The sequence below is a fragment of the Oncorhynchus gorbuscha genome, linkage group LG09, assembly GCF_021184085.1.
Source record: "Oncorhynchus gorbuscha isolate QuinsamMale2020 ecotype Even-year linkage group LG09, OgorEven_v1.0, whole genome shotgun sequence".
In the NCBI taxonomy this organism is placed as follows: Eukaryota; Metazoa; Chordata; class Actinopteri; order Salmoniformes; family Salmonidae; genus Oncorhynchus; species Oncorhynchus gorbuscha.
The window spans coordinates 63,283,284-63,407,751 of NC_060181.1; the positions used below are offsets into that span (position 1 = coordinate 63,283,284).

The 124,468-nt window shown below is 43.1% G+C and overlaps 1 protein-coding gene across 1 annotated transcript; it reads left to right on the forward strand.

Moving 5' to 3' along the window:
• The first annotated feature begins 53,605 nt into the window (after positions 1-53,605).
• Positions 53,606-118,452, forward strand: LOC124043925 (contactin-associated protein-like 5). The gene is made up of 24 exons (XM_046363082.1): positions 53,606-53,808; positions 66,224-66,334; positions 71,373-71,566; positions 82,733-82,880; positions 84,539-84,742; positions 85,440-85,624; positions 85,747-85,890; positions 86,893-87,160; positions 88,012-88,155; positions 93,128-93,296; positions 100,640-100,746; positions 101,650-101,769; positions 103,011-103,211; positions 104,921-105,077; positions 105,566-105,693; positions 105,881-106,051; positions 107,363-107,581; positions 109,361-109,600; positions 111,088-111,312; positions 111,423-111,556; positions 112,494-112,581; positions 114,397-114,600; positions 116,340-116,414; positions 117,063-118,452. The coding sequence occupies exons 1-24, from the start codon at positions 53,724-53,726 to the stop codon at positions 117,296-117,298; spliced, it is 3,957 nt and encodes a 1,318-aa protein (XP_046219038.1). The 5' UTR covers positions 53,606-53,723; the 3' UTR covers positions 117,299-118,452.
• Positions 118,453-124,468: the final 6,016 nt, after the last annotated feature.

Sequence of the window (124,468 nt, forward strand, 5' to 3'; positions counted from 1 at the left end):
GGTGACGTGAGAGAACTTGGGAAGGTTGAACACCAGACGGGCTGCGGCGTTCTGGATGAGTTGAAGGGGTTTAATGGCACAGGCAGGGAGCCCAGCCAACAGCGAGTTGCAGTAATCCAGACGGGAGATGACAAGTGCCTGGATTAGGACCTGCGCCGCTTCCTGTGTGAGGCAGGGTCGTACTCTGCGGATGTTGTAGAGCATGAACCTACAGGAACAGGCCACCGCCTTGATGTTGGTTGAGAACGACAGGGTGTTGTCCAGGATCACGCCAAGGTTCTTGGCGCTCTGGGAGGAGGACACAATGGAGTTGTCAACCGTGATGGCGAGATCATGGAACGGGCAGTCCTTCCCCGGGAGGAAGAGCAGCTCCGTCTTGCCGAGGTTCAGCTTGAGGTGGTGATCAGTCATCCACACTGATATGTCTGCCAGACATGCAGAGATGCGATTCGCCACCTGGTCATCAGAAGGGGGAAAGGAGAAGATTAATTGTGTGTCGTCTGCATAGCAATGATAAGAGAGACCATGTGAGGTTATGACAGAGCCAAGTGACTTGGTGTATAGCGAGAATAGGAGAGGGCCAAGAACAGAGCCCTGGGGGACACCAGTGGTGAGAGCGCGTGGTGAGGAGACAGATTCTCGCCACGCCACCTGGTAGGAGCGACCTGTCAGGTAGGACGCAATCAAGCGTGGGCCGCGCCGGAGATGCCCAACTCGGAGAGGGTGGAGAGGAGGATCTGATGGTTCACAGTATCGAAGGCAGCCGATAGATCTAGAAGGATGAGAGCATAGGAGAGAGAGTTAGCTTTAGCAGTGCGGAGCGCCTCCGTGATACAGAGGAGAGCAGTCTCAGTTGAATGACTAGTCTTGAAACCTGACTGATTTGGATCAAGAAGGTCATTCAGAGAGAGATAGCGGGAGAGCTGGCCAAGGACGGCACGTTCAAGAGTTTTGGAGAGAAAAGAAAGAAGGGATACTGGTCTGTAATTGTTGACATCGGAGGGATCGAGTGTAGGTTTTTTCAGAAGGGGTGCAACTCTCGCTCTCTTGAAGACGGAAGGGACGTAGCCAGCGGTCAGGGATGAGTTGATGAGCGAGGTGAGGTAAGGGAGAAGGTCTCCGGAAATGGTCTGGAGAAGAGAGGAGGGGATAGGGTCAAGCGGGCAGGTTGTTGGGCGGCCGGCCGTCACAAGACGCGAGATTTCATCTGGAGAGAGGGGGAGAAAGAGGTCAGAGCACAGGGTAGGGCAGTGTGAGCAGAACCAGCGGTGTCGTTTGACTTAGCAAATGAGGATCGGATGTCGTCGACCTTCTTTTCAAAATGGTTGACGAAGTCATCTGCAGAGAGGGAGGAGGGGGGGGGGGAGGAGGATTCAGGAGGGAGGAGAAGGTGGCAAAGAGCTTCCTAGGGTTAGAGGCAGATGCTTGGAATTTAGCGTGGTAGAAAGTGGCTTTAGCAGCAGACAGAGGAGGAAAGAGGAAAATGTAGAGAGGAGGGAGTGAAAGGATGCCAGGTCCGCAGGGAGGCGAGTTTTCCTCCATTTCCGCTCGGCTGCCCGGAGCCCTGTTCTGTGAGCTCGCAATGAGTCATCGAGCCACGGAGCGGGAGGGGGAGGACCGAGCCGGCCTGGAGGATAGGGGACATAGAGAGTCAAGGGATGCAGAGAGGGAGGAGAGGAGGGTTGAGGAGGCAGAATCAGGAGATAGGTGGGAGAAGGTTTGAGCGGAGGGAAGAGATGATAGGATGGAAGAGGAGAGAGTAGCGGGGGAGAGAGAGCGAAGGTTGGGACGGCGCGATACCATCCGAGTAGGGGCAGTGTGGGAGGTGTTGGATGAGAGCGAGAGGGAAAAGGATACAAGGTAGTGGTCGGAGACTTGGAGGGGAGTTGCAATGAGGTTAGTGGAAGAACAGCATCTAGTAAAGATGAGGTCGAGCGTATTGCCTGCCTTGTGAGTAGGGGGAAGGTGAGAGGGTGAGGTCAAAAGAGGAGAGGAGTGGAAAGAAGGAGGCAGAGAGGAAAGAGTCAAAGGTAGACGTGGGGAGGTTAAAGTCGCCCAGAACTGTGAGAGGTGAGCCGTCCTCGGGAAAGGAGCTTATCAAGGCATCAAGCTCATTGATGAACTCTCCGAGGGAACCTGGAGGGCGATAAATGATAAGGATGTTAAGCTTGAAAGGGCTAGTAACTGTGACAGCATGGAATTCAAAGGAGGCGATAGACAGATGGGTAAGGGGAGAAAGAGAGAATGACCACTTGGGAGAGATGAGGATCCCGGTGCCACCACCCCGCTGACCAGACGCTCTCGGGGTGTGCGAGAACACGTGGGCGGATGAAGAGAGAGCAGTAGGAGTAGCAGTGTTGTCTGTGGTGATCCATGTTTCCGTCAGTGCCAAGAAGTCGAGGGACTGGAGGGAGGCATAGGCTGAGATGAACTCTGCCTTGTTGACCGCAGATTGGCAGTTCCAGAGGCTACCGGAGACCTGGAACTCCACGTGGGTCGTGCGTGCTGGGACCACCAGAGTAGGGTGGCCGCGGCCACGCGGTGTAGAGCGTTTGTATGGTCTGTGCAGAGAGGAGAGAACAGGGATAAACAGACACATAGTTGACAGGCTACAGAAGAGGCTACTCTAATGCAAAGGAGATTGGAATGACAAGTGGACTACACGTCTCGAATGTTCAAAAAGTTAAGCTACGTAGCAAGAATCTTATTGACTAAAATGATTAAAATGATACAGTACTGCTGAAGTAGGCCAGCTGGCAGTGGGTGCGTTGTTGACACTACACTAATCAAGTCGTTCCGTTGAGTGTAATAGTTTCTGCAGTGTTGCTATTCGGGGGCTAGCTGGCTAGCTAGCAGTGTTGTTTACGTTACGTTGCGTTAAAAGAACGACAATAGCTGGCTAGCGAACCTAGAAAATCGCTCTAGACTACACAATTATCTTTGATACAAAGACGGCTATGTAGCTAGCTATGTAGCTAGCTACGATCAAACAAATCAAACCGTTGTACTGTAATGAAATGAAGTGGAAATGTGATACTACCTGTGAATGCGACCGGGTTGTTGAGTCTATTCAGAAGACGTTGGCTAGCTGTTGGCTAGCTAGCAGAGTCTCCTACGTTAAGGACGACAAATAGCTGGCTAGCTAACCTCGGTAAATTAAGATAATCACTCTAAGACTACACACTCTAAACCTAAACAACACAATTATCTTGGATACGATGATACGAAGACAGCAAAGACAGCTATGTAGCTAGCTAACACTACACTAATCAAGTCGTTCAGTTGAGTGTAATAGTTTCTCCAGTGCAGCTAATCAGTGGACGTTAGCTAGCTGGCTAGTGAAGACTACGTTAGGAAGGCGAAATACGATAATTACGCAATTATCTTAGATACAAAGACGGCTATGTAGCTAGCTGAGAAGAAATTGCTAAGATTAGACAAATCAAACCGTTGTGCTATAATGAAATATAATGAAAAAGTTATACTACCCGCGGGAGCGAAGTGCAGATGCGACCACTCGCACCAACCGGAACCGGAACTGGTCTTATTAGGTTCTTTCCCTCTTTCTATCCCTCTCTCTCCCCCTCCCTCTCTCCCTCTCTCGCTCTCTCTCTCTATCGTTCCGTTCCTGCTCCCAGCTGTTCCTCATTCTCCCAACTACCTCATTTACTCTTTCACACCTGTCCCCTATTTTGCCCTCTGATTAGAGTCCCTATTTCTCCCTCTGTTTTCCGCTTCTGTCCTTGTCGGATCCTTGTTTGATGTATACTGTTCTGTGTCCTTGTTCCGCCCTGTCGTGTTTTTGCCTTCTTCAGATGCTGCGTGTGAGCAGGTGTCTATGTCAGCTACGGCCTGTGCCTTCCCGAAGCGACCTGCAGTCTGTGGTCGCGTCTCCAGTCGTTCCTCTCTACTGACGAGAGGATTTCAGTTTTCCTGTTTTGTATTTACCTAAGATAATATCCAGGATTATCGTTTTTGTTTAAGACTGGAATAAAGACTCTGTTTCTGTTAAGTCGCTTTTGGGTCCTCATTCACCAGCATTACAGAAGGATCCGACCAAGAATGGACCCAGCGACTACGGATTCTCGCAACACTGCCGTCGAGATCCAGGGAGCAATGCTCGGCAGACACGAGCAGGAATTGTCTGCTGCTCGTCATGCCCTTGAGACCCTGGCCGCTCAGGTCGCCGACCTCTCAGGACAGTTTCAGAGTCTTCGTCTCGTGCCACCAGCTACTTCCTGGTCTTCCGGAACCTAGGGTTAATAACCCACCATGTTACTCTGGGCAGCCCACTGAGTGCCGTCTCCTTACTCACCCAGTGTGATATTGTGTTCTCTCTCCAGCCCAACACATACTCAAGAGAGAGAGCTCGGATGGCCTACGTCATATCACTCCTTACTGGTCGGGCTCGGGAGTGGGGCACAGCTATCTGGGAGGCAAGGGCTGAGTGTACTAACGATTATCAGAACTTTAAAGAGGAGATGATACGGGTTTTTGATCGTTCAGTTTTTGGGAAGGAGGCTTCCAGGGCCCTGGCTTCCTTATGTCAAGGTGATCGATCCATAACGGACTACTCTATAGAGTTTCGCACTCTTGCTACCTCCAGTGACTGGAACGAGCCGGCGTTGCTCGCTCGTTTTCTGGAGGGACTCCACGCTGAGGTTAAAGATGAGATTCTCTCCCGGGAGGTTCCTTCCAGCGTGGACTCTTTGATTGCACTCGCCATCCGCATAGAACGACGGGTAGATCTTCGTCACCGAGCTCGTGGAAGAGAGCTCGCGTTAACGGTGTTCCCCCTCTCCGCATCTCAACCATCTCCTCCCACCGGCTCAGAGACTGAGCCCATGCAGCTGGGAGGTATTCGCATCTCGACTAAGGAGAGGGAACGGAGAATCACCAACCGCCTTTGCCTCTATTGCGGTTCTGCTGGACATTTTGTCATTTCATGTCCAGTAAAAGCCAGAGCTCATCAGTAAGCGGAGGGCTACTGGTGAGCGCTACTACTCAGGTCTCTCCATCAAGATCCTGTACTACCTTGTCGGTCCATCTACGCTGGACCGGTTCGGCTGCTTCCTGCAGTGCCTTGATAGACTCTGGGGCTGAGGGTTGTTTTATGGACGAAGCATGGGCTTGGAAACATGACATTCCTCTCAGAAAGTTAGGAAAGCCCACGCCCATGTTCGCCTTAGATGGTAGTCTTCTCCCCAGTATCAGATGTGAGACACTACCTTTAACCCTCACAGTATCTGGTAACCACAGTGAGACCATTTCCTTTTTGATTTTTCGTTCACCTTTTACACCTGTAGTTTTGGGTCATCCCTGGCTAGTATGTCATAAACCTTCTATTAATTGGTCTAGTAATTCTATCCTATCCTGGAACGTTTCTTGTCATGTGAAGTGTTTAATGTCTGCTATCCCTCCTGTTTCTTCTGTCCCCTCTTCTCAGGAGGAACCTGGTGATTTGACAGGAGTGCCGGAGGAATATCATGATCTGCGCACGGTCTTCAGTCGGTCCAGAGCCAACTCCCTTCCTCCTCACCGGTCGTATGATTGTTGTATTGATCTCCTTCCGGGGACCACTCCCCCTCGGGGTAGACTATACTCTCTGTCGGCTCCCGAACGTAAGGCTCTCGAGGATTATCTGTCTGTTTCTCTCGACGCCGGTACCGTGGTGCCTTCTTCCTCTCCCGCCGAAGCGGGGTTCTTTTTGTTAAGAAGAAGGACGGTACTCTGCGCCCCTGCGTGGATTATCGAGGGCTGAATGACATAACGGTTAAGAATCGTTATCCGCTTCCCCTTATGTCGTCAGCCTTCGAGATTCTGCAGGGAGCCAGGTTCTTTACTAAGTTGGACCTTCGTAACGCTTACCATCTCGTGCGCATCAGAGAGGGGGACGAGTGGAAAACGGCGTTTAACACTCCGTTAGGGCATTTTGAATACCGGGTTCTGCCGTTCGTTCTCGCTAATGCTCCAGCTGTCTTTCAGGCATTAGTTAATGATGTACTGAGAGACATGCTGAACATCTTTGTTTTCGTTTACCTTGACGATATCCTGATTTTTTTCACCGTCACTCGAGATTCATGTTCAGCACGTTCGACGTGTACTCCAGCGCCTTTTAGAGAATTGTCTCTACGTGAAGGCTGAGAAGTGCGCCTTTCATGTCTCCTCTGTCACCTTTCTCGGTTCTGTTATTTCCGCTGAAGGCATTCAGATGGATCCCGCTAAGGTCCAGGCTGTCAGCGATTGGCCCGTTCCTAAGTCACGTGTCGAGTTGCAGCGCTTTCTCGGTTTCGCTAATTTCTATCGGCGTTTCATTCGTAATTTCGGTCAAGTGGCTGCCCCTCTCACAGCTCTTACATACCTTAAGGGAAGATTTCGGCAGGACCTGTATGGTTAGTGAGAAAGTCCATATTGCAAATGTACGGTCCCTTCCCTTAATTCGCGGATGGCGTCGGGCCGAGCGGCAGGGCCGGACCTACCAGGAAGTCATCAAATGAACTTTGTCGGACATTCGGTTTCCGTTTTACAAAAATAATAAGATTTAGGTCATTTTTCCGATGTCCCGGAAATTCCCACAAGAGGGCATAAGCAATCATATTGCTATTGGACAAAACATCACGATTCACGACGGGGCCTTATCTCGAAAACTGAAAATATTTAGAAGCCGAAACTCGGTGAGCGTAGGGGCGGCATAATGGGCAGTTGGCCCCAAACAAGATGGCGTCTAGGCCTCAACGGTTTTTGAGTTATGGCCATTTATCTGGGATTAAAGGTCCAAAATGAAAATAGAGAAATTATTTTTCCACTTCACGTCAAAGTCAAGGAGCCTCCGGTGTCAATAAAAAAAGAACCAGCCATTTATCTATCGTCATTTAAGAGAAATCGTACAACGACACCTTGGTGATGTTCACGGATAGGTGTTTTTTTTCAACAGTTACAGATCCAGTTGCAGGGTGTTCTTACGAATCTTTTTAAAGTGTGCTGCGGAGCTCTGCGAGATTTCTGTGATTTTCTATGATTTTCTGAAATAACACACACTCACTAAACCCTCCGTAAATAACTCAGTTCTTAACGTAAAGACTTAAAACTCAGGATTCTGTAAAGGCATACCCCAATCATGATATGAGTTTATTTATAGCTTCCTGTGCCAACCGGAAGTGCCTTTAATGGTGTCACAGTGGCAGTTTCCATGGGTTAAAAAGGTCAGATCTTTTCAAAACTTCATATGTGTGACTAGGTAACCCTCATGAACTGTAAATCAGTCATTTCTCCCAACAGATGTCAAAGAAAATCTCTCACACGCACACACAGCAAGGATGGAGTGAAAAGTGTGGTTCTCAAAGACACAGAGAGCAGGCAATGGCATAAACATAATAATCTCTAGGCCGTGCCGAGTTCAACGAGATATCCCGCTTGACCGTAGCTCGCTCGGTCTAAGCGCAGCGACCATTAGAAAATTAGGCCCAAAATGAAGCCTGCCCCACAACGTCATTTGCTTTTGGGTGACAGTGAGAGAACCGTTAGGGTGAGAAGCACAATTCGACCTCAGGTACGTTCCTAAGGTCCTTCCGATCCGTGCAAGCCTAACGTTGACCGTGTGGCATTAACCCTTAATAGTTAAAAGAAGGTGTTTACTTCAAAGAGTTTGCATTGACTTCTCTCCCCATAGGAATACATTGCCTTTACCCCTAAATTCAACCTGAAGTCTATATGGGTTATGAATGCTGTATGAACCTGTCTTTGGTAACAGTCCATCAGGCCAGTATGAGGTCTACCTGTGTTGATTCTAAGCTTCCTGGACCAACCGGAAGTGGTTAAAATCACCCTAAAAGTGTTTTTCCATTACCTGCCTGCAGTTTGATAGACATAGTGCATTCAACCCTGTGTAAATCAGTCAATTCTTAACGTAAGGACTTAAAACTCAGGATTCTGTAAAAGCATAGCCAGTGAGGATATGTGTTGACTTATAGCTTCCTGTGCCAACCGGAAGTGCCTTAATTGGTGTCTCAGTGTCTGTTTCGAGGGGTTAAAAAAGTCAGATCTGTCCAAAACTTCATATGTGTGATTAGGCAACCCCCATGAACTGTAAATCAGTCATTTTTCCCATAAAATTTCAAAGGAAAACTAAATCACACAGACACACAACTTGGAAGGAGGGACGTATTGGGGTTTGTAGAGACAGACAGTGCCTCCAATAGTTAGCTTTGTTCGAGCTAAAAAGAACCGTCAGACCTAGAGTTCCGAAACTTTAGAAACCTGTTCTAGACCTCGGGTCGATAGTGCGTGGTGAGTTAGGTGGCTCTAGAAGGTTCTCGGACCGAGAAATAGCCTCGTACATTTGCAATGACTTCAATTCATTTTGACCATTACGAAAATGGCGACATTTAGAAAAGTCTCAGAGACACAAGACTAGGTGCATTGAAACCGGCTCGGCCCATAGAGACGGACCCCAACGTTTCGGTCCGATAGCTCATTCAAGGACCCCATAGCAAGGCATGGAAAAAGTGGATTTTCAGCACCAATTAGGGTTTTACTCGGGCACCGAAGGACCTATCGAGCCGAAACTCGGGATTCGGGGTCGCCTCACATAGGCCTTCACATAATGTCCGACCTGGACCCGCAGCTAGAACGTAACTATGTGTTTTACGTTTTTATTATGTTTTAAACTAAAGGCGCTGTGAATTATGGGCCTGCTCTGACATATATGATAGTTGGCTTCTAAATGAGTTGGAAAAAGTGGGTTTGGTGTCAATTGGTATCAGTTTGGTGTCAAAATGACATCTAATTGACTGATGGACACTGACTTGCTAGTTGACTTTTGTACATTTGCAATATGTTTAAACGGAGAGGGACCATCACCAAAATGGCATTCTGAAATCAACACAAAAAATGGCATCACCATAGTCTCCAGACTGTGCCGAGTTCAACGAGACGCCCCGCTTGACCGTAGCTCGCTCTGAGTGCAGTGACCTTGAAAAAAGCAGAACCAAAATGAAGCCTGGCCCTCAATGTCATTTGCTTTTGGGTGACAGTGAGAGAACCGTTAGGGTGAGAAGCACAATTCGACCTCAGGTACGTTCCTAAGGTCCTCCCGATCCGTGCAAGCCTAACCTTGACCGTGTGGCATTAACCCTTAACAGTTAAAAGAAGGTGTTTACATCAAAGAGTTTGCATTGACTTCTCTCCCCATAGGAATACATTGCCTGCACCTCTAAATTCAACCTGAAGCCTATGTGGGTTATGAATGCCTTATGAACCTGTCTTCTATGACAGTCCATCAGACCACTATGAGGTCTACCTGTGTCGATTCTAAGCTTCCTGGAGCAACCGGAAGTGGTTAGATTGACCCAAAAGGAGTTTTGATGTACATAACCTTCAAAGGTGAAAATGACTGCATTCAACACTGTGTAGATCATAGATCAGTCAATTCTTAACTTAAAGACTTAAAACTCAGGATTCTGTAAGTGTTTATGTCAATCAAGACATGTGTTTACTTATAGCTTCCTGTGCCAACCGGAAGTGCCTTTAATTGGGTCACACTGTCTGTTTTGAAGGGTTAGAAAAGTCACATCTATCCAAAACTTCATATGTGTGACCAGGCAACCCTCCTAAACTGTAAATCAGTCATTTCTCCCAGCAGATGTCAAAGAAAAGCTCTCACACGCACACACAGCAAGGATGGAGTGAAAAAGTGTGGTTCTCAAAGACACAGAGAGCAGGCAATGGCATAAACATAATGTCTAGGCCGTGCCGAGTTCAACGAGATATCCCGCTTGACCGTAGCTCGCTCGGTCTGAGCGCAGCGACCATTAGAAAAGTAGGCCCAAAATGAAGCCTGCCCCAAAACGTCATTTGCTTTTGGGTGACAGTGAGAGAACCGTTAGGGTGAGAAGCACAATTCGACCTCAGGTATGTCCCTAAGGTCCTTCCGATCCGTGCAAACCTAACGTTGACCGTGTGGCATTAACCCTTAATAGTTAAAAGAAGGTGTTTACTTCAAAGAGTTTGCATTGACTTCTCTCCCCATAGGAATACATTGCCTTTACCCCTAAATTCAACCTGAAGTCTATATGGGTTATGAATGCCGTATGAACCTGTCTTTGATAACAGTCTATCAGGCCAGTATGAGGTCTACCTGTGTTGATTCTAAGCTTCCTGGACCAACCGGAAGTGGTTAAAATCACCCTAAAAGTGTTTTTCCATTACCTGCCTGCAGTTTGATAGACATAGTGCATTCAACCCTGTGTAAATCAGTCAATTCTTAACATAAGGACTTAAAACTCAGGATTCTGTAAAAGCATAGCCCAGTGAGGATATGTGTTGACTTATAGCTTCCTGTGCCAACCGGAAGTGCCTTAATTGGTGTCTCAGGGGCTGTTTCGAGGGGTTAAAAAGTCAGATCTGTCCAAAACTTCATATGTGTGATTAGGCAACCCCCATGAACTGTAAATCAGTCATTTTTCCCATAAAATTTCAAAGGAAAACTAAATCACACAGACACACAACTTGGAAGGAGGGACGTATTGGGGTTTGTAGAGACAGACAGTGCCTCCAATAGTTAGCTTTGTTCGAGCTAAAAAAGAACCGTCAGACCTAGAGTTCCGAAACTTTAGAAACCTGTTCTAGACCTCGGGTCGATAGTGCGTGGTGAGTTAGGTGGCTCTAGAAGGTTCTCGGACCGAGAAATAGCCTCGTACATTTGCTATGACTTCAATTCATTTTGACCATTCCGAAAATGGCGACATTTAGAAAAGTCTCAGAGACACAAGACTAGGTGCATTGAAACCGGCTCGGGCCATAGAGAAGGACCGCAACGTTTCGGTCCGATAGCTCATTCAAGGACCCCATAGCAAGGCATTGAAAAAATTGGATTTTCAGCACCAATTAGGGTTTTACTCGGGCACCGAAGGACCTATCGAGCCGAAACTCGGGATTCGGGGTCGCCTCACATAGGCCTTCACATAATGTCTGACCTGGACCCGCAGCTAGAACGTAACTATGTGTTTTACGTTTTTATGATGTTTTAAACTAATGGCGCTGTGAATTATGGGCCTGCTCTGACATATGTGATAGTTGGCTTCTAAATGAGTTGGAAAAAGTGGGTTTGGTGTCAATTGGTATCAGTTTGGTGTCAGAATGACATCTAATTGACTGGTGGACACTGACTTGCTAGTTGACTTTTGTACATTAGCAATATGTTTAAACGGAGAGGGACCATCACCAAAATGGCATTCTGAAATCAACACAAAAATGGCATCACCATAGTCTCCAGGCTGTGCAGAGTTCAACGAGACGCCCGCTTGACCGTAGCTCGCTCTGAGTGCAGCGACCTTGAAAAAAAGAAGGCGCAAAAGGAAGGCTGGCCCTCAATGTCATTTGCTTTAGGGTGACAGTGAGAGAACCGTTAGGGTGAGAAGCACAATTCGACCTCAGGTACGTTCCTGAGGTCCTCCCGATCCGTGCAAGCCTAACCTTGACCGTGTGGCATTAACCCTTAACAGTTAAAAGGTGTTTACTTCAAACAGTTTGCATTGACTTCTCTCCCCATAGGAATACATTGCCTGCACCTCTAAATTCAACCTGAGGCCTATGTGGGTTATGAATGCCTTATGAACCTGTCTTCTATGACAGTCCATCAGCTCACTATGAGGTCTACCTGTGCCGATTCTAAGCTTCCTGAAGCAACCGGAAGTGGTTAAATTGACCCAAAAGGTGTTTTGATGTACATAACCTTCAAAGGTGAAAATGACTACATTCAACCCTGTGTAGATCGTAGATCAGTCAATTCTTAACTTAAAGACTTAAAACTCAGGATTCTGTAAGTTTCTATGTCAATCAAGACATGGGTTTACATATAGCTTCCTGTGCCAACCGGAAGTGCCTTTAATGATGTCACAGTGGCAGTTTCCAAGGGTTAAAAAGGTCAGATCTTTTCAAAACTTCATATGTGTGACTAGGTAACCCTCATGAACTGTAAATCAGTCATTTCTCCCAACAGATGTCAAAGAAAAGCTCTCACACGCACACACAGCAAGGCTGGAGTGAAAAAGTGCGGTTCTCAAAGACACAGAGAGCAGGCAATGGCATAAACATAATCTCTAGGCCGTGCCGAGTTCAACGAGATATCCCGCTTGACCGTAGCTCGCTCGGTCTGAGCGCAGCGACCATTAGAAAAGTAGGCCCAAAATGAAGCCTGCCCCACAACGTCATTTGCTTTTGGGTGACAGTGAGAGAACCGTTAGGGTGAGAAGCACAATTCGACCTCAGGTACATTCCTAAGGTCCTCCTGATCCGTGCAAGCCTAACCTTGACCGTGTGGCATTAACCCTTAATAGTTAAAATAAGGTGTTTACTTCAAAGAGTTTGCATTGACTTCTCTCCCCATAGGAATACATTGCCTGCACCCCTAAATTCAACCTGAAGTCTATATGGGTTATGAATGCCGTATGAACCTGTCTTTGATGACAGTCCATCAGGACAGTATGAGGTCTACCTGTGTTGATTCTAAGCTTCCTGGACCAACCGGAAGTGGTTAAAATCACCCTAAAAGTGTTTTTCCATTACCTGCCTGCAGTTTGATAGACATAGTGCATTCAACCCTGTGTAAATCAGTCAATTCTTAACGTAAGGACTTAAAACTCAGGATTCTGTAAAAGCATAGCCCAGTGAGGATATGTGTTGACTTATAGCTTCCTGTGCCAACCGGAAGTGCCTTAATTGGTGTCTCAGGGGCTGTTTCGAGGGGTTAAAAAGTCAGATCTGTCCAAAACTTCATATGTGTGATTAGGCAACCCCCATGAACTGTAAATCAGTCATTTTTCCCATAAAATTTCAAAGGAAAACTAAATCACAGACACACAACTTGGAAGGAGGGACGTATTGGGGTTTGTAGAGACAGACAGTGCCTCCAATAGTTAGCTTTGTTCGAGCTAAAAAAGAACCGTCAGACCTAGAGTTCCGAAACTTTAGAATCCTGTTCTAGACCTCAGGTCGATAGTGCGTGGTGAGTTACGTGGCTCTAGACGGTTCTCGGACCGAGAAACAGCTTCATACATTTGCAATGACTTCAATTCATTTTGACCATTACGAAAATGGCGACATTTAGAAATGTCTCAGAGACACAAGACTAGGTGCATTGCGACCGTCTCGGCCCATATAGACAGACCCCAACGTTTCTGTCCGATAGCTCATTCAAGGACCCCGTAGCAAGTCATGGAAAAAGTGGATTTTCAGTACCAATTAGGGTTTTGCTCGGACACCAAATGACCGATCGAGCCGAAACTTAGGATTCGGGGTCGCCTCAGCTAGGCCTACACGTAACATAAGAAATGGACCCGCAGCTAGAACGTAACTACATGTTTTATGGTTTTTTTATGGTTTGAACCAAAGGCGTTGTGAATTTTGGGCCAGCTCTGAAGTGTGTGATAGTTGGCTACTAAACAGGTTGGAAAAAGTGGGTTTAGTGTCAATTTGTATCAGTTTGGTGTCAGAATGACATCTAATTGACTGGTGGACACTGACTTGCTAGTTGACTTTTGTACATTAGCAATATGTTTAAACGGTGAGGTACCATCACCAAAAGTGACATTCTGAAATCAACCCTAACGAGCCATTGAGATGAACCAGAATCACTGCCCAGCCATCCCGAGTTCATCGGGCCAGTCAATTTCACATTCCTGCAGGATTTTTATAGCATGACAAATTCGTGATGGTACCTGCCCATTGAACCATATTGCAAATGCACAGTGACTTTGCAAAAGTGAGAAAACATAAACAAATGGACATGATGAAATCAACACAACGAGTGATGGAAATGTACAACTATCACTGCTCGGCCATCCTGTGTTCATCAGACCAGTCAATTTTGCATTTTTGAGCATGTCAAATTTCATATGGTAAATGCACATTGAAACATATTGCAAATGCACGTGCACTTACAATATGATTCTATAGTGAAAAACAATCACCTAACGGACATGATGAAATCAACACAACGAGTGATGGAAATGTACAACTATCACTGCTCAGCCATCCTGTGTCCATCAGACCAGTCAATTTAGCATTTTTGAGCATGTCAAATTTCATATGGTAAATGCACATTGAAACATATTGCAAATGCACGTGCACTTACAATATGATTCTATAGTGAAAAAACATCACCTAATGGAGATGATGAAATCAACACAACGAGTGATGGAAATGTACAACTATCACTGCTCGGCCATCCTGTGTTCATCAGACCAGTCAATTTAGCATTTTTGAGCATGTCAAATTTCATATGGTAAATGCACGGAAACATATTGCAAATGCACGTGCACTTACAATATGATTCTATAGTGAAAAGAAATCACCTAATGGACATGATGAAATCAACACAACGAGTGATGGAAATGTACAACTATCACTGCTCGGCCATCCTGTGTTCATCAGACCAGTCAATTTAGCATTTTTGAGCAACAAATTTCATATGGTAAATGCACATTGAAACATATTGCAAATGCACGTGCACTTACAATATGATTCTATAGTGAAAAGAAATCACCTAACGGACATGATGAAATCAACACAACGAGTGATGGAAAGGAACAACTATCACTGCCAGGCCATCCTGTGTTCATCAGGCCAGTCAATTTCACATTCCTGCAGGATTTTTATAGCATGACAAATTCATGGTACCTGCCCATTGAACCATATTGCAAATGCACAGTGACTTTGCAAAAGTGAGAAAACATAAACAAATGGACATGATGAAATCAACACAACGAGTGATGGAAATGTAAACCTACTATCACTGCTCGGCCATCCTGTGTTCATCAGACCAGTCAATTTTGCATTTTTGAGCATGTCAAATTTCATATGGTAAATGCACATTAAAACATATTGCAAATGCACGTGCACTTACAATATGATTCTATAGTGAAAAGAAATCACCTAACGGACATGATGAAATCAACACAACGAGTGATGGAAATGTACAACTATCACTGCTCGGCCATCCTGTGTTCATCAGACCAGTCAATTTTGCATTTTTGAGCATGTCAAATTTCATATGGTAAATGCACATTGAAACATATTGCAAATGCACGTGCACTTACAATATGATTCTATAGTGAAAAGAAATCACCTAACGGACATGATGAAATCAACACAACGAGTGATGGAAATGTACAACTATCACTGCTCGGCCATCCTGTGTTCATCAGACCAGTCAATTTTGCATTTTTGAGCAAGGTCAAATTTCATATGGTAAATGCACATTGAAACATATTGCAAATGCACGTGCACTTACAATATGATTCTATAGTGAAAAGAAATCACCTAACGGACATGATGAAATCAACACAACGAGTGATGGAAAGGAACAACTATCACTGCCAGGCCATCCTGTGTTCATCAGGCCAGTCAATTTCACATTCCTGCAGGATTTTTATAGCATGACAAATTCGTGATGGTACCTGCCCATTGAACCATATTGCAAATGCACAGTGACTTTGCAAAAGTGAGAAAACATAAACAAATGGACATGATGAAATCAACACAACGAGTGATGGAAATGTACAACTATCACTGCTCGGCCATCCTGTGTTCATCAGACCAGTCAATTTTGCATTTTTGAGCATGTCAAATTTCATATGGTAAATGCACATTGAAACATATTGCAAATGCACGTGCACTTACAATATGATTCTATAGTGAAAAGAAATCACCTAACGGACATGATGAAATCAACACAACGAGTGATGGAAATGTACAACTATCACTGCTCGGCCATCCTGTGTTCATCAGACCAGTCAATTTTGCATTTTTGAGCAAGGTCAAATTTCATATGGTAAATGCACATTGAAACATATTGCAAATGCACGTGCATTTGCAATATGTTTCAATGTGCATTTACATATGAAATTTGACATGCTCAAAATCATGCAGAAATGCAAAATTGACTGGCCAGATGAACACAGGATGGCCTGACAGTGATAGTTGCTCCTTTTTCCATCCCGAGTTCATCTGGCCAGTCAATTTTGCATTTCTGCAGGATTTTTGAGCATGTCAAATTTCATATAGTAATTGTCCATTGAACCATATTGCAAATGCACGTGCACTTGCAATATGATTATATAGTGAAAAAACATCACAAAATGGACATGATGAAGTCAACACAACGAGTGATGGAAAGGAACAACTATCACTGCCCGGCCATCCCGAGTTCATCAGGCCAGTCAATTTTGCATTTCTGCAGGATTTTTGAGCATGTCAAATTCCTTATGTCATTTGGCCCACAAAAAATTCCTTATGCACAATTTAAAAAAATATATAAAAAATGTGATATGATAATAAATTGGACAAAAGTATATTCATACAGTTCTTACACATGTGTAATTGACAAAAAAATGAAAGAATTTCAAAAACGGTCCAGAAAGCACTTTTTTAAGGGTGTGTGAAGTTTTTACAAAATTTTGACATTTTTGACTTTTGACTTTTGACTTCCTATGAAATCATATTGAAATTGGACAAAACATATTCCTTATGCGCATGTAAAAAAAAAAAAAATTATGATAATAAAATTGGACAAAAGTATATTTATACAGTTCTTACACATGTGTAATTGACAAAAAAATCGAAAGAATTTCGAAAAACGGTCCAGAAAGCACTTTTTAAGGGTGTGTGAAGTTTTTACAAAATTTTGACATTTTTGACTTTTGACTTTTGACTTCCTATGAAATCATATTGAAATTGGACAAAACATATTCCTTATGCGCATGTAAAAAAAAAAAAAAAATTATGATAATAAAATTGGACAAAAGTATATTCATACAGTTCTTACACATGTGTAATTGACAAAAAATCGAAAGAATTTCGAAAAACGGTCCAGAAAGCACTTTTTCATGGGTGTGTGAAGTTTTTTACAAAATTTTGACATTTTTGACTTTTGACTTTTGACTTCCTGTGAAATCATATTGGAATTGGACAAAACATATTCCTTATGCGCATGTAAAAAAAAAAAAATTATGATAATAAAATTGGACAAAAGTATGTTCATACAGTTCTTACACATGTGTAATTGACAAAAAAATCGAAATAATTTCGAAAAACGGTCCAGAAAGCACTTTTTTAAGGGGTGATAAGTTTTTGACAAAAATTTCATTTTTTCAAAATTTTACTTTTGGACATTGACTTGGGTTACATTTCCAATATGAAAAACCCCGGTGGAGCGCATTCGCCCCCTGTTGAATTTTTAAAGTGTTACAACTGGCAATTGCCATATGGCATTTGCAATACACTTTGCATGAATCAACGCCGAATTGGGTGGTATTGGCCAATGTGTATATGGTTTGTCCGATGCCAATGACTTGCCATTCATTTTTGTCCAATACAGGGGGGACTTCCCTTACTTCTGTCAAGACGTGCTTTAAGTGGTCCGGTTCCGCCCAGGGAGCTTTTGTTCTCCTCAAGAAGCGTTTTACATCCGCTCCTATCCTTGTTACTCCTGACGTCACTAAACAATTCATTGTCGAGGTTGACGCTTCAGAGGTGGGCGTGGGAGCCATTCTGTCCCAGCGCTTCCATTCTGACGATAAGGTCCATCCTTGCGCTTATTTTTCTCATCGCCTGTCGCCATCGGAACGCAACTATGATGTGGGTAACCGCGAACTGCTCGCCATCCGCTTAGCCCTAGGCGAATGGCGACAGTGGTTGGAGGGGGCGACCGTCCCCTTTGTCGTTTGGACTGACCATAAGAACCTTGAGTACATCCGTTCTGCCAAACGACTTAATGCACGCCAAGCTCGTTGGGCGTTGTTTTTCGCTCGTTTCGAGTTCGTGATTTCTTAACGCCCGGGAAATAAGAACACCAAGCCTGATGCCTTATCCCGTCTCTTTAGTTCTTCTGTGGCTTCTACCGACCCGAGGGGATTCTCCCTGAAGGGCGTGTTGTCGGGTTGACTGTCTGGGGAATTGAGAGACAGGTAAAGCAAGCACACACTCACACTGCGTCGCCGCGCTTGTCCTAGTAACCTTCTTTTCGTTCCTGTCTCTACTCGTCTGGCTGTTCTTCAGTGGGCTCACTCTGCCAAGTTAGCTGGCCACCCCGGCGTTCGGGGTACGCTTGCTTCTATTCGCCAGCGGTTTTGGTGGCCTACTCAGGAGCGTGACACGCGCCGTTTCGTGGCTGCTTGTTCGGACTGCGCGCAGACTAAGTCAGGTAACTCTCCTCCTGCCGGTCGTCTCAGACCGCTTCCCATTCCTTCTCGACCATGGTCTCACATCGCCTTAGACTTTATTACCGGTCTGCCTTCGTCTGCGGGGAAGACTGTGATTCTTACGGTTGTCGATAGGTTCTCTAAGGCGGCACATTTCATTCCCCTCGCTAAGCTTCCCTCCGCTAAGGAGACGGCACAAATCATCATTGAGAATGTGTTCAGAATTCATGGCCTCCCGTTAGACGCCGTTTCAGACAGAGGCCCGCAATTCACGTCACAGTTTTGGAGGGAGTTCTGTCGTTTGATTGGTGCTTCCGTCAGTCTCTCTTCCGGTTTTCATCCCCAGTCTAACGGTCAAGCAGAAAGGGCCAATCAGACGATTGGTCGCATATTACGCAGCCTTTCTTTCCGAAACCCTGCGTCTTGGGCAGAACAGCTCCCCTGGGCAGAATACGCTCACAACTCGCTTCCTTCGTCTGCTACCGGGCTATCTCCGTTTCAGAGTAGTCTTGGGTACCAGCCTCCTCTGTTCTCGTCCCAGCTCGCCGAGTCTAGCGTTCCTTCCGCTCAGGCGTTTGTCCAACGTTGTGAGCGCACCTGGAGGAGGGTCAGGTCTGCACTTTGCCGTTACAGGGCGCAGACTGTGAGAGCCGCCAATAAACGTAGGATTAAGAGTCCTAGTTATTGTCGCGGTCAGAGAGTGTGGCTTTCCACTCGTAACCTTCCCCTTACGACAGCTTCTCGCAAGTTGACTCCGCGGTTCATTGGTCCGTTCCGTGTCTCTCAGGTCGTCAATCCTGTCGCTGTGCGACTGCTTCTTCCGCGACATCTTCGTCGCGTCCACCCTGTCTTCCATGTCTCCTGTGTCAAGCCTTTTCTTCGCGCTCCCGTTCGTCTCCCCCCGTCCTTGTCGAGGGCGCACCTATTTACAAGGTACGGAAGATCATGGACATGCGTTCTCGGGGACGTGGTCACCAGTACTTAGTGGATTGGGAGGGTTACGGTCCTGAGGAGAGGAGTTGGGTTCCATCTCGGGACGTGCTGGACCGTTCGTTGATTGATGATTTCCTCCGTTGCCGCCAGGGTTCCTCCTCGAGTGCACCAGGAGGCGCTCGGTGAGTGGGGGGGTACTGTCATGTTTTGTCATTGATTATCATGTCTTGTCCCTGTGCTTCCCTTCTATTCGTTTCCCTCTGCTGGTCTTATTAGGTTCTTTCCCTCTTTCTATCCCTCTCTCTCCCCCTCCCTCTCTCCCTCTCTCGCTCTCTCTCTCTATCGTTCCGTTCCTGCTCCCAGCTGTTCCTCATTCTCCTAACTACCTCATTTACTCTTTCACACCTGTCCCCTATTTTGCCCTCTGATTAGAGTCCCTATTTCTCCCTCTGTTTTCCGCTTCTGTCCTTGTCGGATCCTTGTTTGATGTATACTGTTCTGTGTCCTTGTTCCGCCCTGTCGTGTTTTTGCCTTCTTCAGATGCTGCGTGTGAGCAGGTGTCTATGTCAGCTACGGCCTGTGCCTTCCCGAAGCGACCTGCAGTCTGTGGTCGTGTCTCCAGTCGTTCCTCTCTACTGACGAGAGGATTTCAGTTTTCCTGTTTTGTATTTACCTAAGATAATATCCAGGATTATCGTTTTTGTTTAAGACTGGAATAAAGACTCTGTTTCTGTTAAGTCGCTTTTGGGTCCTCATTCACCAGCATTACAATCACACCTGACCAACTGACTTAATTGATCAGTTCAGTGATTGCCTAAATTCAACAAACCTACGGCACTCCAGGACCAGGGTTGCCTTCCCCTGGTCTATGGCTTGTGTGACTGGAGTCTTTTGCACTTTTACGGGCTTTCCTCTGACACTGCCTGATATAGAGGTCCTGGGTGGCAGGGATGTACTGGGCTGTCCGCACCACCCTCTGTCGCGATTTGTGTACGAGGGCGGTACATTTTTGATACCAAGCCGTGATGCATCCCATCAAAATGCTCTCAATGGTGCAGCTGTAGAAATGTTTGAGGATCCGATGGCCCATGCCCTCTTCATGACTGTGCGGATGTGTGTGGACCATGTTAAGTCCTGAGTGATGTGGACGCCAAGGAACTTGAAAGTCTCTACCCACTCTGCTACAACCCAGTCGATGTGGATGGGGGCGTGCTCTCACCTCTTTCTCCTGTTATCCACGATCAGCTCCATTGTCATGTATTGTATTGTCATGTCTTGTCCCTGTGCTTTCTCTTCTCTTCGTTTCCCCCTGCTGGTCGTATTAGGTTTCTTTCTCTCTCTTTATCCCTCTCTCTCTCTATCATTCCGTTCCTGCTTCCAGCTGTTCCTCATTCTCCTAACGACCTCGTTTACTCTTTCACACCTGTCCCCTATTTTGCCCTCTGATTAAGTCTCTATTTCTCTCTCTGTTTCTGCTTCTGTCCTTGTCGGATTCTTGTTTGCTGTACCCTTGTTCCGTCCTGTTGTATTCTGCCTCGTCTTCAGATACTGCGTGTGAGCAGGTGTCTCTATCCTCTACGGCCCGCGCCTACCCGAAGGGACCTGCAGTCTGTTGCCGCAAGCCCTGCAACTCTCCTCAACTAAAGAGGATTTATGTTTTCCCTGTTTGGACATTTCCTGTAAAGGATTGAGGATTATGTTTTCTCTGTTTGGACTTTAATAAACTCAGTTTCTGTTAAGTCGCTTTTGGGTCCTCACTCACCTGCATAACATCCATGGTTTTACTGATGTGAAGGAGAGGGTGTTGTCCTGGGGCCACACTGCTAAGTCTCTGACCTCCTTCATGTTCTGTATGCTGCCTAATTGCCATTGGTAATCAGGCCTACCACTGTCGTGTTGCCAGCAAACTTTATGATGGTGTTGGAGTTGTATGTGGCCTCACAGTTGTGGGTGAACAGGGAATACAGGAGGGGACTAAGCACACACCCTGAGGGGCCTCCGTGTTGAGGGTAAGTGTGGCAGCGGTGTTGTTGCCTATCCTGTTGCCTACCCTCACCACCTGAGGCAGGCCCGTCAGAAGTCCAGGTTCAAGGTAGGTGTTCAGTCCCAAGTTCCCTAGCTTGGTGATGAACTTAGATGGGACTATGGTGTTGAACACTGAGCTGTAGTTTATGAACAGCATTCTCACATAATTATTTCCCCTCTTGTCCAAGTTGGAGAGGGCAGTTTGAAGAGCAATTGAGATTGTGTCATATGTAGATCTGTTGGGGTGGTATGTGAATTGGAGTGGGTCCAGTGTGCCTGGGATGATGGTGTTTATGTGTGTCATGACCAGCCTTTCAAAGCACTTCATAATTACAGATGTGAGTACGGCAGGGCGATGGTCATTTAGGCAGGTTACCTTGGAGTTCTTGGGAACATGTACAATGGTGGTCAGTTTGAAACACGTTTGAATTACAGACTGGGACAAGGAGAGATTGAAAATGTCTGTGGAGTCACTTGCCAGCTGGTCAGCACATGCTTTGAGAACTCGCCCTGGTGTTCCGTCTGGTTTTGCCAGTGTTAACCTGTTTAAAAGTTTTACTCACATCGGCCACTGAGAGTGAGACCACACAGTCATCCGGAACAACAGGGCTTTCAAACAAGACTGTGTTGTATTCTTCGAAGCGGGCATAAAATGTATTTTGTGGTTTGGGAGTTCTGCATCACTGAGCATCTCACGGCTAGGTTTTCCTTTGTAACCTGCTGTCATCTGCAAGCCCTTCCACATACAATGAGCATTGGAGTCGGTGTAATGTGATTCCACCTTCCACCTTCCTCCTATAGTATATTGCACATTTGATGTCTCATCAGAAGTAGGCTTTCTTGTATGCATCTGTGTCCGTGTCCCGTTTCTTGTAAGCGGTAGCTCTAGCCTTCAGCCCAGCGTGAATATTGCCTGTAATCCATGGTTTTTGTATCATCTATGCACTTGTTGATGAAGCCCTTGACTGATGTGGTAAACTTTTCAAAGCTATTGGATGAATTCCGGAACATATCACAGGCTGTACTAGCAAGACAGTCTTGTAGCCTCGAGTCTGCTTCATAGGACCACTTCCGTGTTTTTTGCGTCACTGGTACTTCCTGTTTGAGCTTTTGTTTCTAAACAGGAAGCAGGAGAATAGAGTTGTGGTCAGCTTTGCCAAAAGAAGGACAAAGGAGGACCTTGTATGTGTTTCTGTGGGTAGAATAAAAGTGGTCTAGAGTTTTAGCACCCATAGAAGTGCAGGAGACGTGTTGGTAGAAGTGACATAGAATGGTTTTAAGTCTCTGTGGGTTAAAGTCTCCGCCCACCAGAAACGCTGCATCTTGTTTGTTTATGGCTCCATACAGTTCATTGAGTGCCAAAGTGGTGTTGGCTTGCGGAGGGATGTAGACAGCCGTGGAGGGGAGTGCCAGTGGATTTTCCCTTCGTCTCAGTCTCACCAAGATACCTGCTCGTCTGCCATGTATACGACTGCAGTGTTTTGGTAGCCCACAAAAGTGCTTGGCAGTCATATATAATAATAGTATGAACTTCCTGTATAGAAAAAGAAAGAGAAACATGCAATCTTCCCAAATATTAAAATCGACAATAATGTATTTTTAAAAATTTAACTAGGCAAGTCAGTTTAGAACAAATTATTATTTACAATGTCGGCCTAGGAACAGTGGGTTAACTGCCTTGTTCAGCTTGTGGATTCGATCTAGCCACGTTTTGGTTACTGGCCCGACGCTCGAACCAGCAGGCTACCTGCCGCCCCACCATTTATAAATAAGAGTTCACAAAAAAAGAATCAGTTCCAGCAATTCAGCCCCAGAACAATCTCCTGTTTAAAAATGATAAATTGCTCTTGACAGGATAATTCACTAATTTATATTTTTAATCAAATCTTAAGTCCCACTTGAGTTCATTTCAGGAAGTTTTTTACTCCATTATTCTGCCTCTAACCATTTTCAATAACAAGCCAATCAGCCTCTGGTTATCTGTTCTGGATTCCCTTCATTCCTAACACGCTCCAGCTCAGACTTAGCTGTTCTGCCTGAAATGAACACAGCTTGAGTGAGTGCATGTGTGTGCATGTGTGCATGTGTGTGTGTGTGTGTGTGTGTGTGTGTGTGTGTGTGTGTGTGTGTGTGTGTGTGTGTGTGTGTGTGTGTGTGTGTGTGTGTGTGTGTGTGTGTGTGTGTGTGTGTGTGTGTGTGTGTGTGTGTGTGTGTGTGTGTGTGTGTGTGTGTGTGTGTGTGTGTGTGTGGTTTTGTCAGATAAACTGCAAATATATCACATCTGAGACATATTCATAATGTCTAATTGTCCGTTTTATCACTCTAAATGCTGCCAGCTATTTAGATTTTTTAATTCACTTTTCAGCAAACACTTGCAAATTGCAAATGAGCTGTCAGGTTGTGTTAATTCCATTTTCATAGAGATAGGCCTGTGGTCCAGCCATCTATACAGGGGTAGTCTCTCAGACAAAAGGACTTTACTTCCTATTGATTTTATACCTTCTCATACAGCCTTATGTTTGGGACTATATACAGTGTATCTATGTAAATAATGGCCAATAGTCAGACTAGTAGTGTGTGGACTACTTATCTCAAGGGATATGCATATAAGAGCATACACATTTTGAATTTCTTATGCCTTTAACTTTGGAAACACTTTGATTTGACTTTGGTTGGATGAACTTATACTTACATTATTTACATATGAGGTTTAAAATTCTTAATGTCAAAATGCTGCCATTTCCCCATCAAATACATTTAGACTGAAAGACTCGGTCAAATGCAATATTAAAATGCCACAATCCCCATCTGTTCAAAGGCACTTTGAGGTAGACATTTGCCTTTCAGAAAATCACCATCTCCACGTCATTCATCTTCTTTCATTGGAGGCGCTGAGGTTTTCTCCTGTTTGCTGGATCATTGGGCTGGTTTTCCGGGCGATTTAACTAAGGCGACACATCAGCAGCGTGATGCACATAAAGCAGGCATTCATTCCTTGGTGATCACATTTAATTCAGTTTTTAAATAGCAAAAATTACTGATCTTATCACAGACAGATGAGGGAGTCGCTCTCTGCTACCTCTCAGCTGTGTTACATTATATGGTGGTACAACATCAATATGTAAATTCTCCCTGGTAACCTGTTTGAAGAAGGGGGACTGAATAACTGGGATAGGGAGATCATTTTTATTAGACTGTGCTGGATAGAGGACACATTCAAATGTCAGGAACTAACAATGATACCATACATTTCAGTTGGAACAGTTTGTGGGGGCTACAATATCCTCAGTCCTGCCAATCATTTGATCATTGATTACATTAGAATTGGCTGTCAATGCAAGCTTGGTAAACTTTTCAAACTTTAAAATCAAACATTGGCTTGTTATCTTGAAGGGATGGTAGTTATGAAATCATAGTATCATGGTAGACATTATAATCTATTTTCATAATAATAGTGTACCGTTCACCACTCTAAATTGTATTCAGCAAGCTTTCATAATCTGAGAACATTGTGTAGAGATTGTCTGAGAAAGCTTCCTGGTATATCTACAACCTAGTCTGAAAGACTGAAAGAAAAATCATATTTTTGGACGAATAATTAAATTCTAGAAAGATATAATTGGTTTCACAACTATAAATGGTCTTCACCTATGTCACGCCCTGGTCGAAGTATTTTGTGTTTATCTTCATTTATTTGGTCAGGCCAGGGTGTGGCATGGGTTTTTGTATGTGGTGTGTATGTATTGGGATTGTAGCTTAGTGGGGTGTTCTAGTTAGGTCTATGGCTGTCTGAAGTGGTTCTCAATCAGAGGCAGGTGTTTATCGTTGTCTCTGATTGGGAACCATATTTAGGCAGCCATATTCTTTGAGTGTTTCGTGGGTGATTGTCCGTAGTGTCTTTGGTCCTGTCTCAGTTTACGCAAGTATAGGCTGTCTCAGTTTTCATACGTTATTTGTTTTGTAGTGTTTGTATTTAGATTTGTGTTACGTTTGTTGAATAAACATGGAATAAACATGGATCACAATCTACACGCTGAATTTTGTTCCGACTCTCCTTCACACCTAGAAAACCGTTACAACCCAGGCTTCCCTAAACCAATAACATTGTGTAGATATTGTTTTGGAGTCTGTGAAAGCTTGTGTGGTATATACAGTGCCTTTAGAAAGTAGTCACACACCTTGACTTTTTAAACATTTTGTTAATGTTACATTTGAAATGGACGACATTGAGCTTTTGTGCCACTGATCTGCACACAATACCACACAATCTCAATGTTACGCTTGTTTTTTAAAAACATTTTTACTAATCAATTAAAAAAATGGAAGCTGAAATGCCTTGAGTCAACAAGTATTCAGTCCCTTTTTTTAATGCAAGCCTAAATACATTCAGGAATAAAAATGTTCTTAAAATGTCACATAGTAAGTTGCATGGACTCACTCTGTGTGCAGTAATAGTGGTTAACATTATTAGCCCATGTCTGTACCCCACGTGTACAATTGTCTGTAAGGTAACTCAGTCGAGTAGTGAATTTCAAGCACAGATTCAACCACAAAGACCAACTAGGTTTTCAATGCCTCACAAACAAGGGCACCTAAAAAAAGAAGACATTGAATATCCCTTTGAGCATGGTGAAGTTCAATGCTTGACTTGGATTGAAATAGGTGCCGTTAATCATTTTGGGTGCCACTACTGTTCATATTTAGGTGCAGGAGCTACACAATACTTTTGCGCTAACATTCTATAAGAGAAACAGGAGCTCAAGCAGTTGAACATTTGAGGTGATGTACTAAGCTCCGGTGAGCTCCTGCCCAAGTCAAGCACTGGTGAAGTTATTAATTGTGCTTTGCATTGTGTATCAATACACTCAGTCACTACAAAGATACAGTTGCCAGAGAGAAAGGAAACCGCTCAGGAATTTCACCATCAGGCCAATGGTGATTTTAAAACAGTTACAGATTTTAATGGCTTTGATAGGAGAAAACAGAGGATGGATCCACAACATTGTAGTCACTCCAGAATACTATCCCAAATGACAGTGAAAAGAAGGAAGTATATAGATTACAAAAATAATATTCCCTGTTTGCAATAAGGCACTAAAGTAATACTGCAAAAAAGTGGCTAAGAAATTTGCTATTTGTCCTGAATACAAAGAATTATGCTTAGTGCAAATGCAGTAAAACACATCACTGAATACCACTCTTCATATTTTCAAGCATTGTGGTGGCTGCATCATGTTATGGATAAGCTTGTCATTGGCTAGGAGGGGGGGGGGGGGTAAAAATAAAATAGTGTTAAGTTACAGTTTTTATTTAAATCGGCTTGGAAATCTATGACAAAACCTGAACATGTCTGTCCAGAAATGACTGGAAGTCTATGGGTATCTACTAGCATGCTTGCAGATACCCTTAGACTTGCATTGGCTAGCGAAACTACCTCTAACTTCATACTGGACACGGAGCCATAAGAATGTTTTGCACAAGTTCATCTAACTCGGAGGGAAGTAGAAGAGGGCACGACAAAACCTATTCCCCCTCATGAGACTGAAAAGATTTGGCATGGGTCCTCAGATCCTCAGAAGGTTCTACAGCTGCACCATCCAGAGCATCCTGACTGGTTGAATCACTGCCTGGTATGGGAACTGCTCGGCCTCCGACTGCAAGGCACTTACAGAGGGTAGTGCGTATGGCCCTGTACATCACTGGGACCAAGCTTCCTGCCATCCAGGACCTCTTTACCAGGCAGTGTAAGAGGAAGGCCCTAAAAAATGTCAAAGACTCCAGCCATCCAGCGCCAAGTCTAGGTCCAAAAGGCTTCTAAACAGCTTCTACCCCCAAGTCATAGCACTCCAGAACATCTAATCAAATGGCTATCCAGACTATTTGCATTGGCCCCCCCAACCCTCTGTTACACCGTTGCTACTCTCTGTTGTTATCATCTATGCATAGTGGCTTTAATAACTCTACCTACATGTACATATTAACATATTACTAACCGGTGCCGCACACTGACTCTGTACCGGTACCCCCTGTGTATAGTCTTGCTGTTGTTATTTTGATTAGATAAAGAACTCCATTTCAAACATCTCGAAGTATCCATTTAAGGGAGTATTTAATGTTTTACGATGGTGTAAAGAAAGATCAGGAAATTATTATCTATATTTTTTTACCTTTCTGTGTCTCACCTTTCCAAAGAGGGTCACATTGGTGTGTATCCCAAACTGTTCACATGCTACAGACAGATTTTGGCAGATCGGAAAGAACCAACGTCAGAGCTAAATGGGTGTTCATGAGAGACTCATCTTTCCATCGAGTGGTCATATTAGTTTTGTAGGTCAAACCGTTCAGATGTTACAGATGTTTTTGTGAGAATAACGATTTTAGGGATGTCTCCGAGTCTGACAAACACCGCTGTAGCTCGGCCACCTTCTAGGGCACCTGAGAGAAACTGCTTCCTCCCAGGCAGATGGTTAAGCAACTCCGCCCATTCATCCCCATCAGCCAATCAAATTAAAAAGCAAGCGTGCCATTGTGCGTTTGAGCAAGATTAACTATTTTCCACAGTAGTGACCTTCACAACTAGCTAACGTTAACACATTGCAAATAAATACAAAAACATAAATGACGAGCATTTTCATATTATACTGGCTAATCTTCTACAACACTGAAACGGCAAGACTGTTTACAAACTTTACAGGCAAACATGTAGACTAGCTTAACTGCTTTGCAGGTTAGTTGTCTTTTCAAAGGAGCTAACTAGCTAGCTACATGTTGGCTAGCTATATAGCTAGCTAATATTTTTCATCTAGCTAACTACATAATACTGCAAGTAGAGCTACTACTTTTACTAACTGCTTAGCTAGCTATTTTATCTAGAGCAATGGCCTAATATAGCAAGCTACACCTACTCATTCAAGGGTTTTTCCTTGTTTTACTATTTTCTACATTGTAGAATAATAGTGAAGATGTGAAGACATGGAATCATGTAGTAATCAAAAAACTGTTAAACAAATCAAAATACATTTTATATTTGAGATTCTTCAAAGTACCCCTGTCATGTTTTGTCATTGGTTATCATGTCTTGTCTCTGTGCTTCCCTTCTATTCGTTTCCCTCTGCTGGTCTTATTAGGTTCTTTCCCTCTTTCTATCCCTCTCTTCCCCTCCCTCTCTCCCTCTCTCGCTCTCTCTCCCTATCGTTCCGTTCCTGCTCCCAGCTGTTCCTCATTTTCCTAACTACCTCATTTACTCTTTTCACACCTGTCCCCTATTTTGCCCTCTGATTAGAGCCACTATTTCTCCCTCTGTTTTCCGCTTCTGTCCTTGTCGGATCCTTGTATGATGTTCGCTGTTCTGTGTCCTTGTCTCGCCCTGTCGTGTTTTGTCTTCTTCAGATGCTGCGTGTTAGCAGGTGTCTTAGTCTGCTACGGTCGGTGCCTTCCCGAAGCAACCTGCAGTCTATGGTCGAGTCTCCAGTCAGTCCTCGCTACTACGAGTGGATTTAAGTTTTTCCTGTTTTGTTTTCTCCTTGATATATCCAGGATTATTACTTTTGTCATTTACTGGAATAAAGACTCTGTTTTCGTTAAGTCGCTTTTGGGTCCTCATTCACCAGCATAACAACCCCTTTGCATCGATGACTTTGCACACTCTTGGCATTCTTTCAACCAGTTTCACCTGGAATGCTTTTCCAGCAGTCTTGAATGAGTTCCCACATATGCTGAGCACTTGTTTCCACCAGTCTAATGTCCATTGCTCATGTTTCTTGGCCCAAGCAAGTCTCTTCATATTATTGGTATCCTTTAATAGTGGTTTCTTTGCAGCAATTCGACCACAAAGGCCTGATTCAGGGTGGCAGGGTAGCCTAGTGATTAGAGTGTTGGACTTGTAACTAAAATGTTGCAAGTTCAAGTCCCCGAACTGACAAGGTACAGATCTGTTGTTCTGCTTCTGAACAGGCAGTTAACCCACTGCTCCTAGGCTGTCATTGAGAATTTGTTCTTAACTGACTTGCCTAGTTAAATAATGAAAAACATTTTTTATTAATGCAGTCTCCTCTGAACAGTTGATGTTGAAATGTGTCTGTTACTTGAACTCTGTGAAGTATTTATTTGGGCTGCAATATCTGAGGCTGGTAACTAATGAACTTATCCTCTGCAGCAGAGATGCTGTAACTCTGGGTCTTCCTTCCCTGTGGCGGTCCTCATGAGAGCCAATTTCATCATAGCACTTGATGGTTATTGCGACAGCACTTGAAGAAATGTTCAAAGTTCTTGACATTTTCCGGATTGACTGACCTTCATGTCTTAATCCTTTGACGCATATGATCACGTATTTGTGATCATTGTTGAGTGGTCCCTGCAGCGTACCGTCTCAAATATGTGATTGGAACAGTAGCAACAGAACGTATGACGCAACAAACATGTCTAAACAGCATTGTTGTCTGAACAGCATCTAAATATATTTTTTTGTACTGACAGAAAATAAAGGTCTTAAACTTTATTCCTCAATTTGACCTTTTATTGTAAAAGATAAATGCAATCGTCATCATCCAAGCATTACACAGAACACATTCAAAGCCAAACTCATTCCATAAACCAGTCTAAATAACAGGTTGCACTGACAAAAAAACAAACATAAATTAGCGACCTAACAGCTAGACTAGTTTACAATGTACCACATCTTTGGTGGACACGAGACTAATATAATTTTGTGTATAAAATAAATGTGTGTCAGCTAAGCTAACAGCAGCTAAATTCTTTATGATGGCAGCCATGTTTGTTTATGTTTGACTTTGCGAAAACTCCCTAATCCCAGAATGCCATTCACTTTAAGATGCAAATAAACAAAGTAAAAATTGGCTGTGCTCATTGCCTGAAAAATATTAACTTAGTTTGGCCACTTTCAGCATATTACAATTCATCCATGTACTTGTTACATTGTATTCAAGAACCGGAGCACATGATTGACAAGTCGTTTGCCATTTTTTTTTTACAAATCACAAAGTAAATAACAAAGCAAATAACACACCCAATACAAGTCTACTGTCTAGCCTTTTTTTTCACCTTTATTTAACCAGGTAGGCAAGTTGAGAACAAGTTCTCATTTACAATTGCGACCTGGCCAAGATAAAACAAAGCAGTTCGACACATACAACAACACAGAGTTACACATGGAGTAAAACAAACATACAGTAGAAAAATAAGTCTATACACAATGTGAGCAAATGAGGTGAGATAAGGCGGGTAAAGGCAAAAAAAGGCCATGGTGGTGGAGTAAATACAATATAGCAAGTAAAACACTGGAATGGTAGATTTGCAGTGGAAGAATGTGAAAAGTAGAATAATAAATAATGGGGTGCAAAGGAGCAAAATATATAAATAAATACAATAGGAGAAGAGGTAATTGTTTGGGCTAAATTATAGATGGGCTATGTACAGGTGCAGTAATCTGTGATTTGCTCTGACAGCTGGTGCTTAAAGCTAGTGAGGGAGATAAGTGTTTCCAGTTTCAGAGATTTTTGTAGTTTGTTCCAGTCATTGGCAACAGAGAACTGGAAGGAGAGGCTGCCGAAGGAGGAATTGTTTTTGGGGGTGACCAGACAGATATACCTGCTGGAGCATGAGGTGCAGGTGGGTGCTGTTATGGTGACCAGCAAGCTGAAATAAGGGGGGACTTTACCTAGCAGGGTCTTGTAAATTACCTGGAGTCAGTGAGTTTGGCGACGAGTATGAAGCGAGGGACAGCCAACGAGAGCATACAGGTCGCAGTGGTGGGTAGTATATGGGGCTTTGGTGACAAAACGGATGGCACTGTAACAGACTGCATCCAATTTATTGAGTAGGGTATTGGAGGCTATTTTGTAGATGACATCACCGAAGTCGAGGATCGGTAGGATGGTCAGTTTTACAAGGATAAGTTTGGCAGCATGAGTGAAGGATGCTTTGTTGCGAAATAGGAAGCCAATTCTAGATTTAACTTTGGATTGGAGATGTTTGATGTGAGTCTGGAAGGAGAGTTTATAGTCTAACCAGACACCTAGGTATTTGTAGTTGTCCACATATTGTAAGTCAGAACCGTCCAGAGTAGTGATGCTGGACAAGCGGGCAGATGCAGGCAGCGATCGGTTGAAAAGCATGCCTTTAGTTTTACTTTAATTTAAGAGCAGTTGGAGGCCACGGAATGAGAGCTGTATGGCATTGAAGCTCTTTTGGAGGGTTGTTTAACAGTGTCCAAAGAAGGGCCAGAAGTATACAGAATGGTGTCATCTGCGTAGAGGTGGATCAGAGACTCACCAGCAACAAGAACGACATCATTGATGTATACAGAGAAGAGAGTCGGCCCAAGAAATGAACCATGTGGCACCCCTATAGAGAATGCCAGAGGCCCGGACAAACGGGCCTAACCATAGCGTGAAAGCTAAACAGGGATGAAACTATTTTAGGGGGGTTTGTGGTTTTTTTTTCAAGTGCATGGGGGGTATAAATGGGGGAAGGTATGGGGTGATATGATGCAGGAAATATTACTATGATGGGGGATTTATCAATAAATGGGGGGCAAACACAAGTGAAGTTTATACACTAAATAAAAATACAAATCCCTGGAAAGGGGGGTTGCCAACTCTGAGTTTCAATCTGATGCCACGTTCAAAACAATTAGGAACAGGGAAATTGCTGACTTCCAACTTTAGTGTGTTCAATACAACTGGGAACTCGGGAAAAACAAGCTCCGACTGGGAAATATTGTTTTGAACAGTCATCCAACTCCGAATTCCAACTCGGGAACTCGGGCCTCTTTACAGAGCTCCGACCTTCCGACCTGAAGATCATTGATATCATAATTTTACCTATTATTTTTTCAGAGTTCACAGTTGTCTTGAAAGCACCAGCTTTGGTGTGAAAGCAACATCTTTGGTGTGACAGACACTTACGTGACAACCAGAATGCATTGTATGATGTCAACAAACATGGTGCCCCACAAAGCCACAAATAGCTTAACATTAGCTCATCATGATCAGTACAACATTCCAAAAAGTATTTTACACACATCACATGTGCTATTACAATCTATGCAAGAATTGGAATGCATGATTTGTCACCAGTACTTGAAAACATGTGAATAAAACGGTAGATACATTATGATCCATACAAACATATGGTGTGCTACAGCAGAAATGACACCAAGATATACAGAAAATAAGCATCTTACTTTGATAGGAAGGCACACATGTCCAAAGTCCAATTTGTAAGGAAAACAACCATGAAGGCATGAAGGGAGCCAACCAGAAAATGTGCTGTGGGAAAATGTTTGAGCAAGGCCTGTTCTGACTAGAGATGCACAATGTCTTCATACTTGATCTGGGGAAACACTGGGGAAGTGCTTGGGCTCTAGTTGAAGAGAAAAGTTGTCCGCTCATAAAAGCCTCAAACATAAGTTGTCTGCAACAGTGAAATGGGCTACTTCTTATGTGAATTAACGAGGAGGCGGAACACACCTCAATTCAAACGGTTGTTTATAAAACCTGTTAGAAAATGATTTGAAAATGACAAGTTGAAACATAACCTATAGATAATGAGCAGGCGGTGTGTCTTGATTTGAGGGCAGTGCAGGTAACTGTCCTGTTGCATAACAATTGGGCTCCCGAGTGGCGCAGCGCTCAAAGGCACTGCATCTCAGTGCTAGAGGTGTTACTACAGACCCTGGTTCGATCCCGGGCTGTATCACAGCTGGCCGTGGTCCCATAGGGTGGCACACAATTGGCCCAGCGTCGTCTGGGTTAGGGAAGGGTTTGGCCGGGTAGGCCGTCATTGTAAAATAAGAACTGACTTGCCTAGTTAAATAAAGGTTACATTGAAAAAATACAATCACATTTTGGAACAGTGAAAGCATTCTGACCTCATGACCTCATGCGCATGAAAAAACGGTTAGAGATATTTGGAACTCACACATGAAAAGGGTAAAGTACTGATGGACTGTATTTTCTCTTTGCTTATTTGAGCTGTTCTTGCCATAGTATCAAAACTTTTGACTGGTACTGTATACAAATATATTTTCTTCTTACTAACACTCACAGGCTGGTAAGGATAACTAGCTAGTTGCCTCGCAGGCTGGTGTATAATAATAGGTTCCTCACATTCTGTTTTATAAAGGCTCCTCGCAAGCTAGTAAGGATAAATAGCTTCCCCGCAGGCTGGTGTATATTAAAAGGCTCCTCGAAGACTTTTAGGCCTAAGGATAAATAGCTGCCTCGCAGGCTGGTGTATAATAAAAGTCTCCTCGCAGGCTGGTGTATAATAAAAGTCTCCTCGCAGGCTGGTGTATAATAAAAGGATTCTTGCAGGCTGGTGTGTAATAAAAGGCTCCTTGCAGGCTGGTAAGGAGAAATAGCAGTCTCACAGGCTGGTGTATAATAAAAGTCTCCTCGCAGGCTGGTGTATAATAAAATGATTCTTGCAGGCTGGTGTGTAATAAAAGGCTCCTTGCAGGCTGGTAAGGAGAAATAGCAGTCTCGCAGGCTGGTGTATAATAAAAGGATCCTTCCAGGCTGGTGTGTAATAAAAGGCTCCTTGCAGGCTGGTAAGGAGAAATAGCAGTCTCGCAGGCTGGTGTATAATAAAAGGCTCCTCGCAAGCTGGTAAGGATAAATAGCTGCCTCATAGATGGGGAATACATTGGCGGATCCGGTGAATTGAGAAACAGCCCTTGCAAAAAAAAAGATAGATTTTAATACATTTTCTGCAGGGGAGCGGACATCGACTCTATGGGGGTTAACAAGGTCCCCAGGACCAGCGGAAGCTAAATAGGCATGAAGGTGGGGTCTAATTGTAGATTTGGAGACTTGGTGACCTGAAGATGCAACCAAGTTCTATAACTTGGGCACTTGGATTTTTCTTTGCCTCTCAAACCATCTTCCTCACTGTGTGTATGGATACACTTGCGTCCAATACCAGGAAAGCGTATCACTGTTGCAGTGGTTTTAAACTTCTTAATTGTTGCCATGATGTTGGTAAGTGGTATATTAAATTTAGTTGACTTTTTATTTATTTACACCCATTGACTGATTTAAGGTACAGGTTTAACTGAATGAACAACAAAGACAGAATGCAATTTGACATTTTATTAAATACACTGCTCAAAAAAATAAAGGGAACACTAAAATAACACATCCTAGATCTGAATGAATGAAATATTCGTATTAAATACTTTTTTCTTTACATAGTTGAATGTGCTGACAACCAAATCACACAAAAATTATCAATGGAAATCAAATGTATCAAACCATGGAGGTCTGGATTTGGAGTCACACTCAAAGAAAAGTGGAAAACCACACTACAGGCTGATCCAACTTTGATGTAATGTCCTTAAAACAAGTCAAAATGAGGCTCAGTAGTGTGTGTGGCCTCCACATGCCTGTATGACCTCCCTACAACGCCTGGGCATGCTCCTGATGAGGTGGCGGATGGTCTCCTGAGGGATCTCCTCCCAGACCTGGACTAAAGCATCCACCAACTCCTGGACAGTCTGTGGTGGAGCGAGACATGATGTCCCAGATGTGCTCAATTGGATTCAGGTCTGGGGAACGGGCTAGCCAGTCCATAGCATCAATGCCTTCCTCTTGCAGGAACTGCTGACACACTCCAGCCACATGAGGTCTAGCATTGTCTTGCAGTAGGAGGAACCCAGGGCCAACTGCACCAGCATATGGTCTCACAAGTGGTCTGAGGATCTCATCTCGGTACATAATTGCAGTCAGGCTACCTCTGGCGCCAAACCGGTCATGCTGGAGGATGTTGCAGGCAGCAGAACGTTCTCCACGGCGTCTCCAGACTGTCACGTCTGTCACATGTGCTCAGTGTGAACCTGCTTTCATCTGTGAAGAGCACAGGGCGCCAGTGGTGAATTTTCCAATCTTGGTGTTCTCTGGCAAATGCCAAACGTCCTGCACGGTGTTGGGCTGTAAGCACAACCCCCACCTGTGGATGTCGGGCCGTCATACCACCCTCACGGAGTCTGTTTCTGACCGTTTGAGCAGACACATGCACGTTTGTGGCCTGCTGGAGGTCATTTTGCAGGGCTCTGGCATTTCTCCTCCTGCTCCTCCTTGCCTAAAGGAGGAGGTAGCGGTCCTGCTGCTGGGTTGTTGCCCTCCTACGGCCTCCTCCACATCTCCTGGTGTACTGGCCTGTCTCCTGGTAGCGCCTCCATGCTCTGGACACTCCGCTGACAGACACAGCAAACCTTCTTGCCACAGCTCGCCATCCTGGATGAGCTGCACTACCTGAGCCACTTGTGTGGGTTATAGACTCCGCCTCATGCTACCACTATAGAGTGAAAGCACCGCCAGCATTCAAAAGTGACCAAAACATCAGCCAGGAAGCATAGGAACTGAGAAGTGGTCTGTGGTCACCACCTGCAGAACCACTCCTTTATTGGGGGTGTCTTGCTAATTGCCTATAATTTCCACCTGTTGTCTATTCCATTTGCACAACAGCATGTGAAATGTATTGTCAATCAGTGTTGCTTCCTAAGTGGACAGTTTGATTTCACAGAAGTGTGATTGACTTGGAGATACATTGTGTTGTTTAAGTGTTCACTTTATATTTTTGAGCAGTGTTGTTTGGGGAATGGGCTCATCTCAGAGGGAAGATCCTCATAGCCAGATGATGTCATGGCAGGTAGCCCTATGCGGGACTGCTGGCATCAAAACCACCCGCTGGGTGAAAGGAGTTCCAATGACAGGTTAGGTTATTATTAAGGTTATTAAGTTGCTGGTTGTGTGGAGGTGGATGGTTGCTGAAAAACAGCAAGTAAGAGAACGAAGGTAAATTGACATAAATACTTCCCAAGATTTACGTCCATTGGTTGAGAGAGAGGAACGATCATTGCAAAAGTGAGCCCAAAGGTTAAACAGCACGTTTGAGGAATGTGCAATAGTGTTCCGTGCTTATAGGGTATAAGGTGAATATGTGAATGACATTCTACACATGGCTAATAGGAAAGAGGAGAAGAAACAAGATGCTATGCTGATGATGATACGTTTGTCATTCCCACTATGCCAGTAGATTAGGAAACAAAAGTGAATTATGTTACGCTTAGTGAATGAAGTTAAATGAGCATTCAGACCGGCCTTCCTGATTGAACCTTTGTAAACTACATTTTTCTCTTTTTCGTCTTTGCCTTTTCCCATGGTGACAGATGACAAAGAGATTTTACATGTGTGTTATGTCATTTTCATACCCCAGTGAAAGAGGAAGCCATGGAAGGACACCATACAGTTCCTTAAAATGAGAGGTTTCAGGTTTCATTTTGTTTGATTTTGCTTGTAAGAATAGTTAGGGGTGGCAAACATTTTGAACCTTATCTTTTTATATTAAAACAAAATCTCGTTCTCTGAGCAATTTTATTAGTACAGAATAATATAATTTCCCAATTTTTGGGAGCAAACAATATAGCTCAATATTTGTATTATTTCTTTTATGCAGTCTTTTTTGCTCATCTTTCTCAAGGGTGCCAATAATATTGAACTTGACTGTATGTACGGGCCGCCCCCAGGTGGTGAAGGTAGGAAACTCTCCACTTCACTGACTCTCAACACTGGGGCCCCACAAGGGTGTGTGCTCAGCCCTCTCCTATACTCCCTGTTCACCCACGACTATGTGGCCATGCATTCCTCCAACTCAATCATCAAGTTTGCAGACAACACAACCGTAGTGGGCTTGTTCACCAACAATGACGAGACAGCCTACAGGGAGGGGGTGAGGGCACTTGGAGTGTGGTGTTGTGGACTTCAGGAAACAGCAGAGGGAGCATCCCCCTATCCACATCGTAGGGACAGCAGTGGAGAAGGTGGAAAGTTTTAAGTTCCTCTGCATACACATCACTGACAAACTGAAATGGTCCACCCACACAGACAGTGTGGTGAAGAAGGCACAACAGCATCTCTTCAACCTCAGGAGGCTGAAGAAATTTGGCTTGTCACCCAAAACCCTGACAACTTTTACAGATGCACAATCGAGAGCATCCTGTTGGGCTGTATCACAGCCTGGTACGGCAATTGCACCGCCCTCAACTGCAAGGCTACACAACGCATCACCGGGTGCAAACTACCTGCCCTCCATGACACCTACACCACCCAATGTCACAGGAAGGCCAAAAAGATCATGAAGGACAACAACCACCCGAGCCACTGCCTGTTCACACCGCTATCATCCACAAGGCGAGGTCAGTACAGGCGCATCAAAGCTGTGACCGGGAGATTGAGAAACAGCTTCTATCTCAAGGCCATCAGACTGCTAAACAGCAATCACTAACTCAGAGAGGCTGCTGCCTACATTGAGACCCAATCACTGGACACTTTAATAAATCGATCACTAGTCACTTTCAACAATGCCACTTTAAATAATGCCACTTTAATAATGTTTACGTGTCTTACATTACTAATATCACATGTATATACTATATTTTATTGTATTTTATACCGTCTACTGCACCTTGCCTATGCCGCTCGGCCATCGCTCATCCATATACTTATATGCACATATTTTCATTCACCCCCTTTAGATTTGTGTGTATTAGGTAGTTCTTGTAGAATTGTTAGATTACTTGTTACAGTAGATTTGTGTGTATTAGTTAGTTGTTGGGAATTGTTAGATTACCTGTTAGATGTTACTGCACTGTTGGAACTAGAAGCACAAGCATTTCACTGCACTCGCATTAACATCTGCTAACCATGTGTATGTGACCAATAAAATGTGTCTCTTTCAGAGGGGTTGGAATAAAACAAGTAAAATTACAGTTAGACATTTTGTCAAATTGACAAATAAAGTGATCTTAATCGTAATCTTAATAGTTTGACCTGCCTGGTGACATCACCAGTTGGTAAATTACTCACTGGGCAAACACTGGTTCAAACAATGTTGTTTCCACGTCATTTTAACTCAAAACGTATTTGTGATCACAATGACTAAACATGGAAAACTGATTGGATTTGAAAAAAGTTATCAATATGAGGGAACTTAGTATTTTTGTTCACCCAACTTTGATCACAACTCAGGATATGACCCAGATGCAGACACAGGAGGCGGACCGTACAGTTCTCAGATAATTTATTATAAACACGGTGCAGTCAAAGGGTAGGTTGAGGACAGGGAGAGGTTTGTGATCAGGTCAGAGTCAGGCAGGTACAGGACGGCAGGCAGGCTTGGGGTCAGGGCAGGCAGAATGGTCAGAACCGGGAAAAACAAGGAAACAGAACTTGAGAAACAGGAAGGCAGGAAAGCATGCTGGTAAGACCTGACAAGACAAGAAGAACTGGACACAGAGAAACAGAGAACACAGGTATAAATAGACAGGGTCATAATGGGGCAGGTGGGCAACACCTGGAGGGGTGTGGAGACAAGCACAAAGACAGGTGAAACAGATCAGGGTGTGACAACTTTTAACATAAATCCATTGCCATGGTGAAATATTTAGTTGATTTCACATTGAATTCATGTTAGTTGACAATTGAACCAAATGTAAATCTAAACTAGTTGGTGAACTGATGTCTGTGTCCAGTAGGTAGTTAATATACCAATTAAAAAGAGAGTTCACAACCTCTCTGAAAATAACAGCTCATTCTTAGATTTTCCTTCCCCAATCAGACCACTCTGAGACAAAATTCTTGCTTGAGAAATCACACAAACCAGTTTTCCTTCCAACCTTTTCATTTGAGTAAATTATAAAAGGATTTAAAACATGTCCCTACCGGCCTGATGGAAACAGCTAAATTCTCTGTAAACGTACAAATTTAGACAAAATAAAATATGCTAGACAAGGTGGGATCTTTTTGTGTTGGTAAAATTAATTATGCGAGATATGCTGATGGAAATGCCTTTTACCCGCAAATATTTATATTATAACCATTATGTTGAAGTAAACTTGGAGTCACGCGATGATATGTTGTGTGGTCCTCCAACTACGACTTGGGAAAGAATGTGGTTTATTAGACTGTAATGATGGATTTCACAAGTTTGTGAAAGTGCGGTGATTTCCAATAAATATCGAGAGTCTTATTCTGGAGACATGATGATCGATGCTTGGCTGCCATTTGACAAATGAAAATAATCTTGCTCATTTGTCCATAATAATCTCATCATGTAGGTCAGCGGTCCCCAACCACCAGGCCTTGGACCGGTACCGACTCATTCGCTACCGGGCCACACGGAAAGGATAAAAAAAAAAATATATATATATATGTTTTTTTTTAATCTGTAAAATAAAATAATAATTATATAATTTTCTCACCACTCTAATTTCTCTGTCACACCCAGAACCGTTTCAGATTTTGAACTTCAGTCAATCTCGTGCCGCGAGTTCATCACGGTCTGCGTGAGCTGTGTTGCCTGGCAACTTTGTACTAGCTAGCTACATAGGCTGACATGAATAAAAACAAACAAACGTGGCATGAGAGCTTCTTCGGAAGGGGTAAGGGAGATAAAAGGCCCAACGACGATGTCGATAATGCAGAGACAGCAAAGCCCGAGACTGCAAAAAACAACAACATCCTCATTCAATGGAAAATACGATGTTCTTCCTAAAATATGGCTTTATTGAGACAGGTTACTCTCATGCTCCAAGCCCCTGGTGCATTGTATGTGGAGATAGACTATCTAACAAGGCTGTCCAGGGGGAGATCACTTGCCAGAGTGTTTGAGTGACGAGAGCCGCTACAAAGATTTCTTTCAGAAAAAAAGTCACCACTGGCAGCACATTTCAATGATGGGAATGGGTCGCATAACCCGCTTACCTGTGCGACACATTCAACCTACTCAACAAACTCAATCTGTCACTTCAGGGGAGAATGACAACTGTCTTTAATTAAGTTGGCAGATAAAGTGGCTGCATTCAAAGCCAAACAGGAACTGTGGAGACGGCAAGTGGACAGGAGCGTATATGACATGTTCCAAACATTAGCTGGGATGTTGGGAGAGACTGAGACTGGGCCGTATTTCTCCCAGCTGCAGCCCAATCACCTAGGTTCGCTGTCAATGGAGTTCTAGATTTACTTTCCATCTCCCAAAGACCCACGAAGTACGAAGGAATGGATCCGCGACCCCAGGTGAAGCGTCCATGTCCGTGCAGGAAGAAGATCAACTCCTTGAGGATACAAATGACGGTGGCCTTAAAAGTATGTTTGAGATAACTTCATCTCTGCCGACCTTCTGTATTAAAATCAAGGCTGAATATCCTGACATAGCCACAAATGCACTGAAAACATTGCTTCCATTTCCAACATCCTATCTCTGCGAAGTAGGGTTTTCCGCAATGACGGCCACAAAAACGAAATTACGGAGTAGACTGGACATAAGGAACATTGTCTTCCATCACCCCTAGATGGGACCGTCTTGTTTCTGGGAAACAAGCTCAGGGCTCCTCTGATTCAGCGACATGATGAGTTGCAATGTTTTTATTATATGGTCATTATATACATCAGCCCCCACCCACCCCTGCACTGTATCTGCGAGCTGTTGTCTAGAACGCATGTGCCAAGACCAGCTTGGGCATGTTAACATTTTTTTTTTTTACAAAACCGTCAGTAGAGTTGAAAATGGGATGGAAACCCATTTAACTTGTGTTCTTTATTCAGTACATGGGAATTGAACCGCTAAATATATTTTGGTGCACTCCATTATCATGCAAGCCTTTTATCCGCAACAGGTCAATTGGATGGAAACACATCTCTGGTGGTAAAATGCGCAAATTGTTTTTATGCAGATTTTTTTTTATATTCACATGAAAATCTGTCGCCAATTGGATGGACACCTAGCTAGTAGAGTACTTAATTGTTACCCAGAAATAAAAATGACTGTATTGGACCTTTAATGAAAATACACTTGTCATTGACTTCTCCCAGTTTTCTCATAACATATTCTACTCAGTGATGATAAGCACTTCCGGATTTCCCATTTGGGCATTTGCCTGGGATTAAATGATTCAGATGAAAGTGAGGATGAAATGAATAGGCTTTTCACTGGGAAGAAAAGCTGTGAGAGAGCAATAAAGCAGGGTGGGACTTATAAAGTCAATGAAACAAGAAACATTATCTTTAGAAACGAGCTCCATAATCCGTGCAATTAAAATGAAATGGCTGACAATGACAGTTAGCTTTTTTCGTTGTGCTACTGCAGCACTTCTCTTGGAAGAATCCTCCAGCAACTGTTTCCTTTGATATCGGAGTGGCTGCTGTGTTGCATGGTCCAGAAAAACACTGCAATGTAATCTAGTATGTTAAGTGGGACAGAGTGTAGACAATTACAATCACATTGGAGATAGTGCTCTGCTTGCACTGTGGCACAAAAACCTAGTGCTAGATGGGAAATATGCATGAAATCATGCCCAACATATGACTCTTGGGATTGTGTGAGGTTTGTGTGAGGTTGTCACGTGTGAAATATTTTCGCTACCTGAGAAGAACAGCAGGCAAGATGGCCTCTGGGTTCAGGTCTCACAGATCACCTAGATCTCAGACACCTCACTGATTGCTGCATTCTCAGGTTCTCCTCTCCATCACATTACTCTTCTGTGAACATCCTCATATGCAGCTACTGTGGAGAATTTAATTTGGGAAACAGAAAGGATGCCCATAGTTTCACTCATATGGATGATAGATGAGGCTGAGATCTCAGATGCAAAAAAACTCTCATATTTAAGTTGTTCTGATGACGACTCCCTTGAAAGATTGTTCTCTCACACAATCACAAGACCCAAGCAAGCAGAAAACATAATTTTATGTCTCTGGATGAGGGTACCATTTTAGAAGTTTACATAGTCGAAATAAGTATTTTTATGTTTTTCTGGCATATGTGCTATATTTTTTAGGATTCTAATTTGTTAGTGTGAAAGGGTAATTATACAAACAACTCACATTATTGTATTCTTTATTGATTACACAATTTTTGTCATGTAATTAACCTAAACCTCAGCTTAATCCATCAAGCAGATACACTGCTGTCTGTCTTTTACATCCTGCTAAACTGATTAGACTCTCTTTGTTTTTTTGTCAGTGAGCTAATAAATGTATTTTGATCATAAAGTTATATTGGTTACTTGGTAGCAATTGAAAATAAAGCCTTGTTTTCTTTTTGTCTGATGTATTGCGGGGATCTTGAAGCATTATTGGCATTTCCATATAAAAAGCCAAATAAGTGCCAACAAGTGAAGTTCATAAGAGCACCTTTTGTGTCAGAAGAGTCTACATGTTTTGAATTAAGGCATTCAGTATATACACTTTTTCAAACATTTTCACTCCTGAAAAGTAGGAATTAGCAAAGGCTTTGATATCTGGTCAAACAGATGGAAAAGGGATGTTAGAAAACATCTAGCAGACAAAGTCTTAAAAGGTATTAGAAATAAATCAAACTGATGTTTAAGTTAAGACCCCTGCTGACTAATATCAACATTTATATTTAGTTTTGCAGAAACAATTTGCCTTCTGTAAGTTGAAGGAATATTTCCTAGTGTCTTGTCATTCTGTTACCAAAAACCTGAATATATTTAAGATATTTTATCATTTCCCTGCCTCATGAGGAGGGGAGATAATGAAAGTTTACAGAAGTAACAAGTAAAGGGAGACTAACTGATAACAATTTCATATATGATTCATTAAGTGATTAAAATGTGTCATTCTGTTACCAAATCGGTAACAGAATTATCCAAAAATCTAACAGAATTAATGCAATGGAATTGTCTAGTATGGGAATTCATGGGTGTCACAAACCACAGTTGGGTCACCTTCTACTCTTTCTCCGTTCCACTGGCATACTGTGATGTTCAGCTATAACTGTTTTCTTTCTCCTTCTGTCATGTGGTAGTCATAGCAAGATTGTGAAAACAGTCAACCCAGGACAACCCCTCCCTCTCTTTCTCGCTGTCTCTCGTCTCAATCTCTACAGTTAATGTCACCTATCCCAGCTCTTACTGACCCATGAGGCCCCTCTTTTTCCATCTTCTGTAACCAGCCCTCTCAACCACTGAGCACCGACTCACACTAGACATCCATAGGCATTGAAAAGTACTTGAAATTTGATCAGTCCAAATCTGATCTGTTTTAAAAGTTTTGACATCACAGTACAGTACAGTAGAGTACACTACAACAAAGAAAAGTAGAGTAGAGTAAGTACAATACAGTACAGTCGCACACAGTAGAGTACCATATAATTTACTATACTGTACTCCCCTCAACTGTAGTGTACTATACTCTACTATGCTGTACTGTACCGTGCTGTACTGTAGTGTAGTGAACTCTACTATTTGTAAGTCGCTCTGGATAAGAGCGTCTGCTAAATGACTTAAATGTAAATGTAAATGTACTATACTGTACTCTGCTGTGCTGTGCTGACTGTGCTGTGCTCAGTGCTTAGTTTGTCATTGGGGAGGTGCCAGAACAAAAAGTGAGCATGAGAGGGGGTGACCTACCGTAGGGAGCTCTGAGGTACCTGAAAAAAAATTTCGCCTTTATAATAAAGCACTGCATGCTTATCATCGCATTTACGTATTAGCATAGAGCAGTAGAGTAAAGGGCACTTACAAGAATTGCTTACATAGGGAAACATTCTTAGTAGCCTAGTGTTCGGAAAAAAATTGGGTCTTCAATAAACGCATTTCATGCATTTCTGTGTAATTATTACATGACTTCGCATAATCTTTTTAATACAGCACAAATGATCGAAATGACAGGCTACTTTGACACAGACAAACTGAGAATCTGAGATCAATAAAAAATACTTTGTCTTGAAACCATCAATAGCCTAGGCCTAGGTGTGTGGAGAGACACATACTGTAGGCTACAATAGAAGGTGGAAATTATAGTTCTAAAAATGCTTTCAAGTTTCACTGACTCACCTAATGATGCGCAGCTCAATCGCCCGTGACGGCTGATGTGTTCCTGCCAAAAGCCTATCTCTCTCTTGTTGTACTTTGTAAAACAATATTTGGAAGTTGATCAAATATTTTGGTAGCCTTCAGCAGACAGATTAGAGTCTTCTCTTTTCAGCAGGAGCCATTTGCTTTCCAACTAGTGTTTTCCCGGGATTGTATTTGAAATATTGTGAAATGCCTGTTTTTTCTGCATGCTGTTCACTGACAGATTTGCAGAGTGTTCTCGACTATAGGCTTTGCTACATACGACCTGGCTACATACAATCCACAGCTAGGCAATAATAAAAATTTAAAAAGCTATTCATCCTCTGTGGCAAAATTATCGGCCTTCTCATGGTGTAGTAGGCTATTCTGAATTATTTCATTTCTTTCTGAACAGACAGAAGAAATTCTATAGCTTTGGCAAATTGATTTAAATTCATCAGGGGTATTGCAGCTCCTCCAGAACCCTTCACGTGTCTTTGATTCTATAAGGAAATAAAATATTAAGTGCAACGCTGGAGAGCTCAGAGTTACAGGATCATGTCTATCAGAGCAGAGAGAGGGAGAGATCAGTATGGGTCACAATGTACATAAAACCTAGAGGCCAAACAGGGAAATAGTTCCAACTGTTTGTCCACCATTGATTTTCCACATAGGGGACTTTAGAAACCCTTAAAATAAGGTATGTGTTTCAAGTAGGCTTACCCTGGCATGTCCTTTTGGTAACCGTGTACATCAATATATTTGCCTGTATTTGAAATGCTAATTAGCTGCTAATTTGGCTATCATAAAGAACTACAAATGTCATGATGATCTGGATGAGACTGCCAAACCGACTGCCAAAGGTAAGAATCTCTGGATTAACTATCTAATGTTAGCTAAATGTAATTATGAATAAATTGGCTACATTAATTTAAATGAACAATTTTTTTAACTGTTTTGTGCAAGTTTTAAATTGACAAAATACTGTACCTGTTAGCGTCAGCTAGAGATGACATGCACGAGCTTGCAGGGATTTGTCATTTTGCATGATTTCCACTTTGATGCTTAGCATTTTTGAACCTGAGAGTAAATGGAGCTGAATATATTGATAAAAGTAACCTTGTCTGAGAGAGATTTACATGGTTATCAAAACGTCACGCCAGGGTAAACCTAAACGAAACACAGCCCTTGTTTTAAGTGTTTCTAAAATCCCCCATTGAAAAAATGTATGATGGATAAACGATTGGAACTAGGTTTTATGGATATTATGATACCTCCACAGTGGGGCTGTATTCTAGTTCTGTGAGAGATACAGGCGTGCTTCTCACACAGCCAAGGCTACACATTGGTCTCAAGTCAGTGATCAAATTAAGCACTGACTGACTCTACTGTGCTGTATTTTGATATCCAAAGTTGTGAAAAATAGACGTCTATGATTGGTACAGATTTGGTCTGGTCCGGATCAACAAAATTCAGTCTTGTTTGGGGGCAGAACTCATTATACTTTTAGAAAAAAGGGTTCCAAGAGGGTTCTTTGGCTGTTCCCATAGGGAACCCTCTTTGGTTCCAGGTAAAATCCTCCTATGGGGACACCCGAAGAACCCTTTAAGGTTGTAGATATCACCTTTTTTTGCAAAACAACCTCTCATTCAGCATCAACAAAACAAAGGAGATGATCGTGGCCTTCAGGAAACAGCAGAGGGAGCACCCCCCTATCCACACCGGGACAGCAGTGGAGAAGGTGGAAAGTTTTAAGTTCCTCGGCGTACACATCACGGACAAACTGAAATGGTCCACGCGCACAGACTGTGTGATGAAGAAGGCACAACAGCACCTCTTCAACTTCAGGAGGCTGAAAATTTTTGGCTTGTCACCTAAAACCCTCACAAAACTTTACAGATGCACAATTGAGAGCATCCTGTTGGGGTGTATCACCGCCTGGGATGGCAACTGCACTGCCCACAACCCCAAGGCTCTCCAGAGTGTGGTGTGGTCTGCACAATGCATCACCGACAGCACTCAATGTCACAGGATGGTCAAAAATATCATTAAGGACAACAACCACCCGAGCCAGTGCTATTCACCCCGTTACCATCCAGAAAGCGAGGTCAATACAGGTGCATCAAACCTGGGACCGAGAGACTGAAAAACATCTTCTATCTCAAGGCCATCAGACTGTTAAACAGCCAACACTAACACAGAGAGGCTGCTGCCTACATACAGACTTGAAATCATTGGCCACTTTAATAAGTGGATCACAAGTCACTTTAATAATGCCACTTTAATAATGTTTACATGTCTTGCATTACTCATCTCACATGATATTTTACACAATCTATTGCATCTTGCCTATGCCGCTCTTTCATTGCTCATACATATATTTATATATATTCTTATTCCATTCCTTTACTTAGATTTGTGTGTATCAGGTAGTTCTTGTGGAATTGTTAGATTACATGTTAGATATTGCTGCATTGTCGGAACTACAAGCACAAGCATTTCGATACACTCGCAATAAATAACATCTGCTAACCATGTGTATGTGACCAATACAATTTTATTTAATTTGATTTGAATTGAACAACAGCCAGTGTGTAAAATAATACCCATTACCAAACATGCAAAGGAGGATATTACATGTTCTACCTTTACGTACCTATTCAGAATGATATATTTCTGTATAGTACATAATGATACAAAAAAATATACAGTATGGCACATGGAAATCAAGAGAGGGTGGTCTACGGAGATAAAGTATGTGGGATGGGCTGAGAGTAGCTAAGGGGTGGGATTAAAAGTTCATGATCTGTAGTGGCTGGGACCAAGAGAACATTGTATCATGTATGCCGCATATGTCTGAAGGCCATTTTGTGTGGTGTGTATACAGAATTGTGCTATGTACAGTATGTGAAATGTACGTAGCAAAATATCTGTAAAAACAAGAGGTTGTAGGAAAATAAATAATACATGTTTTAATTGTTTTATATATGTGTTGAAATTATATATATATACTCTGTATACTATATATATATATATATATATATAGTATACATTATACATAGTATATATATAATTTACATCTGCACTGTGTTTGTGTAACATTTTCTGTGGAAATTGTTTAAAGAATTTTTACTTTGCAATCAATGGTTTTTGTTTGGCATACTTTTAAAGAGAAACATCTGAGTCTCACTGTCATTCTGTTACAGTGGAATTGCCTATATCCGTGCTCCTCTTTTGTGTTACCTAGAGAAGGATGGCAGATTTGTCATCCAATCATGGCTGCATTAGCCTTTTCAAATTAGCTCTAGTCTTCTTCCTCTGTTGAAGTACAGCATGAATGTTACAATGGGAGGGAGCTTCAATAACATTTACATTGAACTAATCCAATCTCCTCGAGAGGTAAATTCTTACTTTAGCAGTGGCTAACCTGGTCATTAGTTACTGAGAGCCAGCACAGGGGGATTGCAAATGTTCATAAATGCATGCCAAACATAAGTTTCTGCTTTTCAGACATTGATCATTGTTTGGGTGTTTTGCCCATTTATTAGAAGAATAAATGGGAAACTGACGATCTCGTACAACACTGTGTACAACTCCCTTTACAGAACAGCGCAAACTGGCCCTAACCAGAATAGAAAGAGAAGTGGGAGTCCCCGATGCACAAATGAGCAAGAGAAAAAGTACATTAGACAGTCAGTCTAGTTTGAGAAATAGACACCTCACATGTCCTCAACTGACAGCTTCATTAAATAGTACCCGCAAAACACAAGTCTCAACGTCAACAGTGAAGAGGCGACTCCGGGATGCTGGCCTTCTGGGCAGAGTTCCTCTATCCAGTGTCTGTGTTCTTTTGCCCATCTTAATCTATTATTTTTATTGACCAGTCTGAGATATGGATTTTTCTTTGGAACTCTGCCTACAAGGCCAGCATCCCGGAGTCCTGATGAAGATCATCAAAGGTTAATGATTTAATTGAATCGCTATTTCCGACTTTTGTGAGCTCTCTCCTTGGCTGGAAAATGACTGTGTGGTTTGTGGCTAGGCACTGTCCTAACATAATCGCATGTCATGCTGTCGCCGTAAATCCTTTTTGAAATCGGACACTGTGGTTGGATTGACAAGAAGGTTTTCTTTCAAATTGTGTGTAATACTTGTATGTTTGAGGAATTTAAATTATGAGATTTCTGTTGTTTGAATTTGGCGCCCTGCAATTTCACTGGCTGTTGTCGAGAAGGGAGACATACGTCGCACTGATGACAGTCCCCTCCCTGACAGAGCTAAGCTCTTGCTTCTGAACTGGGTCGAGGTCCTCATTGCTCAGGACCACCACTGGTACCATTGGCGTCCTGGGTCCCTACCATAACATGGCCAAGGCTGTCCTCTCGTGCCACTTCTTCAACAGGTGCACGTGGTAAATCTGTTGGGGTTTCAGTCTCCCTGGCTGCCATACTCGGTAATTGACAAGTCCCAGCTTCTTGATCACCTTGTATGGCTGTGCCTTGTTGCCAGGAACTTACTTTCGGCCATGGGGATTAAGACCAACAACCTGTCCCCCACCTGGAATTCTCTAGGCTGGGCTCCTTGATTGTAGACCTGGGCTTGGGCACATCAGGCACTGGCCATATGGCTGTCATCCGCTCCCTCAAAGTCTCCACGTGCTCTACCACGTTGCATAAGGGGATCAGTTGGGCTTCCCACACCTGCTTGGCGAGGTCCAGTCGGCCTTGTGATCTCCTCTCGCAGAGGAGTTTGAAAGGGGACAACCCAGTGGAGGACTGGGGTACTTCTCGGATTGAAAACATTAGGTGGGGAAATAGCTGGTCCCAGTTATTCCCGTCCTGCTCGATGACGTTCCGCAACATTTGTTTGAGTGTTTTATTGAACCGCTCGATGAGCCCATCCGTCTGTGGATGGAAGACAGAGGTCCAGATCTGCTTGATCTGCAGGAGAGCACACAAATCTTTCATTAGGCGGGACATAAACTCAGTACGTTGGTCTGTCAGGATCTCGTTCGGGATGTCCACCCGGCTAAAAAGGTGGAACAGCTCCCAAGCTATTCCCTTGGATATTGCCACCCGTAGGGGAATGGCCTCGGGATACCGGGTGGCATAGTCTACTTTACCAGGATGTACCAGTGTCCTCGTGCTGTTTTTACCAGTGGGTTTTGTAAGTGTGCCTTTGGGGCAGTCATTTGACACTCCGGGCAGCTGCGACAGTAATCTTCAACGGCCTTCCCCATCCCGGGCCAGTGGAACTGGGCGGCAATCCGTTCCCGGGTCTTCTCCATTCCCAGGTGCACCCCCAACAGGTGGGTGTGGGCCAGCTGAAGAACGGTTCCCACGTACCGTCGGGGCAACAATAATACCTCTCAAAGTTCCCCCTTTTGGCGCGACACCTGATACAAAAGTTTATTCTTGATTTGGAAATGGGGGTATCGCCAGTCACTAACCCCCGGAAGTAGCTGTCCATCCACTGTTATCACTTGGGCTGCGGCGGCTTTCAAGTTAGGATCCCCCCACTGGGCCGTCCCGAATTGTCCCTTCAGTTGGCCCCCAGGGTCTGTCTCGACTGGCCCCTCGAAATCAAGGAGGGGGAGGCTGGGCTCTTCCTCTCGTGGTTCCCCAGGGTGGTCGGGTTCCGGCACCCCCTCTGACTCCGACTCCGGACCCTTAGATACAGATTGTTCAACTGTTTGCTTCCGGGCCGCACAGGCGATGGGTCGTCCTTGCTCTCATCTTCTGCCGGCTCTTACCTTCTTCCTCAGCTCGTGCCCCCACAAGGCCGTGAACAGCGGACAATCTTGTCCCATTAGGAGAGGTACCGGCAACTCTGGTACTGCACCCACCATTATCTGGCAGTTCCCTTGCGGTGTCACAATGTTGACCCATACGGTTGGATACCGATTTGTGTCCCCGTGAACACAGGAAATGGACACATCTCCCTACCATGTTTCGGTATCCTGGTTCAGCAGGCTCATGGTTAAGAGGGTAACCATACTTCCAGAGTCTAATAGAGCTTCCGTGTCGTTTCCATCAACCTTCACCGGAACCATTGGTGCAGTTGATTCGTGGTGTGCCCAACAGGAGGGGATGTAGTTCACTGCATGACCCACGTCGCCTCCCGGCTTGCTGATGGCATCGACTCCACTCGAGCCGGGCAATTCCAGGCAAAGTGCCCCCGGGCGCCACACTCAAAACACCTCCTTTGGTCGCCATCTACCTGGGGTCATCGGTAACGGGTCGGCCCTACCCCAGCCATCTCTCATGGTTTTGCGGTCCTTTGGCCCTGCCGACTGTTGGTTCGGGGTACACAGCAGTGGGGCTATCCTTCCGACTCCTCGAACGGGTCGCCGACTCGGCCCGGCTCCTACTCAGCCGGGCCTGAGTGTTCTGATTTGTCTCCACTGCTTCCAGGAGGCCCTCCAAGGTCTGGGGCATGCAATGACTCGCTGCCATGTTCATGTCGTGGAGTAGTGCCCGTAGCAAGCGATCCAGGACCACTTTGTCTAAGATGGATAGGGTGGATACATCGGTTTGGAGCCATCCCCTGGTGACGTGCAGTAGGTCGCTCATCTGGGCTCGTGGGGATGCGTCAGCTATGAACCTCCAGTTGTGGAATAGTTGAGCCCGATGGGGTAGCGGCTGAGTATCTTCCATTTGAGTCCGTTGTAGTTAGCTGCCTGTTCATCATTCAAGTCCCAATATGCCTTTTGGGCATTCCCAGAGAGGAACGGGGCCAGCAGACTGGCCCACTTCTGCCTTGGCCATCATTCCCGTAGTGCTGTCCAGTCAAACGTACAGAGGTAGGTTACGGTGTCGTCATCTTCTGTTAGCTTGATTAAAAACTTGTTTGGATGTGCTTCAGTAGATGCTCCTCCTTGTAGCTTCCTGATATCCTCAATGAGGAGGACATTTTGTAGCCGCTGTTGCTCCAGTGTTCGTTCCTGAACCACCTGTTGGGCTTGTTGGCCCGGATGAACTGAGCTATCAACTCGTCCATGTCAACCCTGATCTGACCACGTTATCAGAACGCCCGCATTCTCCACCACTTGTGGCAGACCAGGAGGTTGGGTCAAAAGGTTTACACAGATCAGACATGGACAGAGTAGGATTAGCTCAGTTTCAAAGGTGTTTATTAAAATAATAGTCCAAAAGAAAAGAATCTCTCGGATACCGTCTTCTGGGCTCTGGGTCTTGCTGTATCCTGTGGGGATCAAAAACTGAACTCCCTCCTGTTACCTCTGGTACCGTCCCCAACTATAAGGGAGTCCTTTCCTCCCTCAATCTCTCTCCTGTGCGCTGCCTTTCTGGCAGCTTTATGGGACTTGTACAGCTGGTGAGCAATCAGCTCTTGATTACTCACCAATCCCCAATCAGCCCCAAATAGTCCTGGCCGGAGAGCCCGTTGAGACCTTGCACGTCCAGCAGATGGAGCCATCGCCTCGTGATGTATACTCCATCTGTCACCAGGCCTCGGCGAGTCTCCCCCTGGTGGCTGACCTGCTGTACGCCACTATATATATATATATATATATATTTGATTTTATGCATGTTTTTTTCTTCACATTTTCAAACAGTCCATTTTCCGACAGGGCTATACATTTGATTTTTTTTCTCACCTGAGTAGCCTCGTTTCACTGCCAAAAATAAAATTAAACATCTAGTGTCGAAATAACAACACAATGTCAAATACATGTAGTCTCGTCAAATAATTAACATCCAATCACATTAACCGTTACTCTCTTGCGGGAATTCCACTAACGGTCCGTATGTAGCCAAATGTAGCTGCTGCTCATGTTGGTATCTGTACTGACGGCGCAAAAACCATGACAGGGAGACATAGTGGATTGTTAAAGCGCGTGCAAGCACTCCTGGTGCTATTTGGGTACACTGCAGCATCCACCATCCACCTAGAGGCTCTTGCTGCCAAGGAAATGCCTGACAGCTTGAAAGATGTTTTGGACACTACCGTGAAAGTGGTTCACTTTCATAAGCAAGGTCCCCGAACACTTGTGTATTTTCTGCACTATGCAATGATATGGGCAGCGACCATGTAACGCTTTTACAACATAGGTGTGCTGGTTATCAAGGTGCAAAGTATTGACACGTTTTTTTGAATTGAGAGTCGAGTTTAAAGTTTTCTTTACTGACCATAATTTGCACTTGTCTCAACACTTGCATGATGACGAGTTTCTCTCATGACTTGCCTATCTGGGTGATGTTTTTTCTCACCTGAATGATCTGAATCTAGGATTACAGGGACTCTCCGCAACTATATTCAATGTGGGGGGACAGAATTGAGGCTATAATTAAGAAGTTGGAGCTTTTCTCTGTCTGCATTAATAACAAGGACAACACACAAGTATTTCAATTATTGTATGATTTTATTTTGTGTGTAAATGAATCCAAGCTTACGGAGGTGATATAGCGAAGCACCTGAGTGAGTTAAGTGCGCAATTCAGCAGGTACTTTCCCCAAAAGGATGACACAATCAACTGGATTCGTTATCCCATTCATGCCCCGCCTCCAGTCCACTTACGGATATTTGAACAAGGGAGCCTCATCGAAATTGCAACACGCGTTTCTGGGAAAATGTTATTTAATCAGAAGCCACTGCCAGATTTCTGGATTGTGGTGCGTTCAGAGTATCCTGCCTTGGCAAATTGTGATGTTAAGACACTGATGCCCTTTGCAACCACGTACCTATGTGAGAGTGGATTCTCGGCCCTTACTAGCATGAAAACTAAAAATACAGGCACAGAAAAGGATTTGGAAAATGATTTAAGACTCTCTCCAATACAAACCAACATTGCAGAGATATGTGCATCCTTTCAAGCACACCCTTTCAAGCACACCCTTCTCATTAACCTGTGGTGATTTATTCACAAATTTCAATGAACAAATAAGGTTTTATATTTAAGTTAAATAAAGAGCATCATTATTGATTATTATTATATTGTTATTTGTGCCCTGGTTCTATAAGAGCTCTTTGTCACTTCCACGAGCTAGGTTGGAACAAAAACTCACACTCATTCTTATGTTAAATAAATGTATTGTGTGGCAGGCTTTCAATGATGACAAAAAAACATTAACATACAGCTTATCTGCTGCCGGGAGGAGAGAGAATTATCCACAAAACTTAACTTCCTCCTAAATTCCTTAATGTAATTTCCTCATCTTATTTTACCATACACAGATATATTTTAAACGGATTGCATCAAAAACAATATTTTTCTCCCCTCATAGCCTCTTACATATATTTTAATGTTGGCATACTCTTATCGAAATGAACATTCACTCATTTTGACTCGAGCTGTCCAGCTACTTTGTTGCTGAAACGGTCTAGAGCGCAGCAAGAGGAGCAGCAAAACTAGTTACACTACTTTACAAAATCACACACACACACGCGCACATACTTCAAGAAAAATCCTACAACTGCCATGACTTGAAACCAACTCATGAAATACTAGAGATATACGTTGAGAGAGGAGAGAAAGAGAAGGAGAGAGCACGAGAGAGAGCGATTCTACGGGCTGAGCATCTGTGAAGGACTGCTGATGGGGGAGTGGTTTACTTTTCCACTGGGCTTCAAACACACTGCATGATTCCGTCCGCGCTAGGGACATTTGAAGGCATCGCTTTCATGAGATTTACTCTCTTCCTACAACATAAGGATATATCACAGTAGGGAGAATGGAATTGCGTAAGCTGTCTCGGTTATACATCTTCATTGTCTGTCTTTTGAATGCCTCCAGCTCTGCGTCCGCCGCCAGTCACTGTGAGTATCAGAAGTTGCTTACCAGTACCACTGGTTTTGGAAATGAAACCGCGCGCGTTTTGTGACATGCTTTTTGCTGTAGTCTTATGACTCATATGGGTGAAAACATGTACGCTGATGTACGCTGAAAAAGCAAAAGCCTAGATAATAACGTTATAGATATGTTTCTTTTTACACGTAAATGTATAGGTGTAGGGCCGTGTGTTGCAACTATAACGTGAAACATTGGATTCCTTGTCTTTCTAGTGTAGCTTAAGATGACACTTTTTCGATTTGGCTATTGAAATATCAGTATTCTATAACCTATAATTGCAGCATAATTAGCAGTAACATAATTTGGTGGACATTATATTCACCCCAGCATCGTTGGCATTTGTTGCTACCTCTGATATGTCGTATTAAATTAACATTCAATTGTCTTTGATTTGTTGTGCCAGCATCTGTTTAGTCCAGTTGTTTTGATGTTGTTGTCGCTAGTGGTCGTCCTTCCTCACCTGAGTTTTTAGGTGGAGGATAAGGGGTGTATTGTGCAAAATCGGCAACGATTTGTTATACCTCCATATCAAACATGTTAAACAACTATATCATTGATTCGTGCATGATTTATTAAGTTATTGAAGGAAATTAACTTAAAATACTAATTGTTATTCAAAACGTAGAGTTGATGGGTGGCTTTGAGACCTGGTACCTGTGAGATAGGCTTAAAAGCAGTTTATTCTAGTGATGTAACCCAGTGAACTGAGCTAAACTGACAGCTAGATTATTCATTTATGACCTTCTTGTGGTCACTCAAATGTATCCCGTGATCAGAATTGACATGCTGCTCAGAGATGAAATGGCTAGATTCTCCTAGAGGACAAGCAAATGGCCGTTCTCATATTTACCTTTGAGAAACAAAAGGAGAAGCCCAATATCCATCATGGGTGGTTTGTGTAGCCCCTGTGTCAGGTGACAGAGATAATGGCAGCCACATCCTCCCAGAGGAGCATGTCCTCATGTTCCTAGGTCTGGTGTCCCATGAAGGCTACCGGATCCGTTGCTTGCAAATATTCATAATTGATACTGAACATCTACTAAATAACCTATTTCATCCAATGATTTCCAGCATATGCTGCTGGGCCCGTGGGCCTGTAATCTAAGTGCTATTCAAATGGTTCACAGTGAAGTTCAGCAGGTGGTTAGACTTGCTTTATCATTTGCCTTATCTTATTTTCATAAAGGCCAAAGTGTGGTGCTTGAAAGGGAAAGTTTCCAGCTGGGAGTGAAATTATGATTTTGAAAGTTGCTTTTGGATGAAAACAGCGGGGGCTTTCATTGCCAGAGCTGTCTCTTGACATCACTCTCTTCACCATGCCTCTGTGGGTGGAATATTGCTCTAGGTTTACAGTAAAACTATCACAGCTACTATAGCCCACAATATTATGCACATACTTATATTGCTAACAGTATAAACAGTCACACGGACAACACCATACTATCTTTTATTTGCTTGGATTTTCCGTTTGGTTTCTGATTGTATTATCTTTTTGAGCAGACCTTTCAGAGTAAACATACATATATCCCATAGCAGAGGCACTTATTGAAGTACATTTGGTAAAGTACTGTACCATCCCACATTGCAGCAAAGATGACAGCATCATATTGATGCATGCATGTGTAAAAGCGGTCCTGAATCCTCACCATATTCTACTAGCTGATTAATGCAAAGCAGGCACTCACTCAGTCTCTAGAATGGAAGGAACTCCTATTGTTGTAGAGATTCATAAAAGGGTGATGTATTCATCAAGAGATAAATGAGGCAGAACACCGCAGTAGGGAGCTCCCACTTCCTCCAATGTGTAGACTGAAGTCTCCAGTATTTGTATAAAAAAATCTAATAGATTGCAAACCTTTATTTAACTAGGCAAGTCAGTATGGAGAAAGAGCTCAGCTAGCTAGAGCCTGGGACATCCAAACCGGCAGAGGCAATGAGTGTTCGAAAGTACATCACATGAATGGGTCGATGTACAGTGCATACTGTATGTAATAACATGGAAAGGTCATGGCACACAGTAGAAGTAAAATGAGATGTTAGTCACTACACATAATTATCCAATGAAATGTTTTCCCTTCTCGATAATAGTTCTGGATTTCCTTAACATATCTGACTTTGCGTAATGGTCCAATTATGGTAATTTATTAGACAGTATAGTGCTGTCATTACTGTTGCTGGTAGTGGATCAGAGATGGACAGCACACGTGCAGTTAAATATGGAAAGATAATATTAGTCTATCTCCCCAGTGGTATGGTGGATGGCATACAGCAAAACAGATTGACATTCAACAAAATATCCAAATGAAAGGGCACCCACTGATAAAGACAGCAGCATCTTATGAGCTACTCTGATGATAGGGTTATTGAATGTGTGACTTGGGGCTGGTACAGTCCTAAAGGCAAAGGTGCTCTCATCCATGTTCTGCTTTGTTCATTGTGTGGATCTACACACAAAGCCAAGAATCACATAGCCAATATGACGTCTATGAATCAGGTTGATTACAATAGATTTCCTTTTCAGGACGCCTTATTCATAGAGATTCCTACATGTTTCCCAGAAGTTAGGGTTCAATTACTACATGGCTAATTAAGTGAAACATGTTTCTCTGTCTTTTGTTCTATTTAGTGTGGATGGCTGGATGTGGATGGATGGGGCTGTTTTGCACTTCCTTTCATGTGTGACTTCGAGGAGCATGTTGTTAATTTGAAATGCCAAGAAAAAAGACTGTGGTTCTGTGGTTCTTTCAAGGTGTTGACGATCATCACATTAGAATGCAGTTCTTGGCAACCTCCGGCTTGTGCTATAGACGGGGGGTTGGGGGGGGGGTTACGTTTGGTACAGGAGTCAACAGTTAACTCTCCCTTGAATGTAGCCTAATGTATTTAGAGATAGTATGGTCGAGGAGTATGCCTTGTTAAGCTAATGAATGAAGAAAGGGGTATGGCAGTATTAAACCAATGATATACTTACTGTATGTTGGAATATCTCCCTAGTTGTTGCTATGGTACACCCCATTATGTAAACGTATTTTTGTAAGGTGTTGTTTTTTGCTCTACCATACACTTGTGCTTGTTCATGTTATCGCCCCACGGCCACACATAATATACTGTATGTGCTGAATACCGTAGGGAGAATGAAGCCTATTTTATCACTGTATTTAACCTTTATTTTGACAAGGAGTCAGTGCTGAGACCAAGGTCTCTTTTCCAGATGAGCCCTGTATAGCACCACAATACACTTCAAAATGCACATTCATATACACAATAAATTACATGTTACTATACACAAAAATATACCAAGAAACAGAAGCATTTCTCAATAAAAAGGTCCCCTAACAACTGTTGTATTTACGCTAGAGGCACCAATTCCTCCAAATGTAAAGTGTATTGTAGATCATTCCACACGTAAGGTCCAAGGAAATTATAGGCTATTTTACCTAACTCGCGAGACACCAAGGAGTCTCCAGAGTTAACCAACCTTGTGAACGGGTTTGATAACATGTCATTTTAAGTCTTAACAGTGATGTTAAGTAAGTTGGAAGTTTGAGGAGCAGGGCTTTATAAACAAAAAATACCGTGATGATGTGATCTACGTGACTTCAAAGAAGTCCAGTCAACCTTTTTGGTAAAGAATACAGAAATGACTAATAAAACTGTCTCCTGTGATAAAACGAAGGGCACTACAAAAAACGTAATCCAAGGTCTTAAGAGTAGAGGCAGCTGCACTTTGATAAATAGTATCACCATAATAAAGAACAGGTGGGTTGACTGCCCAACCTGCTTCCTGTTGACTGGAGAGAGACAAGATCTATTTAAATAAAAAATGCAATTCTTAACAAGCTCAGTCATGTTTTTTTTAAAACAATAAATCATTGTCAGTCAAAATACCAAGGTATTTGCATCTTGAATGCATCACCAAAGTTTTTCTGCAGCCTGTGTGTTCACCTAAAATCATGTGACCAGGATGTGCAACAATTGTATTATCTTAGGGTTGTTTATGATACATATATTTGGTCTGGACAGAGGAGAGCTAACTGGTATTGTGCAATACTAAAACCAAACTCCCCAAAAAACGAACAATATATGATACAAGGCTATTTAGAGCAATAATATATTGGCCCCCCTGGGAGAGGAAAAATCTATTTGATGAATGTGGCGCCGGTGGAGGCCTTTGCATTTCCAATCGTATCGCTCTCACACTGATGGTACACCATTCCCGATCTATAGAGTGCAATGAATATGCTACAAATAGCTGTATAGTCCGTAAGTTCCATCTTCTATTTTATTTCTGGTGTTACTGGCAAAGGATTGCTAAGGATTACAAGTGACCACTTACTATTGACCGTGCCGATAAGAGAATACTGGTGCTATGCAGGGCTTTGACTGCGTGATAAGAATAACCAGGTAATGTGTCCGTACTTTCCATCTCCAAAGTAGACTGAGCAGACAGGAAGCAGAGTTTAAACTTGGGAATACCGCCAGACATTTTCTGTCAGTAGCTATTACTCTGTAGCTCCTCATTTCTGTGAGAAGGAATCTCATACACATAGTTTTCAATTGATGATCCAGGGCTTGATGATACAGGTGGATCCTGCAAACGTTTTGAGCAGGACTCATGATTGAGCCAGACAGGTAGCTATTGCAGCATAGCCTCTGTAACAATATGACCAAATTAGTACATCTGGGTTTGGGAATTGATGTTCTGAAAGCGAACAGTCAAACATTTATCTAATCTGAAACCTGCTGTCTTCATTTTTACCATCTTTGGACAGCTTTTAAATGTATTTCTACAGAAAGTATTGTATGAGTTATTTCCCAGTTCTAATGAAGGTGAGCCTTCAACACTTCATCTGCATGTATTTAAATGTAAGCGGGCTTGGTGACATTTCCACAGGCAGGCGAGAGGATGGCTGTATCAGGACCACCATCTGGGGCTGCTTGGATATGAAAGCCAAGCTGTCATTTTTGTCCAATGGGAGTCTCTCTTTTCCAATCTAGTATTCACCAGGGGCTAATCAGCCAGTAACCTATGGTTTCTTTGCATAGTGTCACATAGTGTTGGCTAATGGTGAGTTCAGTGTGGGGTAGTGTATCACACAGAGGTGACACAACCAGAAAGACTAATCAGAAAGTGATATGTATCAAAAGAGCAGCTGCACCGCCATCTATGCCAACTTGATAATGATATGAAAAATGAACAGAGTTGTTGACAATGTTTCACAGCATGTGTTACTTCTCCTTTGTGCCTTGATTGAGAATTCTCACCAGCAGTGTAAAATCTCTTGAATTTATGAAGTGAGTGATAGTCACGTGATCGCTGCAAGTAAACCTAAACATATCAGCCTTCAGATCAGTTATCAACACTTTCTCTCTAAACTATGTTTTGCTGCTCACTCTATCAGACACATTATTGGAAATTAAGTGCTACAGTACAGTGCTGTGTTTCTCAATCACACGTATCGACCGGCACTTCCTCAAATTCAGCCTGCGTCTGTAGCTAATTGTCAAACGATACCTCAGCCATCCTCAATGTTTCTGCCTGAACAGAGATGAGATGGGACCAGTCTATAAATACATGTGAGGTATCGTATTCTGCTTTATCGATACTACCCGGAGGTATACATCCATTCTTTACTGGATCATGTCATTGTTCCTCTGGATCCTTTTGGAGTGATGCATCGTGGGTAGACAGGGCGGTAGACGCTGCCTGCTGTGCCTAGCACACAGGAAGCTCATTTGAGCATCTTTGTCTTCTTCAAGTCTCTCCATATAGTTCCATTGAGATAATAATGGATTTAGGATTTAAGGATCTTATTTGGATAGCCATTAGCTGTTGCAAAAGCTGTTTTTTCTTCCGTTTAGTCTCAGAATTTAAACAGCTCCACAACTTCTGCTCTGACCATGCTGCTAGTCTTCGGCAGGTGCGCTGGGGCCTGAAACGGAGCTAAAAATATTCCAGCCACATACGCTACAAAAGGCAGTTTGTTGGCGTAATTGAGCTTGATTTCTTTGTGGATCGCTGTTTGTTTAGCACAAAGACTAGGAGGGGATGCTGGCTAATGAGCAGTGTGAGGGATGGAGATCAACTCAGGGGCCTTTGTGTTGTAAAAAGTTGTTGCACATTTTGAAGAGAGCAAGTTAGGTGAAGTAGATTGGGTTTGAAAGTCACGTTTGAGATCTAGCCAAAAGCTTGAATAAATATAGTGTGGAAAGCAGAATCAAGGGCAGTATTTTGTGGATTTGAATGAGCTAAATCTGGCCATCAAATTTGACTGGATAATGTGGTTGTTTTTCCAAAACTGACAATAAAACTCACAAATTACGTTTGGTTTTGTACTCTAATGTGCAGTCATATTGATGTTTTCAACCTCAAAATAGCCTAACTTCCTTCCACTTGAATAGACTTCCCACTAAATTAAGTATGGGTCATTGTGTTACATGACAAAAATATGTTCTTTATGGGCCTTGAGGAAGTGTATAGGCCAAGGAGAAAAAAGTGAGCTCACAGTGTGCATCTAAATGTGTTCACAGCCATCTATCTTCCCATGCATCACTGGATGATGGCACACCTTGGGGAACAGAGGGAAGTGGAAGGGAGTACAGCTTCTTTTCTTTTTTTAAATCCCAAACACAATCACTGATAACCCCAGCTATGTTCTACTAGCCTGGAGGTGTCAAGATGTCTCTCACTGGTGTGGATACTAAAATCACAGTGTCGCTATACCCTGTCAGGATCTACTGTACAAGCTATGAGTTTATAGAAAGGGCTGGCTCCTGGTTCAGCTTTCTTTTCCAACTTTGTTTGTGTTTGTTTCTGTTCATCTCTGTGTGTGTGCGTGTGTGTGTGTGAGAGTGTGTGTGCGTGTGTGTGTGTGAGAGTGTGTGTGCGTGTGTGTGTGTGTCTGCTTATGGGAGTGAGTGTTTAAGATTTAAGCCCAAGCACTTTGCATAGCGAGTGTGCCGTGGCACGATCACATTCATAGCTAGGATAGATTTTCAATTATCCCAAGGCAAGGAGGCACTGAGCAGAGCAGTACAGCTTTGCAGGCAAATCATCCTCTACCCATAATTCTTCCTGATTGACAGCCCAGCTATTGGCTCGGTGCCAAATAACTAGATGGAGGCTATAAACAAAAACACTGTTCATAAAACACACATTTTATCAGTGAGCTACCGTAATTGTCTTTGTATTCAGGGGCCTCTTAGAGTTATGTCCTTGCCGATTGCTTTACGTTATATGCTGCTGTGACACAAACATATGATTGGTGTACCCTTTCCACTGTACAAAGGTCTCATAGGTGTGTTAAGATTTGGTGTAACCATCAGATGAAATGGAGCAGGTACTTTTACAGAAGTGAAAGACTAACCTGACATTGATGAAGATGTTTGTGAGAAGGCCGTCAGGATCAAAGGTGCTTGCTTTGTTTCAAAGTGGTTGCATGATCCCCAGAGCCTGATGGGTTGTGTGAGAGATGGAGAGATGGATAGATATAAATTGAAAGAGATAGACAGAGTCATGCTTAGAGTGCTTAAGTAGTGGGCAGGGATGATTAAAACATTTTACTACACTGGGCTAAATCAGAGATGTAATGTATTACATGTTGAGGTTGCATCGCAATATTACACTTTATATACGTCACAAAATAATGAAATATAACATAACCATCTGACCAAGTTTTTTTGAAATTATGTTTATTCTTTATGAAATTAGGAACAATAGGAATTACATCCCACCCATGAGGCCATTAGAGGCGATTTGGTCATTTGACTGCAGGAAATGGCTACAATGTAATGTAAGGATTTTCACTAGAAACAGAAAACATATTTGCCACACAATGTTTAATAACAACATGATGGGATATTTCTCAAAAGTTGGGCATCTGTGGCTATATTGCTGCATGTATATATAAGCTGTTTTTTAAAATTATATCTATATCCTTTAAAAAAAACCAGCTTGATCCACTTGAGTCCATCTGTAAATCAACATTTAGAGACATCTGCTGGCAAGTGATATAAGTGCAGTCAATTCAGGTCAGCTGAAATGTGGTGGGCTGTCTGTCCTCAAAGATACTTCCAAAGTGTCGCAAACAGGCTCCTGCTGTCATTTTCAACATGAAGTTGTTGTCTACCAGATGAACGTTCATTAGTTACTGCAGATGTTTCCAGGATAAATTCAACATGGAGTGGATGGAATCCAAAAGAAAATGATGTAAAGAGAGAAATCGATGAATGAGTCACTGATGGAGAGTGTACAGTGATCATTGTAATCAAGCTGTTGCCAGTTATTTTTATGTCCTGGGATCCTCTTTAGCAGCCACACAGTGATGCTCCAGAAGCCACACTGCTCAGTGGAAACAACAAAGGAGAGTTGTGGTGCAGTAACTAGCTAAGTGAATGAGCTCCACCCCACTCACTGCTCTTATTGGGGCCTGGCAGGCAGGGCTGGATCAGTGGAAGATGAGGCCGACAAGTTCAGATCACTGACCTCTTAATCTCCTTCTGCCTGGTGGAAGTGATCTAATCTGATGGATTAGGAGGAACACTACTGACACTCGCGCACACACACACACACACACACACACACACACACACACACACACACACACACACACACACACACACACACACACACACACACACACACACACACACACACACACACACACACACACACACACACACACACACACACACACACATAGGGCTGCCTAGGGTACTGTGGATTCTACTGTCCTCTTTTTAGGGGTCACTGCTTGAGTTAATGGACTGCTGGGGAGAGATGGGGAGAGATTTGTGGAGTGGTTAAGTGAGGCAGCCCCGCTATTTTAGCAGTACTTGCATTTAGACCCCATACCGTGCTGCGCTTGCAGACACAAACATAATTTTCCATAAAATTGCGAACAATAAGTGATCATATATTTCACCTGGTTTCACCTGGTCAGTCTGTCATCCTAATGTTTTGTACACTCAGTGTATACTGTATAATATTTACACATATATATATATATATATATATATATATATATATATATATATATATATACAGTGGGGGAAACAAGTATTTGATACACTGCCGATTTTGCAGGTTTTCCTACTTACAAAGCATGTAGAGGTCTGTAATTTTTATCATAGGTACATTTCAACTGTGAGAGACGGAATCTAAAACAAAAATCCAGAAAATCACATGTATGATTTTTTAGTAATTAATTAGCATTTTATTGCATGACATAATTATTTGATCACCTACCAACCAGTAAGAATTCCGGCTCTCACAGTTTTTCTTTAAGAAGTCCTCCTGTTCTCCACTCATTACCTGTATTAACTGCACCTGTTTGAACTCGTTACCTGTATAAAAGACACCTGTCCACACACTCAATCAAACAGACTCCAACCTCTCCACGATGGCCAAGACCAGAGAGCTGTGTAAGGATATCAGGGATCAAATTGTAGACCTGCACAAGGCTGGGATTGGCTGCAGGACAATAGGCAAGCAGCTTGGTGAGAAGGAAACTTCTGTTGTCGCAATTATTAGAAAATGGGAGAAGTTTAAGATGACGGTCAATCAACCTCGGTCAGGTGCTCCGTGCAAGGTCTCACCTCGTGGGGCATCAATGATCATGAGGAAGGTGAGGGATCAGCCCAGAACTACACGGCAGGACCTGGTCAATGACCTGAAGAGAGCTGGGACCACAGTCTCAAAGAAAACCATTAGTAACACACTACACCATCATGGATTGAAATCCTGCAGCGCACGCAAGGTACCCCTGCTCAAGCCAGCGCATGTACAGGCCCATCTGAAGTTTGCCAATGACCATCTGGAGGATCCAGAGGAGGAATGGGAGAAGGTCATGTGGTCTGATGAGACAAAAATAGAGCTTTTTGATCTAAACTCCACTCGCCGTGTTAGGAGGAAGAAGAAGGATGAGTACAACCCCAAGAATGCCATCCCAACCGTGAAGCATGGAGGTTGGATACATCATTCTTTGGGGATGCTTTTCTGCAAAGGGGACAGCACGACTGCACCGTATTGACGGGAGGATGGATGGGGCCATGTATCGCGAGATCTTGGCCAACAACCTCCTTCACTCAGTAAGAGCATTGAAGATGGGTAGTGGCTGGGTCTTCCAGCATGACAACGACCCGAAACACACAGCCAGGGCAACTAAGGAGTGGCTCCGTAAGAAGCATCTCAAGGTCCTGGAGTGGCCTAGCCAGTCTCCAGACCTGAACCCAATAGAAAATCTTTGGAGGGAGCTGTAAGTCCATATTGCCCAGCGACAGCCCCAAAACCTGAAGGATCTGGAGAAGGTCTGTATGGAGCAGTGGGCCAAAATCCCTGCTGCAGTGTGTGCAAACCTGGTCAAGAACTACAGGAAACGTATGATCTCTGTAATTGCAAACAAAGGTTTCTGTACCAAATATTAAGTTCTGCTTTTCTGATGTATCAAATACTTATGTCTTAATACTTACTTATTAATGCAAATTAATTACTTAAAATTCATACAATGTGATTTTCTGGATTTTTGTTTTAAAAATTACAGACTTCTACATGCTTAGTAAGCAGGAAAACCTGCAAAATCGGCAGTGTATCAAATACTTGTTCTCCCCACTGTATATATATATATATATATATATATATATATATATATATATATATATATATATATATATACTGCTCAAAAAATAAAGGGAACACTTAAACAGCACAATGTAACTCCAAGTCAATCACACTTCTGTGAAATCATACTGTCCACTTAGGAAGCAACACTGATTGACAATACATTTCACATGCTGTTGTGCAAATGGAATAGACAACAGGTGGAAATTATAGGCAATTACTAAGACACCCCCAATAAAGGAGTGGTTCTGCAGGTGGTGACCACAGACCACTTCTCAGTTCCTATGCTTCCTGGATGATGTTTTGTTCACTTTTGAATGCTGGCGGTGCTTTCACTCTAGTGGTAGCATGAGACGGAGTCTACAACCCACGCAAGTGGCTCAGGTAGTGCAGCTCATCCAGGATGGCACATCAATGCGAGCTTTGGCAAGAAGGTTTGCTGTGTCTGTCAGCGTAGTGTCCAGAGCATGGAGGCGCTACCAGGAGACAGGCCAGTACATCAGGAGACGTGGAGGAGACCGTAGGAGGGCAACAACCCAGCAGCAGGACCGCTACCTCCGACTTTGTGCAAGGAGGAGCAGGAGGAGCACTGCCAGAGCCCTGCAAAATGACCTCCAGCAGGGCAAAAATGTGCATGTGTCTGCTCAAACGGTCAGACTCCATGAGGGTGGTATGAGGGCCCGACGTCCACAGGTGGGGGTTGTGCTTACAGCCCAACACCGTGCAGGACGTTTGGCATTTGCCAGAGAACACCAAGATTGGCAAATTCGCCACTGGCGCCCTGTACTCTTCACAGATGAAAGCAGGTTCACACTGAGCACATGTGACAGACGTGACAGAGTCTGCAGACACTGTGGAGAACGTTCTGCTGCCTGCAACATCCTCCAGCATGGCCGGTTTTGGCGGTGGGTCAGTCATGGTTTGGGGTGGCATTTCTTTGGGGGGCCGCACAGCCCTCCATGTGCTCGCCAGAGGTAGCCTGACTGCCATTAGGTACCGAGATGAGATCCTCAGACCCCTTGTGAGACCATATGCTGGTGCGGTTGGCCCTGGGTTCCTCCAAATGCAAGACAATGCTAGACCTCATGTGGCTGGAGTGTGTCAGCAGTTCATGCAAGAGGAAAGCATTGATGCTATGGACTGGCCCGCCCGTTCCCCAGACCTGAATCCAATTGAGCACATCTGGGACATCATGTCTCGCTCCATCCACCAACGCCACGTTGCACCACAGACTGTCCAGGAGTTGTCTGATGCTTTAGTCCAGGTCTGGGAGGAGATCCTTCAGGAGACCCTCCGCCACCTCATCAGGAGCATGCCCAGGCATTGTAGGGAGGTCATACAGGCACGTGGAGGCCACACACACTACTGAGCCTCATTTTGACTTGTTTTAAGGACATCACATCAAAGTTGGATCAGCCTGTAGTGTGGTTTTCCACTTTAATTTTGAGTGTGACTCCAAATCCAGACCTCCATGGGTTGATAAATTTAATTTCCATTGATCATTTTTGGGTGATTTTGTTGTTAGCACATTCAACTATGTAAAGAAAAAAGTATTTAATAAGAATATTTCATTCACTCAGATCTAGGATGTGTTATTTTAGTGTTCCCTTTATTTTTTTGAACATGTATGTTTTCATTATTAATATTATTTTATTATGTATGTTTGACACCCCTGCTCTAGTAAATAATGATGGTGCTAAAGCTCTATATATTGTACCCAACCATGAACTTCATACAGCATACTCTCTTTTTTACTCTTACAGATATTTGTAATGGCCCATTGGTATCCATGCTGCCCCCAGCTTCTTTAGAGAGCTCCTCACAGTCCTCTGTCAGTAACGCTCCACACTTTGCCAAGATCAACAGAAGAGATGGTGAGTTACAATGGAAAGTTATATTTTTTAATGTAAAGTTTCTGAACAATACCTAGAGACAATCAATAATACTTTATCTAAGGTAAAAGGAAGGTGTTTTAGTTTGCTAAACAGCTCTTATGGACCGTAATATTAGGATATCATGAAAAATAAATACAAATCTTATCCAGTATTAGTTTGAAATAGCATTATGCTTATTATTGCATTAAGATTCACCTCATGAACCTCTTAAATATATATCCCTGATACAGTACTCATTGTACACGTCAGCACTGTTTAGCCAATTTAAAATGTTGCTCTTAGCCATAACAACAAGGGTCACAGATCAATAAATTGATATATAAATGAGTCTACTGTCTGAAACTAGATAATGATTCTCAATGACTTGGGATATTAGGGTGAACACCTAGCCTAACCCGACTGACCCCATGTCATGTTTTACCTCTGTACCAGTATGTGAGTCTATAAGAACCAAAATTATCCTGGGGGGGGGGGGCTCCGTAAATGATGCTCCCTCTGTGACTGAGACTCTGGTTTAATATTCAGAGCTCATCTGCTCCCATGGTGTTGTGTCCCAGCCCACAGCAGCTGAGTAATGAACATGAACTGACCTGTTTCTTCTGCCTGATAGCTGGGCGGCTTGTGGGGTCTGAATCTACTAATTGTACACTGCACCACCATATCACACTTTCACATGAATGTTTGGATGTAGATACTGAGGTTATTATTCACCAGTGTATTTATCATATTAGTCCAAGGGCCATCCACCAAAAATGTTTTGTTCTGTGACCCAGGAAAGAAAACGGCAAAATTTCAACACCATTATATAGATAATGTTATGAATATGAGCACATTGTGGTTCAAAACTTGTAAAAGTTGCATATCCATTTGTTATTGTTAGCAAAAGTTGTGATTTTTTGGGTGTAATCTTGGGTAATTTGCTGCTATGTTTCACCTTCTTTCCTTTTGTTGCACACTGGTGCACAGAACACAGATCTATTTGTGCGTTCGGTGTTTGCCCTTGTATAAGCTCAAGCAACAGGTTATCGGTCTTATCCAGATGAACCCCGAAATTAGGAAATAGGTTTTAAACATGTACCTGTACGGTGGTTTTCGTAGTTCATATAAGACATTTTAACAGTCGAATTTAGCCGACAAGGGACCTCATTTCTTTTGCCTGCTTGCCAAACTAAAGACAGCACAATGTTTGTTAGATAACACAGCTCTCAAAACATTCAAGGTACTGACAGCTACATCGGCGATGTTCTGGCATCTGAGACCAATTTATTTAGCACCTTTCAACAGCTTCTTATCTCATATTATTTCCTCTGGTCCGGTACATAAAGTATCTTGCTACCTGCAAGTATGGACAACAGAACGTGTGTAACAATTGTAACCAAGGTGTGACACCGCAACCTCATAGAGTTGCTAGGGGAAATTACCCGAAATGTGCTATGATTTCAAAATCGTACCTTTGATTTATAATATTTCATTAATGTGCAACTTTTCAAACTGTTTAACCACTCAGTGTTCATATACATAAAATGATCTACGTAAGGATGTTGAAACTTTGCAGTGTTGTTTCCCGGGTCACAGAATGCCTTTTCTGAAGCCTTTTTTGGTGGGTGGCCCTTCGACTATATCAAGTACACTGATGCATTTCAAATAAAATCAAATGTTATTTGTCACATGCTTCATAAACAACAGGTGAAACAACAGGTGAAACAACAGGTGAAACAGTGAAACCACCACCTAGGTCAATGGATCTAATTCCAGAAGGCTACCAGAAACAACGGTGCCACAGAAGGGGCAGACTGAGCGGCCTCCTGGTCAGGCTCCGTAGACGTCACTCACCACTTCCGAGTATACTACTAGCCAATATCCAGTCTCTTGACAAAATTCGAGCAAAGGTTGCCTTCCAGAGAAACATCAGAGATTGTAACATTCTCTGTTTCATGGAAACATGGCTCTTCGGGATATGTTGTCGGAAACGGTTCAGCATCCGGGCTTCTCCATGAATCGCGCCGACAGAGATAAACCCCTCTCTGGGAAGAGGAAGTGCAGAGGTGTGTGCTTTATGATTAATGACTCATGGTGTAATCATAACAACATAGAGGAACTCAAGTCCTTCTGCTCACCCGACCTAGAATACCTTACAATCAAACGCCTGCCATATTACCTACCAAGATAATTCTTGTCAGTTATATTCACAGCTGTGTACATTCCCCCTCAAGAGAACACCAAGACGGCCCTCAAGGAACTTCACTGGACTCTATGTAAACTGGAAACTATACATGTATTGCAGCTGGGGATTTTAACCTCTCTGGGATATGTGGGACGGTAGCGTCCCACCTGGCCAACATCCAGTGAAAATGCAGCGCCAAATTCAAATAAATTACTATAAAAATGTAACTTTGATGAAATCACAAATTCAATATACCAAATTAAAGCTACAGTTGTTGTGAATCCAGCCAACGTGTCAGATTTCAAAAATGCCTTACGGTGAAAGCAAACAATGCTATTATCTTAGGAAAGCACCCCAGTAAACAAAGAGAGAAGAGCATATTTCAACCATGCAGGCACGACACAAAACACAGAAATATATATATAATTCATGCCTTACCTTTGACGAGCTTCTTCTGTTGGCACTCCAGTATGTCCCATAAACATCACAAATGGTCCTTTTGTTTGATTAATTATGTCGATATATATCCAAAATGTCCATTTATTTGGTGCGCTTCATCCAGAAAAACACCAGTTGCAACTTGCGCAACATGACTACAAAATATCTCAAAAGTTACCTGTAAGCATTGTCCAAACATTTCCAACTACTTTTGTAATACAACTTTTTTAACGTAAATAAAATTGAAGACGGAATGATCTGTGTTCAATACCGGAGGAAAACAAAGTGGAGCGTGCTTTCAGGTCACGCACCTCTAACAAAGAGTACACTTCCCTCGAGCCTCATTCTGAACAGTTATTCTTCATTTCTCAAAGGACAAACCTCAACCAATTTCTAAAGACAGTTGACATCCAGTGGAAGTGGTAGGAACTGAAAGAAGGTCCCTTAGAAATCTGAATTCCCAATGAAAACCCATTGAAAAGAGAGCGACCAAAAAATATCTGAATTGTTTGTCCTCTGGGTTTCGCCTGCCAAACAAGTTCTGTTATACTCACAGACATGATTCAAACAGTTTTAGAAACTTCAGAGTGTTTTCTATCCAAATCTACTAACGACATGCATATTGGTCAGCAAATCCAACCATGACGCCATCTTGCTCGAACCGTCTTATAGGCAGGAACTCAAACAGGATGTACCAGTGACGAGAACCAGTCAACGCTGGTCTGACCAATCAGAAGCCACACAACAAGATTGTTTTGATCACATGGAAAGGAGTATACGCTGACTCGGTAAGTGCATTTATTAAGAAGTGCATTGGTGATGTTGTACCCACTGTGACTATTAAAACCTACCCTATCCAGAAACCGTGGATGGATGGCGGCATTTGCGCAAAAGTGAACGCACAATCCCCTGCATTTAACAATGGAAAGAGGTCTCGAAATATGGCTGAATATAAACAGTGTGGTTATTCCCTCTACAAGGCAATCAAACAAGCGAATTGTCAGCATAGGGACAAGGTAGAGTCGCATATCAATCGTGGACTTCAGGAAACAGAAGACGGAGCACCCCCTATCCACATCGAAGGGACAGCATTGGAGAGGGTGGGAAATTTTAATTTCCTGGGCGTACACATCACAGACAAACTGAAATGGTCAACCCACACAGACAGTGGGGTGAAGAAGGTGCAACATCACCTCTTCAACCTCAGGAGGCTGAAGAAATTTGGCATATCCACCAAAACCCTGGCAAACATTTACAGATCCACAACTGTAAGGCTAACTGCAAGGGTGGTGCGGTCTGCACAACACATCACCGGGGGCAAACTACCTGCCCTCCAAGACATCTACAGCACTCGATGTCACAGGAAGGTCAAAATATCATCAAGGACCAAAACCACCTGAGCCACTGCTTGTTAACACCGCTATCATCCACAAGGCGAGGTCAGTATAGGTGCATCAAAGCTGGGACAGAGAGATTGAAAAACAGCTTATATCTCAAGGCCATCAGACTGCTAAACAGCAATCACTAACTCAGAGAGGCTGCTCCCTACATTGAGACCCAATCACTGGACACTTTAATAAATCGATCACTAGTCACTTTAAACAATGCCATTTTAAATAATGCCACTTGAATAATGTTTACATGTCTTACATTACTCATATCACATGTATATACTGTATTTTATACCATCTACTTCACCTTGCCTATGCCGCTCAGCCATTGCGCATCCATATACTTATATGGACAATTCTCATTCACCCCTTTAGATTTGTGTGTATTGGGTAGTTGTTGGGGAAACGTTAGATTACTTCTTAGATAGTTAGGCACTGTCGGAACTAGAAGCACAAACATTTCGCTACACTCAGTTTAACATCTGCTAACCATGTGTATGTGACCAATACAATTTGATTTGATAAGAAACCGTAGCAGCAGCGTGTCAAAAGAGCTAAAAACAAAAAAGGGTAAATGCCGATAGTCAGGGTAGCTATTGGTTAACTATTTAACTAACTATTTAGCAGTCTTATGGCTTGGGGGTAAAAGCTGTTCAGGGTCTTGTTGGTTCCATTCTTGGTGCGTCGGTACCGCTTGCCGTGCGGTGTCAACGAGCACAGTCTATGACTAGGGTGGCTAGAGTGTTATTTAAACAAAATAGTGTTTTCACACTCCATTTCATACAGCATGATAGAAGGGGGTTATTTGACAGCATGATAGAGGGGGTTAGTTAATATTACAGAGGAATCTAGCTTTCACAGGATACTCCCCATGTAGACAGAAATGCAAGAATTCAGCATCAGTTCCATGCAGGCAAGGCCCACAGGTTAAGGGTTACTGGACAAAACACCGACCACAATTCGATCCAAACTGTGCAGTGACAGAATGCTAAAAAATTATGTTTTCTCTCTCTGGTCTCCCAAGGAGCTGGAGGCTGGTCTCCCCAGGTGACAGACAGCCAGCCATGGCTGCAGCTGGACCTCAGGGACAGGATGGAGGTGACGGCCGTCGCCACACAGGGGCGCTATGGCAGCTCAGACTGGGTCAGCGGCTACCTGCTGCTGTTCAGTGACACAGGCCAAGCCTGGAAGCAGTACCGACAGGAGGACGGGGTGGGGGTGAGTTGTATCATACTGCAGATTTACTGTTGCCATTGTGAAGACTTCACTGATGTGCTATTCACTGAGGTATTGCCTTGGCTTTAGCTCAATGGGCTAATACGGGTTTCAACCCAGTCAGTCACTTCTTTTCACTTGGCTCACTAGGATGAGTGAGTAGCTGTGTATTGAGCTGTAACTCAGAGTAGGTCAGAGCTCCAAGGGTACACCTCATAAAATAAGACATTACGTCCCTCTCTTGTACTTGAGTTAGTGTCCTCCACCTCTGGTGTGTGAGAGAGAGTAGATAGCTAAACATCTCTGTCTTTGTTTTCCTCTCCCCAGAGGTACCATGCTTTGTGGGAAAACGATTAGGAGAATTCAGACTCTGTAACTCAATTTTTATCTCATTGTTTCACATCCTTGTGAAGGAAACATTTTGTTAAGTCTGACAATAGTCTGGGATGAACTGTGCGGATGTACACTACACACGTCTGGCTCACTCCACATATATCCTACACCTCCTCTACTATGATTTTATAGCTAGTACTTGGCTAGCATGTGTGCATAATTGAGTTAACATCTAAAAAGAAAATGCCTGTTTGTACCTCATGATGTTGGTGTGCACATACATTCTTTATAAGCCATTGTGCTCGCCCCAGTTATGTCAAATTGCGTGACGGAAATCTTAAATTGGAAGCACTGAAAAAGAATGAGGAGAGAAAATGGAGAGAACTCAACATTCCTACCATTTTTTTCTGAACAAGTTTCTCTCTCATGGTGGATAATGAATAGTAGTTGGGGTTACAAGTACAAACAGCATGTCCAGTACGCTACAGCAGCCTGTCTTCTATTATTTATTCTCTTCTTCGACTTAAAAAAAATCATTGATTTACACTCCAGTATGGGAATGTGGCATGGTGTAGAGATGCTGGTGTAGTGGATAAACCCTGGGAGACGTGCTTTGAAATTGTTTTCAATGATTGCTAGGGACTTAACAATAATTGGGATCTACAGTGCATTCAGAAAGTATTTAGGCCCCTTGACTTTTTCCACATTTTGTTACGTTACAGCCTTATTCTAAAATGGATTAAATAAAACAAATTCCTCATCAGTCTGCACACCATACCCCACAATGACATAGCGATAACAGGTTTTTAGACATTTCTACAATTGTATTAAAAAATTCTAACAGAAATACCTTATTTACATACGTTTTCCGACCCTTTGTTATTAAACTTGAAATTGAGCTCAGGTGCATCCTGTTTCCATTAACCATCCCTGAGATGTTTATACTACTTGATTGGGGTTCACCTGTGGTAAATTCAATTGATTGGACATGATTTGGAAAGGCTCACACCTGTATACTGTATATAAGGTCCCACAGTTAACAATGTATGTCAGAGCAAAAACTAAGCCATGAGGTTGAAGGAATTGTCCATAGAGCTCCGGAACAGGATTGCGTCGAGGCACAGATCTGGGGAAGGGTACCAAAAAAGGTTTGCAGAATTGAAGTGGCCTCCATCAATCTTAAATGGAAGAAGTTTGGAACCACAAAGACTTCCTAGAGCTGGCCGTCCGGCCAAACTGAGCAATCAGGGCAGAAGGGCCTCTGTGGAGATTGGAAAACCTTCCAGAAGGACAACCATCTCTGCAGCACTCCACCAATCAGCCCTTTATGGTAGAGTGCCCAGACGGAAGCCACTCCTCATTAAAAGGCACATGACAGCCTGCTTGGAGTTTGCCAAAAGGCACCTAAAGGACTCTCAGACCCTGAGAAACAAGATTATCTGGTCTGTTGAAACCAAGATTGAACTATTTGGCCAGAATGTCAAGCGTCATATCTGGATGAAACCTGTCCCTATCCCTACGGTGGAGTATAGTGGTGGCAGCATCATGCTGTGGGGATGATTTTCAGCTACAGGGACTGGGAGACTAGTTAGGATCGAGGGAAATATGAACAGAGAAAAGTACAGAGAGATCCTTGATGAAAACCTGCTCTACAGAGTTTAGAACCTCAGACTGGGGCAGAGGTTCTCCTTCCAACAGGACAATGACCCTACGCACACAGCCAAGACATTGCAGGAGTGGCTTCGAGACACGTCTTTGACTGGCCCAGCCAGAGCCCGGACTTGAACCCGATCTAATATCTCTGGATAGACCTGAAAATAGCTGTGCAGCTATGCTCCCCATCCAACCTGACAGAGCTTGAGAGGATCTGTGGAGAAGAATGGGAGAAACTCGCCAAATACAGGTGTGTCATACCCAAGAAGACTCTAGGTTGTAATCGCTGCCAAATGTACTTGAACAAAGTATAGAGTAAAGGGTCTGAATACTTATGTAAATGTAATGTGTCCGTTTTATGTATTTTTTATAAATGGATCTTAGAATAGTCCCATGGCTTTGCTGTAGTCAGACCAAGAGTATTTGTTTTCCAGAATATAATTATATTTATTTGGACAGCATTTTACACCAGGGATGTCTTTGAGTTACCAAGTCAAATTGAGAAAACATATTTATGTAAATATTGAAATTGCTGGCATAGTTGAATTTGAGGTCATCCTTATGAACTGTCTATATATCCAATAATATAATATATGCCATTTAGCAGACGCTTTTATCCAAAGCGACTTCCAGTCATGTGTGCATACATTCTACGTATGGGTGGTCCCGGGGATCGAACCCACTACCCTGGCGTTACAAGCGCCATGCTCTACCAACTTATTATATTATATTATTATATTATTATATTATCCAATAATTATTTCATGAGCTTATATGATACACAGGAAAGTGACCCCATTACTTTATATATCCTGTCGTAGATACCTGACACGTCTTCACTATTAACTCAAGGAAAATGTAATGTATGCTTTTTGATTGGAAATGTACTTAATAAATAAGCTGTACCAGGCAGTTGTAAATGCATCTCACTCCATCTTTGATTTCCAAGCAAATAAACCCTCTCTGTAGCTCTGGTTCAACCTCTGGTCTGTCAATACCTTTCACTAACCACAAGCTTCTAACTGTAAATCACATTGTGTTCTCAGCAGCTTGTTTTCTCAGCAGTCTCCTATTACGAAGACACTATGGCAGCCCACAGTTTAGTGGCTGGCTACACTCTAGTCTATGTAATTAATATGGATTTTTATTAAGAATTAAAGCAAGGAATGAGCGTGTGGTGTTAATTTGATTCGTTCTTCAGTGAGTTAAAGTAAGCGGATGTAGAGCCCATAGAATTAGAATGAGAGATGAGAATAAGCAGCCTATGGCTTTTAAGCTATCACCCCCCCCCCCTCCCTCTACGCTTGGTATAAATGCCATGCAGTGCTTTGAAATCAGTCAAGTAGTTTAGATGATACAGTTGTGGCCAAATATATTGGTACCCCTACACTTTTCTAAAATAATTCCTTATTTCTTTTTTTAAAAAGTTTAAATTGAAGAAAAAAAGTTCTTATATTTTTAACATTGCAGAACCAACTTAAGTTTACCATTTTAATTGAAAAAATAAAGACAAATTCAATGGACAAAAATATTGTTCTGGAGTGGCCAGAGAAGAGTGTAGATATGAATCACATCCATAACCAATGTCGAGAGCTGAAAGCAGCAGTTGGTGGAGGGTACCCCTCAAACATTGAAGAATTAGAGCAGTTTGCTACTGAAAAGTTGCAGTAGGAAAGTGCAGCAAGCTCATTGGTGGCTCCAAGAAGCATTTGTTGGAAGTTATCTTGGCCAAAGGCTGTGCTAATTCCTAAGTGCCAATAATTGTGTCCATGCCATTTGTCTTTATTTTCTCAATAAAAAAAAGTTTACAAAAATAAAATGGGTTCTCCAATGTTGACAATCCAATAACAACATGTGGAGAATAAACAAAATGTTTTATGTATTTAAAAAAAATTGGGAATTAAATAGGGAAGGTGCAAGAGTGCCAAGCGTGTGCCTCTTGGATGCATTTGCTCAACTTGTTTTGGTTTTGTTTCAGATTATTTTGTGCCCTATAGAAATTAATGGTACAGAATGTATTGTGTCATTTTAGAGTCAACGTCATTGGAAATAACAATAGGATATGTTTTTAAACACTTCCAGGTTAATGTGGATGCTACCATGCTTATGGATAATCAGGAATTAATCTTGAATAATGATGAGTGACAAAATGACAGAGCCATAAATATCATACCCACCCATAAAATGCTAAACTCCTGTTATTGTAGGTTAGGATGTCTTTGGGGTGTGATATTTGTGCGTCTGGAACTTTCTCACTCATCATTATTTATGATTCATTCAGGACTATCTGTAATCATGGTAGCATAGACATTAATGTAGAAGTGTTTAGAAACATATTCTTGTTTACAATAAAAGGGACAAGACATTATTGACCATTCATTTCAATTAGGCACAGAATAATCTGAAACACAACCAAAACAAACAGCGAATGCATCCAACAAGTTTGTGGAGTCAAAAGCTTGATGTAAGCATTGTGTGCTAGGAATATGGGACAAAATACTAAACATTGGACTACTTTAATAAACATACATATAAGTGAATTTATCCCAATAGTTTTGGTCCCCTAAAATGGGGGGACTATCTACAAAAGGTACTGTAATTTCTAAACGGTTCACATGATATTGATTAAAACACCCTCAAATTAAAGCTGACAGTGCACTTTAACCGCATAGTCATTGTATCATTTCAAAGTGCTGGAGTACAGAGCCAAAACAACAAAAGAATCACTGTCCCAATAAAATCACTATCACAAAGCTTCCTGCCATCCAGAACCTCTATACCAGGCGGTGACAGAGGAAGGCCCTAAAAAGACTCCAGCCACCCTACTCATAGTGTTCTCTCTGCTACCGCACGGCAAGCGGTACCAGAGCGCCAAGTCTAGGTCCAATGGGCTTCTAAACAACTTCCACCCTCAAGCTATAAGACTCCTGAACACCTAATCAAATGACTACCCAGACTATTTGCATTGCCCCCCCCCCCTCTTTTACACGGCTGTTACTCTCTGTTGTTATCTATGCATAGTCACTTTAATAACTCTACCTACATGTACATACTACCTCAACTAACCGGTGCCCCCGCACATTGACTCTGTACCTGCACCCCCCTGTATATATTGTTATTTTCCCCTGCTTCTCTTAAATAACTTGTTACTTTTATCTCTCGTTCTTGTCCGTATTTTTTGAAACTGCATTGTTGGTTGGGGGCTTCTAAGTAAGCACTTCACTGTATTCGGCGGATGTGACTAATACAATTTGATTTGATTTGACTTTTGGAGCTCACAGTATTAGGCCGCAACTGTATTTCAAGTCATATAACCGAAGTTGAGACTCATCAATCCTCAGTTAATTAATTTAAAAAACGAAGAACATTCCAGTTGTTTTTTTGTCAATCAATCAATGACACACAGAATACTACATCTAACTAACCTGTTAAATAGTCATAACATTGCTTCTGTCAATGTGAGAAGATAGCAGGTGTCATTTGGTTTTGATCCATGCCTGAAGAAACAGAAACGGTGGGATCAATTGGATGAGTGGCAGCTAGTTAGTGAGACTCCCCTAATGAAGGCACTCCAAAGGTGGGCGACCAATTTGAACCTGCACGCCACACGGAGATATGAATTGACGTCAGTCTGGCATTTTAACAAGAGAAGTTCAAAGGTAATGGCCTGCTGACAGCGGTGCAGGCTGAGAAGGCTAATGAGAGAACACCAGCTGCCTGCGTCTGCCAGGTTGCAGCAACTCTGCACCTGTAAGGTTAGCCATTATTATGTGCTGTGTATGAAAAGAGTGGTTTTATAGCACTTAAGATACACACATAGGCAAAGGCACGTTCTCTAACACACCCACTCTCCCTCTCCTGCTTTCTCTCACTTTCAATGACGCACTTACACTTACACACACAGAGACACACACACCGACACCCGCAGCCACAAGACACAGCCAGAGCTGCAGTCCTTTTATCTCTGCTCTGTGCCAGACCAGGTCACAATGGCAACATGATTATCTATTCTTGGAAATCTCCTCAGTCTTTGTCTCTTAGGAGTCACATAGCAAGGCCAGCACTGCAACGACACAACAGGGAGTATAAAGCCATGTTGGGAACAACAGGGAGTATAAAGCCATGTTGGGAACAACAGGAAGTATAGGCCATGTTGGGAACAACAGGGAGTATAGGCCATGTTGGGAACAACAGGGAGTATAGGCCATGTTGGGAACAACAGGGAGTATAGGCCATGTTGGGAACATCAGGGAGTATAGGCCATGTTGGGAACAACAGGGAGTATAGGCCATGTTGGGAACAACAGGGAGTATAGGCCATGTTGGGAACAACAGGGAATATAGGCCATGTTGGGAACAACAGGGAGTATTAGGCCATGTTGGGAACAACAGGGAGTATAAAGCCATGTTGGGAACAACAGGGAGTATAAAGCCATGTTGGGAACAACAGGCAGTATAGGCCATGTTTAAGGAATACCTAGGATAGGATAAGTAATCCTTCTCACCCCCCCCCCCCCTTAAGATTTAGATGCACTATTGTAAAGTGACTGTTCCACTGGATGTCATAAGGTGAATGCACCAATTTGTAAGTCGCTCTGGATAAGAGCGTCTGCTAAATGACTTAAATGTAATGTAAATGTATGTTGGGAACAACAGGGAGTATAAAGCCATGTTGGGAACAACAGGGAGTATAGGCCATGTTGGGAACAACAGGGAGTATAGGCCATGTTGGGAACAACAGGGAGTATTAGGCCATGTTGGGAACAACAGGGAGTATAAAGCCATGTTGGGAACAACAGGGAGTATAAAGCCATGTTGGGAACAACAGGGAGTATAGGCCATGTTGGGAACAACAGGGAGTATAGGCCATGTTGGGAACAACAGGATGACACTCATGAAACAGTTGTTAATCATCCAATTAGACAAAGCCAGAGAGAAAGAAAGGAATGACTCATGTTTGTGGGTGACCAGCTAGCTATTAAGTTATGAAATGTTGTATTATTTTGTGCATATTTATTGTTTTATTTCACCTTTATTTAACCAGGTAGGCTAATTGAGAACAAGTTCTCATTTGCAACTGCGACCTGGCCAAGATAAAGCATAGCAGTGTGAACAGACAACACAGAGTTGCACATGGAGTAAACAATTAACAAGTAAATAACACAGTAGAAAAAAGGGGAGTCTATATACAATGTGTGCAAAAGGCATGAGGAGGTAGGGGAATAATTACAATTTTGCAGATTAACACTGGAGTGATAAATGATCAGATTATCATGTACAGGTAGAGATATTGGTGTGCAAAAGAGCAGAAAAGTAAATAAATAAAAACTGTGGGGATGAGGTAGGTAAAAATGGGTGGGCTATTTACCGATAGACTATGTACAGCTGCAGCGATCGGTTAGCTGCTCAGATAGCTGATGTTTGAAGTTGGTGAGGGAGATAAAAGTCTCCAACTTCAGCGATTTTTGCAATGCGTTCCAGTCACAGGCAGCAGAGTACTGGAACGAAAGGCGGCCGAATGAGGTGTTGGCTTTAGGGATGATCAGTGAGATACACTTGCTGGAGCGCGTGCTACGGATGGGTGTTGCCATCGTGACCAGTGAACTGAGATAAGGCGGAGCTTTACCTAGTATGGCCTTGTAGATGACCTGGAGCCAATGGGTCTGGCGACGAATATGTAGCGAAGGCCAGCCGACTAGAGCATACAAGTCGCAGTAGTGGGTAGTATAAGGTGCTTTAGTGACAAAACGGATGGCACTGTGATAAACTGCATCCAGTTTGCTGAGTAGAGTGTTGGAAGCGATTTTGTAGATGACATCGCCGAAGTTGAGGATCGGTAGGATAGTCAGTTTTACTAGGGTAAGCTTGGCAGCGTGAGTGAAGGAGGCTTTGTTGCGGAATAGAAAGCCGACTCTTGATTTGATTTTCGATTGGAGATGTTTGATATGGGTCTGGAAGGAGAGTTTGCAGTCTAACAATGTTGTTCTTTTTTTGTACCATTGTTTATTGGAACTTTGTTTACTTTGGTATTTATGTTTCCGTCAGTTCGTTTGAGAAGATTGATGCTCTCTGGTCCAAATACGCATCATAAAGAAATTTCAAATTTCAGTTCCAATGTTTCGGTATTTTCATGTAAACCCCTCTGTGCTTATTAAGGAAGTTGTATTTTCCGTCAATTAGCAAAAGCCTCTACCCCCGGAGTGAAACAGTGTGCAAAACACAATTTAAGGTTTGTTGAAAAAACTGTAGACTACAGTCATGACAGAATAGAAACATATTCAGATAGCTCCTCTTCAATCCGTCAGGAAGAGGGTGTTAAGGGTGTTTAATCAAGGATTGATATGCCTGTTAGCTGTGTATGCAGAAGTGTTTGTGGTGTTTAGGTTTGTGTCGAACATTAGGTTGGTGTTGATGAACAAAAGTGAAGTAAACTTTTGGGCATCTCTTTAAGATTAAGTTGCTCTTGTGCTATATCTCCTTTATAACTACTTTGGTAAACAGAATGCAAATAATATAGATCTGATTAGGCTCATTTTGCATTGGGTGAAAGTTGATCGCATTCCAGTTTTAGAACCGGTGCTGCCTCCCGTGCGTGAGCCAGGTGCCCCGTTCAAAGCCCAAGGTGAAGTCAATATTTACATTTGAGTCATTTAGCAGGCACTCTTATATAGAACGACTTACATGAGCAATTAGGGTTAAGTGCCTTGCTCATGGGCACTGACAGATTTTTCACCTATTTGGCTCAGGGATTCAAACCAGTGACCTTTCGGTTACTGGCCCAATGCTCTTAGCTTAGATGTTGCCTAGTAAGTTCACGTTAACAAGCAAGATAACTTAGCTGGTTAATTTTTGCTCATGTGAGGAAGGCTATCAAGCATTTTAGTTAGGTAGCCTAAGACAACAAAAACTAAAAGTGTGTACAGAGTCGTAGACCATTTTGCCAACATGAAAGAGAGGAGGATGGCATTGGTGTCCAACCAGTCTACAAGTAGGGTGAGTCAACATGTTCTTTCTACTTGTGCGCACACACACACACACACACACACACACACACACACACACACACACACACACACACACACACACACACACACACACACACACACACACACACACACACACACACACACACACACACACACACACACACACACACACACAGAGAATTCAGTACCATGGACAGCCACATGTTATTTAGCAACATTGATTGGGCTAAATCGTTTTGGTGTCTTTACATTTGTTTTCACTGTATTAGACAAAGTGTATATAGCCTAGTTGATTTAATGACGTTTAAATATTTAAGTTGAAATGGTGCTGGAATAGCGGAGGCAGTGCTTCTGTTTTCTTTGTGCTGACTTGCGTTAACTCTCCATTGGTCCAAATCAGTAGTTGTTTAGTAAACTGTCAGAAACATTAACATGCTTGAACATGCTTTACACCAGGGATTGGCAAATCCAGTCCCTGGGGGCCTGATTGGTGTCACTTTTACCCCAGCCCCAGCTGTCTCCAATAATCAACTAATCATGATCTTCAGTTTAGAATGCAATTAGTTGAATCAGCTGTGTTTGCTAGGGATGGGGAGAAAAGTGTGACACTACTGGAGTTGCCCATCCCTGCTCTACACTATTTAACTGTTTGTTACATGAAATATTTGCTTTGTGGATTTCACATGGACAGATGTTGCTCTCCGGCTTTGGGATGTAACAAATGTATATGTGATTGAATTTATTCCACCACTGTGTGACGGCTGTCGTTTTGTTGTGTCTGCCTTAGTGTATATCATGATGGTGTATGAACAAATAGGTTATAGAACAAACAATTCAATTATCACAACATAGATTGCAATATGGATATTTTCTTGACTTGGCTTGGCTTCCCCAGGGATTTTATCCACACACTGCTACTGGTGGTATGGATAGCTTTTTCTCAGTAATGAATATATATGCCACATTTTGGTGAAGCAAACGCTTATCAAATTGTATTTGCTAAATAAGTTACTTTACATTGTGGAGGATATGCATTGCAATAGCCTGCATGGTCTGAGTGGATGAGTAAACCCCAGTGAGTTTGCAAATGCTTATCTTGCACAGACATGAGTTACATTTGTAATTGCTTAGCTTGCACCTCTTCTAAAATACAGCCACCAGGCTCCACTTAAATGGACTCACAATAAAAACGCATGGGTATAAATCAAAATAATAGCCTAAATAGTTACCTTGTAAGACTGCCTCTTCTTCATTATCTTCATTATCTACAGAGACCAAACTCTGTAGAGTCTATCCCTCAGAGAGGTAACACCATACTCCATGTGTGTGTAATTTGTGCTTCTTCTACTACCTCCCCCATCTGCTATTGTGTTTTCAGCTGCAGGGAGAAGTGAATTAATGGCATTTCTTGACTCTGTTGAGCCTGGAGCTCCGGTGTCAACAATCCATCTTTCCTTTACTCTGTGATACACATCATTATCGATTTAGCTCGTCACCTGCCTCGAATTCGTTATGACGGCTGCTTGTGATCAGTCATCTGAGTTTCCTCTCCTCTCTCTCTCTCGCTCTCTCTCTCTCTGTTCACCCCCCTAAGCCTCCATGGTGCAGATTATTAATGCAGTGGAGGGTAGGGGGACAGGGGGATGGAAATTACAAAGAATAATGACATCTCACAGTTTCAGTGAGAGATATTCATTGTTATCTGCCTGGGAGCAGACAATATGATACCAATTGTTTTTTCCCATCTACTTCCCATCCACAGAAGTGTGTGTTAGTGCAGTGGAGGACATCCTCCCAGGATCCCCAACCCAGGCAACACATTTGATATGTTTTATCTAAAAGTAGGGTCAGGTGAAGAGAAACATATGGCACAAGTTTTGTTTTGTTGCAGAATACTAATACAGTATCTTTAACAGTTCTTGGAAACTAACCCTCTTTAATGTTATGATCCAAAACATTAAGTCCTAGACGACACAAAACCCTTTTTAATTTTTTAATTCCTCTGCAAGATACAAGGTCAGTTCAGAGAGCCATGCTTGGTTAACAGTGACTCCCTTAATAACGGAGCTGTAATTTCTGGTTTTGTTTGATGAATACAGTTCCCTCAAGAATACCCCGCCCCTGTATATTAACACTTGGCATTGCATCTAACTCTTCTGCCTTTTCTCCCTTCCTCTCTCTCTGCTGTGTGTCTCCAGAGGTTTGTGGGGAACGTGAATGCTGACAGTGTCATTCACCACAAGTTGTCCCACTCCATCAGAAGCCGCTTCCTGCGCTTCGTCCCGCTGGACTGGAACCCCAGTGGCTGGGTGGGACTCAGAGTGGAAGTGTACGGCTGTGCCTACAGTGAGTGACCAGACCACCCCTACCTATAACATACAGACCATACACATTAGGGTGTGCCTGCAATAAAGGGACCACCAGGCCTTACACACAGACCATACACATTCAGCTAATATCATAATGCCACAGTGAGTGACCAGAACACCCCTTACATCCAGAACACCCTACTTTTGTGTATACCCTTTGATGAAAGCAGGACGTTTGAGGACAACTGCAGAAATAGAGATAGCGAGTATTTTGATATTGATGCTCTTCTCTCATTTATCACAAATGTTCCCACCAGCTAACAGAGACAAACAGTGACTGCCAGGCAGGCATGACAGTTGAGAGCCAATCTCTGCCTGGGTAATGCTAAATGCACTGAACAAAACTATGAATGCAACATGTAAAGTGTCGTGAGCTGAAATAAAAGATCCCAGGCATTTTTCAAACGCACAAAAAGTATATTTCTCTAAAATGTTGTGCACAATTTGTTTATATACCTGTTGGTGAGCATTTCTCCTTTGTCAATATAATCCATCCACCTGACAGGTATGGCATATCAAGAAGCTGATTGAACAGAGTGATCATTACACAGGTGCACCTTGTGCCGTGGATAATAAAATGCCACTCTACAATGTGCAGTTTTGTAACACAACACAATGCCACAGATGTCTCAAGCTTTGAGGGAGTGTGCAATTGGCATGCTGACTGTAGGAATATCCACCAGAGCTGTTTCCAGAGAATTTAATGTTAATTTCTCTAACAACATCGTCCAACCGGCCTCACAACTGCAGACCACACATAACCATGCTAACCCAGGACCTCCACATCCTGCTTCTTCACCTGTGGGATGGTCTGAGGGGTGTGGGTGTGCTGAGTAGTATTTCTGTCTGTAATAATGCCCTTTTGTTGGGAAAAACTCTGATTGGCTGGGCCTGGCTCCCCAGTGGGTGGGCCTGGCTGCCAAGTGGGTGAGAATATGCCACTCCATGGCCCCACCCATGGCTGCACACCTGCCCAGTCATGTGAAATCCATAGACTAGGGCCTAATTTATTTATTGTATATGTGAACTGTAACTCTATCATAATGCCGAACTGTTCCACAGCATGATCCCTGTATTAATGTTGGATGAATGTGTGCTCTGCTAATAAATGCTGTGTGACATGCACCTCAATGAGGAGAGACCATACACATCTCAATTCAAACTATAAAACAGGTTGATCAATTCACGATACAGAGAGCAGAGATAGAAAGAGAATAGAAGAGAGAGAGATGAGAAGAAAGAGACTTGCTATGCAATGTCATTACAATACTGGAGTTACAGATTCATGTATCTATGCATGAGTTCTCTAGGTCTTCCAATGACTAAATTACATTGGAAAATCTGAAAATGCCCCCATGACAAATTCATAACTTGCATTCTTGAGGACTTACAGGAATCAATTTTGTAGTATGACCGAAAGGGGTGAGCACTAGAGCATGTGCAGTAATTATTAAAATAACAGGTGTATGTCAGAGATTGTTCCCATCCAGTTACACATGGAAATGGCTTCCAGCATAATACATTTCAATGCCATCACTGATATAGCCACATTACCATAACAGGTATGAAGCTCACAGTGACAGGGGACAAGTATCCCAATGACAACCCATTTCACTGTCTGTTGATTGCCTTCAGAGTCAGATGTGGCAGACTTTGATGGCAGAAGCTCCCTGCTCTACCGGTTTAACCAGAAGTCCATGAGCACGGTGAAGGATGTGATCTCGCTGCGCTTCAAGAGCCACCAGGCTGAGGGGGTGCTGCTCCACGGAGAGGGTCAGAGGGGCGACTACATCACTCTGGAGCTGCACCGGGGCAGGCTGGCCCTCTATCTCAACCTGGGTGAGTTTGTCACACCGGGGCAGGCTGGCCCTCTTCCTCAACATGGGTGAGTTTGTCACATTGGGGCAGGCTGCAAGGCACGTGCACAGATAAGGCTCTAGTGGTGCTGGACCACCTGCCTGTTTGCTCTCCGAGGAAAAATGTGCCCTTTTTGATTGGTGGCATTTAAAAATATATATTTGTACATATTTTAAGTCTATTTTCTCTTTTGTATTGTACATCTAAATGTTATGAATTGTGTATCAAACAAGAACATTTCTCATAAACTTTGACTGGAAAATAATGTGCACAGACCTGGCAGGCTGGCTCTTTACCTCAACCTGGGAGAGGTCATCAGAAAGGTCAAGGGGCAGAGATAATGGGTAACAGGACACAAGGGACTCTGGGTACAGATGAAGGAGTCTTTTGAACCATTTAAAATGAGCCTGGGGAGCAGTCTGGGAGGGTAACTGAGTGTTTGTGTTCTGCTGCCCTTCCAATTACCACTGCACCTGAGCTCCATTTACGAGCTGGACTCAGACTGTTAAGGATCCACATTGTGTAGAGCTGAGTCTGGGGAAGACCATTCTGAAGTAGTTTGTTTTCAGAATGTCTATAAGAGCTCCCTCTTCCTCGATAAACCGTCCTGTTTTATGATCAATATCTATATCAATATTAAAGTAACCATATGATCTGTTCTCTGTTTCTTTGTCGTCAGATGACACCCGGCTGCGGTTCAGCAGTGGTCGTGTTGCGGTCACTTTGGGCAGTCTTCTAGATGACCAGCACTGGCACTCTGTCCTCATCGAGCGCTTCAACAAGCAGGTCAACCTCACCATGGACACCCACACACAGCACTTCAGGACCAAGGGGGAAGGAGACTCTCTGGAGGTGGACTATGAGGTGTGTTTATGCTAACATATACTGTAGAATAGTCAGATACTTATTCAGACCAAGTAAATACTTCAACCAAGTTATCTTACTCTAAGAGGATGTTGTCATTTCACCCTTTTTCCTCATCAAAGCTCAGCTTCGGGGGCATCCCACTACCAGGTAAACCTGGTACCTTCCTGAGGAAGAACTTCCATGGCTGCATCGAGAACCTCTACTACAACGGGATCAACATCATTGACCTGGCCAAGCGACGCAAGCCTCAGATCTACAGTGTGGTAAGACAACTATTCTCATCTACCGTACCATAGATTATTAGTACATCCTTAAAATAGTATGGGGACAAAGTAGTTAGTCAACCAATGCCTATTAAAGGTCACAGACAGTCTGTTTTAATTTTACTGTTGCTGTGGGATTTCACATTTTGCTACAATGTGATTCTGTTTAATCACATTTGTATTTGAGTTCGTCACATAACCTTCTCCATGGTCCCTCAAACAGTACGAGATCCAGGGTAGAGACACTGTCCGTAGAGAAAAGAATGCTGTTCTATCTGATCCTCACTACTGTGTCATTAAGTCTAAATTCATGAATAGATTCAGCCGTAGGCACACCCTATAATTTGGACACCCTCCCCCCAATCAAATCAGACGGAAGCCAAAGCGTTACATTGCATCACAGACACCCTATTCCCCTCTGAAATCTGATTGCTATGTTAAAAGGCCTTTACTTACAAGTGAGAGAGTGACTGCGATGATGGAATCCGTAATGGAATTTCAATGTGGAATACTATCTGGTAAGGGATCACAATGAGAGTCAAAGTGCTGCCGATTGCTCTTCTCTGCCTCTGAGGCACTGGGATTGATGGGCCGCTGACCTCAATTGACATAGCTGCTCTTTTGGTCCATGTACCTCACAAGGCCTCTGGATCACTTGGAATTAAGGTGTGTTCTTTCTCTGCCCACCTGACGGCTAACCTAGATTGGAGGGGAGAAACTCAGAATTTTATAGTTTGATATTATATGACACTTCTGCCTGTAGTCCTTTTGTACTGCACCTTTTGAATTCAAGTCATTCAGCTTTATTTGGCGTTATCAAGGAAATGTGTGACTCTTGCAGGCGAGTTAGTTTTCTAAATATCATTTTCAGTAAATCTCTTTATCAGCTCACTGTATTTTATTCTGCTCAGATGAATGGTACAGTAAAAGTACAGTAAATCCAACATGTTGATGGTATGAGTGAATAATTCCATTATCTGTGTTTTCCATGTGTGTCACCAGGGCAACGTGACCTTCTCGTGCTCAGAGCCCCAGCTGGTATCCACCACTTTCCTGAGCTCCAGCAGCAGCTTCCTGTCGCTCCCAGCCACACAGTCTGCTTCAGCGGGCTTCGCGGTGCGTTTCCAGTTCAGAACATGGAACCCAGACGGGCTACTGCTCTCCACCCAGCTGGCCCTGGAGCCCCAGCGACTGCAGCTGCAGATAAGCAACAGCCGGCTGCGCTTGACCCATCACACCTCAGCCCAGCAGAAAGAAGAGGTCTCCACCGGTGAGGGCCAGACCAACAGCCTCTAGCCTAGCTGTCCCACACTATGGGTTGGAATCAGTGTACACCCAGGGAGACATAAAATATTAAACAGTCTTTATTCCAGTGAAGTAGACTGACAGTGAAAAGCTAATCCATCATCCAGGGGGAGACTGTCTGTGTTTGATTTTGCACATCATTACATCAACATCATTCATATGACCTTTTGCCCCCGAGAAACATCATTCATATGACCTTTTGCCCCCGAGAAACTCAAAGCACATTTAATCTTCTTGGAATGGCTTGAGGAAAAATGTCATCCTTGTATTTTGGACGTGGGCGCTATAGGATTGCAGTCAGAGAGAAATAACATGTATAATTACGTTGGATTGCAGAGCCCAGACTTTCAGCAGATGGCAGGCACAGAGGGAATTATAGACACACAGAAAGACCATTACAGCTTGGAAGCCCTTCACTATAAAGGACAATCAAAATGGATATACCACAATCTGCTATGTCTGTTTGAAGCTTGAACCTACGGTCAACTGAATGTTTCATCCAATAATAATCATTACGTTCTGTCCTCTGGCAACGATTTAGCTTCAATCTGACCAGCCACACTTGTCGTTCATTTTCATTTCCATGTCATCTTCCATTCTTGTTTAGAAATGTAGGACAGTTATTAAGACACACCATGTGACAATACTGTAGCTTACACAGCGATTGATAGGCTATGATTTATAATGTAATATGTAGCCTATTACCTACAGTATGTTGGAGATCCCAATCCCAGTAATCCCTGAATGAACATGTAGTTGATGTTTGATGAGCCTGTAAAAGTCTCACACAGAAAACACACCCTGCTGTCTCCACAGGTCACAGAGTGAACGATGGACTGTGGCACTCTGTGAGTCTCAGCTCTCAAGGTCTTCAAGTCACCACGACCCTGGACAATGAGCCGTCCTCAACCATCGAGCTGGGGGACCACATGGAGGCAAGAAACAGCCTCTACTTCGGAGGTAAGACCACACACAATGAATCTTGTTGTCTGCATCACTATCTCATTGTCACGACTTCCACCGAAGGTAGTTCCTCTCCCTGTTCGGGCAGCGCTCGGTGATCGGCATCGCCTGCCTACTAGCCATCACAGATCCCTTTTTCCTTTTCTGTTTGTTTTGTCTTTGGTTCTTTCACACCTGGTTTCAGTTGCCTTAATTTCTGTGTGTATAATTTACCCTGTTGCCTGCCTAAATTTGTGCGGGGTTATTTTATTGTGAGGTTGTTCGGTTAGGTTGTGCCCATTTTGGTTTCACGCATTCATACTGAGTGTGTATAAATTGAGGAGCTTTGTTTGTTCCTCCTTTCGTGATTAACGGGTTTCTCTGTTGTCGTGGGCATCTGATTATTGTATTGTGCCTTATCTGTATTTGGTGGACTTGCCCATTATAAGTACGCATCTCGGACATCTCTGCTCTGCTGCACCTGACTCCTTCACCTACCTCCAAACGCTATATTGTCACAGGATCCTGCACCAGCTTCGATGGAGTCAGCAGGAGCTGACGCGCTCCCAACATCTATGGAGGAGCACGTTCAACACCACACGGCAGTGTTACACCGGCTGGGGACCACGATGGATCAGGTGATGGCGACGATGGAAATATGGGAGAGAGGTGGCCTTCCTACACCTCCACCAGCCACACTCCAACCAGTACCACAACCCTCTCCTTCGTTGCCTGGTCCCAGTGTTATTTGACTCCCGTGGGAGTACGATGGGACGGCGGCCGGGTGCCAGGGGTTCTTACTCCAGATGGAGCTATACCTGGCAAACGTTCATCCGGCTCCTTCGGGAGGTGAGAGCGTGAACGCCCTCGTCTCCTGCCTCTCAGGCAAAGCCCTGGAGTTGGCCAACGCCGTATGGAACGATCCAGACTCGGCGAGGGACCACTACCCAGACGGGTGAACGTCTCTTCCATCTAAGGCAGGAGAAGAGGAGCGCACAGGACTTCGCCCTAGAGTTCCGGACCTTGGCTGTTAGCGCGGGATGGAACGACAGGGCCCTGATCGATCACTATATGTGCAGTTTGCACGAGGACGTCCGTAGGGAGCTGGCCTGTAGAGACACCACCCTCTCCTTGGACCAGCTGATAGACATATCCATTCGGTTGGACAACTTGCTGGAGACCCGCGGACATCCGGATCGGGCCCTGTCAGTTTTATCCCCCAGCCCCTCCACTCCAACGCCCATGGTGCTAGGAGGTGCTGCAGCGAGGGCAAACGGAGGAGGAGCCCTTTCCTGTACCAGCTGTGGTCGTAGAGGGCACACTGCTGACTGGTGCTAGAGGGGTCCTTCTGGGAGTCGAGACGCCAGGCCGAGCACTGCTCGGACACCTCAGGTGAGTCGGCACCAGGCTCACCCAGAGCCCCTTGTTGGTCACATGTATGTGTTCATTTATTTTCCAGAATTTTCCCCTAATTCCCGGCATAAGGTGCAAGTAGATTCAGGTGCAGCAGGCAATTTTATTGACCGCGGTTTTGTGCATTGTGTAGGGATCCCCCTTGTTCAGATTGATGAACTCTTCCCAGTGCACACCTTAGATAGCCGACCATTAGGGTCAAGGATATTCAGGGAGGCCACGGCTCCACTGGGCATGGTTACACAGGAGGGTCATGAGGAGAGAATTAGTCTCTTCCTCATTGATTCTCCTGCATTTCCGGTGGTGCTGGGGATCCCCTGGTTGGCCCTTCACAACCCCAAGATTTCGTGGCAACAGACTGCTCTAAAGGGGTGGTCAGAGGAGTGCTCAGGCAGGTGTGTCGGTGCAATGACGGTGGAAAGTCCAGACCAAATCTCCACTGTGCACAATCCCTCAGAATATGCAGATTTGGCTATCACCTTCTGTAAAAAGAAGGCTACCCAATTACCACCTCATCAACGAGGGGTTTGTGAGATAAATCTCCTGGTAGACGCTGCACTTCCCAGGAGTCACGTGTATCCCCTGTCACACGAGGAGACGGTGGCTATGGAGACAAATGTCTCTGAATCTCTGGGGCAGGGGTACATTCGGCCCTCCACATCACCTGCCTCCTCGAGTTTCTTTTTTTGTGAAGGAGGGAGGTCTGTGTCCGTGCATTGGCTATAGAGGTCTAAATTCCATCACGGTGGGGTACAGTTACCCGCTACCTCTCATTGCCACGGCGATTTAGTCATTTCACAGGGCATGCTTTTTCACAAAACTGGATCTCAGGAGCGTGTATAACTTGGTGTGTATCCGGGAGGGAGTTGAGTGGAAGATAGCGTTTAGTACCACATCCGGCCATTATGAGTACCTCGTCATGCCGTACGGGTTGAAGAATGCTCCAGCAGTCTTCCAATCTTTTATAGAAGAGATTCTCAGGGCCCTGCACGGGCAGGATGTGGTGGTTTATATCGATGACATTCTGGTCTATTCCGCTACACACGCCGCGCATGTGTCTCTGGTTCGCAAGGTACTTGGGCGACTGATGGAGCATGACCTGTACGTCAAGGCTGAGAAATGCTTGTTCTTCAAACAGCCCGTCTCTTTCAGAGGGTATCGCATTTCCACAGCAGGGTTGGTGATGGAGTGTGACCGCATTGCAGCCGTGCGTAATTGGCCCCCTCCAACCAGAGTAAAGGAGGTGCATTGGTTTTTAGGGTTTGCCAACTACTACCGGAGGTTTATCCGGGGTTTTGGGCAGGTGGCTGCTCCCATTACGTCACTGCTGAAGGGGGGGCCGGTGCATCTGGGGTGGTCGGCTGAGGCGGACAGAGCTTTTGGTCGCCTGAAGGCTCTGTTTACTTCGGCTCCCGTGCTAGCGCATCCGGATCCCTCTTTGGCATTGATTGTGGAGGTGGACGCATCCGAGGCTGGGATTGGAGCCGTGCTCTCACAGCGTTCGGGTACGCCATCGAAGCTCTGCCCTTGTGCTTTCTTTTCGAGGAAGCTCTGCCAAAACTATGACGTGGGGGATTGGGAGTTGTTGGCTGTCGTCAGAGCTCTGAAGGTGTGGAGACATTGGCTTGAGGGGGTTCAACACCCTTTTCTCATCTGGACTGACCACCGTAATCTGGAGTACTTCTGGGCGGCGAGGAGACTGGACCCTCATCAGGCAAGGTGGGCTATGTTTTTTACCCGATTTCGGTTTACTATCTCGTATAGACCAGGTTCCCAGAACACTAAGGCAGACGCACTGTCCCGACTGTATCATATGGAGGAGCGATTCATCGTCCTACTCCCCGATGGGAGGTGGACTCAACAATCGAGCGGGCATCACGTGTAGAGCCTACTCCACCACAGTGTCCAGCTGAATGGGTGTACGTTCCGCTGGAGGTTCTTGACGGGCTGATCTGGTGGGCTCACACGTCCTCCTCTGGTCATCCGGGCATCGGTAGGACAGTGTCTTAGTGGGAAGTACTGGTGGTCCACTTTGACCAAGGACGTGAGGGTTTATGTGTCCTCCTGCTCGGTGTGCGCTCAGTGCAAGGCTCCTAGGCACCTGCCCAGAGGGAAGTTATAACCCCTTCCCGTTCCACAGCGGCCTTGGTCACACCTGTCGGTTGACTTCCTGACCGATCTGCCTCCGTCACAGGGCAACACCACTGGTCGTTGTGGATAGGTTTTCTAAGTCCTGTCGTCTCCTCCCTTTGCCCGGTCTCCCTACGGATCTACAGACTGCGGAGGCCCTGTTTCCTCACATCTTCCTGCACTAGGGGGTACCTGAGGACATTGATTCTGATCGGAGTCCCCAGTTCACGTCTAGGGTGTGGAAGGCGTTCATGGAACGTTTGGGGGTCTCGGTCAGCCTTACCTCGTGGTTTCACCTCAAGAGTAATGGGCATGTGGAGAGAGTGAACCAGGATGTGGGTAGGATTCTGCAGTTGTATTGCCGCCGGAGACCGCAGCGAGGCCCCGGTGTTCGCACCGGGGGACCTGGTCTGGATCTCGACCCGAAACCTGCCCCTCCGCCTACCCTGCCGGAAGCTGCGTCCGCGGTTTGTGGGGCCGTTTAAAGTCCTGAGGAGAATAAACGAGGTGTGTTATAGGTCACAGCTTCCCCCTTACTACCATATTAACCCCTCGTTTTATGTGTCTCTCCTCAGGCCGGTGGTGGCTGGTCCGCTTCAAGAAGCTGAGGTGCGGGAGGTCCCTTCCATCCCCCTGGACTTCGAGGGGGCGCCTGCGTACGCAGTTCGGGCGTCGGGTGAGGGGCCTTCAGTACCTCGTGGATTGGGAGGGGTACGGTCCGGAGGAGAGACACCGGGTGCCGGTGGAGGACGTATTAGACCCATCTATGCTGAGGGAGTTTCACCGCCTCCACCCAGATCGCCCTGCGCCTCGTCCTCCGGGTCGTCCTCGAGGCCGGCATCGGTGTGCTGCGGGAGCCACGCGTCAGGGGAGGGGGGTACTGTCATGACTTCCACCGAAGGTAGTTCCCTGTTCGGGCGGCGGTCGGCGACGCCGGCCTACTAGTCATCACCGATCCCTTTTTCCTTTTTTGTTTGTTTTGTCTTTGGTTCTTTCACACCTGGCTTCAGTTGCCTTAATTTCTGTGTGTATAATTTACTCTGTTGCCTGCCTAGGTTTGTGCGGGGTTATTTTATTGTGAGGTTGTTAGGTTGTGCCCATTTTGGTTTCACGCATTCATACTGTGTGTATAAATTGAGGAGCTTTGTTTGTTCCTCCTTTCGTGATTAACGGGTTTCTCTGTTGTCGAGGCGTCTGATTTTTGTATTGTGCCTTACCTGTATTTGGTTTACTTGCCCATTAAAATTACGCATCTCGGACATCTCTGCTCTCCTGCGCCTGACTCCTTCACCTACCTCCTAACGCAATATTGTCACACTCATGAAACCAGGACTTGATGGTCAGGTCTTGTTGCAGCATCTAAAGACATTATCTGAAGATGTATACAGGACATGTTGAATGATGAAAATGCAACTATTTAGCAACATTTCTTCAATCTGTGTCACAGGTTGTCCATCTCTGAACATCTCAGGCTGTGAGAACCCCACGTTGGCTTTCCAGGGGTGCATGCGTCTCATCTCCATCAACAGCCAGCCCATGGACCTGAACCGGGTGCAACAAGGACGGCTGGGAAACTACAAGGAGCTGCAGTTTGACACATGTGGCATCCATGACAGGTAAGCCTTTAGTTGGGGCTCCAATCCCAAAATGTGTTTGGATGACGAACTAAACAGATTTAAACGGTTCTGTCTTTATTTGTTGATGAGGTTATTCCGTCCAACACAGCCCATGTTTTAGTATCGCTGACAAATCAGCTAATAGAGATAGGCTTACAGACTGGATCTGCCAATTAGATCATGCAATGGAGTCTGGTACTGTTGCACTATCATCCTGGCTCAGGGCCCCCCTAACAAGTTGCTACCTGTGTGGCGTGTGGCGTCCTATCTGTCCCTCATTACCCCGCTCTGATTGTGGAACCGATGGGTGGGATTAGTACACGCTAAATATATCTCATGGCAAAGTTGAGGAAACCTGAAACATATACAGGGAGGAGACAAACAAAGGACTTGGTGAGTTGGTGCTTCTTCTTGTATTCACCCTGAGGGGAATCCTACTACTCTGATGTCAGATCGCAGCTACACCTGATTCTTCGGTTTAGAATGCTAACCGGCAGATGTAAAGGCTGTTGGAGTGTGTGGAACACAACAGATGAATAAGCCCTACAGGGCTGTTAGTAAAAGACATGAAATATGGGAAATGTGTAAAAAGACGGAATGTGATGGTTCGCATGAAAACAAAACAGGTGACAGCTGTCTGTGTGCCCTATATTGGCTGCCTCACGATGAGCCTTCCACAAAGTGCTGTACGCCGAGAGAATGTTTTGTATATTTCACTACCATGCAATATTACCCCTTATCCCTCATTTTATAGGCGAGGTTTATGCTTAGTATTGTTCACCGTTCTATAAATCTCTTCATTGGACTGTAATTCATTGTCCATCGCAGAGCCATGTCTTTGTGTAACGACCAGAACTATGCTTCATTAAAGGATTGGAAGATTAACCTTTACGAGTGTTAATCTACTTTTCTTTGTGTCCAATCAAACTCCATGACTACATTTTTTGCAAGTGTGCACTTCTGTGCCACGGCTTCTGTAATTTCATGACCTGTGAGGGCAGCCGTGAACACATCAATAGAAATAGCTCTACGGTAATTAAACCATGGCCTGCAACCTTATCCACGCCACAGTCACTCTGCTCCATGGCAATTAATGGGAGATAGATGAAAATGTATGAAATTATAGATGCACGCTTGAAACTCGGGCAATTATGTGAAACTGAAGGAGGCTTGAGGAAGGTACTATTAATCAGGAAAGCGTGGTTAGGAGAGGGATTTCCATGAAGCGCTGGGTGTTCAAAACCTGTAAATACGTGCTCTGGGTTTGACTTGATGCTGCTGCTTCTTCTTTTTTTTAAACACACAACAACACAGTACTGGCAAGTGTTTGTTTACCATTTGCCTCAACAATTTGAGTTGGAATGGTACTCAATTCATTTGGGATTTACTGAGCGGCCTTGTAAATCGTAAATAAACAACGGCAAAGGAAATGCACAAACTGTGTTTGCCTCGCCTCTTGAGTACTCGGGTGCCAGACCGTGCCTTGATAATGGCAAGGAAATGAAAAGGGGAGTCTGCTTAACAGATAATGAAAGGCTGAGGATAGTAGGGTTTGACACGAAGACAAACCTTGTTTTTCCCTTTTTGCCCTACAAAAGGCTTGGCAAATCTGACAGATGTCTTTTATGCTTTTTAAAAACTTTAATTATTTTACCAACAAATCTCATTTGATCCTTCTTTGATATTTCCACAATCATGTTGTGAGATTGTTTCTGTTTATCACTGCACGGAAGTCTTTAATTTAAAAAACAAAGAACTAGTATATATCATCAATGTTTCCTCTACCTTATCAATGTTCATCTTTTCAAATGTATTTCTGTTTGCTTTTGTCACTATGAATACCCTGACATTTGCTAATGCATAGTAAAGATATTTATATACATAGTAATGTAATGTACAGGGCCTTCAGAAAGTATTAATACCCCTTGACTTATTCTACATTTTGTTGTGTTACAGTCTGAATTCAAAATGGATTAAATCATATGTTTTTATCTCTCACCCATCTACACACAATACCCCTTAATGACAAAGTGAAAACATGTTTTTAGAATTTTTTGCAAATGTATTGAAAAAGAAATCCAGAAATGTATAATTGACATAAGTATTCACACCCCTGAGTCAATATCTTTGATCGCCGATTACAGCTTTGAGTCATCTTAGGTATGTCCGTATTAGCTTTGCACATCTGGATTTTGAGATTTTCTCCCATTCTTCCTTGCGGATTCTGTCAAACTCTGTTAACCTTTTACTGCCGTGGGCTAAATCAGGGTCTCACAGTGTTTATAGTACACAGTACACCGCACACACATTTTTATAGGCTTAAAAAAGAAGACACCTGTACCATTTAAAATTGAAATGTATTACATTTTGAGTTTGCATCCCAATATTACACTTTGTATACACTGAAAAGGGTGGAACAAGTGCCCAATTGTCATACTTAATATAAAAAAAGACTCCCAGTAAAATACTACTTGACTAAAAGTCTAAAATTATTTGGTTTTAAATGTACTCAAGTATGTATCAAAAGTAAATGTAATTGCCAAACTATATTAAGCTATATCAAAAGTAAAAGTATAAATCATTTCAAATTTCTTATATTAAATAAGGATTTTTAAGCCTTGAGACAATTGAGACGGATTGTGTATGTGTGCCATTCAGAGGGTGAATGGGGAAGTAAAAAGATTTAAATGCCTTTGAACGGGGTATAGAAGTAGGTGCCAAGAACTGCAACGCTGCTGGATTTTTCGCACTCAACCATTTCCCGTGTGTATCAATGATGGTCCATCACCCAAAGGACATCCAGCCAACTTGACACAACTGTGGGAAGCATTGGAGTCAACATGGGCCAGCATGTCTGTGGAACGCTTCCGACACCTTGTAGAGTCCATGCCCTGACGAATTGAGGCTGTTCAGAGGGCAAAAAGGGTTAGGGTTAGTGCAACTCAATATTAGAAAGTTGTTCTTAATGTTTTTTACACTCAGTATAAATCACAGAAGACTGAAATATAACAAAACCCGTTTGACATAAACACCGGATTTTGAGCTGTTTCATATTCTTGTTCTGAAGCCATTCCAGCATTGCTTTGGCTGTATGCGTGTGGTCATTGTCATTTGCACTCTGATGCATGTTCTCATCAATGATTTGCCTGTATCCATTGCTCCCTCTATCCTTGCCAGTTTCCCAGTCCCTGCTGCTGAAAACATCCCCATATGTTTGTGTTTTTCTTTTGTGTTTTTTGTTATTTTTCATATTATGTTTATCTCTGAGAAGCTACGCAGGAAATGGCTGAACATGGCCATGTTAATATATTTAGCCACAGAAATAAGGTTAATGAAATCAATACCTTTCTAACATCAAATAACATAATAAATTAGCCAATATTAGCCATTTCTGAGACTCACTTAGATCATTCCTACGATGATACAGCAGTAGCAATACATCCATAGAAGAGACAATAATGCTTATGGGGGAGGTGTTGCTATACATACTGTATACAGTTGAAGTCGGAAGTTTACACACACTTAGGTTGGAGTCACTCATTTTTCAACCACTCCACAAATGTATTGTTAACAATCTATAGTATTGGCAAGTTGGTTAGGACATCTATTTCGAGCATGACACAAGAAATGTTACCAACAATTATTTACAGACAGATTATTTCACTTATAATTCACTGCATCACAATTCCAGTGGGTCAGACGTTTACATACACAAAGTTGACTGTGCCTTAAACAGCTTGGACAATTCCAGAAAATTATGTCATGGCTTTAGAAGCTTCTGTTAGGATAATTGACATCATTTGAGTCAATTGGAGGTGTACATGTGGATGTATTTGAAGGCCTACCTTCAAACTCCATGCCTCTTTGCTTGACATCATGGGAAAATCAAAAGAAATCAGCTAAGACCTCAGAAACAATTGTAGATCTCCATAAGTCTGGTTCATCCAAACAATAGTACGCAAGTATCAACACCATGGGACCACGCAGCCGTCATACCGCTCAGGAAGGAGACGCCTTCTGTCTCCTAAAGATGAACGTACTTTGGTGTGAAAAGTGCAAATCAATCCCAGAGCAAAGGACCTTGTGAAGATGCTGGAGGAAACATGTACAAAAGTATCTATATCCACAGTAAAAACAAGTCCTATATCGACATAACCTGAAAGGCCGCTCAGCAAGGAAGAAGATTGTGGGAGCTGTACTGTTAGATTTCAGTTAAGTCGATATTATTGACCATAACCTGCTGTTGAGAACTTATTTTTTTATGGCTTTTTAACCTCTGCCATTGTGGATTTAGAACTTCAGTATCTATCTAATAGAACTCAGAGGGTTGTAGGGTGTGATGTACCACAGGGCAGCTATCTAGGCCCTCTACTTTTATATTTTTACCAATGACCTGGCACTGGCATTTAACAAAGCCTGTGTGACCATGTATGCTGATGATTCAACCATATACATGTCAGCAACCGCAGCTAATGAAGTCACTGAAATCCTTAACGAGGAGGTACAGTCAGTTTTGGAATTGTTGGCCAGTAATAAACTGGTCCAGAACATCTCTAAAACTAAGAGCATTGTATTTGGTACAATACATTCCCTAAGCTCTAGACCTCAGATGAATCTGGTAATGAATGGTGTGGCTGTTGAACAAGTTGAGGAGGCTAAATTATATTACCTTAGATTCTAAACTGTCATGGTCTAAACATATTGATTAAATTGTTGTAAAGATGGGGAGAGGTCTGACAATAATGAAGAGATTCTCTGCTTTTTTGACACCACACTCCAAAAGAAAGTCCTGCAGGCTCTAGTTTTGTCTTATTTTGATTATTGTCCAGTCATGTGGTCAGGTGCTGCAAAGAAAAACCTAATTAAGCTGCTGCTGGCCCAGAACAGGATGACACATCTTTCTCTTCATTGTAACCAGAGGGCTAATAAAAATACTATACATTACAAATTGTTTGCATAGTCAACTTACGCACAGCTCTGACACAGTAACTTTCCCCATCAGACATGCCACCAGGTGTGTTTTCACAGTCCCCAAATCCAGAACAAATTCAAGAAAGCGTGCAGAATTATATAGAGCCATTATTGCATGGAACTCCCTTCCATATCATATTGCTAAAATGAACAGCAAACCGGTTTCAAAAAACAGATAAAGCAACACCTCACGGCACAACGCCTCTCACCTATTTGACCTAGATAGTTTGAGTGTATGTAATAATATAGGCTGTGTGCCATTTTTAGTTATTTATGTAGTTCTTTCATTGCGCTGTTCTTGTCTGTTAATGTTCTGTAATACAGTATGTCATGTTTAATGTTTTGTGGATCCCAGGAAGAGTAGCTGCTGCTTTTGCAACAGCTAATGGGACTCCTAATAAAATACAAAAAAAAATATTTCACGTGCCTTTTTGCAATCTCCAGGCATGCTGTCATGTGCCTTTTTCTCAGGAGTGGCTTCCGCCTGGCCACTTTCCTATAACGCCCAGATTGGTGAAATGCTGTAGAGACAGCTGTTCTTCTATCAGATTCTCCCATCCCAGCCAAGAAACTCTGTAGTTCTGTCAGAGTGGTCATTGGGTTCTTGGGCATCTCCCTGACCAATGTCCTACTTACCCGGTTGCTCAGTTTGGTCAGATGGCCAGCTTTAGGCAGAGTCTGGGTAGTTCCATATTTTTTTAAATTTCCCAATGATGAAGACAACTGTGCTCTTGAAAAGTTTCAACACTCGAAAAAAATTTTTTATACCCGTACCCAGAAATATACATCATCACAATTATATCTTGGAGATCTGCGGGCAGTTCCTTGAACTTTATGGTATAGTTTCTACTCTGACATGCACTGTCAACTGTGGAACCATGGAAACAGGTGAGTTTCTTTTTAAATCATATCCAAACTATTGAATTGGGCTACAGGTAGACTCCAATCAAGTTGTAGCGACGTTTTAAAGATGATCAAAGGAAATTAGATGCACCTGAGCTCAATTTGGAGTGTAAGGGCAAAGGGGTGTGAATATTTATGTAAATGAGATATTTCTGTATTTCACTTTGAAATGGGGTATCGTGAGTAATATAGTCAAGCAAAAAATATATTTGATACATTTTGAATTCAGGCTGTAACACAACAAATTGTTAAATAAGTCAAGGGGTATGAATACTTTCTGAATGCACTGTACATACCTGATCAAAAGTATGTGCACACCTGCTCGATGAATATCTCATTTCAAAGTCATGGGCATTAATATGGAGCTATTCCCCCCTTTGCTACTATAACCTCCTCCACTGATATGGGGAAGGCTTTCCACTAGATGTTGGAACATTGCTGCAGGGACTTGCTTCCATTCAGCCACGAGAACATTAGTGAAGAGGGCACTGATGGTGGGTGATTAGGCCTGGCACGCAGACAGCGTTCCAATTCATCCCAAAGGTGTTCAATGGAGTTGAGGTCAGGGTTCTATGCAGGCCAGTCAAGTTCTTCCACACCGATCTTGACAAACCCTTTCTGTATAAACCTCGCTTAGTGCATGGTGCCATTGTAATGCTAAAGCAGGAAAGGGCCTTTCCCATACTGTTTCAACAACGTTTGAAGCACAGAATATCGTTGTATGTGGAAGTATTAAGTTGTGCCTTCACTGGAACTAAGGGGCCCAGCCTTTACCATGAAAAACAGCCCCACATCATTATTCCTCCTCCACCATACTTTACAGTTGGCGCTATGAATTGGGACAGGTAGCGCTTCCCTGGCATCCGCCAAACCCAGATTCATCCATCAGACTGCCAGATGGACACGTTTCCACTGTCCAATGGCAGCGAGCTTTACTCAACTCCAGACGACACTTGGCATTGTGCATGGTGATTTTAGGCTTGTGTACGGTTGCTAGGCCATGGAAACCCATTTCAAGAACCTCCTGACAAACAGTTATTGTGCTGAAGTTGCTTCCATAGGTAGTTTGGAACTCGATAGTGAGTGTTGCAACCGAGGACAGACAATTTTTCCCATTTTGTGAGCTTGTGTGGCCTACCACTTCACAACTGAGCCGTTGTTTCTCCTAGACGTTTCCACTTCACAATAACAGTACTTACAGTTGACCGGGGCAACTCTAGCAATGCCGAAATTTGATGTACTGACTTGTTGGGATGGTGGCATCCTATGACTGTTCCACGTTGAAAGTCACAGAGCTCTTCAGTAAGGCCATTCAACTGCCAATGTTTGTCTATGGAGATTGCATGGCTGTGTGCTCAACTTTATACACCTGTCAGCAATGGGTGTGGCTGAAATAGCCGAATCCACTCATTTTAATGGGTGTCCACATACTTTTGTATATATAGTGTATATTGTTGCTGTCTCTCCAGATGCCTGCCCAACTTCTGTGAACATGGAGGGCAGTGTTCCCAGTCCTGGAACACCTTCTACTGTGACTGCTCTGGAACAGGATACACTGGAGCCACATGCCACAACTGTGAGTTATCTAGACTTCCAACTTATATACCTACAGTATACTATACAGTTCCCACACTTTTCTCAAACTTGTTCTCAAAGATACTGCACAATCCAACCCAAACCAGGATATATAATGTATTTAAATGCAGCACACAATCTCACAATCACATAGAACAGTTATCCCTGTGGTTCCATCATTGTAAAGTGCAATTCAAAAGGGTTGGTAACAACATCAATGGTTCAATACCAGAGTGACCTTATAGTAATCAATCCCCTGGTATTCTGCCTGGCATAGCTACCTGGGAATCTGGTAAACCCTGTTCGCTATATGTCAAGAGCCTCAGTTTAAAATATGGAAGTTTCACCTCTCATCTGTCGTCTCCAGACATGCACAGACTCTCCTTTGATATTCACCACTGAGCGCGCTCAGAATCCTTGTACGAAAACCCTCTGCTCCTGAATACTGATTTCTTGTTTACTTGCCAGCGGATGCAGTTGTCCTTGCATGTTGGAGTGTACCTTGACATGAATATGCACCACATGAATGAAAATGTGGCCACTTACTTTGAACATCGTCTTTATATGCATAATGGTGTCTAGCTTGCTACCTTTTCTACAGTAAGTTATGCATATGTGTCCAATTTAAAATATGCAATATGGGGAAAAGTAGGGGAAGCTACAACATTAGTATTAAAAGGTCAAATTGTATGAAGTATGTCACTTATGTATATTAATATACCACATATTATATGAATATTTTGTGAAGGTGCGTGTCTTTGTGCTTTAGAGCTTGATCACTCAGTGCTATTGCTAAATGTTTACCAGCCACTGTGCAATAATGTACATGCTACCCATTAAATTAGTTAACTTTCTGTCAGCCATTTTAGAGCATTATGTACAGTATATCTGTGTTTGTCTGTAGCCATCTATGAGGCATCATGTGAGGCCTACAGGCTGACTGGCGGCTCCTCAGGCTTCTTCTCTGTTGATCCAGACGGCAGTGGACCTCTGGGGCCGACACAGGTCTACTGCAACATGACAGGTAAACTGCCACTGGGGGCACACCGCCCAGTCGTCACCTCTCTGCACTCCCCTGAAACGCGCAAGACCTCTGAGGTCGTGGCAGAGGAGAGGCAGAGTAAACAAGATCTGATTCAGTCACTTACAGACACATTGCATTGGCCCACAGCACAACTGATGACTGACAGCCAAGCTATCAAGTGGAAAATCATTAGGGATACTTGATATGGAACCAGCCCCTGGTTACAATGATAGCTCCAAATACATATTTGTCAAAATGTCTGCTGTAAATAATACATTATTTGTGCAAAAGTGTGCAAAATGACACAATCGCAAAAGTGAACGCACATTTAAAAAATACCAGAGCTCTGATTCAAGTCTGTGTCATGTCTTCACCTTCAGAGCTCAGACTTTTCACAGACAAGAGTAAAGGAATGAGAGCTCGATGCCAGGAAGCTGGCACACAAGACAATATCCATCACCTTGCTGTCATGAGCTTACAGCTCTGACCTTTCCGGAGGTTAATGCAACATTTAAGTCATTACGGAGGTGGCTGGCTGCTGCTGACTGTTGATAGTCTGGCTCAGGATCACAATATATTTTCCTTTTTTTATGCCACAAATCCTAATCATTTTACATGGAGCTGCCTCAGGTTGACCTCAATTAAAGAATCCATTAGAGATGTAAATAACTCTCAGCTTGACAAACTGGGATGTGAATAATCACAAAGTGGAATAGGATTTCCTCTCAGGCAAGGTAAACACAGAATTCCCCATAATACATCAAATGGGGGGATGGAAATGAATTGGAGTCCTCACCTCAATTAATCTCACAAGCTATTAACCCTTGGTTAGAGAGCCCACAGGAAATCTGTGGATTACTGCAGTAGCGTGTCCATAAAATGTTGAATGGGGTGACCAAGGTGGAGCACAGATCCAGTTTAGGGGGGCCATAACATTTTGAGCCTTAATCAATGCAAGGTGGATTTTTTTCAATATAATTATGATGTTTCAACACATAAAATGTGTCAGCTTTGATTGATACATTTCCCTTTTCAAATAAATTATAAATCAATTACAAAAGTGTTTGCATTGAAGGTCGGGATTTTATATAAGGGTGTTAGCATACAGCAGAAAATTCACTTAAAAGTGCCATCTAGAGTGCGAATTACAGTGTATTCAGAGAGTATTCAGGCCCGTACAGCAAGTTACAAGTCAAAATGTCTTAAGGTTTGACATGTGTTTTGTTCCATGTTGTTTGTAGAAGACAAGGTGTGGACAGTGGTGACCCACAACAGCACAGATCCAGTCAGGGTCCAGGGTTCTACTCTCCAAAAGCCCTACGTTATGAAGTTCAACTACAGCGCCTCACCTGAACAACTGATGGCCCTTGTGGCGGGGTCAGTGCAGTGTCGACAGGAAGTGATGTACGGCTGCAGGAAGTCCCGCCTCTTCAACACTAGAGGTGAGTTGGGATAGCACCCTGTTCATCCTATGACGTCAAACTTAGACATGGTCCCAGACAGACCTTTTTCCTAATATAAATGGTTAGTATTCTGAGAATGAACCTGACTCTGACCTGAACGTGTGAATATACAGTACATCTTCAACCATTTCTCCCGTTATCTTGCAATAACTTCAAAGGCTACCGCCGAGCATGTCTCTGAGCATTCATCTTCAATTGCTTTGGGAGCAAACGGTCTCCCAGACATCCCACATTTGCGTCTAAATCATGAAACATTCATGAAGTGCTGAATTCCCTGATTCCCCGGCTGTCATGTGCGTGCAAACAAACAAGTTCATTATCACAGTGGATCCAAAAGAGAAAATAAAAAAGTTATTGTATGGGCTATATATGAACAGTGTCAGATGTAACATCAATAGGTTGTTTCTGCTGGCTGTCGTGCTTGAACACAGATATTCTCTATAGAAGATGAATGATGTTCAGCCCCTCTGTCATACGCACCATGTCTCTCAGCTGTTCAATGAATAGCAATTCACTAATTGTTTATTATTAGACCAAGTTGGCCCATGGATTATGTAAATGTACATGATGAAAAAGTGGCTTTTTGTAAACTCAGACACCACAACGTCATGCATGCGTAACCTACACTCCTTCATGGAATATGGTTCCCTTTAGTTTAATATGTTTGATTATTGTTATTAATTTGTTTAATTGTCATTTTCATTTGTTTAATTATGTGGCTGTAGTGTTCGGCACAGACAACAGCTGCAGCTTGTAATATGAATATGACAAGAATGTCATTTTAACTCGTCTTCTCTTTTCATATTACCGTTTCATTATCTGTCAACATGCAGTTTGAATACTAAGGATTCACATTTGCACATTCTTTGTCATGACCACAAGAACAAAACAATAAACAACAACTCATTTGTCTAGTATTGATATGCTTTCAAATGCTTGCCCAACACTGGGACCTATTCTGACTAAATAAGCAAGCAACACTTCTGCCATAAGAGACACTGTTACTGTCAATATTGTACTGCAGTTTATTTCAAGACCTCTTGCAGATTAAGTTCAATGAGAGGGTGTATATAATGTATGCAGGTTTAGCATGCAACATCACGAATCCGCAATGCACAATGCAGATGTGTTGATAGTAGCCTATAGCTCTGCTGAGAGCTGAGGGGCTGCTCTCTACAGGCCTGCAGTGTCTCTAATGCAGAGTCATATTGTCTGACGGATGGCTGCAGCAGGGCCACTTACAGATGCTCCAGGAAATGAGCCCTGCCTGTCTGACTGGCATCACTGAGGGTTCATTGACACAATGCCATGGGATGCCAACAGATGCCAATGGCTCTAATCACAGTCACTGTGCAGATAGCCATACTGCAGAGATAACCCCTGGATTATTAGCTGGGATTTCTCTAATAGGATTTGTCCGAGTCTCACTGACCAGCAGGGTATTGGAATATTTGAATACGGATGAGATTGTGTATTCCAAGGATTTCATTGCTAAAATGTTGGCAATTTGTCTAAGCATCTGGCTAGTCTATCTGATCCAGTAGTTATGCTTTTGAACTAACTGTATAACTAGCTACTGTAAAGCTTTTTCTCTTAGTTGCATATTTCCTATATTTATATGTATTTTTCATTTACTGCATTGCTATAATTGCTTATTTTTATATGAATTATGTTGTGCTCTGCTGTAGATGGTACCCCATTGTCCTGGTGGGTGGACCAGGGTGGAGAGAGACGGACTTACTGGGGAGGCTTCCTGCCGGGGGTTCAGCAGTGCTCCTGCAGCCTGGAGGAAAACTGCATGGACATGAACTACTTCTGCAATTGTGATGCCGACACAGACTCATGGTAAAAATGCAAATATGTCTCGTGTATCTCTGGGCTGTTCATTAATGAATATGTTCGACAGGCCTTTGGGTTTGACTAGTGACCATTATTATCTAAAAATATATATATATTTATATAGAACTTTGAATACAGGGATATTTATATCACAATTCAACAGCTGAAATGCAAAAATGACTTATATGAAGGTGTAAATTACTATCAAAAACATATTAGGCTTCAACTGCAGATCTTATCATGATATTCTTTATTACATACTTTATCTTTAACTTGAATTACGTTGTCTACATTTATTCTCATCCAGTGTGTCCCTGTGCAATTTTGCATTTGGGAAACCTCATTTGCATATCTCCTGAGGCACCCGTCCACACCTTGATAGATCACCCCATCTTTATAGTGTTTACTCTAAAGTTCCAGGCAATGCTGACTGAGGAATGGATTAGTTTATCTGTTGTGAAATGAAGAGGCTTCTCTCTCTCTCTGTATTGCAGGGCTAATGACACAGGAGTCCTCTCCTACAAAGAGCACTTACCAGTGAGTGAGATCGTGATTGGAGACACCAACAGAACAGGCTCTGAGGCACTCTACAGAATCGGCCCACTGCGTTGTTATGGTGACAGTAGGTGAACTCTCCTGTTTTGTAAGGGCATCCTTTTGGGCATCCTTTTCCAGGCCATTAAATATTGAGTATGTTCAAACGCTCCACTTAGTTCCAAGACATAAACCCGTTTTCACTCATCTCTGTATCCTTATTATGTGAGTCAAGACTTTCCTCTAAGAATACATTTCTGTTTCCTGTTTTCTAGAGTCTGTGTGGAATGCGGCGTCCTTCTACCAGGAGTCATCCTACCTGCACTTCCCGACCCTCCAGGCAGAGCTCAGTGCTGACATCTCCTTCTACTTCAAGACCAGCGTCCCATCAGGAGTCTTTCTGGAGAACCTGGGCCTCAAGCACTTCATCAGGCTAGAGCTCAGCTGTGAGTCTGTAGGCCCCACACACACACACACACACACACACAAAAATCCATTTGGAGGAGACCAGCAGTGTGAAATCATCAAGATTATATTTTCTGATGAAAGCACTTCCCAGCTACAGTAGCCTACATTTGACATGCAGTTGAAACATGTCACTCCTGATCTGACCTGTGTCGTGGAAATTTCCTCTATTTACCAAATCATGGGAGCAAACCACACACACACGTCAGAGTTAGTTATAAAAGTCCATCTTTAATTATATGAGCTCTATCACAATCCTGTGACTCTCAGATAAATTCAGTGTCTCCCAGTGAATTCTCTGAGAGCCCCCTTACAATGCAACTGAGTTCCTTTAATAGCAAAGACACACATAGTCAGACAGCATAGACATAATTCATCGTTCAGCTTTGTCTCCTTTCCCAAACCCCAGAACCATAAACCAAATCCTCCATATCAACAGGCATATATCATATTGTCATTTAGATACAACCCACTCTAAATACAAACTCCTGGACAAACTCACGGAGAGGAGAATGAGGCTATAGGTTAAGATAAAAACAACATTAGAGGGAGCATAGAATGATTCCAGACACTGCAACCCTTCTTTCCCCACAAGAAAAAGGTAGGGAGTAAAAGAAATGTTTACACATGATGACACTTTGACCTCTCCCCTCTCAGTGGCCCATGCAACTTAGTTTTGACAAATAACAGATAACTGCAACCTCACCACAGTATTATCAAAAATACCATTCTGATGAGAAGTAACTTACACACATTTGATGAATATTAAACATCTTACAAATGTTACCAACAAATTCTGATCCTTCCACGACACCTGCACTGCATAATGTAATCCTAATGACACACACAGTGCTCTAATATCAAGCTGTCAAATTAACCTATAATAGCACTTGCTGCGGTAACCATAAAATCAAAATATCCTCACTGAATATAGAAATAACTGCTGAAGAAAATAATGGTCAAACTGCATTGTGAATGTACTAAAATTAATAAAGAGGAGGACAACTTAGTTGTTCTCTTTAGGTGTTTTGTAAGAGTCCATTCTCTCACAGGACATTTGCAGCACTGAAAAAACTGCAGTGTCTGAAATGTGAGGCGCATTTACAAATATTGACAAGCTGTCAACACTGCCCTACATAAAACCATACAGGTTATCAAAGCCTTCTAAGTCTCAATACATCACATTGCATGCCATCGACATAAAACGAAATTGTGTATCATATAAAAGAGGAGTCTCAGATTCAATGCCAACCTGACTGACTGTTAGCTTGTGTCCCAATTTGTTTTCTCAGCTCCCTCTGTGGTGACGTTCTCCTTTGATGTGGGAAACGGGCCAGTGGTCTTGGCCGTTAAGTCCCACGTGCCCCTGAATGACAGGCAGTGGCACTACCTGAGAGCGGAGCGCAGCGTGAAGGAGGCTTCTCTACACGTGGACCAGCTGCCCATGTGCTTCCTGGAAGCCCCGTCTGACAGACACCTCCGCCTCCGGCTCAACAGCCAGCTGTTTGTGGGTAGGGATAGGGTGAACAGCCCTTCTGTGGATTAATATGTACATAGAGCAGTTATAAATCAAATCAAATCAATTGTATTGGTCACATACACATGGATAGCAGATGTTAATGCGAGTGTAGCGAAATGCTTGTGCATCTAGTTCCGACCATGCAGTAATATCTAACAAGTATTCTAACAATTTCACAACAACTACCTTATACACACAAGAGTAAAGGAAGGAATAAGAATATGTACATATAAATATATGGATGAGCGATGGCCTGAACGGCATAGGCAAGATGCAGTAGATGGTATAGAGTATAGTATATACATATGAGATGAGTAATGTAGGGTATGTAAACATTATATAAAGTGGCATTGTTTAAAGTGACTAGTGATACATTTATTACATCCAATTTTTAATTATTAAAGTGGCTAGATATTTGAGTCAGTATGTTGGCAGCAGCCACTCAATGTTAGTGATGGCTGTTTAACAGTCTGATGGCCTTGAGATAGAAGCTGTTTTTCAGTCTCTCAGTCCCAACTTTGATGCACCTGTTCTGACCTCGCCTTCTGGATGATAGCGGGGTGAACAGGCAGTGGCTCAGGTGGTTGTTGTCCTTGATGATCTTTTTGGCCTTCCTGTGACATTGGGGGGTGTAGGTGTCTTGGAGGGCAGGTAGTTTGCCCCCAATGATGCATTGGGCAGACCTCACTACCCTCTGGAGAGCCTTGCGGTTGTGGGCTGAGCAGTTGCTATATCAGGCGGTGATACAGCCCAACAGGATGCTCTCGATTGTGCATCTTTAAAAGTTTGTGAGTGTTTTTGGTGGCAAGCCAAATTTCTTCAGCCTCGCTGTTGCGCCTTCTTCACTACGGTGTCTGTGTGGGTGGACCATTTCAGTTTGTCCGTGATGTGTATGCCGAGGAACTTAAAACTTTCCACCTTCTCCACTACTGTCCCGTTGATGTGGAAGGGGGGTGCTCCCTCTGCTGTTTCTTGAAGTTCACGATCATCTCCTTTGTTTTGTTGACGTTGAGTGTGAGGTTGTTTTCCTGACACCACACTCCGAGGGCCCTCACCTCCTCCCTGTAGGCCGTCTCGTTGTTGTTGGTAATCAAGCCTACCACTGTAGTTTCATCTCAAACTGCAAATTGAGTTGGAGGCGTGCATGGCCATGCGGTAGTGGGTGAAAAGGGAGTACAGGGGAGGGCTGAGAACGCACCCTTGTAGGGCCCCAGTGTTGAGGATCAGCGGGGTGGAGATGTTGTTTCCTACCCTCACCACCTGGGGGCGGCCCGTCAGAAAGTCCAGGACCCAGTTAAACAGGGCGAGGTTGAGACCCAGGGTCTCAAGCTTTATGACGAGCTTGGAGGGTACCATGGTGTTAAATGCTGAGCTGTAGTCGATGAACAGGATTCTTACATAGGTATTCCCTCTTGTCCAGATGGGTTAGGGCAGTGTGCAGTGTGATTGCATCGTCTGTGGACCTATTGGGGCGGTAAGCAAATTGTAGTGGGTCTAGGGTGTCAGGTAGGGTGGAGGTGATATGATTCTTGACTAGTCTCTCAAAGCACTTCATGATGACGGAAGTGAGTGGGACGATAGTCGTTTAACTCAATTACCTTAGCTTTCTTAGGAACAGAAACAATGGTGGCCCTCTTGAAGCATGTGGGAACAGCAGACTGGGATAGGGATTGATTGAATATGTCCGTAAACACACCAGCCAGCTGGTTTTACATATTAGAACACAAAAAATGCCATATTAATTCGTTATTACCTGTGGTCCCTCCTCCAGGGGGAACAGCGGCCAGGCAGAGTGGTTTCCTGGGATGTATCAGAACTCTGACTATAAACAGTGTGACCTTTAACCTGGAGGAGCGGGCTAAGATGACCCCGGGCGTAAGTGCAGGCTGCCCCGGCCACTGCAGCGGCTCCAGCAGTCTCTGCCACAACAGAGGGAGGTGCATTGAGAAGAACAGCGGCTATGTCTGTGACTGCTCCCAGTCTGCTTACGGGGGACCCTCCTGCAAGGAAGGTGTGAATCTTATAGTAACTTCATCATAGAGATTAAGCCTTGGGGTTAATTTAGCTGTAACGTACATTCATCTAATCATTCTGATGCTGTTTGGACACCGAATCTATGATTCTAACATGCAACATGTAACTTCAAGTATACACACAAAACATGCACTGTTTGTAAAGTATAATTTTTAACACGTGGGTGTAAAAGTTCCCTAGTGAAGTGCAATCGGCTGCAATCAGGGGAAGTTGATTAGCATAGAGCTGTAAGATGTCACAACAGCCATCTGTTGCAAAATATTGTGTTACATTAACAGAAATCTAACATCGCTCAGAGTAGGGTGTCCACCTTATGTTATAAAATACATTTTACCAAGACAAATATGATTTTTCATGTTATGAATCGTAAGCTAATACTTTCAATAATAAGCACCGAGGTCTGTTGACAGAGTAGTGCCACTTCTCCCAGCGACTTTTGAAGATTTTACATGTTGTGGTGGTCTTCTGCAAAGTTGTTATCGCGGGTCACAAAAAGCAACATTTACATGACAGGAGAGATATGCTTGTTTTTCTGAGAAATATATATTTTTTAAACAGGAATTTCGCATTAATATGAAAAGTGTACACTAAAATAGGAAATGTCATGTCCCAAATTCGATATCTGTCTTATCTCTATATTGTTTTATGTCCTCCGGTTTCGAGAAGAAAGATGACGAGTTCAATGGTGAGCCTGTAAGTTTGCCTTAATTCTCTCACAGTCTCTCATTCTCTCTCCAGTCTAGCTGACTCAATGGTATTTTCCAGATGTTTTACCACATGGGCTCCATTGATTTAGTCATTCTAATCTTGGCCGTCCTACAAAGGTAAAAACTCCAAAAACGCTTTAACGGGTTATGATAGAAACATAAGGTTTGGACCATTGGTTTCCGTAGAGGAGTATCCATACAATTAAACATACTGTATTATTTTACCCATTGGTCAAAAAGATGCGTTTTTGATTGGACAGAGGTGAAAACATGGCATTTTTTTGTGTTTTCTAGTGAAATATTCAACTACAGCAAAGATCTTAGGCTGCTTCAGTCCTGATGATGTTCACTTGCTCTTGAAGTTTTGGAGTAGAGGTGCTGAGATCAGTGGCATTCAGAGTGCAGATTGGAAAATAGATCAAAGAGGGAGAGGATGAGATGACTGCTCTGCTGTCTCTGGTCTGTCTGAGAGGATCCGGCTCTCACATTCACACTAATCTATGCCTCCATTATCATGGAGCAGACCCGCCTGAAATATTCCACTGGTCTGAATTACAGTAGTCCCACTTTGATTCATTCCCACTTCCATGGAGTGGGGAGGGGGACTTATTTCATATTAACCGAACGGCAGATATTATAAATGCTGCTGGCCCTGGGGCTGAGGCTATCCTCAAGTAAAAGGTGACCACATTGTGCTGGACTATCACCATGATATAATGCAGTACCTAACCCATCTTCTCTCTCTGTGTCCATGCAGAGGTGTCTGTTTCATTTGACAGAGAATCGTCAGTAACCTACACCTTCCAGGAGCCTTTCTCTGTGATGCAGAACAGGAGCTCCAAGACCTCCAGTGACTACAGAGAGAGCAGCAGGGCCAGAGAGAACATAGCTTTCAGCTTCATGACCACACAAAGCCCTGCCATGTTGCTCACTGTCAACACCTTCAGCCAGCAGTACATAGCAGTCATCCTGGCACGCAACGGTATGGACCCCTCTACTCATTTTTCACTACAATAAATAAGGTAGGATTATCAAGGTAGGAGTCTTACCACTGAATTGACAGTTTAACCCTGTTTGTGTTGTGATCAACAGGGAGTCTCCAGATCTGGTACAGTATCCATGTGGACAGGAAGCCAGATGTGTTCAGCCCCAGCCCCAGCAGCCTGGCAGATAGACGCCTCCACCATATCAGAATCCACCGTCAGGGGAAAGATGTCTACCTACAGGTGAAAGAAGGGGATGTATAAACATATGGATGTTAATATTTGCATGAGTCCGAGGGAAATGTAGATGCAGGGGAGTGAAGAGAGTGAGGAGCAGGAGAGTGAAGAGAGTGGGGAGCAGGGGAGTGAACAGAGTGAGGAGCAGGGGAGTGAAGAGAGTGAGGAGCAGGGGAGTGAAGAGAGTGAGGAGCAGGGGAGTGAAGAGAGTGGGCAGCAGGGGAGTGAAGAGAGTGAGGAGCAGGGGAGTGAAGAGAGTGAGGAGCAGGGGAGTGAAGAGAGTGAGGAGCAGGGGAGTGAAGAGAGTGAGGAGCAGGGGAGTGAGGAGCAGGGGAGTGAAGAGAGTGAGGAGCAGGGAGTGAAGAGAGTGAGGAGCAGGGGAAGTGAAGAGGGGAGTGAGAGAGTGAGGAGCAGGGGAGTGAACAGAGTGAACAGAGTGAGGAGCAGGGGAGTGAAGAGAGTGAGGAGAGGGGGAGTGAGGAACAGGGGAGTGAAGAGAGTGAGGAACAGGGGAGTGAGGAGCAGGGGAGTGAAGAAAGTGAGGAGTGAGGAGCAGGGGAGTGAAGAGAGTGAGGAACAGGGGAGTGAAGAGAGTGAGGAACAGGGGAGTGAGGAGCAGGGGAGTGAAGAAAGTGAGGAGCAGGGGAGTGAAGAGAGTGAGGAACAGGGGAGTGAGGAGCAGGGGAGTGAACAGAGTGAGGAGCAGGGGAGTAGAGAGGATGTGTACAAGTTGTATTCAAACAGTTGGGGCTATATAAAAAGTGGACGTGAGCAGAGAGAGGAACTACACTGTACTTGGTCACCATGAGCAAATACCTTGTTGGGAATTTTTTTTTTACGGTAGCTAACACTAGCCAATGTGTTGGATTAACCAAGTATACTGTATGTGGTTGAATGTGTTCTTCACGCCTCCTTGTCCTTTTTCCCTCTCCCACTCCACTAGATTGACAAGGACATGAACCTAAAGTACAGCCTGTCATCAGACGCAGAGTTAATCTCCATCAAATCGCTGACTTTGGGGAAAGTCACAGGTGAGCCCACCATAGAAATGAGGACCTGTTGGTCAATGTGGTTTGAAATGACAACATGACTGCGTGCTACTGTCAATATTTTTTTGTTCTACATGGAGGAAATTAACAGCCTAGGACATGATGGCAAGGATTAGAAGAATCCGTCTGCAATAAAAGCAAAGCTTGTAAGCTGGAAGAGATAGAAGAGACATGTCAGTGATATCACATGTGATATAGGCATTCTACAAATGAGATTTGGTCAAATATCTTAATCACTTCTCGCATCTGCTGTAGAACTGACAAACAGATGGGGAGTGGTGTGAGCCACTCACATCATCACCCCACCAAGACATTGTATCTGTCTAATAATCAGTCTCACATGTTGCACGCACAGCAAATCTTGGGAGTATTGCACTCAAACTTATCACTTTGAGCATTAGTCAGAAGCTAAATGGAACTCTTATGTAAATCAAGCCTAATTTGTCTAACAAAGATTCTCAATAGCTTGGGGAACTAGCAAATATATGCTAATTGACAACACAATTTGCATTTCAAAACAAATGTATTCATCTTATCATTAAGGTACCACAGATCCACACGGATGAATACATTTTATATAGAGATTTTAGGAGTAACATTATTTTTTGGACATTGGTCATTGGCAATGTATAAGATATTTAGAGCCGGTCAACAAAAAACTATTCAACATAGGCCTGTAAGCCTTAATCATTCTAATGGTAATTGCTGTATTTCCAACTTTTTCATCAAACTCAAGAAAAATCATGAGAGTAGAGTTAAACAGACAAAATCCAATCTCCTGTATGTATGCCAAATCAGGGCTTTTACTGTATAGGACATAACATTCCCTCTAAGGTATGCGGTTTCTCACTCTCAGCCTCATTGTATTCATATGACTTCAGCACAGCACAACAGCATCCACTTGTTCTCTAAAGGACCAAAGGAAAGACATTTACCTTCTTGGCTGGGTTATGTCTCCCAGGGATCTATTAAGTCAAAATGAATGCTGCAGCGCCACAAACAAAAATCAATGATAGACCATTGTGGCGATGATCATTGTACAACTTTTTGGGGCCAACTACTTCCTCTACAATTAATGTGTCCCCCATGAGAAGTATGCTGGTAATTATAGATTAGAATATTATTTTAAAGGGTAGATGCTGTTGAATGTTCACCCAGTCTGGTTAGCTCCATTATTTAACTATAGAAAGTACTGTATAGGAAGAAGACAATAGTACATCTGTAGTGGAATGACAGGCACACTCCCATCTCTGTTGTATCTTAAATTCCCATCTACTCTTGTCCTTAACACAAATCAAAACCGTAAATTGCATCTCAGCTCTCCTATTGCTGATGAGTGATATTCAAGTGCTTTAAGCAGCCATGATGCTAGCTGCCTATGTGGCAGTCGTTATTGATTACTTTCCTGCAAATGACGAGGAATCTTTAAATAAACGTATGGTGGAACTCTAATTGCATTTGCATACATTTCCTATGCAATTACAGACTCTCCCGTTGAACACGACAAGCAGGGACAATTTTCATACAGCCTCAAGAGAGCCTGCTCAATGGGTCATATCTCACATTGACAAAGAGAGATTGTTATAAGGGATACTATACAACATGCCCATTAGTCAAATGTTTGCATGCATGACTGTATGTCACTTTTGATAGAAGTGTCTGTTAAATGGCATATATTATATTACTATTATTCAAAGTTGGATGCTGTTGTAATGGTGACAGTCGTGGATGTTTGAATGTTTTATGAACATCCAGATGAATCGACAAATAAGTGAGTACCTTACTTATTGTTTACAGGAGTGGATGCTGTGGATGAGGAAGTGATGCGGGCAGGATCTCAGGGCTTCATTGGCTGTCTGTCATCAGTCCAGTTTAATCACATGGCTCCACTGAAGGCAGTGCTACTAAATCGTGGCAGCTCATTGGTCACTGTCCGGGGTCACTTGGTGGAGTCTAACTGTGGGACGTTGGCTGACTTGACAATATTGCACTCTCAATCAGGTATTGTGTGATGTATTCAAAATAGAATGTATTTCTGCCATTTTGGAAGACGTGGGGTACAAAGATTAGCTGTATTTAACTTGTAGAGTTTTTACTATGGAAAATGTCATTTAAAGTAGCTGTCCAGTGTTTCCAGATTTTTATGAAATATGAGCTATAATTCATTACAATATGAGTGAAATGGTTTTTCCTTCCAAATGTTTTCTTCACAAAATGTTTAATTAAGTACAGTATGTTAAAAAGCTTATTTTCTGTGTTTGAATGGTGTGGGCCTACCCCAATAACAGAATGGTGTGGGCCTACCCCAATCGGGGGTCGGGCTGAATGAAGAGAAAGCAATACCTTCAAAAATCCATAAATGTATAATTATTGTGCAATTTATGTCTATAGGCTACATTGAGGGTTTTCTTTCATTATTTTAGGCTATCTGACATTAGTGCGTAAGCCTAAGCTTCAGAGTCTGACTGTATGTGTGCCAAATAGCCTATACGCCAATCGCCAAATACATTTAGGAACAGGCAGAAAAAGTTAACTTTGATCCACGGAAGCAAAAAGCTGTGAAATGGAGAGTTGGAAATAAAGAGAAGGAAGGGCCTGAAAGCTCATGTTTGGGAAAGAGTTGGTGAAGTGGTACAGAAGGATGATAGCATGTAACCTCTCACATAGCCTTAATATTTTGACAATGGAACAGTGGAGAAATGTGATTTCTTTCTTTCAGCATCTTCAGAGAATGTGAATGTGCAGTTAGGTACAATCTGTAGAGGTATTGTCTTTATCAGTATCATAAAAGCTGATAGTATTACTTTCTAGTTCCTTACAACCGGTCAAACCGATGTCATTGGGACATTTTGCACAGAAAATCATTGCCGTGGAATTAAAAAAATAATAATTTGCATTTTCACCCGGTGCCTAAACATCTCCACCAAAGAAGCTGAGATGACAGAGAAATGGTACTAATGTCAATTAGATAGAAGTATTAATTCTATCGATTTATTACATTAGAAGCTGCATGTATATTATTATTATTATATATATTTTATTTAACTAGGCAAGTCAGTTAAGAACAAATTCTTATTTACTCTGAAGGCCTACCCCAGCCAAACCCGGACGACGCTGGGCCAATTGTGCGCCGCCCAATCACGGCCGGATGTGATACAGCCTGGATTTGAACAAGGGACTGTAGTGATGCCTCTTGCACTGAGACGCAGTGCTTTAGACTGATGTGCCGCTCGGGAACTTATAGACAAGTTGACTCACAAATATCTTATCAAAATGTTGGAAATTATAAGGAGAAACATATCTAAATCAGGCTGATTGGGCAGCTCAGCGACTGAGCCAGCGTTTTGTCATGATAAATGTGGAAATAGCAAGCATTTTTTTTACCAGTCTAAGATAAGTTTGAGGTGGGATTTTTTTCAATAATTTTTGGTCTTATTTATGCTTTGGCCACAAGTGTGAGTATAGGAAGAGTCAACATTATTTGTGTATAAGTTATCAGCCTTCAAAAGTGTGATTTTCACCGGACACAGTTACTTTAACATTTCAATCTTGTCAACACAAGGATAGAGTTTTCAGTCTGTCAGATTCTTACATTGTCACAATGATGGTACCTAAGTGAATGTTGCTTTTTCTTTTATGTTTGTTTTTCATCTATATCCTTCGGTCACCCAGTTCTCATATAAATGACAGATCAATGATCTAATCCATTCCTCACTGCTCTCTCTTCCCTCCTCCGGTAGATCATTCAGAGACAGTCAGCAGAGGCAAGGGGCCATTAAGGAAGGCTTCAAAAAACAACTCAGTGGTAATTGGAGGTGAGTTTTCCAATTCAGAGTTGTTAAAGTGCTCAATTGCCAAAGTCAGTGTGATGTGAAATGAGCCCGAGCGATCTCTGCCTCTCTCATCAGACGTTTTCTCTGAATAATGTGTGTCTGTCAAGATAGGATAACATGCCACAGTTTAAGGCATTTCCAGCCCTGGAGAGACTTCCAAAGTAATTACCCAGAAGCGATGTTATTTGAACTGTAAAGTAAAAGGTCTTGTAAATTGACTTTCAGTCAGATATGATTGTATGCCATGGAGTTAATGGATTGACTGATCTAAATATAAATATATATATATATATAAGCCCAATATATATATATATATATATTCCTGAGTAAATTCCTAGTGAGAGACATTTTTGTCAAGGGATTTTAAGTTCAAACAATTATCTGTGTCACTGAAGTTAAAAGATATGGAAGGTCATTTTGCTTAGCCTAAACAGCCAAATTGCCATCAAATCAAATGTTATTTTTCACATGCTTCGTAATCAACAGGTGTAGAACAACAGTGAAATGCTTACGGGCCCTTCCCAACAATGCAGAGGGAGAGAAATTACTTAATAGATATAATATAGACATAGAAAAACATGTATCCTAATAGAGGATCCACTAAAGATGACTGCTATTTCTCCCCCACAGGAGTAGTGTCCGCGGTGGTCTTCATCACTCTGTGTGTGGTGGCGGTGATGACCCGTTTCCTGTACCAGCATCGGGAAGCCCAGAGAGATGCCAGCATGAAGGAGAAGGAGCACAGACACAACCTTGAAACAGCCTACCGGAGAGAAGCAGCCTACCAGGCAGAATCAGCCTACCGAACAGAGCTCCACCTCCACCACAGCTCCACCCTCAGGGACAACAGGGAGTACTACATCTGAACACCAGTGTTCCAGTACCCTTGGTCATCAGGGAAGGCCTCTTCTCTGGTAGTGGATTTGGAAGTGGAGATGTTGCTGAGGAATCATGGACAACATTCCGGACAAACAAAAGAACCCAGAGCACCAAGCCCAATACCCTTTCACAGGGATTCTGCCAGGGCCAATGTCTGATTGTTACAAAACATGTAGGTAGTGGACAGCGAGTTTAGCCAATTTTTAGGGCTGTAAGTGTATTATGTGGTTGGTGGAACTGTTAAACAATATGGAGTGAATATGCAGGTGTGATTGTGAACCATTTCTCAACCAGCAGAAGTAAGAACTGAGATAAAGAAGGAAGGGAAACATAAGAGAATGTCACCTGCCACACCTACTGAATGTGTACAAATTTCCGAAGACATCATTATTCTTGTAACCCCCAATATTCTTCAAGATTTCCCACAGAGTTCTGTGGAGCGTCCTAAATTACATGTGAAAGATACGAACGTACTGTAGGTCTGTAAGTGACACCAACTGTGAACTTTCCAGTGTGGCAAGGGGCCTATACTGCCTTCTGTAAGAGTGCCTCTTCATATTGTTTTAACCGATTTTTTTTAACAACCCTTTACAACTTGGTTTCAACTCATTAGTGTTAACTTGTGTTTTGAATGTTGTATAAGGGAATCAATCACACATCTGAACATGACCCACCTGTACTGTAAAAACATCCTCTGTTCGAACCTATAACAAATGAAAGGTGTATTTTGTTGTAATTATACAATGCTGTAATTTATGTTTAAATGATGCATTATGCTCAAAGGGGAGTATTTTGCTATCAGATGGATTGATAACTACAGTATATGTTCCACTTCAAAAGTTGTGCTGGCCCAGATCATTTAGAGACATCCCTGTGACTGGAATTTACCTACAAGTTTGCCATTCAAATCAATGCATGGTTGTGCGAAGATTCAAGTCACGAAGTTGTCTCAAGACAAGAAATGATCAGATGTCTCTATGGAAAAACTTTACTAACCACTAACAATGAGATTTTACTCATTGTTTTATTACAACATTTGTCATTTATTTACCTTTTCTTCTTTATGATTTGTATAGTTGCAGTTGTACAGGTACATTGTATAGATGTATATTTATTAATAAACGGAAGACATTCTTAATGATATATTGTAATGTACCTTATTCCCTTCTTACATCCCTTGGAATAGTTCAGTTGACTGTCATGTCAATTAAAATGATGTGGATTTGCAAGTCAATCCAATCTTCAGAAATGTAGTAACCTACATTAAAATATGTTGATTGAAATATAATATGAAATGCATGATTATAGGATTATGTAATATTCCCCAAATCCTCATCTAACCTCTTGTCATCTTCCAGGCAAATAGATACAAACACTCCCCACTTTACATGCTCATTGGAGGGTTGATACAGTCAGTTTGAAATAAAACAACTAGGGCATGAGCCGCTTAAAAATATGTAAAATAAGTTAAATCAAATCAAAATGTATCAAGACAAAGGATAATGTAAGGCGTGCGTACTGGCGGTAGAGAAGTCAGGCGCAAGAGAACAAAGAATGTTACAACAGCGCAGTTAATGATAAAAATCACAGTTAACCAAAATAATATATACAATGGGACAAAAAACCCAGACATAACGTTCATAAGCACTTACAATAAACAATACTGGACAAGGACATGAGGGGAACAGCATGTAATTTATGGAATTGAAACCAGGTGTGTGGGAAGACAATACAAACAAATGGAAAATGAAAGGTGGATCGGCGATGGCTAGAAGACCGGTGACGTCGACCGCCGAACGTCGCCCAAACAAGGAGAGGGACCGACTTCGGAGGAAGTATATATATATATCCGCCACACTGAACCTCAACACGGGGGCCCCTCAGGGGTGGGTGCTTACTCAACTCCTGTACTCTCGGTTCACCCACGACTACGTGACCGTGCATGACTCCAACACCATCATTACGTTTGCTGACAACACGACGATGGTAGGCCTGATCACTGAATACGATGAAAAAGCATACTGGGAGTAGGTTAATTACCTGGCAGTGTGGTGCCAGGACATCAACCTCTCCCTCAATGTCAGCTGATTGTGAACTACAGGGAACAGAGGGCCGAGCATGGGCCGATCCACATCTTGTAGTGGAGCGGGTCGATAGCTTCACGTTCTATGGTGTCAACATCACTAAGGAATTAACATGGTTCAAACACAGCAAAACTGTTGAAGGCATGACAACGACTCTTTCCCATCAGGAGGTTGAAAATATTTTTTACAACTATTTTTAATGTTTATTCTTTAAACAAAAGCATCCAGGGTCAATGCCCTGATCAAGGGCATGTTGACCGATCTACCACCAGGCCAAAGAATGTGAACCTGAACCCTCCAAGATCTTCCCACAGTCCCCCCCAGGAAGCTAGCTGCGAGACCCCTCCCACAGTCCCCCCAGGAATAAAAATAAAAAATACAATTTATTCCATTCCCCACCCCCAAGAACCCCCCAATGCTATACAACCAAGAGAATGAACTAAAGAGAAAAAAGTAAAAGACAGAGGAAAACCTGAACAACAATGCAATTTTTTTTTTTAAACAAATGACATCAAGGACAGCTAAAATCATAACAGCAATGCCAACTGTATATGTTTGTGTGCAAGCCTGGCACGATTACACCATGCTTTCCTATTTATTCTATTTTTATTCCTCCACCAGTTTTGATCCTTTATATTGGGCAGACAGACCAGTTCCCTAACTCCTCCCGCTGCCACCTGCCTCCTCCATTTCTGGGGTAACGCTGTAATCAATTGGTTGTACTCTTGGATTGAACAGACCTTTCCGTACAATTCTGATAACTACATGAAGGACATAACTCTACCATTCCAATGTACAATATCATTTAAGACAAAAATACCCCTTTCAAACATCTTTCCAATAAATACAGGTCATTTATCAACCAACATATTTGAGTTCAGCCATAATATTAGTTGCAATATTTGTTCTATCTTTTCAGGGGGGTGAAATTGAAATTGTAGCCAGCTCTTCAATGCTTGTTTGAAAAAGAGAGATACTATTTTCAATTAATCAAAAATGAGACATGGCAATCTGCACACATGCAAAAAGGCACATTTTAAACAATGGATGAACTTTTCTTAGTGTATCTACTTGAGAACCATTTAGGGTTCAAATAAAACTTTTGAATGAGTGAAGCTTTTAGAGAGAGGATAAGTGCTTTTATATTTAAAATCTCAACCCACCCAATTCATATTCATTATATAGATTGGCACGTTTTACAAGTTTTCGATTGAAATTCATTGTAGAGAGTTTATTTATATATTTTTGTGATATGAATACAGAGTATGTCTAATTCACTATCAGCCCATTTTATAGGTAAACTGCTGGGTAATGTAAAAGTTGTATTTTTTAAGGATCCAAAATGTAATATTGTACACTTATCATAATTTGATTGTTTTACAGAGAGTACAGAAAAGTTATCTAGATCTTCAATGAGACATAGCAGGGATCTAGCGTGCGGACTTAATATAAAACTTGAGTCATCGGCATACATGGACACCTTTGTTTTTAAGACTTGAATTTCTAATCCTCTGTTGTTATTGGATCTGATTTTAATAGCTAGCATTTTGAGGGCCATAATGAATAGATATGGTGACAGCGGACACCCTTGTTTAATTCCTATTGACAATTCAAATCTCTGAGAAGTAGCCGTTATTTACTATATTACACCTAGGGTTGCTAAACATTCTTTTTACCCATTTTATAAGAGAATTACCGAAATTGAAGAAATCCAGGCATTTATAAATAAAATCTGTCTTACTTTATCAAATTCATTTTCAAAATACAATATAAATACCATTCCTGACTCCTCATATGTTTTATTATGTTACTATTATTTATAGTAGTTGTCATATATTATCTCCAATGTATCATCCATGTAAAAAAACCTGTCTGGACAGGATGAACATGTCACGATCGTCGTAGTGAGGAGACCAAAGTGCAGCGTGATGTGAATACATATTTTTAATGGAAGACGGAAAACACGAAGTACACTAAACAAACAACAAGATGACCGTGACCGCTATCAAAACTGAGTGCAAACATGCATCACATGGACAATAACCCACAAAAAAACCCAAAGAAAATGGCTGCCTAAATATGGTTCCCAATCAGAGACAACGATAAACAGATGCCTCTAATTGAGAACCAATCTAGGCAACCATAGACATACATAAACACCTAGATGGTAAACAACCCCGTAAACCTACAAAATCCCTAGACAGTACAAAAACACATACATCACCCATGTCACACCCTGAGCCTAACCAAAATATATAAAGAAAACAAAAATACTCAGGTCAGGGCGTGACAGAACAATACCTGGTAAAAACCCTTTTAATTCTGAGTGCTATGCATTTTGCTAGTATTTTTGCATCACAACATTGAAGTGTAAGGGGCCTCCAGTTTTTTAGATAGACTGGGTCTTTATATTTGCCATCTGGGTCTTGTTTTAAAAATAGAGAAATCAGACATTCCTGCTGAGTACCTGACAGACTACCATTTCTATATCAATCAAGCAATCAAATGTATTTATAAAGCCCTTCTTACATCAGCTGATGTCACAAAGTGCTGTACAGAAACCCAGCCTAAAACCCCAAACAGCAAGCAATGTAGGTGTAGAAGCACGGTGGCTTGGAAAAACTCCCCAGAAAGGCCAGAAGCTTGGAAGAAACCTAGAGAGGAACCAGGCTATATCACCATGCGCTCTCACCACTGGTGTCCCCCAGGGCTCTGTTCTAGGCCCTCTCCTATTCTCGCTATACACCAAGTCACTTGGCTCTGTCATAACCTCACATGGTCTCTCCTATCATTGCTATGCAGACGACACACAATTAATCTTCTCCTTTCCCCCCTTCTGATGACCAGGTGGCGAATCGCATCTCTGCATGTCTGGCAGGCATATCAGTGTGGATGACGGATCACCACCTCAAGCTGAACTTCGGCAAGACGGAGCTGCTCTTCCTCCCGGGGGAAGGACTGCCCGTTCCATGATCTCGCCATCACGGTTGACAACTCCATTGTGTCCTCCTCCCAGAGCGCTAAGAACCTTGGCGTGATCCTGGACAACACCCTGTCGTTCTCAACTAACATCAAGGCGGTGGCCCGTTCCTGTAGGTTCATGCTCTACAACATCCGCAGAGTACGACCCTGCCTCACACAGGAAGCGGCACAGGTCCTAATCCAGGCACTTGTCATCTCCCGTCTGGATTACTGCAACTCGCTGTTGGCTGGGCTCCCTGCCTGTGCCATTAAACCCCTACAACTCATCCAGAACGCCGCAGCCCGTCTGGTGTTCAACCTTCCCAAGTTCTCTCACGTCACCCCGCTCCTCCGCTCTCTCCACTGGCTTCCAGTTGAAGCTCGCATCCGCTACAAGACCATGGTGCTTGCCTACGGAGCTGTGAGGGGAACGGCACCTCAGTACCTCCAGGCTCTGATCAGGCCCTACACCCAAATAAGGGCACTGCGTTCATCCACCTCTGGCCTGCTCGCCTCCCTACCACTGAGGGAGTACAGTTCCCGCTCAGCCCAGTCAAAACTGTTCGCTGCTCTGGCTCCCCAATGGTGGAACAAACTCCCTCACGACGCCAGGACAGCGGAGTCAATCACCACCTTCCGGAGACACCTGAAACCCCACCTCTTTAAGGAATACCTAGGATAGGATAAAGTAATCCTTCTCACCCCCCTTAAAATATGTAGATGCACTATTGTAAAGTGGCTGTTCCACTGGATGTCATAAGGTGAATGCACCAATTTGTAAGTCGCTCTGGATAAGAGCGTCTGCTAAATGACTTAAATGTAAATGTAAATGTAAATGGGTGAAATGCTTCTTACGAAGCCACTCCTTCGTTGCCCGGGTGGTGTGTTTGGGATCATTGTCATGCTGAAAGACCCAGGCACGTTTCATCTACAATGCCCTTGCTGATGGTAGGCTTTGTTACTTTGGTCCCAGCTCTCTGCAGGTCATTCACTAGGTCCCCCCGTGTGGTTCTGGGATTTTTGCTCACCGTTCTTGTGATCATTTTGACCCCACGGGGTGAGATCTTGCGTGGAGCCCCAGATCGAGGGAGATTATCAGTGGTCTTGTATTTCTTTCATTTCCTAATAATTGCTCCCACAGTTGATTTCTTCAAACCAAGCTGCTTACCTATTGCAGATTCAGTCTTCCCAGGCTGGTGAAGGTCTACAATTTTGTTTCTGGTGTCTTTTGACAGCTCTTTGGTCTTGGCCGTAGTGGAGTTTGGAGTGTGACTATTTTAGGTTGTGGACAGGTGTCTTTTATACTGATAACAAGTTCAAACAGGTGCCATTAATACAGGTAACGAGTGGAGGACAGATGAGCCTCTTAAAGAAGAAGTTACAGGTCTGTGAGAGCCAGAAATCTTGCTTGTTTGTAGGTAACCAAATACTTATTTCCCACCATAATTTGCAAATAAATTCATTAAAATTCTACAATGTGATTTTCTGGATTTTTTCTTTTCATTTTGTCTGTCAACGTTGAAGTGTACCTATGATGAAAATTACAGGCCTCTCTCAACTTTTTAAGTGGGAGAACTTGCACAATTGGTGGTTGACTAAATATTTTTTTGCCCCACTGTAGAGGTAGAGTATCCCAGTGGAGAGAGGGGAAACAGAGGGGAAATAAATTCAAACAATCTAACAAAGGAGCTTTTAGTATATCAAAAAAAGAAAGGATTTAATAGCCTCAAAAAGTTATTCCTCCGTAATTTTGCCTTCGCACTGATCTTTCTGTATATTCGTTAGTTTTCCGTTTTTTATATTATTTGGAAAGAATTCCTTACCATAATCTTCATTCAGTGGGAGAGGATGAGATGGAAAAGAGAACATCTGCCTAAAATAATTAGAACATCTGCCTAAAATAATTAGCTTTTAAAATATCATTCGGAGAATCATAGATGACTCCATCTTCAGTAACGAGTTTCTGCAAATTCATTTCGTTAGCGTTCCTGTATTGGATATTCAGTAAGGATTTTGTGCATTTTTCACCCTATTCCATCCAGTTTGCTATATTTTTGTAATAGATTACATTAGATCGTTCTTGAATAAGTTCCTCAAGATCTTTTTGTTTTT

What these genes read in the sequence shown, in the direction of transcription:
- LOC124043925 (XM_046363082.1), top strand. Translation starts at nt 53,724, where the DNA reads ATGGAATTGCGTAAGCTGTCTCGGTTATACATCTTCATTGTCTGTCTT. An exon ending in CTCTGGAGGTGGACTATGAG is followed by an intron (nt 85,625 to 85,746) that starts GTGTGTTTATGC and finishes TCCTCATCAAAG; the next exon opens with CTCAGCTTCGGGGGCATCCC. An exon ending in ACTGCGTTGTTATGGTGACA is followed by an intron (nt 105,694 to 105,880) that starts GTAGGTGAACTC and finishes CCTGTTTTCTAG; the next exon opens with AGTCTGTGTGGAATGCGGCG.